This window comes from Pelecanus crispus, chromosome 3 (assembly GCF_030463565.1).
Source record: "Pelecanus crispus isolate bPelCri1 chromosome 3, bPelCri1.pri, whole genome shotgun sequence".
NCBI lineage: Eukaryota > Metazoa > Chordata > Aves > Pelecaniformes > Pelecanidae > Pelecanus > Pelecanus crispus.
Window position 1 is genome coordinate 96,660,097 of NC_134645.1, and position 144,179 is coordinate 96,804,275.

The 144,179-nt window shown below is 39.4% G+C and overlaps 1 protein-coding gene across 1 annotated transcript; it reads left to right on the forward strand.

Annotated features, from left to right (window-relative positions):
* The first annotated feature begins 2,806 nt into the window (after positions 1 to 2,806).
* Positions 2,807 to 107,494, forward strand: COL12A1 (collagen type XII alpha 1 chain). Its single transcript, XM_075708470.1, has 65 exons — positions 2,807 to 2,879; positions 10,185 to 10,301; positions 11,076 to 11,219; positions 12,107 to 12,163; positions 12,851 to 13,114; positions 13,228 to 13,392; positions 13,857 to 14,030; positions 14,843 to 15,133; positions 15,358 to 15,960; positions 17,349 to 17,621; positions 20,488 to 20,760; positions 21,721 to 21,993; positions 36,412 to 36,681; positions 38,566 to 38,832; positions 43,116 to 43,308; positions 44,026 to 44,147; positions 46,821 to 46,970; positions 47,056 to 47,175; positions 47,730 to 47,894; positions 48,085 to 48,231; positions 48,875 to 49,014; positions 50,235 to 50,364; positions 51,420 to 51,565; positions 51,844 to 51,973; positions 52,759 to 52,898; positions 53,663 to 53,792; positions 55,013 to 55,152; positions 55,433 to 55,565; positions 55,666 to 55,692; positions 57,101 to 57,243; positions 59,737 to 59,866; positions 60,765 to 60,904; positions 62,022 to 62,151; positions 62,858 to 63,000; positions 64,025 to 64,154; positions 65,095 to 65,237; positions 66,795 to 66,924; positions 67,115 to 67,234; positions 67,596 to 67,742; positions 68,565 to 68,681; positions 69,135 to 69,281; positions 69,764 to 69,838; positions 70,390 to 70,529; positions 72,507 to 72,630; positions 72,834 to 72,977; positions 75,248 to 75,412; positions 76,285 to 76,323; positions 76,417 to 76,555; positions 78,712 to 78,854; positions 79,240 to 79,349; positions 84,454 to 84,603; positions 85,793 to 85,870; positions 86,492 to 86,578; positions 87,452 to 87,505; positions 88,032 to 88,127; positions 90,144 to 90,197; positions 91,427 to 91,480; positions 92,674 to 92,727; positions 93,843 to 93,914; positions 100,555 to 100,590; positions 100,700 to 100,766; positions 102,359 to 102,547; positions 103,639 to 103,707; positions 104,758 to 104,928; positions 107,313 to 107,494. The coding sequence occupies exons 1-65, from the start codon at positions 2,807 to 2,809 to the stop codon at positions 107,492 to 107,494; spliced, it is 9,369 nt and encodes a 3,122-aa protein (XP_075564585.1).
* Positions 107,495 to 144,179: the final 36,685 nt, after the last annotated feature.

The window sequence follows — 144,179 nt, forward strand, 5'->3', positions numbered from 1 at the left end:
CGCCGCCGCTGCTACTTGCTGCTCCCTCCACAAGGTGCCCCCGGAGCTTCATCCTTTCTCCTCCTCCCTTTACCCAGGTCCGACGGCTGCGGCTGCTGCTGCTGCAGGCACCGCCGGAGGAGCTGCCCCGTCACCGACCGCGGGCACCCTGCGGCCGCCCCTGAAGGTCTGTGCCCGCGCAGGAGCGGGGGTCCCCTGCCCTCCCCCGTCGCCTGTCCGTACGCACCACGCACGCAGCCCCTTCCCGTGCACTTCGGGCCGAGCTGAGCGGCGCTGGGCTGCAGCCTGACACAGGAAGGGGGACGGAGCGTGCCCGTGTGTCCGGGCGTGGCCGTGTGTCCGGGCGTGCCCGCCGGGCACGGCAGAGCCGGCGGGCAGCGGCGTGAGGCCGAAGGGGCGGCGGAGCGGCGCGGCGCGCCCCGGGGGCTGCCGGCTGTCGGGCCCCGGGGAGGGCGCGGGGGAGCCCGGCGGGCGGTGCCCCGGTGCCCGGGCAGGGCTGCGGGGGAGGCGGCGGTGGCGGCGGCGGTGCCCCGGTGGCAGCGGCTCTCTCCGGCCGGAGGCTGCCGGCGGAGCGCGGGGTCAGCGGCGGCTGCGGCTCTGGAGGAGCCCTCGCCTCCCTCCGGGTGGGCGCAGCTGCCGGCGATGCCGTCTCCCGTTTCCAGTTTTTTATTGCCTTTGATAGGTAGCGGTTTTTTTTTTTTTTTTTTCCTGTGGCTTTTTTTCGTTTAGGTTATTTTTTTTTTCTTCTCGAAAGTGGTAAATGTCGTGCGCTGCGTGGTTTGGACATGCTTTGGCTAGGCTTTCGTAGGTTGAATTCGTGTGAGATTGGACTGGCGCTGGCGAAAGCCCCCCTTTTCTTTTTTTTATAAAGTGGTCTCTAAAGATCAATGAGAAAACCTTTAGTCCTGACGCAAAGTCTGCTTGTGTCCCAGCTGAGCCAGCGAGAGGATCTTTCCTCCGCCACCTCCAGGCTTTCTTTCGCACACCTAAGTTTGCGAGAAGGAAACACAGTGTAGGTGGGCGAATGGGTGCTTTGGCTGAGACGTTTTATTTCGCGAAAGAAAAATGCGTATTGGGAATAGCAGACCTGCAGCAGTAGTGATCTCCTAGATGTCTTTGCGAGATGATTAATTTCTGTTGCTCTTCAAAAGGATCAAAAGATGGCACTCCAAGCCCACACAAGATTTCCAGGACAAAAGTGTGTTTACGCTGAGTTTAGGCGATCCTTAAACTGCTGCAGAGTGTGGTAGATGTGCTCAGGGACAGCCGTTTCCCACGCAGGGCAGTGATATGATTTTGGAGCGTTCAGGGCAATCTGATGCTAACCTTGGTCTTTCTTGTGTTAGTGTCAGGGAGTTGTTACGGTCAATATTACTCTTCTGTTTACCCACTGGAGGTACCATTGGACTGAAACCGTTACTTAGTTTTAATTCAAGCTCTTGGTAGTTTTATGTGCAGTGAAGGCATTTGGCTAAGGCGAGTATATACAGCTGCCCGGCAGAAGCCTGTTAAGTTCAGTGTCAGTAACTGAGAAATTCCTGGATCTCCATAGCGTCTACCCACTAAATGTGCCTTGCTGGTTAGTTCTCCAGAAGGCAGAAGAATATTATTTTCCCCTTCAGCTGTTTCTGTGGACTGATGATTTATGTATTTTTCTTTTGTTTTGCTGTTGTCACCTTCCCGATAAAATCTGTTGCCTAATTGCTTTTGGAATTCTCTTTCCTCCAGCCTAATTATGATATATGATGCATTTATGACTTTATTCAAACAAATTACCCCTCCCGTACTTCCCGAGATAGAAAACCCCGAACTCCAGAAACACTTAAATGCATATGTGATGAGTACTGTTCATATGAGCCTTTACTTAGACAAGGAAATAATTTAGAAATTTTGCTGGAGTAACTGGGATTAATTTGATGTGACCTAGAACGTATAGTTATGAAGGTATAGCTGCTTGCAACTAGGAACCGCTAACTTGGCTTAATCCTGCCTGTTTTGCTAGACAACCTGCAGTGATTGTGAGACTCTTTTGCCTGCATGCTTTTTGTAGTGTATTTTAAATCTATTTTCTCTCAGGATGTGTAAACGAATTATCAGATGTTGAAACATCATGGCTAGACAGACGTGTCAGGTTTCAGTTGTGTGTTACACACAGTTCTGTATAATGTATTTCAGACCTTCAAGAAATGAAGAATAGCACATTCGTAGGCAGAACCCCTCAAAAAAAGTTTTATTAGTTTCCAAACTGCCTTGAGACCACTAAAACACAGCTAACTAAGTGCTTCAACAGTTATGAAAAAGGAGCTGAATAAAATCCCCAGCTGAAAGAGACATTTAGTTGATCCAAGGCAGGAATGACCTCTGAATTAGCTATCATCACACTCAGCGATGAAGTCATGGAGCTCCCTCCTGGCTCCTGCCCATGCGGAGGCACGGATCTTCACCGCACTTCCCTGATCAAATTAACCCCGACTAGGTTAATGCTGCATGTGCTTACCGTGATTGGAAAGGGTTCAGCAACAAAAGGCACATTATTGCGAGACGAGACTCTCCAGTTAGTCATGCAGATCTGTCATCGTCTTGGCTGGCTTTCAAGTCTAGAGGTTTCAACCTGGTCCCGTGGGTGGGGGCTGGGGATAAGGGAACAAAGTGAAATCCACGGTTCGTCTTTTTTATGTTTCATGAATACACCCACGCAGTCCTCTAATCCACGCGTATTATTTCCTTCTCCTTTCTCCTTTTTTTTTTTTTTTTCCCCCCCATCATTGCAGATTCATTCATGTTGTTGTGATCTGAAAGGGCAGAAATGAAGACAGCGCTGTGCTCGGCAGTCGCTGCTCTGTGTGCAGCCGCCCTCCTCTCCTCCATCGAGGCTGAAGGTAACCTTCCCCTCCCTGCCCCCTTGTCCCCGGTGCCCCACTGACCAGCAAACCTCCCAACCAGCATTGAGCTACCGGCTCTCTCCCTCTCCGTTTTTGAGTGTAACTACTTCGCCTTCTCTCTTTCTCTCCTTCAGAGAAATGCCTCTCCTTCCTTGCCCAGCTCCTTCTGTGCTCTGTTTCTCCCGGCTAGTCAGCCGGACCGTAGCTCTTTCTCTCTGTCTCTCTGGTGTGCTGTCCACACCGCCCCGCAGCCAGGACGCGGGCCAGCTGGCGCGGCCGCCCGGGCGCAGCGCCCTGAGGATCCCTCTGCCACTGCCGCCGCCGGCGGGCAGCCCGCCACGGCCGGGGCCTGCGGCGCTGCCCCGCTGACGGACCGAGAACGGCTGGGCGCTGTGCTGTAGAGTCTCATTTAGTTATGTTGAGAGAGGAAACGAAAAACCCACCACACAACAACCTGCAGCTTTGAAATAAAATGCTCCAACAGAGTCTGGCTCTCTGCGCCTGTGTGTTTTGTCCGGGCTGGACCCCTCGCCTCTGTCCCGCCGGCCTGCCGGCGCACCGGCCTCCTCTGCTCGGCGGGGCGACCCCCGGCTGAGCCTTGGGGCGGCTGGACCCTCCCTCTTGGATGCTTCGGCCTCTGTGTTGGGTCCGACCTGGGGGATATCCCCGGGGAGATGCTGGTGCCGCCATGACACACGCCCTGGGCACCGCTGAAGGGTGGCTGGGCCTGGGCCAGGCCTTGCTGTGGCGACCAGGGCCCCAAGGCTCTGGCATGCATGTGGCGCCGTCGCCCCCAAAGGGGCATTTCTTCTTCTCCTCCTCCTCCTCCTTGCAGGGCCCCGGCCCGGGCTCTCTGGAGGTTGAGGTCCCTGTCAGCCTGTGGCAGTGTCCTGCCTCCAGCTGCAGGGATGAAGACTTTGGGAGACCCATTGTGGCCGCTGCACTTGCCAGAGTGCGTCTCGAAATGGCCTGGCCCTGGTGCGTTTGCCTCCCCGGCGGATCAGCAGGCAAACATGGGGGCAACCTCCACTGTTGCCCTCTGTGTGAGCTGCATGGCTTTGGTCGCAGTAATGGTATTTCTGCCAGCAGTGGCTGCCAGAGGAAGTAGAGATGCTGAACATCCTGCACTGAAATGACTTGATCTGACCTGCAGGACCTGACTCCATTGTAGGGTGAACCGAGCTGCTGGGTGTCAACTCCCTTGGATTTACTGGAAAAAAACCGAATCCAGCATCTGATAATACAGTGTTTTTCCCTTCCTTCTCTTTCTGTATTGAACTGAAACAAATTCTCTGATCATGGCCTGCTGCAATCTCCTGTGTCCGCACCTGGTCAGCTTGGCTGATGGCTACTAAAAGGATGGCGTGTCAGAGATGCCTCTGGGGCGTTTGCCCCCCGCCGCAGGCAGCGGTGCTCGCTTGCGGCATGCAGACATAAAGTAGACTGGCTTTCTGGATAAGGATGACATTTCTGCCAGTAGTACAACATCTGGTCACCCTAGGAGAGAATCAGCCTGCTGCCTCCCTCTTGCGCTGCGTTGTTGTTGGCTCAGGAACCAAAAAAGGTCATTTGAAGTCATTTCAGAGTTGCGTTTGAAACGCAGGACGGCTGTGCCAGAGAAAGCAGGGAAAGCGTACAGTTTTGATGGTGGAAGGGAGTGGATGTGTTTGTGTGTTCTTCCCCATCTTAGGTGGGAGCTCACTCGGAGCTGGCATAGTGCTGTTGTCCTGCACCAATGGTTGCATGTATGGAGTAGGTTATTTCAAAATGTAGGCAAAGCTGTTTTATTTAGCTATAGTGTGGGCTAAACCAGTCATAGCTTGATAATTGTTAATGAAAGCTACAAAAATGTGTTTGGAGAAGCACACAGTTATTTTATAACAGTGAAATTAGATGCGTGCCAGACAAGCTGGCCAAGCTTGTTTAGATCTCATGTTGAAGGATGCGCCATTACTAAGCAAAAGAGTGGACAAAGCCTGATCTTGTGAGTTGTAGAGTGCTCCTGGACAGGACTTACATTACCCTGCATTCAGAAATGTGTATTAAATAAAATACTTAGTTCACAGTGATAATGTTTCTAAGAGAAACTTCTCCAAGCTCCAGAGTTTTGAAGTAAGAGCAGAAAAGTGTCTTGAGTAGGAAGGGCAGTGAGAAATAGTGGTGCTGAAAATGGAATTTCAAAGCTAGGAGTACCTTAGGACTTGCTCTGGTGGGAACTGCTTCGTAGAGCTTTTTGCAGAGTGTTTTATCTTTGCACTATACCGGTCATCCTTCTGCACTGTTTTAATTTTGCGCTTCAATTTTGCATTGTCTTGTAAATTGCATGTTAGATCTTATTTACTTCAGTTCTGGTATCATTACAACTTAAATCCTGTCTGCTGAACTGACTTTCTCCTGTGGACATTTGTCCTTTAGTCTGTTTTTCCAACTTTTAGATCACATTGTGGCAAAGCTCTCCCCCCACTAGTCAGTCCTGTCTCTCTCTCTCTCTCTCTCTCTTTTTTTTTGTTGTTGTTCCTTTGGCTGTCTTCTTTCGTTGATGTGTGGGTAGACACTTGGTGGGATGAAAAAGTGAGAGGAAGGTAAGGGAGAGGGCCATTTGATGTGGTAAAGATTGTTGATATGGGGTGGGAAGATGGAGTGAAAGCAGAGGAAAGGAAAAGCTTAGTTCTATTTTTCTGCCTGCCTTCAGATTTCATTTTTCTGTCTCCCCTGGGAGTAGATCTGGTGTTTATCAGATACGGCTGTTCATAGATTCCTAAATCTTCCAGGATGAAATTGGTTCTTCGTTAGCATCACAGCTGCTCTGCAAGTCCTTCATGAGAGCCATTCTCTGTTGATGTTGGCAAGGCAGTGAGCTGCAGTAATGGTGTTAAGAGTTTTTCTACAGAGATACAGCAATGCTGGGGTTTCTAGGATGTTCAAGGTAGCAGTAGATGGGGTGAACCCAATATATAGTCTAAATGCATTCATGGCATTTCATTGGAGAAGTTGTTTGTTTACCCTGGACAGGGAAGCAAATCTGTTTTCATGCTCAGCATTTTTTTCTCTTTTCTTTTATAGTGAAATTCTTCTTGTTTTGTGTTGCAATTCTTCCGACGTCTCTCTCTCAGCTTAAACTTCTTGTGCATGTTGCTATATTTTATGCTCTAAGTTGTTTCTTGCCTTTTTAGTCCAGCACTGCAGTATTCCAGTGCATTCCCTGGGTGTCCTTGTGTCAAGATTTCTTTCTGTCACAGTATTTTTTCTGTCTGTGATCACAAAGAGCCGGGGGAAATCTATGTCCTTTTGCTAGATAAGATTTTTTTTCATTATTTTAGTGATAGTTAAGCCAAGTAGATTAGTATGCAAATAACCCATTTGTTATAATCTCCAGGTAATGCTGTGGTGACATCATGGCCTGTGTAGTGTGTTGTGTTTCCCAATACAGAGGGATTTTCAAAGGCACAGGAAAGGAATGAGGAAATTATAGTGGAATGCTAATTATAGTGAGTCTTTTCCAGTGATGGAATTACAGATTTTGTTTCATACAGGGATTGTGGATGGCAGCTACTTCCAAGTTATAGCACTTTTAAGTCCCATTCTAGATTTAAATTGCTGATCTTCTGATTGTATTTTATTTCTGCCTTGTTAAGGTATTCATTGGGATCCTCTAGCAGTCACATTGTGTTATCTGTAAACAGCTGTAGACTTTTGCATATTAGGTTTGTATTACCTGTTAAGTAATACAAGCTTGTATAAGACATACATAGCATGAAAAAGATACCTTGCTCTATAGTTTTTGTTTCAGAAAACACACTGTTGTTATACATGTATATAACATAAGGAGTGGCAATGAATTAAGTATAATATGTCTGTTTGTTGGGGGTTTTTTTTGGTGTTTTTTTTTTTTTTTTTTTCTTTTGTGGTGCCTAAGATAGGATATCCGATTGAGGAAATTATCATATCATAGTTCTAAGAGTGGTGGAAATTAACACTGTGTAAACATTATTGTCATACAGCAAGGTATTTTTTTACTATGCTGGAAACCTTCAGGGGAGCCGTATATTTCTGTGCATCAACATTGAAATCACTGTAGTTAGGCAATACTATAATACCATCACATGTTACGATCATGATCCTGTACCTTGACAAGCCAGTGAGAAGTCTGGCATGGATTTTGATGGGCACAGGATCAGACTGATCCGCACTGTCACTACACTGTAAGCATATGTGCAACTTCACTTACGCAAGTAGCCCAACATCAAGACTGCTTGCTTGAGTAATGCTGTGTTCACATGTAAGCCTTTGTAGAGTGGAGTTTTAAGGTTTGTCCCTGTAATGGGACAAACTCCCACCACAACCAGGGGCATTTTGTTCCTAGAAGTCTGATCTAATTCCATATTGCAGATGTATTATTTTTCCACTGGTGAATTCCCTTCTGGAAGAAGAATTTTAATAAGGTGGAGTAACAGTTGATTATCACATTAAGGTTTTTATCATCTAAACATTTTGCTGTACTTCAGATAGACTTACTGCTCTCTGTCATATGACCATGGTTTGGTCTTCATCCTGCAGCCAGTTTCACATGGGTGAAATCTGACCCATGTGAAGGTCCATGGAGGTTTTGGGGGTTCTGCTTGAGTATCAAAAGCTCACAGGCCATTCAGAAGACATTTTGATGACACTGGATCGAAACTGGCTTTTTTTCACTCAGAGGAGGTTCCTTTTTGGATTTTAATGGGAGAAGAATTTAGTGCTTTCGTTTGATAAGCCAGCCATAGGTTGAGAATAAATGGATTTAAACTGCAGCGACAAAGACTGCGGTTAGGTGTTGGGAATAACTTTGCGATGATAAAGGGAGTGAGGCTTTGGAGTAATTTCCATGGGAAGCTGGCAGACTTGCCACGAGTGGAGGTCTTTAAGAATGATCCGAGCAAACATGTCAGGAATGACATGGGGTGGCTGATCATGTCTTGGCTGTGGGATGGACGAGGGGACTTTCTGAGGTCCCCTGCAATGCTGTTCTAAAAGGCTGTGAACACCTGGCTGAACGGATACATCACTTATGTATTGATGTACTATTCTTGTTATCTGCCAAGATCCGCATCTGAATTTTCATCAAATGGATTAAATTCCTTTAAAATGCTAAAGACTTTTCCTCACAGTCAGTTTTTTCAGTTTATCTGGAATCCGGTCATTTGGATATCAACAAGTTGGGCTGCTGCTGTCCTTCAGCAGTTAAAGCCTAAAGTCTCTGCTGCAACATGCCAATTTACTTGCAAGGTTGGTGGCGCTATTTTTTCCATGTACTGAATTTATTTTTAAAAGCATGCTCAGGTCAGTTGTCTCTGCCTTTGCATTAAATTTGTCCTGAGCCATTGCTACTGAAACAATATTTTATAATGATATTCTTATCACCTAAATGTATTTTACTATTAACACGTGTTGCATGATTTTGATACTAAGTAACTACCTTGCTGTCTCTAGCATTGTGATACTCATAAACTGAATGATGAATAAATTGTGCATGCAGGTTAATGGTCTAATCTCACTGCCTGTGTATGGACAACAGGAAAAATAACATTTACTTCAGTACTAGTGTATCTATAGTACCAGTATTACAAAGCCATATTATCCTATGGTTGGAAATGACAGTAAATTAAAGGGAAAAAAATGCCTAGACAATTGGTTGCCATTTTTTTTGAGCTCAATATTACTTATCACAATTGGACAGTATCTTTTCATAAGTATGCATTCTAGCATTTATTTCTTTATCTGCTCTTTAAATGATGTTCAAAACTGAAACAAAATCTGACATATGATGGAGATCTTTCATGAAACAGAGAAGATCTGTCTATTAAAACTGCTTGCAAAGCAGTCTCACAGTAGTTAAGGAAAGTATGGCTGAGTCTAATCTTACTTTGTAGAACTATTTAAACAATAATATATAATACACCTACCATGCACTGACAGTGAGTCAGTAAAATACTGCATGAATAAGCATGACAATTTTACAAAGAGAATATCATTATAAAATATTTATGAAACGTCTTTGTGTAATAAACCTTGTACATGGAGGCTTTTGTCCATTGTGGGAAGCTAAAAAAATAATAATCAACATTTCATTTACATATGCATGATGCTGCAAAATAGCGTATGTAAACTATTTCTTTCTATACTGTTCAGTTACTTCTGTCATTAGCTCCTACAAGTTTTATTTGCAGTCATTTGTTCAGATCACTGGTGCCTTCTTTGCTGTTTTCTACAAATTCTGTAAAATAAATGTCCATAAATATACTTTGATGTTGTCTTTTCATAATTAACCATTGTGTTGTTTGGAACCATACTGGCATTTTATGCTAAAATGCCACTACTAGTATGGGTACACCTGCTGCAAAGGGAACATGAAAACAACAGTTTACACCTTTGAAATTGTACAGCAATCTGGTGTAAACAGGTAGAATCTTATTTTTGTGAACTTTCGCATCAGCTCAAATATATCGGCAAATTGCAACCATTACTAACCCCATTTATTATCCCCTTAGTTCCTGAATCCTTTGCAGCCATATGCAAAGTAAGTCATTTTAGTGGCTTCTAGGAACAAAGGGGTAGAGCTAAAAAAGGGTATTTTGAAACAAAATGATACATCAGTATATTATTATTACTGATATACATTTTACATGTATATTTGTATCTAGACCCTAACAGAAATTGTTTTGCTGAACATTAAATGTCCAATCTTTTCCTGTATTCTTTAAAATATTTTTTCTCTGCCGAGCTTCTAGATTCAGTGAAATTGATAAGAAATATGACTATGCAGAGACTATATTAAAAAGCCAATCAATTCTTTGATGTCTAATTAAGAAGAGTACTGTGTTCTCAATGTCCTAAATGATCTCATGATATTGTAAGCAGGTTGTGATTTGGCATGCTTGTACGGATTGCACCCAGCATGTAAAAAATTTCCTTTAATTGTTATGTGAAATGTTTGCATATGTGGTGATTATCTGTGAACTCATTGTACATGTATCCAAACATGTTTTCTATTGTGCTTGATTTTGCTGGCCATTCTTGAATGTCTTGGCAACTCAAGAAACATATGTTCTGTGCTGTCCTCTGTAATGCATATACTCTTTGATGTTTTGTCATATTTTGTCAGCTTTTATTTTACTCTTTTTCCAACAACATATCTTTATATTTGTTGGAAACAAATTTATGCAAAGACAATTCTAGTAAGCTTTGCTCAACATTATTTTATTTATTTACTTGTCAAAGCTTGTGCAAACTTTTAAACATCCACCTGGTATAAATCTTTTGCAGTTAATCCACCGTCAGACTTGAATTTTACAATTATAGATGAACATAATGTTCAAATGTCATGGAAAAGGCCACCAGATGCAATAGTGGGTTACAGGATAACTGTGGTTCCAACAAATGGTGAGTTCTGTAAAATTTTGTTATGTCATTAAATTTTTTGAAAACTTGGGTTTGTTTTCACTTATACCTAACTTCGGTATGAGAGTAGCTATTAACATCTTTCTGAAGTTTGTGATGAAGACTGGGTAACAGCAAAGGGCATACAGGAAGGAGCAGTGATTGTTCCAAGTTAAGAGTTTTTCTTACCATAGCATTTACCCTTTGGGGACTGCAAGTAGTTAAGTTTTGGACCCCTTTCCTTTCGCAAGGAGCAAAAAGAAGGTAGAATCATCACTCTGCTCCTCTTCTATACTTCTACCTTAAAGTTAGGGAATTGTATTGTACTTCATTCAAGTACTTCTCCAAGGGGAAATATTGCATGTGTTAGGTAATGATGCAGTGATGTCATATAACTTCCTGATAATGGCTGTGTAAGACACTCATTATTCTAATTCACTTTGGGAAATAATCAGTGTAAAAGTGATATTGAATCAGAACTGGACCATGATTTGTTAGATGATAGTACATGTTGTATGTGCATTTTAAGTTTCAAATTTCCTGGAATTCATTAAACATTTTGGTAATTTTGTTCACTATTGAAAACAGGTTAGTTTGGAGTTTCATGTTTCAAAATTCATGCTTCAGAAAAAAAGGAAGTGTATTGTTCTAAAATTATCATTGGATTTTAGATAGATTGTTCTCTGTTGCATTTTCTTTTTCTTTGTTTATGATCAAATTGTCATTGATATTACTGGATTTAAAGGCTGCATTAACTGTTTCATATATTTATTGCAGATGGGCCTACTAAAGAATTTACTCTTTCACCTAGCACTACCCAAACTGTCTTATCAGATCTTATACCTGATATAGAGTATGTTGTATCAATAGCTTCATATGATGAAAGAGAGGAGAGTCTACCTGTTTTTGGCCAACTGACAAGTAAGTACCTGTAATACAATTAGGAAAGCAAGTAAGATAACTGAGTGGTCATTCACAAAACTTGTCTTTGTTCCAGTTCCTCAACAAAATTGCCACATGCCTAGACTGTGATCAGATGTAGCTGCCTGAACAGCCATTAAGCACAATTCCTAGTAAAAGCAGAGATAATTTGCAAGAGATAAGAGGAGACTAACATGAATATATCGTGTCTGACAACCCCTATAGAATTCTTTGCAGAAGGTCACTGGTTCTTTTGAGCTAAGCCTATTTCTATAAACTGCATCTGCTGAAGTCAAGGGGAAAGCTCTCATTGACCTCAGTAACAAATTAATCTGACCGGCTTCTTCTCTGTGTGTGTGTGTGTGGGTAAAAAAATCTAACTACCTTCATCAAACAATAAAATGTGACACAATATATCTATATGCATAATAAAATATGGAATTTATTTTTTGTCATTTATATTTAATAATTAAATAAAGCATTAAATAAATTTAATTAAGTAAAAATGTTAAGCACAGCAGACTATCTTCTATGACACATTTTGTTGCATGTCTCAGGCTTCCCAAACAACCACAGGAAAATTACTTATGATGAGTTCCCCTATGTGTTAGAAAGGGTTAATATTAGTATTTCATCCAGGGATGTTGCAGTTAATTTTCAGGAAATTACCATACAAGATGTACAAATACAGAGGATTCTTAATTATTTGCATTTTCTGGATTTTGTGTTGCCCTGAATGTTATGTTATCAAATCTGTAAGTACAGGTGATGTATTCAAAACTTGCATGTCAGATTTGTGTCGCTAATTCCCTACATGCTTTTCTTTGACGTTAACAAATTTGACCTGATTTCCTCCATTAATTCTCTCTATGTTGTGCTTTGTGCAGTTCAGACAGGTGGTCCAGGGATACCAGAGGAAAAGAAGGTTGAGGCTCAATTACAAAGTAAGGTGTTTTGCCTTTCAACTTACCTGATGTTTTAGAGATAAGTGATGTCTAGCTCTAGGGCCCCATGAAGTTAAACTGTGTTCCTGTGTTACCTAGCAATAAAGCTAACTTGTAAAATTGTCCAGAGTTAAGAAAACTTGGGAAGGGACTGGGATGGAAGGAATTTATAGCCATATTGAAAGAATAAGGTGCAAAGTTTGTACTGAAACTAGGAATTTCATGCAACTAATTTGAACACGTCCATGAGTGTCTCGGTCCTATTAACAAAAGACATTGCAGAAGAATCTGTGTAGCTATTACGGGGAGATAAAGATGCAAAGCAGAAGTGGTAACAAAATGAAATATTCCCATAACATCAAACTGTTGCAAAAAGTTTGATGTGTGAGTTTTCATCTGCTGTGGCATAACAGATCTTGTGGAATAGCGTGAGAGGTGTCTCAAAACTGAGTATCTAGGTGACAGTTCCATTTTGGTAATAGCAGCTAGAAGGCTCGTATGGGTGTTCACTTATGTGAATAATGCTTCCCCATGTAAGATATTCCAGATAAGAATATCAATCTATTAAATATCTGTTTGTTTTGGCTTTTACCTACTAAGTTTCTGTCAGACATTTCTCATTGATTTCTAAGAATGCAATTGCTCATTTGCTAACAGAGATCTTTTTTTTGTGTATGTGTGTTCCAGGATGCTCCATAAGTGCAATGACAGATTTAGTTTTCCTGGTAGATGGTTCATGGAGTGTAGGGAGAAGTAACTTCGGATATATTCTGGATTTCATGGTTGCCCTTGTATCAGCTTTTGACATTGGGGAAGAAAAGACGAGAGTTGGAGTTGTTCAGTACAGTTCAGACACAAGAACAGAGTTCAATTTAAATCAGTATTTCAGAAGAAGTGATCTTATTGATGCAATTAAAAGGATACCTTACAAAGGTGGCAACACAATGACAGGTACAGATTTCCCACATACATATTTATTCAGCATTTCATTTTATAATTCAAATTTGCTTTAAATCCTAGTTCATTCAAGCCTAATAAAACACAGCTTGTGGTGTTGGTTTTAGGTGAGGCTATTGATTACCTGGTTCAGAACACCTTCACTGAGTCTGCTGGAGCAAGAAAAGGCTTTCCCAAAGTAGCAATTGTCATTACTGATGGAAAAGCTCAAGATGAAGTTGAAATTCCTGCAAGAGAGCTTCGCAACATAGGAGTTGAAGTATTTTCTTTGGGTATGTTGAGTTTTTTTAAATTATTGAGAGATTAACATTCCTAAAGAATTAAGCTATATGTTTCACAGATTCTGTGTTCCAAGGATTTTGCTATGCCACTCTTTCCATGTGTATGCCTTGAAATGGGTCGTTTGTGCCCTCCAAAGTGGAACAAGCCAGTTGTGTTAATTTGACAGTAATTCTGTAGCTCCTACGTGGAGATTAAGATGACTGACAAGCATACTTGCAACCTTGGCCTTACTGAAGACAACACATTATTTTCTCAGGCTGAAAATGGAGTATGTCACCTCACTGCATTAAGCATTATTTTGTAGTCTGATTATTGATAATGACAGATTATAAATAAATAAAGAACTGAATTAAACTCAGCTTTACCCCAGAATGTTCTAATACTTTATGAATATATTCACAGGTGTCTGTATTTTATGGCCACTTAACATGGTCCTGTCTATTGCAACTTCTAGGAATCAAAGCAGCAGATGCAAAGGAACTCAAGCTAATTGCATCTCAACCTTCGCTGAAGCATGTGTTCAATGTGGCTAATTTTGATGGAATTGTGGATATACAGAATGAAATTATCTTGCAAGTGTGCTCTGGTGTTGATGAACAACTGGGTGAACTGGTTAGTGGAGAAGAAGGTGAGATACTTTATATAAATGTATTTATTGACTTCAGTTTATTCTGATGCATATTTAAAGGGCTATCCCTACTTTCTTTGTTTTATTTCTGGAGTTTGATCTGTTGCCTCATTTAGCAAGTCTGGAAAACAGGTCTCAGCTTTCTGCATTAAAATACAGGAGAACAGAAGATGTGACGCAGTAGATTTGGAATAGCTCCATTATTCCATAGTTTCAAGGGTAACACAATGATGTGCATTTATCAGAGTCTCATCCAGTAATTTGGACACAGGCATCACTTCTATGGAAAAATGTACTAAAGGGAAAAAACCTGCTTTGTGAAGGGGCAGAATATGTAATAGGTTAAGAACCAAGGAATGAAAACTGGAGAATGCTGAGAAAACGCAGACATATCATTGCAGCTTTCTGGCCCTGTAAGTTTCTAAGTAACTAGTTACTCTTTGACCAAAATGGCAGCAGAGATGACTCCAGTCATAGTGCTCTGCTCAGGTCTGCATTTGTGCACAGTCTCTACTGTGTTTCTGTGGGTGCAGCTTTCACCTCTGTTTGACACAGTATTAAAGCAAGGCAGCATTTCTCCTGGAACTTCTACTATGCTCGGGGGACTGCAAATGCATTGTTCGTATTTCTACCCGCTCACTGATGCCCCATTTGGACTGTTCTGTAATTCACTTGTTTGTTTATGCTAAAAAAATATGATTTTTAGTAAAGACTAAGCAAAGATGACTGAGTTTATTCCAGAAATAAAAATGTGCAGGAAAATATGTTTATAATTCTAATTAATATTTTGGTTTGCTTTTGATTTCTTTCAGTGGTGGAACCTCCTTCAAATCTGGTGGCCACTCAGATCTCCTCAAAATCTGTTCGTATCACTTGGGATCCATCCACAAGCCAAATAACTGGCTATCGGCTGCAGTTCATTCCAATGATAGCTGGTGGAAAACAACATGTACTGAGTGTGGGTCCTCAGACTACTGCTCTGAATGTTAAAGATCTCTCTCCAGACACAGAGTATCAAATTAATGTTTATGCAATGAAAGGACTGACCCCCAGTGAGCCAATAACAATAATGGAAAAAACACAACAAGTAAAAGTTCAAGTGGGTGAGTTAGGAGCTACTATGTTATTTTCACATGGTAGCTTTTTGTTGTTTAAACCTCTGATGCTTGTTTTAATATCATACCTTTATTATTTATGAGAAACAGCTTTATTTAGAACGGTTTATTGCCTTTATAAGCAACCAGGTATGATACACAAACTGCAGATGCAATTGTAGTGTTGTGGCTACTGAATATCTGTTTACAGTGGTAATCCTTTTTCTTTACAGAATGCTCACGTGGTGTGGATGTAAAAGCTGATGTTGTGTTTTTAGTGGATGGTTCCTACAGCATTGGTATCGCCAATTTTGTTAAAGTAAGAGCCTTTTTGGAAGTGTTAGTTAAAAGCTTTGAGATATCGCCTCGAAAAGTACAGATAAGTCTTGTCCAGTACAGCAGAGATCCCCATATGGAGTTTTCTTTGAACAGATACAACAGAGTGGAAGACATAATTCAGGCTATTAACACCTTCCCCTACAGAGGTGGATCTACCAACACAGGCAAAGCGATGACATATGTGAGGGAGAAAGTATTTGTTACCAGCAAAGGATCAAGACCAAATGTGCCAAGAGTCATGATTCTTATTACTGATGGAAAATCATCAGATGCTTTTAAAGAACCTGCAATAAAGCTGAGGGATGCAGATGTAGAAATATTTGCAGTTGGTGTGAAGGATGCAGTGCGTACAGAGTTAGAAGCAATCGCATCACCTCCTGCTGAAACCCACGTTTACACAGTGGAAGATTTTGATGCATTTCAAAGAATATCATTTGAACTTACACAGTCTGTCTGCCTGCGGATTGAGCAGGAACTGGCTGCTATAAGGAAAAAATGTAAGTAACTACTATTACTTAGAGAAATGTAGAAAATGCAATGAAAAAAGATCTGAACGAAAGTTTTGTGCTTGTAGTTACCTAAAGAATTGATATTGATGAAATTGTCCATATCCAAACGATAATTTTAATAACTGGGGATTTGGTTCTAGTTTTCAAACATATTACAAGCAATGGGGGAAATTAATGGAGAAATGGAGATAAAAAAGTTATTGGAGAAATATTTTTTTCCCCTCCCCTCCTAGGTACCTAGAAAGTTATTAAAGTGTGTGTCTATCTGGAATGACCTAGTGGATACGCTCTGCTTTTACACTCAATTTCTTGAGTAAAACAGTTACTTATTAGGGCCATTCTTTAGCTGTCCAAAATGAGGAAGCTCGTCTAAGCTTGTCTTTTAGAATTTCGAAGACAGTGGAGCAATGCTGGCATCTCCAGAGGTGATCTGATTAATTTTTTAGGGTAAAAAGAATGGCCCTCTGAAAAGGACCTAGACAAGACAATTTGAGACAGCAGATGCTAGGTGATATTAATCTCAGTCCAACTGTAAAGACTGAAACAAAGTAGCACATGAAAGTCTTCACATACATCCAAATTTGGCAAGCTTAGATAATGTTTAATATTTAAAAGATTTCTAAATGACCAACTTTTGGTCAGCTAAAGTTACTTATGATTAGCTGCACCCTCAGTGTCCCTACCTATGTTTAGTAGAACACTAAAATTGAATAGTCCCCAGTATTGAAAACCCCACTCTCTTTAAAAATAAGCCTTTTGTTTCAGGATAGCTTTGAGGAACAAACCAGCAAGGCAGCCTTTGTTTTAGAGGGCTCAAGCAGTCTTAACATCCCCACTGTTAGGCTGACTAGGCCAACCAAAACAAGCCCAGGATGTCAGGTTTGTGTTTGTGCCTCATGTCAAGTTCCTTGTTTCCCCTTTGACTCCATTCCTGAAAAAATACTGGGATTTATTTTGTCCTATTTCTAATCTAGATCTGCAAAAACCCAAGGATCCTCAGTTCCCATTGAGGGCATAATGTTATTGCTGTTCATGGGACATATGAAAGAGGGAACCCAACTTGATTATCAGATTCTAACTTAAGTTTTCATAAGTGCATTTATTTAGATGCACTATTCTCATTTGATCTAGAAATCACTGAGTTGGTGTTTCTACTCATTGTCATATGATTTGAGACAACCTAGATATGATCTTCACTAAATTTTGATAGCTATAAGCAAGTATAGAAAACAAACACTGTTGCATGTGCAACAAAATATCTGTTCAGTTAGAATAAATCAAGTTATTGAGGGACATTTTTCATTTATTTTAGAGATTTTGTGTTAAAAAACATTCTAGCAAGTATGCCTCATCTGTGCATTTTTATTTCCATACAGCTTATGTACCTGCAAAGAATATGATCTTTTCTAATGTAACATCTGACAGTTTCAAAGTGAGCTGGTCTCCAGCTGGATCTGAAGTTTTGTCCTATCTCATTAAATATAAAGTAGCAGTCGGTGGAGATGAATTCATTGTTTCAGTACCAGCTTCAAGTACTAGCTCAGTTCTCACCAACTTACTACCTGAAACTACTTACGCAGTCAGTGTGATTTCTGAATATGAAGATGGTGATGGCCCTCCCTTGGATGGAGAGGAAACCACCTTAGAAGGTAGGCTTCCCATTATTCTCAGACATGAGAGAGTCATATGTTCAAATAAGAATTTGCTTTATTGAGAGAATGGGTGTATGTGGAACCGCCAGCTAAGGCTGAGAAGCTGTACTGGTATGCAGGATGAGAATAAACATTGTCTCTCAATGCATTTAGTAAAGATATAAAATTCCAATAATAGGCCAACACTAAATTGTAAAGAATGGATTTTATTTTCCCTGGAAGTTGGATGGATGCTGTGTTTCTCTGCAGTGGCCTATTTTCAAATTAAGTGTTGCTTTGTCAATAATAAATTCATTGTCATGTATTAATCTTAATATACTCTTAAGTTGGACTAGATGATCATTGTAGGTCCCTTCCAATGGAACTGTTCTATTTCATTTAATAATTATGACTCTGATGCAGGAATGCATGTTGACTTTAATACATTTAAAGTCAAGCATGTACCTATGTAATTTGCTGTGTCTACACCTAACTTACATTAATAGAAATTCTGGTTTATATACCACAGGCTCAAAGGGGGCTGTGTTTTTGGTCAGCTGTTTCTCATCAGAACTTCATGGGTCTGATCCAGTAATTCTTACTGATTCAAAACTTCCATTGATGTCAGTGTGAGTTTATGTGACCAATGGCTGTAATTTTAAGCATGGTAGCTGTACTTCTTCTTTATAGAATTGCCATGATGCATTTCCACTGATTTAAAGGAGAAGGATGACAGTAAATTTGATTCTCTATTCCAGTAGTTGAATACTCAGTCTAGTCATGCTTTTAAAAATATCGATCCACTCTTTTTCATTATTCCATGCTGTCATTTGTGACTTTGGTGATGTAAATGGTTCCAAGGGAGCAAAAGAAACGGCATGGAAATTTGTTAATTGCTCTTTCCTCTTAGGATTGATAGAAATACACATTTATAAAATAGCTTAGTTGGGATGTTAAGTTTGGAAGATACAGGTTTCACCAAATATGGTGTGCCTATTTCCATGACTGTACTAGTCAGAATGTTTTGGCCACACATAACTTTGCCTTAGGAAAACAGAGAAACTCTTGGCTGATAGAATATGTAGCTTGTGATCTTAAAGGACAGGAGAAGGAATAGCTTTAATAAAAATAATCAGTATTCCCATGTTGTAATGGATACTGCCTTAAATAATTGTCAGCGTCTTGATCTGATGAAATCCCAACAAGTCTGAGAAGGCAGAGTTCTGCAATCATGTAAACGTCAGCAGCTCTCCATGCAGATCTAGCTAACAATTTGGGCCAGACAGATTTCTTGGCAACTAACTTTGGTTTCAGGCTTTTAAAGAATTTGAAATTGAGTATTGTGTTTCTGATTAGTAGGAAACAAGTTAGTTTCTTTAAAGCTAGGATTATTAATTGCTCCACTCTTAACAGATCTGTAATTTAACACTGAAGAACAATGCTTTTGGCATATAACATTCCAGTTGAATTATACTTTAGTTTATAAACAATAAAAAACAAAACTTTTTTTTTTTCTCCTAAATGACAATGCTACATACTGCTAGGCAACTTGCAGTACAGTAGATCTTAATGTATGTTGGAAGAGTCAAGTCCTTCTTTGTTGTGCCCATTGAGTTCATATGTGACGTGGTTTAACCCCAGTTGAGAGCTAAGCACCATGAAGCCACTTGCTCACCCTCCCCCCTCCCGGGTGGGATGGGGTAGAGAATTGGGGAAAAAAAAAAGTGAAACCCATGGGTTGAGATAAAGGCAGTTTAATAGGACAGCACAGGAAGAGAAAATAATAATAATAACAACAAAGATAAAGGAATATACAAAGCAGGTGATGCACAATGCAATTGCTCACCACCCGCTGACCGATGCCCAGCCAGTTCCCGAGCAGCGATCGCTGCCCCCCAGACAACTCCCCCCAGTTTATATACTGAGCATGATGTCATGTGGTATGGAATAGCCCTTTGGCCAGTTTGGGTCAGCTGTCCTGGCTGTGCCCCCTCCCAGTTTCTTGTGCACCTGGCAGAGCATGGGAAGCTGAAAAGTCCCTGACTAGCATAAGCAGTACTTAGCAACAACTAAAACATCAGTGTGTTATCAGGATTATTCTCATACTAAATCCAAAACACAACACTATGCCAGCTACTAGGAAGAAAATTAACTCTATCCCAGCCAAAACCAGGACAGTATGAAATCACCTGGGCTGCTGTATCTTTTGTCAAGGAGCAGGCTAGGTTAAATGATTCACCACAGTTTTTCCTTAATTTCTGGGACAACAGGCTATTTCTTGTCTTTCAGTTTGAGACTTAATTCAGAAGCCTTTTTTAAGCACTAGATGCAATTCATATTGCAATGAATATATTTTTTGTTGTGAAAATTTAACTTAAAGAAATAGAATTGTTTTGGTGACCTTTTTTCCTGTTACATTTACCTTGGTTGTTCCTTTAAAATAGGAGAGCTGCCTGTATGTAGTCAGGTGTGTCTGACAACTGTCTGTAAATGGAGGTGGTGCAGAAGCAAATCGCCACAGCAAAGAAACCTATACGATTTGTTGTGTTAAGAAATTTCTCCACTATGCCCAAACGTCCCTTACACAGTTCAGTTCTACTCTTACCGTTAACCACAGTCAGACTGTCTTAAGTTTCAGAAGCAGTTTTATAGACTGGGATTAATGTACTTTTGGGGACAACTTTGTTACACTGCTGACTGTAACTCTGGCCCTAAATTTTAAGAAAACACTAATGGTTTGTGTACCTTAAAACAATGGAAGGGCAATATAAGCTGCTGTTTTGGTAAACTGGATGAGCTAAAAGAACGGTTGGAATGGTTTCACTTCAGGTACACTTGATTAAAAGCAAATATTTACAAATTATATGTGTATATTTTTTTGTAGTTAAAGGTGCTCCTAGAAACTTAAGGATAACAGATGAAACTACTGATAGCTTTGTAGTTGGCTGGACTCCAGCTCCAGGAAATGTCCTACGGTACAGGCTTGTATATAGACCACTTACTGGAGGAGAAAGAAGACAAGTGACTGTCTCAGCAAATGATAGATCAACTACTCTGCAGAACTTGATCCAAGATACAAGATACGAAGTGTCTGTTATTCCTGAGTATCAGTCTGGGCCTGGAAATTCACTGAATGGATATGCAAAAACTGATGAAGGTACATGATCAGTGCTGTGAATGTAGTAAGCTTGAGAAGAACTCCCTGCATGCTGACATATTCATACTGAAAAGAGAATAACACATATTGTTTATATGTATTATCCCAGATGAACAGGGAGTTATAGAATTGCTCAAGCCTAGTTGAGAGGTAATTTAAGACAATATAATTTATGAAAATTGTAATATTTAATTTAAAAATATAATATATTGAACCTGCAACACCTAATATGGCAAGGTAACTTGGGTGAAGAATCTACCTGTATGTTTAATTAATTTCCTCATGATTCTTCATATTGTCAATGATATAAACTATATTTCTTTTCAGCAAATACAGACCCTGTTTGCACTTTGCTCTGAATGGCTAGCAAGGAATGAATGAAACATTTAATTTGCTAAAGTTATCACTGTAGCCTTAATTTGTATGAAAATACATGATCCTTTAATAGGTATCATGTCTTATTAAACAAAATCTGAAGAGTACAGAGACATTATGATTGTCCTGGTCACTGGTGAAACTTCACTGAGATTTTAAATACTAGAAACCAGGAAAACTATCATCAGAAAGAACTCTGTAGGAAACCATAATGTGTTAATTTTACATTTCATTGGTGACCTTCGACTTGATTCTGCAGACAGTGGCTTCAACATGGATCTTGGCATGTTGAAGTTGAGCATATATTCAGGTGTTGATATATATAAGTGTTCCAGGATTGAGGCTGTAGTTTTAATAGGAAAAAAAAATAGGAGCAAAAAGATGTTATTGGGCATTTCTGCCTGAGGAGGGTGGGGATGGAATTGTACAATCCTGATTACAGTGAAGTTATACAGTACCAGTGTTAGTACAGGCTATTCAGGAATTATTTTTTCGGCATCAAGCCCTATGTTGTGGTAACCTAAAAAATAAACCAAGAAATAAAGCTTGCTTCAACTTGTTCTCAACATCTTTTGACATGTGCAGTCCGAGGAAATCCAAGAAATTTGAGAGTTTCTGATGCTACAACATCAACAATGAAGCTGTCTTGGAGTGCTGCTCCTGGCAAAGTGCAGCAGTACTTTATAACATACACTCCAGTCCAAGGAGGTGAAACTAAGGAAGTGACTGTGAAAGGTGACACTACCTCTAAAGTGCTGAAAGGCTTAGACCAAGCCACTAGGTATGCATTGACTGTGTCTGCCTTGTATGCCTCTGGAGCAGGAGAGGCCCTTTCTGGAGAGGGAGAAACACTTGAAGGTAATTATTTATTGTTTCTGTGCAGTCATTCATTTATTTGATTGATGTTTAAGGTGTTTTAAAGTGTACTGTCTTCCTGAGTTTTCTGTAGAAGTAAATACATGAATGAGAAATAGGCATAAAGACATTATCCTGCTTTACAGGGATTTTCCAAACCTACTGCCTATCAGAGAAAACAGTGGGGTCAAATCACTGGTTGTAGAGGGGACTCTGGGTCTATTGAAAAAGGTATTGCCAGAAGCACCAACCCAAACTGACTGTACTTCCACATCAGCCTCAGTGAAGTACTTTGTCTTATAACCCTCAACTTCCGAGTAGTTTTAGTGGCAGATTGTTCTTAATGTAACAGGATTAATTAATGGGGTTAAAGTATCCATTTGAAAATTTGCAGGGTTTCTACTGTACCAAGGCTGAAATATGTTCAGGGACCATTTTTGCATTAGAGAAGCAACATCTAGTCTAGGCACAGGAATAATGAATCATATCCTGCTTTTAAGTAATAGGAGTAAGAACCTGGAGCTAAGCATTAGCAGAATGCTGGCAAAAGCGTAAGTCTGAGACAAAGACTTTCTTATAAGGAGGGGAGGCTGCTCTTGCTCTGCCTTCAAGCGGAGAATTTCCTGGATTTCTTGTCTGTGAGCATTCTCAGTGTCATCTGTTAATTGTCAGAGGATAGGGAAAGCTGCCTCCTAGGCCATGAAAGGAAGCATGACTGTGCTCTGTGCTGGCCAGGTATGTATTGCTAAAGTCTGGCACTGCAGCTGTATAGAGATGGCACTTGAAAACATCTTACAGATTAATTATGTGGAATTAAAACTCGTCCATTGACGCTAATGGAGTTATAGTAGGGATATACTTAGGTCTCAGTTTCTCCATCAGTTAAACTTTTTCTTTATGTCATAGGTTAGGAAACAAACCAGAAAATCTATTTTAAATAGGAAACTGTAAAAAAAAAAAAAAATCAGTTCTAATGATTCACCAATGTGCTGAATTCACCCCATTAAAATTTAGGCACTTATTTGGTTTGCAGCATGGACTCTCTAGGATTCTTCTGTGATTACTGAAGAAAGGCAGTTAATTCCAGAAGGCAGGTAGTGCATCTGAGATCTCATTTTTCCTTTGAAGGAACATTTCTCTGTCCATTGACTTTAGAAGGAACAACCGAGAGCTAGGCAGCCTGTCCGCCCCACTACCTAAGTGTCAGACAACGATCCAAGCATAGAATCATAGAATTGTTTATGTTGAAAAGGACATTTAAGATCATAAAGTCCAACAGTTAACCTAGCACTGTCAAGTCCACAACTAAACCATGTCCCTAAGCGCCACATATATACATCTTTTAAATACCTCCAGGGATGGGGACTCAACCACTTCCCTGGCCAGCCTGTTCCAATGCTTGACCACCCTTTCCGTGAAGAAATTTTTCCTAGTATCCAATCTAAACCTCCCCTGACACAACTTGAGGCCATTTGCTCTTGTCCTATCACTTGTTACTTGGAAGAAGACACCAGCACCCAACTTGCTACAACCTCCTTTCAGGTAGTTGTAGAGAGCAATAAGGTCACCCCTCAGCCTCCTCTTCTCCAGACTAAACAACCCCAGTTCCCTCAGCTGCTCCTCATAAGACTTGTGCTCTAGACCCTTCACCAGCTTTGTTGCCCTTCTCTGGACACGCTCCAGCACCTCAATGTCTTTCTTGTAGTGAGGGGCCCAAAACTGAACACAGTATTTGAGGTGCGGCCTCAATGGTGCCAAGTACAGGGGGACAATCACTTCCTTAGTCCTGCTGGCCACACTATTCCTGAGACAAGCCAGGATGCTGTTGGCCTTCTTGGCCACCTGGGCACACTGCTGGCTCATATTCAGCCAGCTGTTGACCAATACCCCCAGGTCCTTTTTGGCCAGGCAGCTTTCCAGCCACTCTTCCCCAAGCCTGTAGCATTGCATGGGGTTGTTGTGACCCAAGTGCAGGACCCAGCACTTAGCCTTGTTGAACCTCATACAATTGGCCTCACCCCATCAATCCAGCCTGTCCAGGTCCCTCTGCAGGGCCATCCTACCCTCAAGCAGATCAACACTCCTGCTCAATTTGGTGTCATCTGCAAACTTACTGAGGGCGCACTCGATCCCCTCATCCAGACCACTGATAAAGATATTAAATAGAACTGGCTCCAATACTGAGTCCTGGGGAACACCCCTTGTGACCAGCTGCCAACTGGATTTAACTTCATTCGCCACAACTATTTGGGCCCAGCCACCCAGCCAGTTTTTTACCCAGCAAAGATTATGCCTGTCCGAGCTATGAGCAGCCAGTTTTTCCAGGAGAATGCTGTGGGAAATCATGTCAAAGGCTTTACTAAAGTCCACGTAGACAACATCCACAGCCTTTCCCTCATCCACTGGGTTAGTCAAGCAGGACCTGCCTTTCATGAACCCATGCTGACTGGGCCTGATCACGTGGTTGTCCTGTACATGCTGCATGATGGCATTCAAGATGATCAGCTCCATAATCTTCCCTGCACCGAGGTCAGAGTGACAGAGCTGTCGGTCCCCGGATCCTCCTTCTGGCCCTTCTTGCAGATGGGTGTCACAATTTGCTAACTTCCAGTCAACTGGCACCTCCCTGCTTAGCCAGGACTGCTGATGAATGATGGAAAGTGGCTTGGTGAGCACTTCTGCCAGCTCCTTTACTACCCTTGGGTAGATCCCATCTGGCCCCATAGACTTGTGTGTGTCTAAGTGGTGTAGCAGGTCACTAACCATTTCCCCTTGGATTATGGGGGCTTTATTCTGTTCCCTGTTCCTGCCTTCCAGCTCAGGGGGGCTGGGTACCCAGAGAACAACTGGTCTTACTATCAAAGACTGATGCAAAGTAGGCATTACGTACTTCAGCCTTCTCCTCATCCTTTGTCACTATGTTTCTTCCTGCATCCAATAAAGGATGGAGATTCTCCTTAGCCCTATTTTTGTTGCTAATGTATTTCTAGAAATGTTTTTTATTGTCTTTTATGGCAGTAGCCAGATTAAGTTCTAGTCGGGCTTTGGCCCTTCTAATTTTCTCCCTGCATAAACTCATGACATCCTTGTAGTCCTCCTGAATGGCCTGCCCCTTCTTCCAAAGGTCACAAACTCCTTTTTTTCCTGAGCTCCAGCTAATTCTCTCTGTTCAGCCAGGCTGGTCTTCTTCCCCACTGGCTCATCTTTTGGCACATGGGGACGGCCTGCTCCTGCCCCTTTAAGATTTCCTTCTTGAAGAATGTCCAGCCTTCCTGGACTCCTTTGCCTTTCAAGACTGCCTCCCAAGGGACTCTGTCATGCAGTCTTCTAAACAAGCCAAAGTCTGCCCTCTGGAAGTCCAAGGTAGTAGCGGTTCTGCTGACCCCTTGTTGTGGTTTAGCCCCAGCCAGCAACTAAGCACCACGCAGCCGCTCGCTCACTCCCCCTACCCCTATGGGATGGGGGAGAGAATCGGAGGAGTAAGAGTGACAAACACTCCTGGGTTGAGATAAGAACAGTATAAGAATTGAAATAAAATAAAGTAAAATAATAATAATAACAATATAATAATAATAGTAATAATAATATACAAAGCAAGTGATGCACAATGCAATTGCTCACCACCCACCGACTGATACCCAGACAGTTCCCAAGCAGCGATCGCTGCTCCCCGGCCAAGCCCCCCCAGTTTATATACTGAGCATGACGTCATGTGGTATGGAATAGCCCTTTGGTCAGTTTGGATCAACTATTCTGGCTGTGCCCCCTCCCAGTTTCTTGTGTACCTGGCAGAGCATGGGAAGCTGAAAAGTCCTTGACGAGCATAAGCAGTACTCAGCAACAACTAAAAACATCAGCGTGTTATCAACATTCTTCTCCTATTAAATCCAAAACACAGCACTATGCCTGCTGCTAGGAAGAAAATTAACTCTATCCCAGCTGAAACCATGACACCCCTCTCTTTACTTCTTAAAGAACAGAAAACTATCATTTTGTGATCGCTATGCTCAAGATGGCCTTCAACCGTCACATCACCCATAAGTCCTTCTCTGTTCACAAACAACAGGTCCAGTGGGGCACCTTCCTAGTTGGCTCACTCACCAGCCGTGTCAGGAAGTTATTTTCCACACACTCCAGGAACCTCCTAGACTGTTTCCTCCCTACTATATTGTATTTCCAGCAGACATCTGGTCAGTTGGAGTCCCTCATGAGAGCAAGGGCTAGCAATTGTGAGACTTCTGTTATAGAATATATAGGCTCATAGAATATTTCATCTACCTCTTCATCCTGGTTGTGTGGTCTATAACAGACTCCCACCATGATATCTGCCTTGTTGGCCTTCACCCTCATTCTTACCCATAAACACTCAACCCTATCGTCACCATTGTTAAGCTCTAGACAGTCAAAACACTCCCTAACATGCAGGGCTACCCTGCCACCTCTCCTTCCTTGCCTATCCCTTCTGAAGAGTTTATAGCCATCCATTGCAGCACTCCAGTTGTGCGAGTCATCCCACCTTGTTTCTGTGATGGTGACTACATCCACCTACTTACACTGAGACAGGGTGCAGCAGCCACTAGAGAATCAAGCACCTTGCAATTTATGCTGAAAGTTCCTTAACTCCCTCACTTTCACTACCCAGGCAAGATCCAAAATTCTCCTTTTGTAGGAGAGAAGAACCTCTCTCCTGCCCAGAACACTGCTGAGTAAAGGAGAACAGGTAACTGCATTCTGCCCATATCCTCCAGAAAAGCCAGAGGTGATCAGGACTTAATGAACTTCCCAGTTGGTGATGGTGCTACCACTTCCTTTTGTATGATATTCTACTAGGTCTAACATTTTTTCGGGGAGTTGGAGGGAGCATGGAGATGTAGGCCTTAGTCTGGGAGAGTTTGAATTCACATCTCCACATCTCAGCAGATACACAAGGATGTAGTGTATGCTGGGCAAGAGTCTCCTTCACCCTTTCCATTGAACCTGAGCCTCTGTACATCCAGGAATGCTAATTTCACTCTCAGAACAAGAGCAGACTGGATCCCAAGTGGACAGAGGAGCCTGACATCCCTGTTTTTTCTCTGTGCTGTCAGTGAGGAGAGGAACACCTCAGTCTTCCTTTGCAAATCTTGAGAGGCCTCTGTCTCTCTGTTAAATAGACTGAATTGTCCACTTCTGTAGGGAGATGCCTCAAATTTTAGTGAAGGGTTGACCAACAAAGTTAACTGTTTAAATTTGGTGAAAAGGTTTTCATTGAGTATCTTTGTAGTAAACCCATGAGAGACCCTTTATTAACATGGAGTTCTGGAGAGATCAAGTGTGTTTCAAATTCATAAAATAAGCTTAGCTTTTTACCCTATCATAAAACTTGAGCAATAGAAAAGTCTTTTAAGGTATTGCCTAGAGCTTCAGTTAAAACACAGGTCTAAATAGAGACAGTAGTGAACGAAATACAGCAGAATTGAAAAGACAGTCATCAGAAAACCAGAATTCAGTCTCAGGTAGAGACTGTCTTGTCCTTTCAGTGCTCCCCCACACAGAAGGGTTTTGATTCTGATTTGGACTTTCTGCAGTGATAAATTGTCAATAAGAAGAAAAAGATTCTGAAAATTGGTTAAAGAGTCAAATAATTTAAAAGAATAGTTGACTATATCTCAGGAATGGGTTTATATGCAACCAGATGGAGTTTAAAAGGGATGTTGCGCTTACAAGGACACAGAAGCATTCCTGTAAGAGGTTTTACTCTAAGCAACTGACTTAAAACCTTGTGTAAAAAATTCTGTGGCAGATATTTTCTTGGGATAAATACGAATAAATGAGCATCCTGTCACTTAACTGAATTGTTTTTTATTCAGTTCTCAGCTGGGAGAAAACCAAATTAAAAATTACTTTTACCATTTTGACAGGTATAGCTTTGTGACTGAAATGCTTATCCTTTGAAGAGTCAGCTGGATTTGAAAATCTTCTCAGGGTGCACTCCAGAAAACATTACTCTTCATATTAAAGTCGTCTATTAAATTTTTCTTGGTTAGATAAAATGTTAGTAATAGCATATACAGATGTCAGTCATTACTGGGTGATCAAAGGTAAAGAATAGAGCAGAAATTTCTGTTTGCACGACAGCAGAAGCCTAAATCATGATGTTTCCTCACGGAACATCCACCGTGTATTTCAGTAATCAGCATATCTGCAGTTTCATGGGGTAATAAAAATACTTGAATTAGGCCAAAACTCTTTGGGCATGGTCCATAGATATTTTAAAACACTCTCTGACTAGTGTTATGAAAGTTTCTCAGAATATCTGTGGAAGCACATATAAGACAATATTCCACTAAAAAGACAAAACCTTTGAGAAAAAACAGACAATTAAGAATAAAAGGGTTGCAAATTTTGGAGGTGAAAGGTAACATTCAAACTTCAAAGCTTAGTACAGAAGTTTACTTGAAAAAAGAAGTCATGCTGCCTGTGAAGCTAAAATAAATATGATTTGACTTGGCTGAAAAGTTACACAGGTCAGTGAAGTGAATACTTGACTAACTATTAGCTGAAATAACTTGTCTGACTGAGGCTGCGAATGGGACAGATCTTAACTCCTGGAGAAATAAACTTATCAACAGTAATGACAAAAAAGCTGTGAAAGGAAGCATAAAAAAGTGTTTAGTATTTCAGTTAGTTTTTCCATGAGCCATAGTGTCTGAGAAACAAAATAGTTCTCTGTGTGTTTTTCTTTGCCAACAGCACTGAAGTACTGAGCACTTAAGTATTTTCCTGTATCAGGAATCCCAGTGGGGCTTACTTGATATCTTCACCATATGAATTCTCACCAAACCTATTCAGTCAGTGATGCCATAGTTGCTGGCCACTTCAGTTCATCATCATATCAAGAGCTAGGCTTGAGATTGTCTTTCAGATTGGAACAGTTGTTAGTCTATGGTATTGATATGTAGTCTAAGAGAAATCATTTTGTCTGTAGTGAACATTTCAGCACTAATAGGAAAGTGAGAAAAGAGGAGCTGGATACAGTAGCTTCTCCAGCTATTGTATAGTCAAGTGGCAGGAAATGAAAAATCCTACCTCTCAGATGTTTATGGAATTTTACTGAGTCACTAAATGGGCCCCTGTGACTAAGGGTGTAGACAAACATTCTTACTGCCTTCAGTAATGATTTATTTTGCTGTGCATGTAGTAGGAGAACTCACATGGGCAATTACTGTATCTCATTTGCAAGGGTAGCCTTCAGCAGAGAGAGAAAACTGATAATTTTTTAGACTGCTTTAACATGATGTGCAAGAACATGTCTGCCCAGGCATTCATTGAAGGTCCTTCAGTTATGTGTGTTATCTCCAAAATATTTTGGAGCAGTTACAAAATGCTTTTGGAAGTTCCTCCTCTTCCTCTGCTTTGGTCTACATGGCAGTTTTTCAGTAGTTTGAAGTGGCTTGTTTGTTTCAGGGTATTTGGGAGAATCCACACAAACCCAGCAATCATTCTGTGTACTTGATATAATTTTCCAGCTTGGTAACCTCTGCTTCTCCTTTTGTTTTTGTTTTTACTAAGTATGTGCTTGCCCTTATTGTTTCTCTGCATAAAACAGAAAGGGCAAGTATTCCCCCAAGTAACTGTAGATAATCTCTTCTATAAACTGTTTGCATAGCTATCTAGTCCAGCCCCCAGATAAACACAAGCCAGAGGATCGGCATTTTATGAACTGTTCACAGACAATATGGTATAGAGAGTTTAGCAAATGAGTAATCAGAAAATTACTTATTTCTGAGGGTGCTGTTCTGTACCATACAGGTAATTGTTATTCAGAGAGAATAGGTTTAGTTCCCTTTTGTGTTTGTAGAGCAGGAAAATGGAAATAATATTTTTGCTCTCCTGTTGAAGGAGTGCACTTTCCTTCTTCAGTACTCCCGATTTTAGGAAATTTATAGTGCTCTGATCTTTTATACAGCCCTTTTCAGTCACTGGCTGATTTTGTCTGCAGTTATGAAGTACCATCCAGAGGTGAAAGTTCTGGAGCTTTATATTTCATACGGCATTAAATGTAACTGCACATGCAAAATATGTGCTGTAGAAAACTCTCTACTTTCATCCTCTCACTTTCAAAAGTGCATGGTGATCCATCACTAGGCAGTTTTGGTTGGAGCCCTTCTATAAAAGTGCCATGGAAAAATTTTCCTCACATTTTGTTGGCTGTGATTCCCCTCAGCTCACACAAAGTCATTGAAACTGCTAAAGTAAATTAAATCAATGCAGGCTGCCATTTACTGTGCGGTGAAATAAGGCTTGTGACAACTTGGGGAACTAAACAGATTAGCACTGATTGCTTATATTTGATGATACCTAATACAGACAGAAGAACGAGAAAGAAACACCCACAGGAATGCCTTAGGGAAAAGTCTCCCTTTTATCCTCAAACATCCCAGACAAACCATTTGGCTTTCAGTTTTTTGGGGGATCATATGATCTTACCCAAGTCATCATACACTAGAAATAAAATACAGTGGTAAACATGGTGAGGGCAGTGCGTGTAAATGCAACAGACAGCAAGCAGTTTGCAACAGCTACTGTTTTTCTAATCTGTTTTTTAATAAGAGTGGTAGTTGTAAGTCTGGCAAGAATTTGGTTTTCTGCCGAAAGACATGCTGTCAGATGAAAAGAACATACTGTACATTAGCTGCTAAATAGATTAACTTCCATAATTCATAGTTGTTTTAAAGAGAAACAAATTCATTGTTAGATTAAGCAATCTACACAGAAATGTTTAATCCTAATGAATGCTGAAAAGTATGAAAGCTGCAGATCTATTATATGAGTGTCCTTTTGCTGGCAGTTACATATTTTTCAGAACAGCTTTAAGAATATTTCAGCTACTGACTCGAAGCAGAGGAGTCATTGCACTTTTAAATACAAATTTCAGAGAAATTATAAAAAAAAGCCTTTTTTCCAGAAAAAGTTTCAGTCATGATTCCCATCTTGCTTGCACTGAGAAATTTCAAAGCATTTCCACTTATATCAGTGAAGTTCCTAGGCTAGAAACACTGTTGGTGTAAATGGACGTAGTTCTTTTGAGATAAATGAGACTGCTAATCTACATTAGCAGAGATGTCAACCCATTGTATTTCTTACCTTTGTACATTTTAGAATAAACAAAAAGAGGTGTAGTGTATTACATTCAGGAGATAAATTTGAGAGAGAATTTTGTCATAGTCTCTTCCCCTTTAGAAAGAGAATCTTTACATTTCAGTGATATAGGGCCCAATCCTGCCATACCATTTAGCAGGTAGTTATTTGTGCTGTGAGAATTGGGCTGTACTAAAGTGATATATTAAAAAAAGTTGTCATGACTGAGTTACTTTTCAGTTTTAAGTTCTTTTCTGTTGTATACATTTCTCAGAGCATAGGTTTGGGGATTTGGCGGGGGGGCCTCTTTTTTGGTCAGAAAATGGATAGTAGTTCTTTGGTAAATAAATGATTTCTTTTTTCTGTTTCTATAGTAACATAAGAATGCTTTAAAAACTAATGACCTCCTACAGGCAGAGTAGTGAAAATTCCAGTGACATTTTCTTACAATGAGGTTTTTAGCATATCACAGGGACTTTACGTAATGTTCAGACTGTGTAGTGCTGCTTCCGTCCTGACAGAAACAAGGACTTAGTGTCCTCAGGAGATTTAATGCTGTTTCATGCATTTTTAAAAATGATACGTTCCAAGATTTTTGAGTCTGACATTTGAAATTGACTTTTGATAATCTGTGGAAAATTATCTTAGTTTTATATAGGAAATGAAATATATATCAGAAAAAAAATGAGCACAGGAAGGTTGAATGAATAATAAAAAGATATTTCTAGACAGCCAAGAGTAATGTTAACTGATTAATTGTTGGAAAAGACAGAAAAAATATTGAAGGGACTGAGTATGAATTGCTGTTGGCTTTATCCTAGAGCAGGGACTCAGGAGCACTCTGGCCAAAATCCCTCTGTTTTGGGTCAGAACTCTCCTGGTTTGCATCTTCTCACCTTTGTGCATTCCTGGTAGCAGAAGAGCAAGAAACCTGCTCTAACAGGGTCACGTGAGCATTCCCTTTGTGTAGCAAGTCCTCGACTCTCCCCTGCACCATGTCCACATCCCCTCTCTACATGCCTGAGGACTGTTACTCTCTAAGTAACCAACTGCTTTGTGGCTTGGAGGGAAGGATATCAGCCAACCAAAGTGACTGCCTCCTCCAATGCTGAGGAGAGTTTGACCATTATAGTAGAACCTTAAAGTGATTCTCCTACCATCTCATCTGATGTGCACACTTGGATCCTTGGCTGCAGTGACCTACCCTGCTGACTTAATAGGATACTCCTGACATATCCCATTGTAAACAAGGCAGGACTCAGGCCATGAAATGTTGGTACATGCCTCTGCAAGAGAAGGTTCATTTATTTAGTTGATTATGACCTTGTAGGATGCTGCCTTAGATCAGTCTTATGTTTAACTTAAATGAAACATGGCTCTGCATGAAATTTACTGCTGCAGGTTGATTTTGAAAGCTGGTTTTAAGAGCACATACAAAAAATTATTTGAACTTTGGGCCCAAACCACATGTACAACTCCCAGTGAAATCAGCTGGAGTTGTGTAAATGTTTCTGAGAGGAAAGGCCATTTGAATAAGGCCATTTGATTTTTATGAATGTCAACATTTTAATTTTAGCTGATTCACAGTCTTGTGTTCAATAACAACAGTGATTGCTGGAGAGCTATAGGAAATGAGCCAAGTGGACACAGGGAAACTGCTTTAATATCATATTGTGTCTCTGGCATATTATAGTGGAAAAACTTGATATGGAAACTGGACATTGCAGAATTCCAGAACTGGGTGTAAAAGCACCTGACTGAAAGTTACCAAGTTAATTTTTGAGAGTGTGTCTGCACTGAGTGATGGTAGAGGTGTACAAGAGATTGTTGGCAGACTGCAGCTCTGAGATAAAGACTGCTGATGAGAATCTGATCACCTGAAACTGGTGACTGGCTTGCTCGCCCAGGCAGGGATTTCACCTCTCTGTGCAAGCACTTTGTTTTACTGTGTACGTACTCACCATGGCTTACAGCTGTGCTTACACCAGCTGGTTTGGTACTCCAGAGCATCATAGGACCTAATGTCTGTTAGGGGATAATTTTCAAAAACCAATGGCTTCCTCACTTGCTGATGACTTGGGGACTGTATGAAGCAATGGGCATACTTTAACTTCCATTTCAAGTCAGGAAAAACCAGGAGTCCTTTGACTGTTAACTACTTGCAAGCCAGCCAGTCAGCACTTTTCTTTCTTAGAGTGTGCACTGTCTTTCCACACTCCTTATCCATCCTGTTTAAACAAGCAGGCAAGAAGCAGGTGTACAACAAGCATTTCTGAACACGTGGACCAAAGAACAGTTGTAGGTTGTGGTGGTTTTGGTGGGTTTTTTTTGCTGCTTTTTTTTTTTTTTTTTTTTGGTGAAATATAAGCAAGGTAACTAGGTGGTTTTTTTTTTAATCCAAGGGAAAAATATCTCATAGCTCTAATTGTTTGTTTGCTAGTCACTACCTTATACCAGTGTTATTGTGGAGCATAAATATGCTTCTTGACTCTGAGTGTAGCAGCTTTATTATATTCCATAATACTTGATGGAATCCTAGTAATTTAAGACTTACAGTTGGACTGCATCTTAAACACAGCTGCTCCCCTTATACAAAAACACTTGTGGGAGATCCAGTGAAGCAGAAAAAGGCTGTCAGTGAACTTCCACCTCACACATGATGTGCAAATCAAGTTAGTGTGTTATGTTAAAGAAATGTTCTCAGTTGCAGTGTAACATATAAAAAGTCTAATTTCCTTTAGTAGGTAAGTTGTCTTGTCAGCAGTTTCCAACTATTTGAAGTAAAAATTTTCCATTTAGTTTGAGTGGTTTGGTAGGAATCCCAGTCCCTTTTCCCTCTCTTACCTTGCCTTATAAAAAAGACATTTACTTCCAAAGGATATTTCTTTCAGAACAAACGTATTACAGTAACTGGTGTTCATTACAATCCATTCCAAACAAATTATTTTCCCCTGTTATTTAATGACCTCAATAATGACTTAATCAATAACAGTTTTAAATATGCAGTTATTTTTGCAGTGTTTCCAACATATATCATTAGTTGTAGCATCCAAGAGTAGACTTGCAAAAAATTGTGCTGTGGTAGCAGATACTTTAATACTGAAATCATGTTGCGGCAGAGCCATGTTTTAAAGTAGCCAAAATAAAGTGACTTGTATATTTATATTACATTAAAATATGGAAAGAAAAGTTTTTATTGTGAGACATCTGTGCATTCTATCAAGTTAGGTTTTCCGTATTTTTTCCATTTGGATAGCATTAATATTTTTTTTATTGTATGAAAAAGCCAAGATTTGGGAGTAGAAGCTTAAGAGCAGACAGAAAAATTGGTGTAATTTACTTTTGAGGGTAAATCTTTTTTTCAGGCTTCCAGGAAAATTGGTCTTTGGAGTTTAGATTCTGCCCTGGTTTCCATTTAATGCAGTCACTGAATTCAGTGAGACTGCATGAAGCGTGAGCTGAATCAGGCCTTTTCAATATGACTTTTTCACTATATGCAACTGCTATTGTTGTGAAACGATAAACAAGTGAACTTTACCGAAACCTCTGTGTCTTAACCTTTTTTTGAAGAGAAGATGCCATAAATTGTGGTGATTTATATTGTGAGGCTAAAAATTGGTTTGAAGAGTAAAACTGAAAGAACTGGTGCAGAGTTAGGATGGAAAAAGAATTGCCTCCAGAAGAACACGATGGGATGTCCCAGGACTGTGAATTAAAATCAGAAAAACCCCACAACACAAAGGAATTCTATTACATGCTCTACTAGCTATATTTGAGAGTGGTACCCTCTGATTCTGTGTTGCTGATGAATCTTTATTATACTGTAAGTATTGTTTTCAGACAGATTGGTTTTAATTTGCATTCATCATTAAGCCAAGTGGGATTCGTTGGCTCAGTTTTAATGACGTTGTGCTGGCAATAAGGTATTTCCAAAATGAAGTCTTTCTACAGGTAGTTCTGTTTGCTCCTGTGGGATTATGTTTGGAAATGTTGCAGATTTGTGGTGCACACGTGAATATGAAAAGTGAAAACACAGTATATGACTTTGAGCAACTTGTTGCTCAGTCTTGGACTGAAACTGCTTCAGGCTTCTGAAAACAGTGAGGTCTGCTCTTGCAATAAGCCTAAGCAGTAGAAATTGGATAGGTACTGAATTCCTCTGTGTTCAAAGAATTTTGACTCTGATCCTGTGGTTACTGTGGTGTAATATAGGGATATATTTTTATCAGTGCAGGTAAAACTTAACTGTGATGCCATGAGGCAATCTCAAGTGTTTAGGTCCTCTTGCTAAGCAGTCTTTCAGGAATGTCCTGTAGGCCACAGAGAATACACGCCAAAGAACCAAGAGCTTCTGTGTGTATGTGGATCTGGTTCTGTAGATCCCTTTTACAGATTTTGCTACAACGAGGCCACTGCATTAAACCCACCAGTCAATGCTCCTTTCCTGTCATCAAAAGCCAGCCACTGCAATAGGAAAATTGAACATATGTTATAAACGTATGTTAAACATTAAACAGAGGCACTCCTTTCACTGCACCACTTTAGACCAATGAGCTCCATTCTTAAGCAGTGGAATTACTCTGGTACATTAGGTGAAACTCACGCATCCAGCTGACAACTGGATTTCACAGACTAATGAGCTGTTTCCTCCATTCCAAGCCAGTTGGAACAAACTACAGGGAGGAAAGAGTTACAAGTCTTACGAGTGGAAAGATGGAGACTGTTTTCTACTGTAAATGTGACATGAAGTAAACACAGTGCAATTTAGTTATAAACATAAAATGAAATAGCCAATAGATCTGGTAAGCAGTAGCCTGGAAGATAAGAATAGTACTATTAAGTAAGAAGATAATGTTGTCAGAGAAAGTACTGTTTTACTTGGGTAAAAGTCTCCTTTGTTTACCCTCCTGGAAAAAAGTTACACACATGAGGATGAAGATGAATGAATGAAAATTATTTACTTGAGAATTAAAACCTACCTAAATGAGCTGCAGCACATTTAAGCACTGGCTTCATTCCAAGTTTTTGATTAATGCCACTTTTATTTTGCATATTCTAAAGCATAACTGGTAAGTATCTTGCATGGTAGGGGATAGGATCATTCATAGCCTAAAGTTAGTTTTAAGCATTTGTTGAAAAATCCATCAATTTTCTCTTGGAACCACAAATATATGTTATTGAAACTAATATTGATGGGAAAAGTTTGATTTTGCTCTTATGATCATTTTACTTTTCCATTGGTACTTTTCTAACTTTTCCTATTTGTATTTTAGAGACAATTTGCTGTTTTCTTTCTTGCAGAACGTGGTTCACCACGTAATTTGGTTACCACAGACATAACTGACACTACAGTTGGGTTATCATGGACACCAGCTCCAGGAGCAGTTAATGATTATAGGATAGTATGGAAATCACTTTATGATGATACGATGGGAGAGAAGAGAGTCCCTGGAAATACAGTGGATGCTGTGCTAGAAGGCTTGGAGCCAGAGACTAAATACAGGATTTCAGTATATGCAACCTACAGCAGTGGAGAGGGAGACCCAGTAGAAGGAGAGGCTTTTACTGACGGTGAGTGTAGTACAACATTGCCACCATTTGTAACATTCTGTTCTTGATGAAATTATAATATTTTAAAGAAAATGGACCTTATTTTTCTTCACCTTTTTTCTTCTGAAAGGTCCCCCCAAACCAAAATGCCACCTCAGATCAGTCAATTCTGGCTTTTTGTTTGACCATTAAAAAAAGGAAAATCTCTTCTATGCCATGTAGGTTTGGAGTCAGCAAGAATTATTTCCACCTTAACATGTGATTTTGTCTGCAAATTACTCTGAAGCCAGCCTTTCATAGATTTGGTGTGACTGCTGGAAATCAGATGGAAGAAATATTATGGATAGGGCAAGGAGGAAAGGTGGAGTAAATTCCCACAGAATCAATGAATTTCCTTTCCAAGCTATTGCCCTTTCTAATCTTCACAGTCCTCAAACTGAGGCTTGCTGGGTGATTTTGGTGCTTGTTATTTACCTTTCCTGAGGCTCCTCTTTTTCTTATTTGATGAACATTACGTAGTATTAGTCAAAGCAGGCTCAAGCCTCTCCTGCAGTGTAGGCAAAGTAAAAAACACCAAGAGGCCAGGGATAGCTTGTTGCTGTATAGCAAGAACTGGCAAGTAGAGGAAACAGAATGAATGAAGGGATGCCCTGGATCAGCCTTGATGTTTCTGTTGTTTGCCTAAAGGAGCCATGTGAAGATGAAGCTTGAGGGAGTACTCTGGGCAAGCATCATGTGTGTTTACACGTTCTTGTACTCTTTCCTAAGCATCTGTTTTGACTGCTGTTGGAGACAGGCTGCTGAACTACATTAACCTTGACCCAGTATAGTTGCTCTTAAGGTCTCGCAAGAGTAGTGATTGCTGCTATTGGTAAGAGCGGAGTCTCCAGGCTCAAAGCAGACTGCTGTCCCATATCTTCCTTCTTTCTTCAAGAACAGCAGCATTAGTTGTTCAGCTTTTTCCAGGTTAAGGAGGCAGCTTAGCCATAAGCTTCCTTGATGTGCTGCGAGGGAACTTGCTGTCAGGCCTATCAATAGACCCAGACCTGAGATTAACTAATATTGCATCTTTCTGTTGCAAACACAATTAGAAATTCTCAGTTCCTAGGACTGGGAGAGGATACTGTAGACTGCAAAACGTACTTTGCCGTGTGATGAAATACTGATTCTGGCATGCCAGGAAGGTTCTGTTTTGCCAAAACCTAGATGGCTTATTCCAGCTGACAGCCAGCATTACATACCTTTCAGTTCACTTCAGATCATTTGTAACATTTGTACCATCTGGAAAATATCTCTTAGAAGCCGAGTGCTGCAATTTGTAGAGAAAGTGCTTTATTAGTCCATGTGCTTATTTAAGCACATATACTGTCCTGCAAATAGTAGTGAGTGATTTTCCAAGCATTTGGAAACTCACCAGTCTTTGCAGGATGGTTTGTATGGAGCCCAACACCCAGCTGTTTAGGTGTTTACCAGTACCTTATCAGATATGTAAACTCGAAACTTAGAAAATCTTAACTCTATAGGACATTGTGTTCATAAAAAAGCAATGGCTTTATAATTTATCACTTTCATTTGAGAGTGCTGAATTCATTACTTAACAGATTACTGAAAAGTGTGACTAAGTAAAATTCCCAATTATGCTGCATAATCGTGTAATTTATACTTTCCTCTTTTTTTGTCCGTAGTGGAAGGCACACTTATGTTTGTTTAGTCCATTACAATTAAAAAAGAATTTAACAATGGTCTGTGAGATTTCCCTGTGTCTTCCCCACAATCAAATACTGTAATTTTAAAGAGGGCAAATATTTTTTTTTTTAATACAGCAGAATGAATTTTGTAGGCATGCATTTGAACATATCTTTATGTGGCAAAGTAAACATTTATCCATATTTTCACACTGAAAAGTGTCACCAGATGCCAGGACTGTGACAGTAGACAACGAGACAGAAAATACAATGAGAGTTTCATGGCAGCCTTCACCCGGGAAAGTCTTGTCTTACCGTGTGTACTACCGACCACGCAGTGGAGGAAGACAGATGTTTGGAAGAGTAAATGCTCCTGCTACAAGCATAGTGTTAAAGCGACTTAAGCCCCGAACTACATATGACCTCAGTGTTGTTCCAATTTATGATTTTGGACAAGGCAAATCAAGAAAAGCAGAAGGAACAACAGGTATGTATCATAAGCTTGTACAGGATTTGCTAATTAAAGTTTTGTGCTTAAAATTAATAATCATGATACATAGAAAAGTATGGTGGAGTCTGCCAAGATCATGAATTGACAGACAAATTGAAGAAAATGCTAGAGGTTGATAAGAGAGTTTGATTTGTTGGAAACTTCATTATGGCATAGCCTGAGCACAGCTTTTTGCTGTTGATATTGATGGTGTAAATATGGAGTAAAATTTGGTTGAAAATGCTGGACTTGTTTTGAAATACTGTCATCAGAAGTTAAAACAAGGTGTTTTGTGGGGAGGACAGTATATCAACAGACTACTTAATCAAGTGTTGTCAGTTGTTTCATAATTTGCCTTTTGGTCCTGGTTATCGATTAAATAGCTACCCAGCATCCTGTTACTTAGATTTATCTTCTTTGGTCACCCTATTTTCTGTGGAAAACCTGAGGTAATAAAAAGGGAGAGTAGATGATTTTGAAGAGTCATCACTGGAAGCCTGACTTCAGAGACCATGGTCTTTTGGACAAGCTGTCTTCTCTCTCAGAAACTGAATCTCTAAAACATTTATTAAGTCCTAGTGAGGGGATTTTTGCGGTAAAAGCAAAACTCATTTTCTACTCTGCCTTTAGTATCTGATGCTGGTCTTTTATTTTGTAAGGAAATGTTCTCTTGCTATCCACATCATAACAACCAGATTTACAGTCAGTTTTCTGCTTCCATAGATAGAAAGCCATTATCAAATGAGAATTTTTTTCAAGATGTTTCTGCCCATGTGGGACTAGTGCCATTCATTGAGGTACACTGTAAATACTACATGCCATGTCTGTTCTCTGAACATATGTCGTATTGAATGATGACAGGAAGTAAGAACAAATCTCGTAACAGTGGAGATATCGGCACCTCAGTTACTGAATCATAGAATCATTTAGGTTGCAAAAGACCTTTAAGATCATCCAGTCCAACCATTAACCTAACACTACCAAGTCCACCACTAAACCAATTAAGGGTAGAGTAATAATTAATTTCATGTTTCCTGGCTTGGTAGCTGGATTATTTTTTAATGAAAGTAAAACTAGAAAAGAATCACTAAATCTCCCCTGATGTAACTTGAGGCCATTTCCTCTCGTCCTATCGCTAACTACATGGGAGAAGTGACCAACACACACCTTGCTACAACCTCCTTTCAGGTAGTTGTAGAGAGCGATAAGGTCACCCCTCAGGCTACTCTTCTCTAGGCTAAACAATCCCAGTTCCCTCAGCCGCTCCTCATAAGGCCTGTGCTCCAGACCCTTCACCAGCTTCATTGCCCTTCTCTGAACATGCTCCAGCACCTCAATGTCTTTCTTGTATTGAGGGGCCCAAAACTGAACACAGTATTCGAGATGCAGCCTCACCAGTGTGAAGTACAGGGGGACAATCACTTCCCTAGTCCTGATGGCCACATTATTCCTGAGACAAGCCAGGATGCTGTTGGCCTTCTTGGCCCCCTGGCCACACTTCTGGCTCATATTCAGCTGGCTGTCAACCAACACCCCCAGGTCCTTTTTGGCCAGGCAGCTTTCCAGCCACTCTTCCCCAAGCCTGTAGTATTGCATGGGGTTGTTGTGACCCAAGTGTAGGACCCAGCACTTGGCCTTGTTAAACCTCATACAATTGGCCTCACCCCATCAATCCAGCCTGTCCAGGTCCCTGTGTAGAACGTTCCTACCCTCAAGCAGATCAACACTCCTGCTCAATTTGGTGTCATTTGCAAACTTACTGAGGGTGCACTTGATCCCCTCATCCAGACCACTGATAAAGATATTAAATAGAACTGCCCCCAATACTGAGTCCTGGGGAACACCCCTTGTGACCAGCTGCCAGCTGGATTTAACTCCATTCACCACAACATTCTGGCCTCGGCCATCCAGCCAGTTTTTTACCCAGTGAAGAGTACACCTGCCTAGGCCATGAGCCACCAGCTTCTCTAGGAGAATGCTGTCGGAAACTGTGTCAAAGGCTTTACTAAAGTCTGGGTAGATAACACCCACAGCCTTTCCTTCATCCACTAGGCGGGTCACCAGGTCATAGAAGGAGATCAGGTTAGTCACGCAGGACTTGCCTTTCATGAACCCATGCTGGCTAGGTCTGATCCCCTGGTTGACCTGCACATGCCTGTTGAGTGTACTCAAGATGAACTGCTCCATAATCTTCTCTGGTACTGAGGTCAGGCTGACAGGCCTGTAGTTCCCTAGATCCTCCTTCTGGCCCTTCTTGTAGATGGGTGTCACAGTGGTAAGTCTCCAGCTGTCTGGGACCTCACCTGTTAACCGGGACTGCTGATAGATGATGGAGAGTGGCTTGGCAAGCTCCTCTGCCAGCTCCCTCAGTGCTCTTGGGTGGATCCCATCTGGCTCGATAGACTTGTGCGTGTCCAGGTGGTGTAGCAGGTCACTGACTGCTTCCTCCTGGATTATGGGGGGTTTATTCTGTTCTCTGTCTCTGTCTTCCAGCTCAGGGGGCTGAATACCCTGGGGATAACTCGTCTGACTATGAAAGACTGAGGCAAAGAAGGCATTAAGTACCTCAGCCTTTTCCTCATCCTTGGTGGCAGTGTTCCCCCCACCATGTCCAATAAAGGATGGAGATTCTCCTTGGCTCTGTTTTTGTTGTTAATGTATTTGTAAAAACATGTTTTTATTATCTCTTACAACAGTGGCCAGAATGAGTTCTAGCTGGGCTTTTGCCTTTCTAATTTCCTCTCTGCATGACCTAATGATATCCCTGTACTCTTCTTGAGTTGTCTGCCCCTTCTTCCAAAAGTGGTTAAACTCTCTTTTTTTTTTTTTTCTGAGTCCCAGCAAAAGCTCCAAAAGCTCCCTGTTCAGCCAGGAAGGAAGATTTATTTTTAAATTAGAATGTGGTTGATGTAGAGGAGTCATGAAAACTTGATCAGCTCTAGACCAACACTTAGTTTTTCAATCTTGAAAATTATACTGAGATAAATCTCAGATCATCCAGGTGCTTTTGATTTTTGACCTGTTCATCTTGATATGGATACGTGTCTATGCTTTCAGTGTAAATAATTGTGGTGGTAATCACTCTCTGGAAGCAAGTGGAGGCTGAGTGATCTTGTTAGTTGAAGTTGTCATGATAATTCAGGGAGTAATATCATGAGAGATGAGACAGAGAAACTGTATTTTTCCTTGTGAGTGAGAGTGTATCTACTCTTTGTCAGCAGAATTCACAATCTGAGGACATTTATGATCTTTCAGCTATAGTTAGATAATTGCTTAGGTGCAGGGATAAGACAAACTCTTTTTTTCCCCCTCCACCTTTTCACTCCAAAGCTATAGTGGTGACTTTCTATTTACTCTAATTCCCATTTTTTCAACTTTGAGATTACGTTATTGCAGTATTTTCTATGACTGCACTTTAGATTTACACAAAAGTAAAAGTGATGCAGAAACTACCAGCAAGCTTGTTAACTACTCTGCCTTTCTGTGAGGACTGACCTGCACTGGGTAGCCATTAGTCTTCAGAAGAAGTTGCTCTTGACATAAAAACTTCAAGCTGTTTGGCTGGCACTCCTCTGAAGAATTACTTTTTGACATACTGCCGCACCTGTGGTTGGTGAAGTTGCTTGAGCTGCCAGGCCTTGAGCATGTAAAGGGAAAGGACTGTTGGCAAGACCTTTTCAATAAAAGGGTCCTTGCTTCCACCCTCTCCATGCTCTGACCTGTGGAATGCAGAGCTCTGAGGAAGCAGCTTGAGAAGTGGTATTGGTGACAGAGTACTGGCTCGGTGTGACTTTTGTCTGCAGTAAATTCTGATGTTTTCAGTGTTGGTTTGAGAGGAAGCTGCTTCTATTTCTCTCTTTTGGTCTATATGATATGGCTCATCTACTTGTTGCCATTTAAAAGAGAGAGGGCTAGTCTATAATTAATAGACAGAAAGACTGACAGTGGTTAGTCCACCTATTGTCAACATTTATTATAAAATCAGATAGAAGTTTAAGATAGGTGAGATTAATTGCTATCTATCCCTCAGTCCGTTGACTGTAGAGGGAGCCTTGATAACAAACTTAGCCCACGTACCTATTGGTTAGACAGCTAAAACTAGATGAAGTGCATCTCACATTTCACCTCTTGATACTTGTCTTTATGTCAAAGAAAAGGCACAAAGAGTTTAGGGCTGCCACTAATACTGGATTTGCATATAGATTTTTACATAAAAGCATACTTGTTGATATTTTTCCATAACCAGACCTGATTTAAATCCTTTATTTCCATCCTTGCAGCCTCTCCCTTTAAGCCACCTCGAAATCTGAGAACTTCTGATTCAACTATGTCAAGTTTCCGAGTAACCTGGGAGCCAGCCCCAGGGCGAGTGAAGGGGTACAAAGTAACTTTCCACCCTACTGAAGATGACAGGAGTCTTGGAGAATTAATAGTGGGGCCATATGACAGCACAGTGGTATTGGAGGAGCTTAGGTATGGACAATAACTCATGTATTTTTCTTTTTTTAGAAATAACTTTAGCTTAGGGGTTTGTTTAACCATGACCTGGGATTGAAATGCCTGGCAAAATCTACTGTAAGAAAGTAAGTAATTTTGTCAGTAAGCTATGAGGATCTTGTTATGCAGTTTCTGAAAGGCACCTGGCAGGGCTCTTTCTGAGATTATTCACATCACTTGTCGTGTTCTCACAGGAACTGAAGGAGGCAAAGATGTGGGCAGAGGCTGTGTTCTACATTTCACGTATGAGAAAGCTAATGGGACACTGGAGAAAGTTGGGATTTCTAAAGTTTCCTCCCAAAAGTTCCTTACCTCATGTCAAAAAAAGCCTAGTTTAGTTCTTGATTTATTTTCTCAGAGGCCCGGATTCAGTAGGCTTCAGACCATGTCAAAATCTGTTATGCAAATATACTAAATATATTAAAAATAGGATTATTAATTAATTATGTTATTATTCTTTATTAGTCTTAAATTACTTGAATGAAGAGGGCTATAAATTTAAGTATAGAATCTAGAATCAGTTTTTAAATTGTCAAAACCTCACTGTCTCGTGAAAGAGCTAGTCTTTGGGCTTCATGTTTTAGTGTCGTCTTTCTCATGGGGGATTTTTTTCTGTGAGGATTTCATAAGTGAAGTGTCAGCATTTAGCTAGCAAGTGACTTCAGTTACAGTACTTTTGTTTAACTATTGCAGGGCAGGAACTACCTATAAGGTAAATGTTTTTGGAATGTTTGAAGGAGGAGAGAGCAGCCCCCTGGTTGGACAAGAGATGACCACCCTTTCAGATACTACTTCGGAGCCATTTTTATCTAGAGGTAAACATGACTGAATTGAAGAAAAGGCAGCCTAGGCTTTTGGATAAAAAAAGACCAAAAGTTTACCAGTGTTTTCTTATTGTTTTTCTAATGCACATAAATATTTATTTACAGGATTCAGTATACTCCCTACCCTGATGACATAACCTGTGGTCTGAAATGACCACTAAGTATGTCCCAGTTCACGATTCTAGTCCTCTGCACCCTTTAGATGATCTTACAAAGATGATAACTCAGGCAACCCATGTTTTGCTGATTACTCAAAGCCATCTGCATTGCATTTTCAAGCCATCCACATCTGTGTTAAATAACATATGGTCAAATTCTTGAACAGAGATCATGGCTCATCTACAGGGGTGTTCACAGGAGTAGAACAAAGAATTTTAAGCAGATATTTAGCCCTGTGCTTGTCCTTATATGGTGACTTTTCCTTTTAAGACTAAAATGGTATAACAGACAAAGATCTGATAGTTGGGAATGTCCCAGTGTTATTGTGTATTATTTAAGTTTCTATGTAATGTAATAATTATTTAGTCTTTTTTTTTTTTTTTTTTTTTTGTACTATAAAAGGAGGAGACTTAGTCCAGAAATGAAATTGCTGAGTGGTCTCCAGTATCTGTTTGGGAGTTTCTCCCTGTGTAGCTAAACTTTCCAGTCAAAATTTCTATGAATGTTATGATAGCAGCTCTCTTGGTGTGGTTAATGGGCCTCTACATGCTAATAATTGTGCCCACCATACCCTCAGTTAGTACTGGATAAAGAGAGTTTCAGGGCTCAGTCCTCCTTTATGGAAAGCGTAAAGAAGCAGGTCTTTGCTTCTTAATAGCCAAGTATACATGTAGAAGTAAAGACTTTTCTCCTCTGCCATTTCAAGGCTTACATGACCATCAGAGGGGGTTTGGTGTGGAGAAAGAACCTAACTGCAAAGGCCTTTCAGAGTTAAATAAAGAAAAAAACCTCTTTCTGACAGTTGACTTTATGTTCTTTTTGCTTAACCTCTTTGATACCTTGTTTCCACGCTGGGCTATGTAAAAAAGTACTCACCTCGTAACTTTATTGACAACATTTTTAGAAACTTCTTAATTAATTCCTGTCCCACTCTGTCTAATATGAGAGGGTAAAACTGAGAATAATTATGTAACAGGCCATCAGTGACATTAGAGAAAAGCTGTAATAAGTCTGGCAGAAAAATAATTACACCAAGAGTGGTTTGGGTTTTTTTATTACGGCAGTTGTCATTTCTGTCTTCAGTGTTATATTCTTTAAGCTAATTAGTTTTACTGATGCATGGATTTGAGTCATGGTTAATGTGAAAAATGAATTTAATATCTGGGACTGTAAATGTAATAGTACATTATTTATTAATAGGGGAAAAAAAATCACCCTAGGTCTGGTGCGTTTGCTAGAATTTTCCATGTGGGGAACTATGGTAGTTGGAAGAAAAATAAAAGTCAAAATAGTTTAACTTTTATATTGTACATGAAGCTAACTTTAACTTCCATATTAAGGTTATGCATGCAATTTTTTGAACTAACATGGTTTTACTTAAACCCTACTTCCAACTGGTTTTATTGTCCTGACTAAAGACTAGATCTATATTTTCTATGCAGAAGAGGATCATGCTTTTAACTCCCAGGTACATGGAGTAGTTATATTCATGAGTCTACAGTGTTGGATCAATTATGTGGAACACATATGAAATCACAATATCTTTCAACTGTGATGAGTGTGGCTGATTTTTCTCAATGGGATTTCTTCCATATAAAGACCAGAAGCTCTGATGGCAAGAAGCCAGAAAATTTGCAGCTGGTAACACAATCTACAGGAAAAGAGAGAGAGAGCAAGGATTTTTTTTTTTTTTTAAAATGGCTGAAGATAAAATCATTATGTCTGTCTGTTTTGTACAAATATTTTGTGATTTTCCTTGTGATGAAAACAGTATGATGCGTATTTTATTCTGGAATTTGTAAACTGAAGATATCTGAAAAAGCTTCCTACCTTTTCAGAACATTGCAGCTTTATATAAATGTTTGTTCTTGTCCCACTCTATCTCTTGACCAGTGTTTATGTTTGTGTATCTTCTTTAAATTTTGTTCTTTCTTTCCTGTATGTGCAAACTTCTATACTACCTGTATTACTATGTCTTTTTCCCCTGAAAATTCAGAAATGCTATGTATTGGAAAGTGGTTGTAAGATATGCTATTAATTTCACTATTACATAGTTCAAAACTAAGCAGTAGTTTAGGCAACCATGACAGACTAAAATACGGTAAATTTGGATAATCTGATAATGCTCACTGCCATGTCAGTGGTTAGCTTAGTAGTCTTTTACAAAACCTCTGAAATCAACTTATCAACCATCTTTAAAGACTGAAATAGATAATGACATGACAACAGAGAAGAGCACTGGCCTTGACACTTGTGAAGGCTTGTTTATAAAAGGAAACATACATGAAGAAATTTGTACAGCTTTTGCCATGGAACCAGTGACTAGTGTGAATAACGTTTGCAAATAGGTCATACTTGACAGAGTGCCAGTGAATAAAACTAGAGCTATTTTGGAAGCTAACTCATGACATATGTCATATAAAAGGATAGGGAAAGAAAGCTATCATGCTAAGGGTATATTTTCTGGTTGAAAGGTATCATGCTAAGGTTATATTTTTCTGGCAGGTTTAGAATGTAGAACCAGAGCAGAAGCTGATATTGTGCTGCTGGTGGATGGCTCATGGAGCATTGGGCGGCCAAATTTTAAAACCATCAGGAACTTCATTGCCCGTATTGTTGAAGTTTTTGATATTGGTCCAGACAAAGTACAGATTGGTAAGTCCTCATATGTTGGAGGGAAAATGAGGTGTAACTGCTACACAGCCACATAATAACTGAGTAATGATGGGTTTTTTTCCAGGTCTTGCACAGTATAGTGGAGATCCCAGGACAGAGTGGAATCTCAATGCTTACCGAACCAAACAGGCTTTGTTAGAGGCTGTAGCCAACTTACCATACAAAGGAGGCAATACTCTAACAGGTATGTCACACTGCCAGGATTTTCCTTAAGATCCAATAAAAATAATTCTAGTAGCTGACCCCAGTATTGTTCAGTGAGCTCAAATTTGTCCATGATGAAGGGGTCTTACAGTTCAATTCAGTATGTTTGGAAGAGAACAGGCATAGTGTGTAGACATATAAATTCAGTGGAAACCTGGCGAAAAGTGATGGAGGAGAGCTTGGATGATGAAGAGCTTGGGTTACTGTTGAACATATGAGAAGAAGAAAAGGCAGTTTCATATGAGGGTTGGGATGAAGACAAGGTGCAGACCTAGAAGGGAGGCTAGAGGAAATCAGATAGAAGGGTGATGAATAAAAGATAAGAGATTAGAGACTTTGAAAAGGTCTGAATAGTATCAGTTGCTGGTAAGTCTAGATGGTAGGCTGCAACTAGATTCTGAGTGCTTCCACAAGGAAATAAATTGTGGAAAGATGTTGTCAGAGTGAAATCACTAGGATGAAATACTCTCCTTTGCCATGATTACCATGTGGAAATAGTTTATATTGATGGCTACCTTCTTTGTATCATGCTAGGAATGGCCTTGGATTTCATCTTAAAAAACAACTTCAAACAAGATGCAGGCTTAAGGCCCAGAGCTCGCAAAATTGGTGTTCTCATCACTGATGGCAAATCACAAGATGATGTAGTCACCCCTTCAAGAAGACTCAGAGATGAGGGAGTGGAACTTTATGCAATTGGTAAGTACTATATGAAGAAGTGGCCTGTGCCAACCGCCTCCTGCCCATTTGCTAAATGCACAGGGAAGTGACAACATGCATAAGTACCTAAAAGGGTATTCAAAGAATGTGTTTAGGGACTTAAGTTCATGGCGTTGTGTTTCATGGCCGTCATTTCTAACAAGTTTTGTTTTCATGTCTTCTCTGCAAGGTATTAAAAATGCAGATGAAAATGAATTGAAGCAGATTGCAACGGATCCAGATGACATCCATGCTTACAATGTTGCAGATTTCTCCTTCCTGGCTAGCATTGTTGATGATGTGACCACAAATCTGTGTAACAGTGTGAAAGGTCCAGGTACATCACACTTTCAATCTAATTCATCCTTTTTCCATTTACGTGCTTGCACTGCTAATTCCTTTTTATTACTTACTGGGAACACTGTGTAGCCCTGGGCTGTTTTTTCAGCTGCTGGTGTGAGGAAGTTGTACAGACCACCTGGACTACCCTGCAGGGGTTCTTCCTTTTCTTTCAACAATGACTGTATTATACTTAACACAGCATGACATGGCTGGACATGCCTTCTTTTCTTCCAGAATCAGGAAGTATGTTGCTCAGTGTGTCACCTTTTTGCTCATTGCGGTGGGTTCTTTGATGATACACATACAATAATGAAGATTTCAGCAGCCCTGCTCAAGTATTAATGTCTGAGAGCCCAAAAGCCTGGCATAGAAAAACAGTAAAGTTAGCTGATGGTTCTCCAGCAAAACACTAGTGTTGAATGTGGAATAGGAATGATAGGGAGCTTGTTTGGTCTTGAGGGTGTGATGGTGAGCTATCTCTTCACACAGTTGTTTTAAGAATTCCTGAGGAAACAGGAACATAAACAAGTACCTAAAGTGTTTTTTTTTTTTCCCTAAGCAATTTTTTTTGTCTCATGTTTCTTATTCCTGATGATATAAGATAAATTAATATTTTTTTAATTTGCTTCCATTTGTAGGTGATTTGCCACCTCCCTCTAACCTAGTTATTTCAGAAGTGACACCTCGTTCTTTCAGACTGAGATGGAATCCACCTCCTGAAAGTGTTGATAGATACAGAGTTGAATATTACCCTACCTCTGGAGGTAGCCCTCAACAGGTTAGTACTTCCAGTAGTATGTTCATCTCTGACATTGCCCATAATAACCTTGGACTTCCACATCACAGTAACGTCATTCTGAAGTTTGTGCTGTGTATGGTAGAACAGTAAATGAAAAAAGGCTCTCAAGGTCAAGAATATCATGCCTTGGTAAATGATACACAAAATTACAAAAAGTAGGAGCATAAAGATGACTTTGGGTGTTTTAAAATCATGAATCCAGGAGTAAAAAGTATTTCTTAAAAACAGTTGACTGGTATTTCTAGTGATTCCTTTCTCTTCATATTCTGCTGTCATATATTAGTTTAAATAAGACTGTAGTAGAAATTTTCTGAGCATACTCATAGGTAAGCTCACTGTCCTGTTAGTTCAGTTTCTTGTTAATAGAAAAAAAGACAGTGGGTGAAAGAGGTTGTGATGTAGTGCTTAGATTAACATTGTATGCTGGCACTTTGAATCTATGCCTAAACACGTCCTCCAAACTGTTTAATGTACAGGGTTAAACTCATCTTGTGGTTATTACTTCTCTACACAGAGAGCCAGTAACCAGCAACCCTTGATTCTAGACAACCTGAATTGCTCATCACTCTCTTCAACCAGCCAGAATAGTATTTAGGAGAATGAAGTTAGGCACCTCTTTGTACCCAACTCTGAACTTCCCATCGTGAATGTGGTTTCTAAATCTTAACTCAGATTTGACTCATGGAGAATTTAGTCTTAGTAAATCATGACCTCAGGATTTGGCCTTTGATTAAGGTTGGAGCAGTCATTCCAGTGCACACTGGCTTTACAGCTTGACTACTCGCTGGCATTTCTATTCTGCGAGGTGTTGCTAATGCCATGTGCTGTAACCATCTGGATTATCCTGGGCATTTAAAACCTTTTTCCAAAGTGGTAACATATATCCCTGGCACTTTCTTTATGTTGCTGAGTAATACAAAGGTGTAAACCATGTATGAAAGCAGGATGCACAGTGAGTGCTGCTAGATATATCCAACTCTGTTGAAAACAAGTGTCTGTCTGAGGTTTCCCTACAGCTTGCTTTGCAAAAACAATGGTATACTGGCAGACAAAATACATAGGAGATTAAGACCATACTTATTTTTAGTTCCATACCATTGATTTCTGAAGAGCTTCACAAGGAATGATTTTTTTTCTTAGAGATAAGATTACAAATGCATTTGTTGTACAGTGGTTAACATTGCTTCTCTTTTATGTAGTTTTATGTAAGCAGGATGGAAACAACGACAGTTCTGAAAGATCTGAAACCCGAAACAGAATATATTGTTAATGTGTTTTCTGTGGTAGAAGATGAAAGCAGTGAACCTCTAATCGGCAGGGAAACAACTTGTAAGTTAGAAATGGAACTTGAATAACGTGTTAACAGCTGGTTTGGCGTCTGGGGAACTGTCCAGTAGAACTTCTAGCAGTATGGGCTTTCTTCTTAGAGGAAGCAAAATTTTTAATTTGAATGACCAAATTGTGTTGTGTTATGCTGGTTGTTTAGGTCTTGGCTGGAAAACTTCAGCAAAGTGAAACTGCAGTGTGGTAAAAAATGTTTGTCCCAGCTTCTTTCCAGGCTCATAAAGCATGGCTGTACAAGACTAGAGCAACAGACACGAATTACAAGACAGACTTTATAAATTCCTGAAATCTGATCATATACAAACACATACTCCTTCATATTCATGCTAGATAATTAATTCCTGTGACTATCAGCCAGAATACTATAGACATTCATTCTAATTTTATAAGATTAGCAAAAAGCCAGTTCAACACAATTATGTCACTTCTATGAGAAATAACTGAGCCATGTTTCTACTATTAGCTGTCTATATGATTGATTTTAGGTATATTTATGCTGAGTGCAACATAGGGTGACTTTCCTGCCTCTTTAAGAATATTGAATGTTAGGTGTTCATTTCACTTCTTTGATTGTTTTGTATTAGGCTTGTCATAAATCCTTAAAGTATGTACATGGTTTTTATGAAGTCTGTGGTAATTTTTGATGTTTATTTAATAATTGGAGAAATATAGAAAACAAGAAGAAAGCAGAAAATATCTTTTTACAAGTACAGATCCCAAACCATTCATGTCATTTCATATTAGAGCATTCATGTGAGTTAATGTTGCTTTTTAGAATATTCAAGTATTCCAGTGCAAACTTGTAAGATAGTTTAGCTGTGTGTATAGCAAATCTGTAGCACATTCAAATTGTGACAACTATTACCTCTTTCTTAAACTAAGCACCACTTAAAATACCACTACTTGCAGATCACCTTTCTACTACCCATAATGTACCCTAATACCCATGTGCAATATTCCCAGTGTACTACCTGTGATGTGAAATATGAAAGGTGAAGAAGGTGAAGGAAATAAATTAATATGTATTTTTTATTTGACAGTGCCAATCTCTTCAGTTAGAAACTTGAATGTTTATGACATTGGATCAACTTCCATGCGAGTGAGATGGGAACCTCTCAATGGAGCTACTGGTTATTTGTTAACGTATGAACCCGTGAATGCCACAATCCCAACCACAGAGAAAGAGGTAAGAGAATTTGTCTTCACTTCCTGTACTCTACCAAAAATAAATTAAGAAAAACTAATAGATTTTCTTGGTCTATCATAATAGTCAAAAGAGACTGGCATGTACTTCTTGAAGTGCAGTGAACTTGCTGGGATATTGTATACAATGACATCAGTCAGGAAGCTGTAAATATACTGTGAATCTCACAAACAAAATTCCCTTGAAGTTAAATCATTGCTTGCTTTTCTGCCATTGCTTTCTTCAGTTTTTAAACATGGTGTGTTATTTTTCATGTGCAGATGCGTGTTGGACCATCAGTGAATGAGGTGCAGCTGGTAGATCTCATCCCCAATACTGAGTACACTTTAACAGCTTACGTATTGTTTGGTGATATCACCAGTGACCCACTCACCACCCAGGAAGTGACATGTATGTACATTTTGATTTTTGCTTTGTTATTGCTTCAGCAACATTTAATTTTATTTCATGCAACAGTTTTTATATATTCTGTTTTGTTTAGAAGATCATCTTTTCCATGTTTCTTGCATTTTCTAACACTCATACATGTCCAAAAGATCTTAAACGCAATTTCAATGAAAAGGGACCAACTATTAAAAGAGACAAAAAGAGTTTTTTCCTTGAATAATGAAGGAAGTTGGCTTGACAAACTTGAGGTTATAGTGTTTTTAAAAGGTCTCAGTTTTGCTTGCATTAACTCAGACATATTCTCTTAAGTGTAGAAAATGCTAAGGAAACATGCCATATCAAGAAAAAATTGATCTAAACACAGCTTTCTTTTTTATACTTTTCCTTAAACATCTTTCCTTAAACACTTCCTATTGGCAGAGGCATGTTTCTGGGCTAGATGCATGCAGTATGGTTATTTGTATGTTCTTAAAAAATATTAAACCCTTAACTGTACATGAAGGGTGGCTGTTGTCACCAAAAGTTATGATCTTAAGCACTGATACTTCTAAAAGTATTGTGCTCATAATTTACAAAGGTGAAGCTACCGTAGTTTCCAGCTATTTTGCTCATTGCTGGGACAATAAATTCCTAAGCTGTCTCATCTAATGGCCAGAGCAATGAACTTCCCAGAAAGTTATTGCCTCTATTTAAATGAAATGCATGAAAAGAATTTAGTTCCTTCTGTGAGAGACCTATACCTCTGTCATGAATAGCATTTTCACTCACTACTGTCATTATTTTTACAGTACCTTTGCCTGGACCCAGAGGCTTAACAATTCAAGATGTTACTCACAGCAGCATGAATGTCCTTTGGGATCCTGCCCCAGGGAAAGTTCGAAAATATATCCTAAGATACAAAATAGCTGATGAAGCTGATGTAAAGGAGGTAAATGACAGGAACATTTTTGAAAGTACTAGAAAACAGTTTTATTTTGAGGAGCTACATTACTAAAATAATAGTAAAAGTAGTATTATAAGCCACCATTGAGAATAAAGATATCAGTCCATGGTGGCTGCAGTCAGGAAAGGGTACTGATTTCTTGGAAACTGAATGAACACAAGATAGATTTCATTGTGTACTCCCCTGTTCCTCCTCCTCCAGAGAGGGAAAATCCACAAACTGCCTGGAGAATTTTCCTGTGCTTTGATAAATAATGATTTCTACTGTCTGTCTAAGTGTTATCTAGCCAAGCTCTAAGAATGGCTTACAATTAGGAGGACAAGATTGTGGAATAAAGGTTTGTTAGCCCCTTTGCCTACTCTCAGAACACGTGCAAGCATTGTTAGAGATGTGTTTGAGTTATGTGCAAGCTTTCCATAATTGCACTGCTAGGCATGAATCCGCTTTTGGAGGATTAAATGTGTTTTTGTAAGGGAATGAGAATTTTCTGGAGAGGCAGTTTACTTCCTCGTTTCCAAAAGAATGAAGCAGTGAGAGATCCAAAAGTAGTACTAGTATCTGAGACAATATGCTTTGCAAGGGAGTTAGTAGATAGCACTCAATATTCAGGTGTAAATTTAGGGGTAAATGGCAAAATTTAGTGTGGAATACTTTTCTGTTTTTCAGTACAGGAATTTCTGCCATTTAATCAAATGCAGAGCCAGAATTAGAGCAATTTACAATTCTTAAGTCACTATTTTTATTCTTAGGTGGAAATCGACAGACTCAAAACCAGCACTACTCTCTCTGACCTTTCCTCCCAAACACTTTATAATGTAAAAGTTGTTGCTGTATATGATGAAGGGGAATCCCTACCAATAAATGCAGAAGCTGTCACTCGTAAGTTTTCCTAATAAACCTTCTAGTGGTTATTTTTGCCTTATGTTCTATTTACGTTGTGGGTGTTGCAACATATTTCTGAGTTTAGGTGGAACTGCGATTCCATCTGGAAATATTTTAATTGCATTTATAGCATTATTTGCAATACAGTAATCCCTGGGAATCTTAGATGAGTTCAGTGTCTTACTGCAGTAAGCACTGAGCCTGCAGTCTGCAGAGAGGTGACAGACCAGCAACTGGAAGAAAATTATTTGTGTTTAGAGGCTGAAGGAGAAGTGTAGGGATAGAATCAGTGAGAAAATATGAGGGCAGAGGAAAGTCTATGTAAGTCTATGCAGGAATCCAGGAAAGTGAGTAGGAAACTGGGGCATATGCTAGAGGATTAGAGAGACATGATCTTGCTTCTGATCCAAGAGAGTTTTTGTACCATGGAATGCTAAACCAGCCTGTATTTTTAAAAAATCATAAAGCTAGAATTTGAGTAATCGCAACAAATGGAGGCAAGGAAATGGTGTTGCACAAATGATAAGAGCTGTTCTCCATAAAAGAGAGGTGAGAAACTGAAATGAGAAAGCTGATATCAGGGAAGCCCACATTCTGATTTAGGCTTATGATTTAAGAAGACAGCTAACCAGAAGAGCTAGAATAGATATGAGCAATGGTACCTTATCACTGCCCCTCACTCTGATGTGAAAAAAAGAGAAAAAACATGCATGTGCTCTCTCTCTTTTTTTCCTTCTGAATTTTTCATTTTGTAGCCTGGTGTATTTAAAAATGTTTGTGAGATTTTTTGCTTTCTTTTGTGCTAGCCTTTCTTCTATAGCTGTGGTTTTAATTTTAATATCTGAGAGAAACTCATGCAGGAGCTTGACCTCTGTGTGTGGGAGTTCATAATCGCTCCTTCTAACTCCGAAATGTAAGAGCTAGGACTTCAGTTGTTGTGAGTAGGCATGTGAGTTGTGACCTCTACTGAGGTCCATAGAGCTATGTCTGTTCTATCTGGTGATGACCTGGTGATGTGACCTTATGAAGGACAATTTGCTTAGTGTAGGTTGGCTGGGTTATACTACAGCATTTTATTGTAGTCATTAGAAGCATGGTAACTGAGAGATGAATCTTCTATGTAATCTTCTAAATTCTTTGTCTGAGTAATTCCTTGGTTTAACTGTATTTATTTTGTAGTTACATTTTATGGAATACTTTTCCTTTTCTCATAATAGAGCCTGTGCCAGCACCAGTCAATCTCAGGATCACAGATGTAACCACAAATAGTTTCAGAGGAACTTGGGATCATGGAGCTCCAGATGTCTCTCTCTATAGAATAACCTGGGGACCCTATGGAAGACCAGAAAAACAGGAGGTAGGAATAGCTAGTCGCCATAAGATTTTGTGGGTCACTCAGAGGGTATATTTTTAAAATCAGAAATGTAATTAATAAATGGCCTATAACTTGCAAGCCCTCCTATTGTGCTCAATGGAAATTCAGGGAGAAGGTGTAGAACACATAGTTACAGCCACTTGTAGTAATGTTACTGTGTAAAAAGTTACTCAGTTATATCCCACTCTCTCTTTGTTTTGGTTTGTTTGTTTTGATTTATTTTGTTTTTTTTTTTTTACTTTTAAAAAAATTTCTCTACAAGACTATCTTAAATGGGGAAGAGAATAGTGTGGTCTTTGAAAATTTGAATCCAGATACATTATATGATGTCTCAGTTACGGCCATCTATCCTGATGAATCAGAAAGTGATGACCTCATTGGCAGTGAACGAACATGTAAGTAAATTAAGAGTTTCTGCATGTTTTTATTCAAAGTTATTAAATCAGAAGGCATACACATACAAGAATTCTGAAAACTCTTTCTACTTTTTTCTAGTACCCTTGGTACCTGTCACCACACAAGGTAAGAATCTGAATTTCCAGGTATGGTATTATTAAAGAAAACTCATAGCTATCTTCTTCTAAACTGTGAGGAATGTTGACATTAAAAAGCTGAGATAATTTAATAAATATTGTTGCGTATTTGGAAGAATACTACACATTAGATTACCACATGTTTATTATTTTACAAACGTTACAGTTTATGTTGTCTTGTACTTAATACATTCTGCTCTTGGTCAGGCATTCATAGAATCATAGAATCATAGAATCGTTCAGGTTGGAAAAGACCTTTAAGATCATCCAGTCCAACCATCAACCTACACTACCAAGTCTACTCTAAGCCAGTCAAGGGTAGACTAGACTAAACCATGTCCCAAAGTGCCACATCTACCCGTTTTTTGAACACTTCCAGGGATGGTGACTCCACCACCTCTCTGGGCAGCCTGTTCCAATTCTTGACCACCCTTTCCGTAAAGAATTTTTTCATAATTTCCAACCTAAACCTCCCCTGGTGCAGCTTAAGCCCATTTCATCTCGTCCTATTGCTAACTATTTGGGAGAAGAGACCAACACCCACCTCACTACAACCTCCTTTCAGGTAGTTGTAGAGAGCGATAAGGTCTCCCCTCAGCCTCCTCTTCTCCAGGCTAAACAACCCCAGTTCCCTCAGTCGCTCCTCATAAGGCCTGTGCTCTAGACCCTTAACCAGCCTTGTTGCCCTTTTCTGAACATGCTCCAGCACCTCAATGTCTTTCTTGTATTGAGGGGCCCAAAACTGGACACAGTATTCGAGATGCAGCCTCACCAGTGTGAAGTACAGGGGGACAATCACTTCCCTAGTCCTGCTGGCCACACTATTCCTGATACAAGCCAGGATGCTGTTGGCCTTCTTGGCCACCTGGGCACACTGCTGGCTCATGTTCAGCCGGCTGTCTACCAACACCCCCAGGTCCTTTTTGGCCAGGCAGCTTTCCAGCCACTCTTCTCCAAGCCTGTAGCGTTGCATGGGGTTGTTGTGCCCGAAGTGCAGGACCCGGCACTTGGCCTTGTTAAACCTCATACAGCTGGCCTCGGCTCATTGGTCCAGCCTGTCCAGGTCCCTCTGCAGGGCCATCCTACCCTCCAGCAGATCGACACTCCCACCCAGTTTGGTGTGTCTGCAAACTTACTGAGGGTGCACTCAATCCCCTCATCCAGATGACTGATAAAGATATTAAACAAGACTGGCCCCAAAACAGAGCCCTGGGGAACACCACTCGTGACCAGCTGCCAACTGGACTTAACTCCATTTACAACTACTCTCTGGGCTCGGCCACCCAACCAGTTTTTTACCCAAAAAATGCAGCCCTAAAAGTACAAATGAAGTGTTTGTCCCTGCTTTTTGCTTGAATTGCACACACACGTATTCTTTTCTTTATTATACTTCTCAGCCCCAAAGAGTGGCCCACGAAACCTTCAGGTGTACAATGCAACTTCACACAGTTTGACTGTGAAGTGGGATCCTGCCAGTGGTCGAGTGCAGAGATACAGGATCATTTACCAGCCTATCAGTGGGGACGGCCCTGAACAGTCGGTAACTAATGTTGAAATGCTATAGTTATTCAATGTTAAATGATAGTTCTGTAGTAATCCAAAGTAATCCATTAGAATAATTTATTTTCAAAGCACAACAGTGAAGATTTTAGGTGAAGATTTATATTTATAGTGCATAAGTATATATTCTTACCTTTTTCTTTCTTCGCCTTTCAAATCCAAGATAGAATGCTTATTATGGAGCAAAAATAACTTTGGATACAGCCTGTTTTCTTGAAAATCACATAATCTACAGGTATAATTAGAATGGAGTTAAAATGTGTTGAGGAACAAGTCAATCAGTACATGAGACTACAAATCACAGATATATAGTTATCACAAGAATCAATAATATGAACTACCATGACTACTTTCACGGTCCAGAGCTTTCCATTGTTTTTATAGTGTGGTTCATGTGCTATCAGAGGGACTTTGCCGTGGAACATACTGCGGATAGTTGAGAACTGTCTCTTACCACGCTAGGGACAGAATAACCACCCAGAAGTGGCAGCTGCAAAAATGAATCCATGCGAAACATATGCTAGGGAAATGTTTAAGGTATTTTAGTGTCTTTTAATATGATTAAGCAGCTGTAATGATAGGGACAGCCAGTACCATATGATCAGCCAGCTTTCCCTGCATCGTCAGCAAGAGCTGTGTTGACTACCAGCGGCTTATGCAACGCAGCCTGGGAACAGTAATTCAGTCAGCCTGTTTATCAGAAATGTGTGCTACTTAAAAATGCCCTATTCTGCAGTGGGAAGCTGTTGTAGTTACTGCCAAATGATTCAGAGGAACAGTCTTAGATGAAAACCACACTCATTTAGCTTGTTCCTATAATTGGAGATCACACATGTTGCGAAGTGTATCTAGGAATGTTTACTTCAGAATCAGTTGGATACTTAGACACCCATTCTTACTCTCTTCTGAACAACATGCATTTGAGTTGAGGTAATTGAACTGTTCTATGAACTGAGTAGTTGAATGCAAGTATAGTGAGAAGTCACTAGAAGAATAAGAAACAGCAGTACGGTTAATCAATATCTGTAATTAATTGCTGGTACTGCAGTAAAAAAAGAATTATGGGCATTCTGTTGAAATTTGTGCAAAGAATAGACTTAATAGACTTAATTGGTCACAACTGGATAGAGTCCAGCAGTGGCAGTCGGAGAAGACACCTCTTTTTGAGGAGAGCACACAGAACACTCATGCTCTGTTTATGGCATTTTATTGTCTGTCTGCAAATAATTATCAGGTCATATGATAGTAATTCCTTGTTCTGCCTTTTTTGTTACTGTGATATTTGATTAAACTGCAGTTGCTGAGTAGACAATAGCAGTCACCCCACTGAAATATTTAAAATAGAATTTCTAGAAGTTTTTTTTTTATTGCTCTGTCTGACGTTTAATGGCCTCTGCATCAAGAAGGAGCACAGGTCATTTAAGACAACTCTGCAAAAACTGCACACCAAACTCCAGAGACCATCGTGATCATTTAGGGTCAGGTTTTGAAAGGCAAATAGATACTAAAATATGGAGCCAGTCATGATGGGATGCTAAAAGCGTTTATGCTTTGAACTGAGCTTTGTACACTTGAGTACAAATAAAAAGTTTCCTTGTAAATTAAAATAATCTACTTCTATGAAATGTGAAGATGTATAAATGCTTGCTCATTATCAGTTCTTCATCATCAGAAGCTTTTAAGTGTTATGACAAACATAGTAGCTGAATAGGCTTTGAAAACGTGCAGATAGTCTTAAAAGTACAAAGGATGGCCTTGAGCAAGTGTAATTTCACACAATTAAAACCCAAAAAGCTCATGATTCACAAATGCTGAAGATCTATTATTCTCAGTGCACTGTATATCTTCTCCTTGGAGGAGATCATGATCACAGGTTTATATGTAAAAGAAAAATTGAAATGAAAGCTACATAATGATTTTAGACTCTTAACAAAGATGTTTTAGAAGCTGAAGTGTCATGCTGTAAAATTTTTTAAATCAAGGAAAGACAATGTTGATATTGTATCAAATCTACATTAGAGATCTACAGAGTGTTGTAATTTATTCCATGCTTGCATTCTACCTGAGAGTGGAGCATACAGAGCCCAATTCAAAGTCTGTCAAATTGAATGAAAGACTCTCATTGATTTCAATATGATATATATAGACAGAAACAATGTGGAAAACAGCTCTGTGCTGGCACAGAACTGGCAGTTCATCTGTAATTGTGGTTATATCCAAGTTTAGAGATCTTAAATAACACTGGCTTTGTGTCACTGGACTCTGTCTAAACTTGCTAAGATGAATATGTACTAAATATTATTGTTCAATGTCTACTGTCAGTGTCAGTCACAAGAGCATTGCAGTATATGATATAGAGTTTTCCACTCTGCATCAAATGTTTACATTCTTCATTATAACAGTAAGCATAAAGAGGGCAGCATGAAAGGGATAAAGGGATTTTAATCTTTTTTTTTTTTTTTTCTTACTGCAGACTATGGTTGGAGGGCGGCAGAACAGTGTGGTGATACAGAAGCTGCAGCCTGACACACCATATGCTATTACTGTGTCATCAATGTACGCAGATGGTGAAGGGGGACGAATGACAGGACGAGGCAGAACCAGTAAGTACCTTCTTGAGATCTTCTTATTAGGTGCGCAGCAATCTTGATATATTGCTTTTCAAATTAGCTGAGAAAAGGTTCTCGTGGTGAAATTCATTGCAACTGCATTTGTCATTTGTCCTTTGATGGGTTTCAAGTATCTAAAGTAAGAAGGCCTGTCAGTCTACTGGCTGTAGGGAAACCCTGGACCACTACCTTAGACTGGATACCTAGCTTTTAAGGCTGAGAGAAACCCTAATGCTACTATGGAACTTCTTCCTCTTTTTAATCCGTTTAATTGTCTTATGCTACAATTTAATAAACACCTTAAAGCATCTGAAGACATGTGACTCTCATATGTGTGCTGTTAGTTATAAGTTTACTGTTTTCCTGTGAGCACTTTCAGTTCAGTGGCTGACCTTTACAGTGTGCACTTTCAGACTACCAGTTTATGTTGATAGCATTGTTTTGATCCTGCTATAGAAAGCACTGAGTGATTTGCTACCAGAGACACTTCAGGTATAAAACCCAATTCACTATTTTAAATTAATTAATTATTTAACTGTAAATTTATTAATAAATTTATTAATGAATTTGTACTTACTTTACTTTTGAGCCTGCAATGGAAAGTGAGCATAGCAATGTGTTTGGTGAGGAATGAGGAAAACAATCCTAATGAACTCATCATATAATTCTAAAATAGTGTCCAGAAAGAAATTTTTCTTAGTATATTTAGCAGTTCTTATGGTGTTGGATGGGGCTGATCTGTTCTGAATAATGAAGAAAAATAACATTTAACATCCACTATTAAACCTTTTGTTTTTTAAATTTCCTAATGATACATTACATAGGCATGATCTGACAGCACAGGTGAGAGAATGTGGCTCCACATTTCTGACAGGTCATTGATCTGTTTCAGAACCTCTCACTACTGTGAAGAACTTGCTAGTTTATGACCCAACCACCAGTACTCTGAACGTTCGATGGGATCATGCAGAAGGAAATCCTCGCCAGTATAAAGTGTTTTATGGACCTACAGCTGGAGGTGCAGAAGAAATGGTAAATACTTTGTGTGGATCCCACTAACTATTTCAGATAAATTGCAGCTCATGGTGCTAGTGAGAGAAATACTGCTGAGCGAAGTGGGTCTTGTTTGCCTATACACTGGGTTTTTTTCTGTTCTTACCTACCCTGGAGAAAATGCAGAGTGCCTCCATGAAAGTCAGTTACTCCCACATGTACTACAGATGTTTGATTTTATGTAGTAGACATTCAATGATTAGTTCTTAGCACAGGGATTTAATACCACACACATTTTTTTGTTTGTTTATTCTTAGGGCAGTGTGTGTGAATGTAAAGCTGACTTCAGGCTGTACAAAAGGCTATAAAGTCAGCAGACCTAATTTCTGCCCGTTTTTGCTGCTAAGAAGTCATGTGACTGTAGGTAGTCGCCCAAGATGATATTTGTGAAAGCAGAAAAATCCACATAGGTGTCTTATTCTAATCTCCTAAAATTACTTAATTGCTAAAGAGCTAAAACAATCTAGAAAATGGGAACCCTTGTTGCAGACTGGGAAAATATTATTCTTTCCCACTTGCGTTTCCTTTTCCACATCTGTGCAGTTTGGTGCCCTTGTGAAAGGAGGAGTACATGAATTGCCACCGTTTCAATAGCACATACAGATCTACTGATGATAAATATTCTTAAATGCTGTGGAGTTTTACTTTCTAACATGAAAGTTTCTAACTGCTCATTACTTCTCATCATTAGCGTGTTGTAGTGTTACATAATGTTTACTTTTTTGATTTAGAAAGTGACCTTTTAATGCCTCTGAGCTGTTAAATAGTAGTCATTAAAGAGATCACTGCAGATTCTGCTACTGTTACTAGTAGAACAGCATCTGGACCCCAAAATGAAGATAGCCGTAAGAGATTGTATAGGAGAGCATAAGGCTTAACAATCATTTTTGTTAAGTCCAAGACAGAACCTTCTTGAAAGGCAATTCCAGAAGATACCATGAATGCTGTTTTTCAAGCTTCACCTTTTTGTAAAGTTTTTATCACATCCAGTCTAGAAATGAGATGTGGTGGAGGGGTAAGGGAGATACAAAAAAGCTTAAACTTTTTACATATTTATGTAAATGTCATGCCCCTCCTTTTCTTTTTAAATTTGTAGACAACAGTACCAGGAAACACAAACTATGTCATCCTAAGGACTCTTGAACCCAACACACCTTACACTATAACTGTGGTTCCAGTTTTCCCAGAGGGGGATGGTGGACGTGTCTCTGACACTGGAAGAACTTGTAAGTAAAAAATTTTCTTTTCAAGGAAATGTTAGGATTTTTTGTGTGAGTGGCTTAGATCATTAGAAATTGATTTTACATCAAATGTGGAAGTTTATTTTCCCCAAAGCTAAAACGTAAGTGTAAGAAACTCCGTTTACCTGCTTGGTTATGGTTGTAGCTCTGTAACTTATTTCCTTTGCTTATGTGGGTGGAGGCTTTCAGTCGATTTATCTCAGGCAAGCACAGCTCTTATGTTGTACAGAAAACTGACAGTTTACCTCCACAAAAGAGTAAAATTTTAATTGTAGTGCCAGTAGCAATACTGGTGAACAAATGGCAAATATTGCTGTTAACCTGTGCTAATATCCATACCAGGTACTTAAAATTTTCCAGGGAGTTTGAGCTCCTAATGTCCACATGAGCTAAAAAGTGTAGTTTGTGGCTGCTTTTCATACCTGTCTGATCAACAATAGGGTAACAAAGTGTTATCATCATACCTTCAATTTGCAGCATAGCCATATGTACTTTGCTCCCTGGCAGGGATGTTTGTAAAGACTAATCACTGAGATTCTTAGATTTGTAGATTTTGGGGTAACAAAAGTGAAGTGTTTATTTTAGACTGATGTGCTTTTCAGCTTCCTTTGAGCACTGTTGTAAATTCAAGTAGAACTAGAACTTACATAAGTAACTTTGTAATACTTAATTTAAATTATCCTTGATCTAGTGGAGAGAGGAACACCAAGAAACATTCAAGTTTACAATCCCACACCAAACAGCATGAATGTCCGATGGGAACCTGCTCCAGGTCCAGTACAGCAATATAGAATTAATTATTCTCCACTGACTGGCCCAAGGCCATCAGAATCTGTAAGTAATTTAGTTTTTATACTATTCCTTAAAAGTGTCTGGAGGATATTGCTTCCTTCAGTGTGTGTAGAACAATAATAATAAACTCAGGCCAACTGTCTGCCGAGGAGTGTCCCTGCTGAAAACACCATGTCTGCAGGAATTTAGTCCATTGTAAATAAATGCTTAATTTGGTGAAATAAAAGAAATAAGACTCTTTCATTTAAAAATGAGTATTGAGGATTGAGTAGCCTTTATCATATTGCAGGTAAAGATGAGTTAAAACAAAACTTTTTTTTTTTTTTTAAGTGAGAAGGAAACAACAAATATTTATTACGAAAAGTTTAATTATGAAACCAGATGCCAAGTTTGTGTGATTTTACTACTAAACCATCTGTTTACCCCAAATCATTAGCGTTTAAGTAGGTCTTGGTGAGCAGTGAAGTCTGGATATGGGCAAAAATTTGTCCTCCAGATGTGAGGTAAGAGTTCTTGGATTTGTGTAGAAGTAGGTTCAGTTTTAGAACTAAGCCTGTGAATGTACTCACACAAAATGTACACCCATATTGTACACATACAGATGAATATGTTTTTATGTAAGGAAGTGTAAGAATCTTTAATTAATCACTTGAATCTGTGAAGTGAAACTGCATATTACTTCATACAGGAGTGGGAACCTGTCTTTTAGTACCTGTTAGAAAATGTCCTTTATATGTCAGTAAACTGTGACAGAACTTATTTTTTTGGTTTCTGTTCCTGATTGTTTCTTCTTTTTTTCTGAACGATTTTTATGCAAAATGTAAAGAATAACAATTCCATTTGCAGAATGAGAGCTCCTTATGTATTTGTCATTCTTTTTGCTCCTGCTCTTGAAATTTTATCAATGTTTTTTGGTTTTTTTTGAACTTGCATTGTTTTTATTGGAAAATGTGCAGCATGTTCATGTTCCCAATTTTTCTGTATTTCATTCAAATTGTTCATTCTAATGAGACATGGTATAAACTGAGGGGTTTTTTTATATAGGTGCCTTTTGTTTCTGTTTTAGATTGTGGTACCAGGCAGCACACGTGATGTGGTTCTGGAGCGCTTGACTCCTGACACTGCTTACTCAATAAATGTTATAGCTCTGTATGCAGATGGAGAAGGAAATCCAAGCCAAGCACAGGGAAGAACATGTAAGAGGCAGTCAGTACTTGCGTTGTGAAATATATGTAAAAATTGGTGTGTAAAGAATTTATAAAATTGGTTACAATCACAAATAGTGTAAGCCATTCAGTGCAACTCTGAGATCAATGCATCTGAGTTATGGCTGAAGCAATTATAGGCCTCCATGGAAGGGAGCTTTTGCTATGTTGTCTGGCATTTTTAGTACATGCATAATCTCCAAAGTAATTTTTGCTTGTGAAATAAGCCTAATTTGAATGTTTAAGAGTTTAAAAGCTGTTCCTTAAAGTGTGATTACAGATAAATAGCAATTTGTCTTTTGGAAAAAAAATAGCACATTAAGATGGGTACAATTTGCTGTCAACAGAAAAAAATGTGCTTCATGTTCTGTGTCTTACATGATAATTGTATATGTCAAGCTCCCCAGATGTTGTTTTTTTTTGCTGGAGATGCCTAAACACCAAAACCTCCTTGTTACAACTTAGCTTGTGGGATCTTGGTTGGTTTACGCTGGGCTTCTTTAAAATTAGTTCTAGAAATAGTGTGTAAAGAAACTATCTATGGCAATAAGAAGTCACCTCTCTTTTGCTGCATCTATGCTTTCTCTGTTAAATCCCCATATTTGTCTAAAACTTGCAGATGTGACAGGCTATAGTTGTACTTGTCTGCAAGAGTCTGAGAAGCAGAATGTATGTAGATGCTCACTTTGCACATCCCTCTGATGTTCTCTTCCCTTCCGTACTGCTCCAGTTTCTCCAGTTAAGGCCCTATTTCTATTTAAGACCTTCAGGCACTGCTGTATTGTCATTGATTAAATTTACCTGTATATGTTTATTCAGGGTTCAGGGAGGGCTCTTAGCTTTGGCTTCAAGGCAACATTTGAACCAGTGAGAGTGACACTGAACTGGAAGAATCATGCTCCATACAACCTCCTGTATTTTCTTTCTTTAGTGCCTCGCAGTGGTCCAAGGAACGTGAGAGTGTTTGATGAGACCACAAACAGCCTTTCTGTACAATGGGACCATGCTGATGGGCCAGTCCAGCAGTACAGAATAATTTATTCACCCACTGTGGGAGACCCCATCGATGAATATGTAAGTTCTGTAATTCCTTAGTAGGCACTGAGATGTTCTCAGCTATTCTTTAGGCTACAGAAAAACAAAGACACCTGTTTTACATGTAGTACACATTGCGTGCTTTATGGGTTCTTTGGTCATTGTTGTCAATGCTGAGAAGCCATGGTTTGTATGAAACAGGCTGGCTTTTTTTTTTCCCTACAAAGCCACAGAACATATACAGTTAATGAACCAACTTGTGTGTAAAATAATGTTAAATATGTGAGTCACACGTTAATCGGAAGATTCTGAGCAGAACCTGCTTCCTGACACTTAGTTCAAACATTGTGCTACAGCGAATAGCCATCTATTACTTCATACCCTATTCATTATGAAGTCAGTGTGTTAAGATACAGAATAAACATAAGTCTGCATTTTATAAATTGAAGAGAGTTGGCAGAGTTTAATAAGAAAGCAATGGTAACTTTGATTCAACATCTAGCTTGCTTTCGTAAGGTTCAGTATGAATTGTAAGAGTTTGTGTTTAATTTCCTGCAGCTTAATGATAGCACAAGTTAATCTGATGCTTATAAAATTCTCTGAGTGTTTATAGCAAAGCCAAACTCAGATCCTATAGAGGTCAATGGCAGAATTCCTGCTGACTGCCACCAGCCAAAATGTAACACATATAAGATGCTATTTAAATGCTATTACTGCTTATATATTATTGTATAGGGCATGCTGAAAACTCAGTGGTTGAAAATTCCCTACTGGATCTGTTAATCAGGACACACGTTTTTCAACACACATCTTCTTTGCAGAAAATATCGGACATTTCATAAAAAATAGCAAGTCTAAAACAACTGAAAATTTTTATCAAGTAATAATGGAAAATATTGACTGGGGCATGCTTTTGAGATAGATACCTCAAGTTACTTTCCATAGTTTCAGTGCTTTATGGCCATTTTATATAACAGTGTCACTTTTGGGATTATACCTACCTTTTCACTAGAAGGGAGCAATAGTGGATGGCTGCACCAGGAAGTTAAGGAGATTAACGGATGCATAAACAGGGATGGTTTTACATATCAAAATATTTAGAGATTCCTTATCAGACTAACTGTTGTTTCTGCCAAGAAAATGATATCCTAAGATGAGGATAATGGAAAGGTAGAAATGAAACTGGTGAGTAGCGTGAATGACTTTGACTTCCGTCCCCATTTTAGGTGCTTCTTCCTCTCTTATTATGTCTCCAAACACATCATCATGTTTTTTCCTTTCTATGAGGGAACAGCACTGAAATCTTGTTGAGGAACTGCAGCATCTCAGTCTGATATGAGGGTAGGGACTGAAGGGTCAATTTGATTTATCTTTTTGGGCTGACCACAATGTTTTATAATTTAAATAACAAATACTAATAATTGTTTATAGGCTATAACCCTTAAGATATCCCGAATGACTTTATCTACAGTGGACATAAAAGAAGTGCGCCAAGTGTAGGGGAAAAAAAAAAAAAAAAATTAGTTCTAGTTGCAGTCATTATTGATCAGTTACAGGACTGTGAATTTGTTTACCTCTGTTTCTTTTGTGTTCTAGACAACTGTTCCTGGGATAAGAAATAATGTGATACTACAACCACTGCAATCAGATACGCCATATAAAATTACTGTTGTTGCTGTGTATGAAGATGGAGATGGTGGACAATTGACTGGAAATGGCAGAACTGGTAATTAGTTTTAATATTGTATATTCTTTTTTAAATTTAAGGCACATATTCCTTGAGCGCTCCAACACTGTTAAGGTTTCATTATGTTAATTACGTCTTTGACGTGATTACCTGACAGAGTTACAATGTAAGTTTCTAGAGGTTGAAAAGCAGTCACTAGTCTAATTAGAGTGTTTTTCTTTCTTTTTAGTTGGCCTGCTTCCTCCTCAAAATATGTATATAACTGATGAATGGTATACACGATTCAGAGTTTCCTGGGATCCTTCACCATCCCCTGTTCTTGGCTATAAAATTGTATACAAACCCGTGGGTAAGAAAACCTGTTCACTCTGAGCATACCACTTTCAGAATAGCGAGTAGCTAATGGGAGATCGGAATAGAAAACGTGTATCGTGAAATGTTTGTGTTAAAGGATATATTTATTTCCTTTGTTTACTGATTTTGATGGAAGCTTAAGTCTTATTATTTGTATTTTATAAGAAGCACAAACTACCAAATACAGTGTATATGCTAAAATTTAAGAAATTAGTATGTTTTGTTTTCAAAAAAACGAGATTAACAATTGATGACATGTAAAAGACAGCAGATAGTTTTGTAGCTCATCATGCTACAAATCATGAATCTTTCTCTCTCTCTCTCTCTACTTTCTTAATGCTTCCTTTCAATTCAAGGTTCAAATGAGCCCATGGAGGTTTTTGTGGGAGAAGTGACTTCCTATACCTTGCATAATCTGTCTCCCAGTACTACTTACGATGTGAATGTTTATGCCCAGTATGATTCTGGAATGAGCATACCGTTGACAGATCAAGGCACTACGTGTAAGTCAAAATAATTTTGTTGTAGTCATGCTAGATACATATGCTGATCTGAGATAATATTGATTAAGAGAGGATTTTTAAAGCTGGCTGTCAGAAAGTCTGAATATCCTCTCATGGAGAATACTTATCATCTGTCCATGATGTAGATCTTAAAAACACTAAGCTTGGGAACAGTAATAGAAATACAGTTTTAAGTAATGATTTGATGATATAAAATTTTCTAGTCTGCTTCCTAAAATTTTATTCAGCTATAGCTGGAGTCAGTCTTTAACTGTCTCCAGGGTACTACAGAATCTAACCATGCTAGGCAGGTCTAGGCTTTTTGCTACACTGCCTTTATCTCACAAGGATGTCCAGTGATTGAAACTTCAGCTTTTTGGAGGAAGATGATTTTGTTGATGGCCTCAGCTAAGAAACTTCTAAAAAATTCTTCAGTTAAAATAAATCAAGCATCCTGAGTTTTGTTGATTCAGTACATTCTTTTCATACTGCCATATATGTGAGACAGATTCCGATTTTTGGAAGTTTCTTATTTTATAAAGAACTCAACCTTTTTCATGTGAAAACTCATAAAATGGGCTGTTACCCAATACAAGAAGGGTATCAGACTTTGGGCCTTTGTAAATAGCTAGGCTGGGATCTCTAGAGTGTAACCGAAAATGAAGAGATGTGACTAGAACTTCTCTTTCCTTCTATGTGTATTTTTAAAAAATCAAGTTCTGGACCAGCACTGCTAATATAATTTTCTTTTTGATGTGCTTCATTTAACATCCATTACATACCATTTTCCAGAGAGCAATTTATCTCTTTCTCTGTTCACAGTATACTTGAATGTCACTGACCTAACAAGTTACAAAGTGGGTTGGGATACTTTCTGTATCCGTTGGTCAGCTCATCGGTCAGCAACTTCCTACAGACTGAAGCTAAACCCAGCTGATGGTAAGTGAATTTTATCTTTTGCTCTTTCTGGAAACATAATTGTCTTATTTCAGTGACAACACCACTTATTTGGGATGGTGGCAAGCCTCCACCAGAAGCCGTGATGCATCTGGTTGAGCTTTAAAGCTCTGAACATAACCTGTTTTTCTAGAGTGGTGAAAAAGCTGCAAAAAGGGAGTGCTGTTTATTGTCAAGTTAACATTCTCTAGTGGGAATCTGCTAGTTACGTGGTTTTCGCATGTACACTGGAATGTAGTTACTCTCCAGTATGCTCCAGGGTGCATAATTACCACATAATCTTGATCTAGAAAACTTTTATGGGACAAGAATAAGACTGCTGTCCCATCTGCTCCGACCTCACAAGAGGTCTCTAGTTTCTACACTTATTTGCACACATATTAAAAGGGAAATAGTGGGTTCTAACTTTCTTTCCATTGGGCTTTGTTTTGACAGGTTCCCGAGGACAGGAAATCACAGTACGTGGATCAGAAACAAGCCATTGTTTTACTGGCCTCTCACCAGACACAGAATACAATGCTACTGTCTTTGTTCAGACCCCTAACCTTGAGGGACCTCCAGTCTCTATGAGGGAGCGTACAGGTAGGTAGTAGATACCGTGAACCTTAAGTTTTGGCTATAGAACTTGTCTTGTTTCAGCTGTAGAATTTGTCTTGTTCCTAAATGGCTTTCGATATATCTTTTAAGTGATCTTTTTTCCTCTTTCTCTCAGTGTAACGTGAACTGGATTTTATGAGGGAAAGAAAAATTCTTATGCTCTTCTTCAAACCAAGTGTTTCCTAGCACTTGGATGAAAAATTGGGATGTATTATCAGAGTGCAGTGTTACTCATGTAAAAGCATTCCTGTTGTAATGAACCTTTGTTGAATGTACCTTTGTTTTAACTGCAGCTATAATCTCATTACTCATGTAACACAAGAAATATTTCCTTGCCAATTATACATTGTTTAGCTTAGTGAGAAAAGATTTGAATCTTTCTGTGTGGCAATATAATACATAATCTAGAGTTTTTCCTTGAATTAAGTAATTTATATAGAGTAAAAGAAAATATTATTTTATTTCAGTTCTCAAACCTACAGAGGCACCAACACTACCACCTACACCTCCTCCACCTCCTACAATCCCTCCAGCTCGGGATGGTATGTTTATTTGTAGATTTATTCAGTATTTTTACATAGCTGTTGCACTGCTTCAGGGTTTAATTCTGTTTTTCATGAATTAAATAGATTTAAAGCTAGCACAGCATTTTAGGGAAATGAAGTTCAAGACCAGTTTCCTAATGCCATCCATTTGCTGTTGAGCTTTACTGGACTCCAAAACTCTCTGGTTTAGGACAGCAAGGTGCACACATTTGGGGAAAAAATGATGATGTTCTATAGCTCTGCAGCAAGTCTGTGAGCCTGGGCCTCAGAAGACAACTTATGTTTTATGGTAGCTGCTCAGAAAAGAAATGTCATTTAAAACTTTTGCATTTTATTCTTGAGCTCTTCCTATTTCTTGCATTTTTCTTTGAAAATTTTTAATAAATGGTTTTGTGTTGAGCATAAGCCATCTGCCAGGTTGACTGCGTGGTAATAGCAGTTTACTTGAATATTTGTCATTCTTGAATTTTCAAAATTTGAAGTAATGCTCTTTATTTAACAGTGCTATGAATGATGTGTTTTAAGTGTTCCTTTTCTTGGTCTTTCAGTATGCAGAGGTGCCAAAGCAGACATAGTATTCTTGACTGATGCTTCCTGGAGTATTGGTGATGATAACTTCAACAAAGTAGTGAAATTTGTTTTTAATACAGTAGGAGCCTTTGACTTGATTAATCCTGCTGGAATCCAGGTAGGTTTGTTATTTCCGTTGGGTACATTTTGGAGGGAAACTGAAGATGAAGCTGAATTACTAAAGTTACATCTGATTTTTCCTTTCCTTCAGAATGCTGTCGTTTTTTTGAATTAGATTGTTGTACAATGCAAGTGTACACGTGTACATATATAATTATTTATGAAATATATTGGGCATTTTGTAAATACAAAGGCAATCCAGTCTATCCTGAGAGGTTATTATTCTGAAAGACAAAAGTTGCAGTGTGTGGGAATCCTCCAGCCAGAGAAACTGGGGTGATGTATGGTCAATCTATGGTTAATTTTATATTTTTGTTTCTTTGTATAGGGCATCAACAACTGGCACACTGCCTAGTTGTTATACACTAGGTTTTGTCTGTGTCATATCAGACACCTGTTTTGGGACAGTCTGACTGTCGAGTAAGGGTTACATTTTCATTTCTCAGTGCAAGAAAGGAGTCTTGTGCATGTAAAGAGTCCAGCTGGCTTGCCATTAACCTTGCCTGGTTGATCTGCCTAGAATCCCACTATAGTACATAAGTAGGCAGAATCCCTTTGAGAAAGGCAATTCCAGAGGTCTCTTCATCCCATCCTAAAGATAGATAACATGGGTCCACTGCACAGTGGGCATAGTGAAAGTATGAAAAGGTGAAAAGTTAGTCCTCTTAATGAATTAATGCATCTTTAAAAACTGAACAGTAATAGCTAATGAGGAATAGACTTTCAGGATTTCTGGGCTTATCATGGTTATGTCAGAGATACTTCCTGTTAGGCTTGCTGTAAACCTTGCACCATTACTGGTTTTCTTCTTATTTATGGAAAGCCTAGGTTCCCATAAGCATAACCATTTCTCTTTCACTAGATGAAGTGAATAACACGACACATGAGAGAGTTTCAAACGGCATTTCTGGAGCATTGCAATGACCTGCAGGTGCAATGCATTTTCCTTGGTTAGAAGGCTGAAGGTGTTTTTTTTTGTGGAAGAGTGATTTTCCCCAATAACTATAAAAAATATTTACATTGCTTGTGAACTGCCTTTCATCTTCTAGGAATGTTTTTAGGTTTTTGATTCCCTATCTTTAACTCTTTAGAGATATTTTTAAGGAAAAGGTACCCCTCATACTTCACTCTGTCTCAGATATTCTTTATCCTTTCTAGCTCTAATCTATACCGGGTAGTTTTCCTTTCCATTTGTTTGTTTGTTTTTTAAGGGTGTTTTTCTGTGAATTACTATGAATGCCTGGTCTAGAGATAGAGAAGGTCTGATATGGGTGACAGAGACATGTAACTGCTAAGGTTCAGTAAAATATTTAAGTCACACACCTCTTGAGATAGTTGCAACAATCTCAGGTTTTGAATTCGATATTAATAATTTAAAAAGGGGAATTTACTTCAAGAAATATGAATATATACATACAAAGAGATGTCTATTCAGCACCAAATTAGTATACTATAATACTGCAATTTTACAGAAAATTAAATATATGCATATACAATACTTAAATTTAAAGATGATTTCAGAATAAACATTCAGTGATTTTATTCCAGTATTTAATGCAAAAGAGTACACAATTTTGTATATATCCAACTTTATTGACATGCTATTGCCAAGCTCTATTTGTATTTCCTAAAAAAACTGAAAGAGGTTTTTTAGATACTGTACATCCGCTCAGAAGGAGAGAATAGGCACTATATATGCTGCATCGTAGTAATAGCAATAATTTAATCATATGTATTTAAGGACACATCACATTTCATACATGAAAGAGAAAGAAAAGTGTTGTGTGTACATTGCTGTGATGATAATCTGTGTTTGTAAATACGTATGTATGTGCATAATCATGCATAAATGAAAAAGATCTTTCAATTATTTAATGCTTACTAATATACCACAATACGTATTTCAGTGGAGAGAGTTAGTCTGAACTCTGGCTGGTGGAGGTATGAGACTGAACACTGGTATATTCCATTTCAGGTTTCATTTGTGCAGTACAGTGATGAGGCAAAATCTGAATTTAAACTGAATACGTTTGATGACAAGGCCCAGGCCCTGGGGGCTCTTCAAAATATTCAGTACAGAGGAGGAAACACAAGGACAGGTAATTCAGAGCAGTAATTATATTTCTTCAAGATAAAGTATTTTTGGAAACTGCGTCATTATCCTAATATTGCATGGCTGAAGAATTAGGTATTTATGTTGTTCTGTTTTAGTTATGTGTCTGTTGCCCTTTCAAAGTAAAGTAAGGGATTTCTTCTCTTGTGGATAATATGGCTGACTCCCTGTTCATTGTGCACTTTGCAGGCAAAGCCCTAACATTTATCAAAGAAAAGGTTTTGACCTGGGAGAGTGGCATGAGGCGAGGTGTTCCCAAGGTACTTGTGGTTGTCACAGATGGTCGGTCTCAAGATGAGGTGAGGAAAGCAGCAACAGTCATACAGCACTCTGGTAAGCAATTCACAGCACCTGGCTGTTTCATTTCCTTATGTATTAAGCGATGCAATTATAAGTGGTGCTTCAATTTTCTGGGAATCCTTTACTTATCATTTATGGACTAAGAAAAGTATTCTGAGTGTTTGGGAAAAACTCAAAACTATTTAAAGAATTTAGACTCTCTGGGCCAGTCTTTCTTTCTCTCTGGGGAAGGATGTGGCTTGCCAAGGCTTTCAAGTAATTCCTCATGCATATAGTTTCACATACGTGACTTTTAGTTGCTTCTTTCTCTCCTTGCTGTGTGGACCCCAGGGATCATTGTGAAGTGCACTCCATTCTAGTGCTTTTGTTGTAATAGGTCTGTTTTTTCAAGCTTTATGTTTCACCCAGTATAAACCAGTGGATCTCCAGTTAAAGTAACTGCTCTTGCTGGAGCTGGGTCTGAACTGACTCCTTCATTGCCTTTTGAGCTGAGAAGCATTGCACTTCCTCTTCAGATTTGCTGAATGTGGCTTATGTGAGTCTAATAATCTATTCCTGTCCCTGCACCCAGCAGTTTTGCATTTCAGTGCATGAACCACCTGGAGTCCTGTTCCCTGAGTAAGGAGATGTTATACTTCCTTACAGAAATCACTGGCATGTAAACCACAAGCGGTCATCTTCTCTGCCTCTGTGATCTGAAGGAATCAGCTCTGTCTAGATGGTTTCTAAAGATGTTTGGCTAACCTATTCATAAAAATCTCTACAGTCTCCCTGGATAATCTGCTTCAGTGCTTAACTACCCTAATAGTTGGAAAGCTTTGCCTCACATCTCACCTAAGTGTTTCTTCAGGCTAATGAAACTATTGTCTTTTTTTCATTTCCCTAGTTAACCAGGAAAGCAATTGATCACTGTCCACTGTAACGGGTCTTCATATTTGAAGCGTGTTGTCATTTCCTTTTTGTGTATTCTCTTCTCTAGACTAAACAAATGCGTTTCCTTCAACCTCCTGTTGATCATGTTTTCCAAACCTCTTATCATTTTTGCTGTCTTCTCTACTTGCTTTAGTTTCTTTGCATCTTAAATGTCATGCTCAAAGCTGGACAGAATATTTCAGCCAAAGCTTCACCAGAACTGGCTACAGAGGAATAATTATCTCCCATTTCTTTTTTAAAAATTAAAAATGTAAATAAAGGTAGCTTTATCACTTGCAATAAATGTGAATTCTGCTTTCAGCCTCCAACCATTGTTGTCCTCCAGACATTTCCAATGTCTGTGCAGTTTCTTGTCAATGAAATTTTGTGGGAGATTTTTTTTCTGTATAGTGCTGATGTGTGGTGGGTTTTTTTTTTTCTTTCTTGTTTTCTGGTACGGCAAAGAGAGGTCAAATTATCATATGGAGGCTTAGGTGGGAGAAGGGAAAGGAAGAAATGAGTCAGAGACAGAATTCTGTAAAGGCTAGAAGATTGCAGGAAACAAAAACTTGACATAGAAGGCAAGGAGATGCTAATTTAAGGATTTGAAGAGGAAACTCACCCTGACAAAGAAGGACATTATGCCTTTACACCTAGTGATATGATTAAATTCTAGGGTCTGGGTTCTTCTCATTTGACTTAAGCCATCTAACAACTAAATGTCTAGTCTAAGGTTGTCACGTAGTGTCCTTTTATGGCTAGTGAAAAGAGCAACAGATAGGCACCTACAGACCATGGCTGCTTCTGTCTTGAAGTTAACATCTGAGGGAGGTGAGATGAATTGCATTATGAATCTGCCCATGTCTCTCTGTTGATTATAGAGGAAGACTAGACAATTAGCTTAGACTTGTTGCTAACTTGGAAAGTAAAAATTGGTGAGAGGAATACGACCCTAAGAAAGTGAAAGGGAAACTGAGAAGCATGAAATGCAGGAGATGGCAACAGATAGAGAACTGGATAACTAATAGTGTGCACAGCGATTTTGGACACAGAACAGATTTAAGATATTGCAGAGTTGACAGGATTGTACATTTTGTATGAAAGAATGAGGGGAATATGTAGCTAAGGCTATCTGAGATTGGATAATGCCCAACAAAAACCAATGAAGGAAGGAGGAGAAAGTTTTGAAAGAAAGATGCAAAAATTGGTTTAATCCCTCCTGAACTTTGGTAGGGTGAAATGATGTCCAGAATGTATGCTCATAATGAAGGCCAGATAAAAGTCTAAGTAGAGCCTGAGAAGTCAATGATAGAGATGGTTTGTGAAATATTGACCTGAGAAATGGTAACGTATGTTTACTACATTTCAAGTAACAAGTGTTACTTTTACAGGCTTCAGTGTATTTGTGGTTGGTGTGGCTGATGTAGATTACAATGAACTGGCCAAGATTGCCAGCAAGCCCAGTGAACGCCATGTATTTATTGTTGATGACTTTGATGCCTTTGAAAAGATTCAAGATAACCTCGTCACCTTTGTGTGTGAGACAGCTACCTCAAGTGAGTAGAAGACATTGTTTTCCCTTCTCCCAAATTAACACATTTGCTTATATACTACTACAGTTGCCATCCCATTTAAGGTATATATATAAAAAAAAGTTCATATATAAAAGTTAGGTTTCATAATAACTGGACATAGTTTAAGGGAGGAAGCTAATTTTTAAAAATTTTGAAGTAGGTATTACATTTTATGTAATCTTGTCTCACATTTCAAAAGTACTGGTATACCAAAAAGAGAGTAACAGTCAGCAGAACTACTGCTCTTTAAGAGGAATTAGAATGATGCCTAATGTGAACTGGGAGACACAACAGGTCTCTTATTTACCACTGATCTGGGGGTGCTAAAGAGGTGCAGCTGTAGTGTGTGATGCTGTTTTAAAATTATCTAAATAAAGTTCAGTTGTTTATTCAAGTGAAATCCTTCTATGGCAAAAATGAGAAATTCTCAGGCCTGTCATGTGCAACTGTGTACTCCCTAACTGCTGGCTCCTGAGAAGCCATATAAATCTGCAGTTTTTCCTTGTGAATCTGACAGCTATTATGTAGCCTGACTCATGCCTTAAATATTCATGGAAAGACTGTGTCATTGTGCTCCTTTCTTCTTATGAATTAGACTCTTAAAACATTTGGGGGGTTCATTTATTATTCCATACAATCTGTCATGGTAGAAATATCCTACTAAAATTAACAAGTAAAGATTTTGACAGTACATCTACCACAGAGCAGAACACAGTATGACAAATGTAACAAAAGTTGACTGATAATTAATAATAGCACAGACTTTTTGGTAATAAAATTTTCTGCAGTATATACATGTTCATATCCTGTTAGGTTTTATAGTTTTGAATTATATGTTGTTTCATGTCTTTTAGCTTGTCCTCTTATTTACTTGGAGGGATACACTTCACCTGGTAAGTAACTGTCTAATATTTTGGAATAGGTTCATTTGTGTCTTTTACAGCTCTACAGTGTTTTTATTTTTTATTTTCTCTCCGGATTTAAAGGTTTCAAGATGCTGGAATCATATAATCTAACAGAGAAGCATTTTGCTTCTGTACAAGGTGTATCACTGGAATCAGGCTCTTTCCCAAGCTATGTAGCATACAGACTCCACAAAAATGCCTTTGTCAGCCAGCCAATACGGTAAGTAAACCTGAAAGATTCATATTTAGGGGAAGCAGGTGAGGAAGGATTAATAGACTTTATAGATGGTAGCATTAATATCTTATGGAAGATGCATTTAGTTGATGTTCTTTTTACTGAACTCTGAGAAATACACTCCAAAGAACACCTATCATCATTCTCATTAAATGCTAATCTATTTCTTCTATTGCCATCTGGTCACTATTAATCCAGTTGCTTGTTGTTCATTTTTGGAGATAATGCTTCTTAACCATTCAAGTTGCATATAATCCACAGTTTGTCCTTAGGCAGTTGAACAACAGCTTCCTTAGTACAACGAGCTCCACATTGCCAGAGGAAATGGTTTCAATATGGAGGAATAAGCACCACTTTTTGCAGGGGCGTCATTCATACTGCAGTAGGCAGCACATTGATGCCATTGACTTAGGGTAGTTTCTCCTCTACTTGAGTTGCTGTATTTGGCAAATGGAGTGGAGTTTTCAAGGGCCTGTGGTCTTAGAGCTTGGTTATAGAAGGGTAATGTATCGTCATTCTTTCCAACATTTTTTCACCAAAAAAAAAAAAAAAAAGTTAACAGTTAGTTTTACTAAGAGGAGAACAGTACCTCTCTCTTTTTCTTTTTATGTTCATTCCTCTCCCATCTATTTAAATAAGTTTCAAAAAAGTCATTCTGAGTCAGAGGAGATGCCTAAAGATAGCCATTATTCCTATTAAATTTAAGGAAATATAATCTTCTTTTCATACAAGCCTTTGAAATCTTCTGCAATCCTGCCAGATTGGGTAAAGATCAGATCACAGGCACAGGAGCTGAAGTGTATGAAGAAATAATTTCTTTTTGCCAGCCTTTTCAGCTCACAACTTTAAAAGTGGAGGACTTGCGAACTTGAGTTCATTGACGTGCCATTATAGCTATGGGGGTGATAAATCTGTGGCAGCCTGGATTTTTACAATCTAGGGAAGTACAGATAATCCTAGTTTTGCAACTCTTACATTAAGATAAACTTTGCATTTAGCAGGATAAGATGATAAAAAGACAATAAAAAGATAGACTTTCTATTTATTTCATTTTTTTTAGAATGCCGTGATACATAGTGTGTTGCCTGCTGTAAGAAGTGGAGTTGACTTGCCAGAGCATTCTGGGCACTTATTTTTCATGAGAAGACAGAAAATAAAACTCACTTTAGACTGAGTCAGCAAAACAATAAAAGCATCCCGATCCTGGTGGCATAGTTGTTTCCATATCTGAGATAACTTTGTATCCGAGTTATAAATAGTGTTGCTATATGTCCTTTAATATTTTCATTCTTGCACTGTGCCATGTGGTGTTGTTAACTTAGTGATATGGCTATTATTACAGAGTGTCCATAATTGTATGGGTGCATAACCTTTGCCTAAAATACAGAGCAGTTCCTCTCTTCATTTTAAGGTTTCTTTATTTATGTACATGAGGCCAAATCCCCTTCTCAGTTCCATTATAATGGTTAAGGAGAAGCAGGAGCTACCTCCTTTCTTACAGTTTCCTTTCTGCATTCCCTCCCTTCCCCTTCAGAAAATGCTGGAGGCCATTTAATGCATGATTTTATTTACTTTTGGCCTTCTGATTTTTTAATGTCTAACAGTCTGAACATCACAAATCTAAACCTCAGCCACTGGTAAATGAGGTGGAGCCCAAATACATCACCAATTGCAGACAATACATTAAATATCTCCTTCATTGTATCTGTGCCTGAAGGGCAGCAATAGTTAAGTGCTGTTTTCTGTTGCCTGTCTAAAGCAGGCCAGATGAAAAAAGAATAAAACTGTGGTCTTTTTTTCTGTACTTATCATCAATGAATTTAAAATATGTGTAGTTTATACACAGTCTTGCCACAAGAATCCATCTCCAAGAGTTCTTGGTCATATTCTGGCTTCCTCCATAACCATGGTGCCTGGACCAATTGAAGACAGGCTGTGAGTTCATCTTAACAAATCACGTAGTGTTTTTTATCACAAAGTTCTTTTCTATTTGAGAGACTATTTAAAATGCTCAGTTCCATTAAATGATGTGGTTTCCCTGTCACTCTCATCTCTTTTCTTTCAAAAAGAGCATATTATGAAGATCTTATTTTCCTTACGTGTTTCCATGTGAAAAAAATGTCTTCATATTGTCTTAACAGGGAGATTCATCCAGAGGGATTGCCACAGGCATACACTATCATTCTGTTATTCCGTCTGCTTCCCGAATCCCCCAATGAGCCTTTTGCAATTTGGCAGATTACAGACAGAGATTACAAACCACAAGTTGGAGTTGTCCTTGATCGTAAGGATGATTATGCTTATTGCATAGAGAATTTATATGTTACATTACTTTGCATGCATTCTTCCCAAATATTTCCAAACCCAAAGCATTCCTACATGGTAAAAAGATTATATATGTTTAGTTTTAAGAGATTTTCTTTTTTTTTACTTTGTACATCAATTATCTTTTTTCAACTAAGAGTAATTCAACTAAGCTACGTTTCAACTTTGGTATTATCTCTAAAACCAAAGAAAAATACATCTATGTACTTATGGGTCAGTAAGACCATCTATAATCTGTGTTTACCCAGTTGAGTGATATACTACCTTTTATCTATAAGTGTATCTTAGGATGGTGGTTTCAGTAGTACATATGAAATGAAATGCATTATTTTCATTTATTGCAGCTGCCAGCAAAGTACTGTCATTCTTTAACAAGGATACAAGGGGAGAGGTCCAAACTGTAACTTTTGATAATGATGAAATAAAGAAAATCTTTTATGGAAGCTTTCATAAGGTAAAGGATTAAAATTATGAATGTTGCTTTCTGAAGTGCTGTTATTTGAAACAAAAGACAGGCAAGCAGAAGTCACTGTCAGTTGTATCCGGTCTTTGTATAGTACTGCAAGTTGGCATAGGGACTTTCAGATCATGTAAAACAAAATTTTGAAGTTGTAGCTCTCTTTGAATCAATGTAAGAGATTTGTCAAGAATTTGTCAAGATTTTGTAAGTGGAGGGATATATCCGAACAGCACATCATAGCCTGATTCCTGGCACATGAAAGAGGAAGAATAAAAGATAAACTGGAAAAAAAAAAAAGGAAAGGAAGTTGTGGTGAGAAAAGATTGGGGAAGAGTGTAATGGTTTGAAATCCTTCAGAGAAGAAGAAGATATAGCCACAGAAAGTAAATAGCTATTGACTTATAGATAAAAGCAGGGAACCAATTTTGGGAGGTGAATAGCATATTGAATAAGATTCATATGTTTAAAAAACATAATACACGTATATTTATATATTTTGTATGTATGAATGTGTACTGGTATATTTTTGGCTTAAATTCACTGGGCCTAAAGTATTCCGAAGTAACATTAACTAAGGAAGCAACAATAATGACAGAGAGACCATAAAAGATTGTAAAATCTATTTGCAATTTAGAATGAAGTTCACGTTTTTTGAATTGTCAAAATGGCTAGTGAAATCCTTACATGTTATTCCATCTGCCTTCATTTGTGATAGTTTTGTGCTTGCTTTTCTAATTTTAGGCACCAAATTATGAAAACTTGATCCTGCCAGGCTTCCTTACCTCTACTCATCAGGAAGTGTTTGGCTCAGGCTACATATATATCTAAAACACAACTGAAAAAATATTTTCTTGCTGTGTTAAGTATATACGTTTAGGGCAAGAAAGTGAGTTGGGTTTGCAACATTTTTGGTCAGTTGAAATGCGCATGTTTTCATTTATCTCACTTCTGTTTAGTTTAGTTTTCTTCTGATGACTAAATATGGCTGGAGTATAACATTTGTTTTCTTTATGATACCCTCTCCTGCATGACTAGTCACTACCAGCATTCCTTTGAGGATACTGATAAGAGGCTGCCTCTGTCAGTTTGCTGATACTGGAGGCCACATTGTCAAGCTAGCTCTGCTAGGCTGAAAGCAGGGAAAGATAGCTGGTGCCAGCATTATAATGTTTTGTGACTTCATCTGTCTAAAACATGGATGACTATGAAAATTATACTCTACTAAAAGCTATTGGTTTCCTCAGAATTTGAGAGAGGATAATTTCCCAAACTGCTTCTATGTTATATCCAATTATTCTTGTTTTATAATTTATTTATTTATTTTTAAATTTTATTTAAGTTTTGCATATATGAAGAAATGTTTACATCATTGACTTTGTAATTGATACTTATGAGTAGGCTGGGATCACACCTGCATTAGGCAGCTTCTATGTTGTTCTTGGCATTTGGCTTTTTGCCTTTCATTTTTTTTTTTTGATAGCTTAGTAGGACAACTGACGTTTAAGGAAATGTATTAATCTACTGGAGTGAGAAAAACTGTCGGTAAAGGCTAAGATAGATTTTGTTTTGGTGTACAAGTTGAGTCATCTTCTCACCAAGAAGTACGCTTAAGACACGGAACAGCATGTAGCATGCCTCATTTTAGATACCAGTGTGAGAGTCAAGGCTTCCTTTCTTCAGGTCAGTGGTGTGAAGCTCTCTACACACTGTACTACAGCAGTCTGTTTTAAGTGTCTGCTGCTAATTTCATTGACATTCAGAGTGGTATTTTACCTTGTAGTTCTTCTAAATGTGATAGAGCTGAGCAGAATTATCTGACAGCGCTTACAGTGAAGCTCTGCTCATTTATCAGAGCAAATGGGGAACAACCTGCAACCCCAGCAATATTAGCAGTTATGTTTAACTGTTTGTTACACTTGCTGGTGAAAAAAAATTACAAGGGAACTAAAACTCCAGAATTTTTTATTATTTTAATAGTTAAATACACTCATACATATGATCAGAAAGCAATCCTAAGATGCCAAATGATGTACCGGAGTTACAGCCATTTGCAAATTATCTTAAAGGTCTGAAACTACAAATTCTTGCTTATGAGACTATTCCTTAAGCACAAATGTATCAGTTATTTAGTGCAGTGTGTCATTCCCCTTCTTTTTTCCCCTGAAAAGAATAAAAAGTTCAGGTTTTGGTAGTATTTAAAGTAAATGGAGTAGCCTTGATTTAAAGAGGGTTTTGGGGATTTTTCACCATTTAACTGAGCTCACTCTTCTGGATTCTCTCCAGGATGATTACTGAGATTGTTATATGAGTCAGGTTAATGATAGCATCATGGGATGCTACTGTGCTGGGAAAGCCTTATGTATCAGCCATGCTGATTAGCTCCTAATAAAGGATAGCAGTAGTTTCAGCTGGATGAAGGAAGGAAAGTAAGATTAACATATTTCAGAAGGTAATTCTGCAATTTCTCCTACCATCCAGTTTCAAAGAAATGACAAGTCTTTAGAATGCAAGACGATGTTTTCCAAAATATCAAACATTTTTGTGGTTTTCATTCGATGACTTACTGGCTCATTCAGTGAAGCACAGTTAACTACACCTAACTGTGCAGGGAAATTTACTTTGGCGTACTTGAACACTTTGTGTAGCATAGCTATGGTGAAAGCTGTTGAATCTGGCAAGTCCCATAGGAAAAATCCTGACTGCCTGAAGCAGTCATTAAATTTATAACTGAATGTTTTGGAGAGATAGACGACTTCTACTTTCTTGTTCTTACCACACTAGACTTCCTTTTAGATTGCAGTTTTGCAGTAGTTAGCCACAGGAAATTTGATAATGAGTATGTCTTTCTGCTGATGTACATATGGGATAATAGTTTGCTTAGCTTATTGATGTGGTTCATTTAGCAATAGATCAGAACACCATCAAACTTTATCTTAGAAGGGGTCCAGAGAGAAAGATTAAAGTATGTTTTCTTTCTTAAAACCTCAGTGCCTTCTGGCACTGGAAATGGTCAGAAGTGATGCTTTATGTTGGTGTGTTAGAAATTGAAGAGAATGTTTCTGTTAACAGGATTGAATACAGAGCTGTTTTTATTTACTGTAAATACTAGATGCATACTTTTATTAGATTTATGGTTTGGCCATGAGCTTCAGGCTGGAATTCAGGGCTGGCATTAAATCAGCAGTGAGCTGAGTCAATGACTTGGTGAACCCTGCTTATTTTTGACTGCTGGGGTTGCTGCTTCTTTGGATAGATAATGCTCAGCAGTCATTACTATTTGAACATTTTCAAATTGATGATCCCATTCAGCATTCTGATATAGATTCACCTCTCCTAAGTTTTGTATGCAAATGAAAATGCGGTAATATGCATTTGCTATGCAGATGTCATTTGTGACAAATACTTAACATTCCAGAGGAAGGACTTGCATGTTAGGTACCTTTCAGAATTAGTAAATTACATCTGCGATGAGTTTAAACTGTTTAATGCATTAGTTAACCTGTAAAATTCAGTCATATAATCAAATGACTGAGAATATTATGTATAAATGATAACAAATTTAAATTTTTGACATCATGCTTATTTTATTTTGTGGAATAATGTAGTATATGTAATACCAAAATATACTTTGGATACACTCAGTTATCCTTCCACTGGTTTTTTATTTTGTCAATGAACAAAGTTGGGAATGTTAATTAAAAAACCACTTGTATACACAGCACTGAGAATTAAACTGTGATGCCAGCTGAATTTCAGATGACAAAAAAATGAGGGCAGTTTCAAAAGTCTCAATTCCAATTATATAAAGCATAAGCACATAATGTTTAAAGAGTTTTAGATAAGCTATGCTTATGCCTTGGAACCGCTCCACGTGGGAAAATTTTTAATATGGAAAAAAGGAACAAATTCTCAGGAGATTGTTCAGGCACTTGTTGACTCAGGACATTTAAGGGAATCTCTGTTTCAACTTTATGCCAATTTTTTAAGCAGTCATCAAACAGCAATATGTTTCTGAAGGGTTATGTACTGTGACAACAGAAGCTTTAAAACATAAATACAGACTTCAAGGATTCTTTACTGCTGATCTTACTGTGTTGATATTTTAACAATTACATAGATGTTATAATGTATATAAAATATATGCAGTATATAAAGTCACTGAAACCTTTCTATTGCCTTAAGATGTTCTTCCATCAACTGCATATTAGATTTACTAAAATGTCAGACCCTTGTTTCTTTCTTGGAGACTCCTGAATGTCTTCTGTTTTCATAGACATGTAGGAAATTTACTTGCATAACATTCAACATAAATACTATAAATGTTTGGAATGGTAACCTTTGCTTCCATTTTGTTTGTTCTTCTGTTTAAGGTTTACTGTATTTTCCCCGAATGCTTCATTCTCTTCTCCTGGTAAACTTACTTTCCCTTTGTTATGGTTTGTTACATTCTCTTTTCTCCCCCCTAAGTTTCCCTTATTTCCAATAATTAATCTCCTCTTCTTCTTCCCTGTTTCCCCTATGTTTTTGTAGCCAAATTTCACTCTTGCATCTTCCATTATTTTGTCTTTTTCTGGGCAGGCTTCTCTGCTCACTTCCTGTATCTCAATGCAACTAACGCCTCTGGTTGAGTCATCTGTGGAAACTGAACCTTGGATCTTTGGATCTGAAACAATCTACTCTCTGAACTACAGACAGAGTCTATTAGCTAGTGGGCAGTCACAGACTCATAAACCTCTTGTGTGGTCCCAACCATCAGAAGAAGACAAGAAGAGCTTATATTCAATTCCTCTCATAAATTCTTTTTATTTTTTACTTTTATGCCATCTTAAAGCAATTTTCAGGAAAGATTTTTTAAATAGATCATTGCAGTTCAACTATTATACTTCTCAGCTGTGCTTGTGTATTCATCTTACTGACCTTCAACATATTTTAAAGTTACTAATGCCATAGACTTTCCTTGAGTTTGAATTTTTCCACCAGTTGAAAGTAAAACAGGATTACTAGGAAGAAAATTTAAAATGGAGTGAAATACCGTTAAAGTATTAAAGTAAATATGCCTATGTGCCTTTTCTAAATATTACGTTAAACTTTCTTTCAGGTCCATATTGTTGTAACTTCATCAAATGTTAGGATTTACATTGACTGCAATGAAATACTGGAAAAACCAATTAAGGAGGCTGGGAACATCACAACTGATGGCTATGAAATACTTGGGAAACTTCTGAAAGGCGACAGGAGATCAGCAACAGTAAGCGATAAACATTAATCCATTCATTAATGCAAGCCTTTGAAATTTTCTGAGGAAAGAGATTAGAGATGAAGGATGGCTAAGAAACTGGTATTGTACCCAAAGCTTTCGAGTGTCTGTACTGCAAGATCAAATATACTTAACTGAGAAGTTTCGTCTTCATAGCTTCTCATTCTAGCAGAATTGCAAGAACAAAAATCTAATAGCTGAAAGCTGCAGTCAGGTAAATTCAAACAAGAGCGGAAATGTTTTTCTTTTAATAGGGAAAGCAGTTAGTCATTGGAACCATTTACTGTGGATTCTCTATCATTGGAAATCTTTAAATGAAGATTGTTTTGTTTTTCTAAAAGACATACTCCAATGAACAGCTTTTAATTCTGGCAGGTCATATGGTCTGTCTTGTAGTGGGTGATCAGAGTAATCACCACTGTCTTTATGATCTATAAACTATAATGAAAAATTGGCTGCTGCTATGAAGGGCACACCAATTATCTTGATGGATTAACTATACTTAATGTGTAATCAATGCTATTACCTGGGCTCCATATTAGAAGATTTAAGTCTGCAATCTGACCCACGTGTGAAAACCCTAACACCTGAAGAAGATTCTTGGTGCTCACCACGAAATGTTTGGTTGTATGTATCCAACTACAGGATCATAGCTCTTGGGGTGAAAAAAAGAGAGGAAACTGCTTTTACCGTATAGTCTGCCTAAGGTCCCTACTTCAGCCTTTCTGCAGAACTTTTCCCTGCTAATATCAGTGGAAAGTTCCATACATGAATTGGAATTGATATATGACCCAAGGACTGCAGTCATTAGAGCTGGTCCAAAAGTTTTTCAGCCAGTTTTCATGTTGAAGTGCAGGCAGTCAGCTGATGTAGAAGTTCATCGGTATTATTCATTAAGTATTGCAAAATATTTCTTAAGTCATTTTATTTGGTTACCTTTTGCCCCAGAACAAGAGCAAGCATCAGTGCTTGAACTTCTTGTAGGTTTATATAGGCTTGGTTTTAAATGTTTTTGTTATTTTTAAATCATTTTTTCTGTCAGTGTCAAAAAAAGAAGTGAAAGTCTGAATGATGTTAACTACATTAGAAATAAATTGATGAGTCATTTTTAATGATAATGTCACTGAATTTCATAAATAATATGTCTAATATTTTTCAAGAGTCCTCCTTTCTTTTACAGTTAGAAATCCAGAATTTTGACATTGTATGCAGTCCAGTTTGGACTAGCAGAGACAGATGTTGTGATCTTCCTTCTATGGTAGGTATAAATGAACCAGAAGCTATTGAGAAAATAGTTATTAATAGCAAATTTAACAATATCAATGTTAGCCTGGTATTATACCTCATACTGACAACACATCTAAATCACAGTTGTCAGAGCAGCCAGTGAACAACACTGTTTTGTGTCTGAAGGAGAAAGATTGTAATGTGCTAGAATTGAATCCCTTAGGAATGGTGGAAAAAATGCGAGTTACATTTTGTATTGCAGTGATATTTATGATCCTAGGTATTATGAATGGAATAGCTATATTATTTTTTTGTTTAAGCTGTTCTTAAATTGGCATTCAAAATGTAACTAGTTTATTCCTTGTCAGTGCAAGCTGATTGTCTAATGGATATAAATATTAGAACAACAGAAATTGCATATGAATTTGATTTTTCCTGTCCCTCTGTTGTTAGTGTCTTGTATAGCTCACAGAGAAAATTTGCTAGAAATGTGAAAGGTCCTGTAGAAACATTTGGAAACCACAGTTTAGCTGTTTTACTTGTACTTGAAGACAGGATAATAGAGAATCTTGCTGTTATTGTTGTAGAAAAGTATACTGCCACCAAGTACTTTTCTTTAAAAGGACAGTAATAGTTGTGATTGAATTTTCAGAGAGATGAAGCAAAATGCCCAGCTCTTCCAAATGCTTGCACGTGTACTCAAGACAGCGTGGGACCTCCAGGACCCCCTGGACCAGCTGTAAGGAGCCATTTGCAATAAACAGATTTTCTGATTTTTAACTTTATGGAAGTAGTTTTGCGTTGATCTGTGGTTTTGTGAAACCAAGGTCAGTCAGAGAGAGTTTCTGTCAACACGTCCAAAACATCATAGTAATCTGTTCCGCTTTCATCTTACTTTAAAACACAGTTGGTCAGCTCCTACCACATCTACTTGTTTATATAATAATCCTTTTTCCATATTTCCAATGTGATCACTGTGAATAGCTCCTCATTGTTTGATAGGTTGAAAGAAACTGGCCCAATCTCAGCTGTCTTGCACTTCATGTACAAGATATTTTTAATGGACTGTGCAAATATTTTTCCTAAATACAGAGTCAGAATTTCACTCCAAGGAAAGATTCTTTACTCTGTCAGGGAAATAAGTTAGTTACTCACTTTTTTTCACGTGGAGAGATAGTAATATATGGAATGGATATACTCTTACCAATTGCTTTGAATATAAGGGAGTTATACTCAGCTCAGTAGTTCTTCTACTTTGAAGCTATTAAAAGTGCTGCATGAGGAATCTGAAGCCCAGTTAAGTTGTCTGGCAGCCTCCTAGAGAGGTATCCAGAGATTTTGATGAATATAAATTGAAGAAGTTTACATCTGCAGAGACAAAAATGACAATAATTTTTCATGGGCTGAATTGACAGGGCTGATGCTGATGTGGTTTGCCTGAGTTTCTGATGCACCTTTTATTCTAGTACTCTTTTTAGCAGTGATCTATACACTTCAAAACTTTGGTCTTTCACATAAGAGTTTGATAAGGATGATTCATAATGCACACCAGTATGACATACCCTTGCTTTCCCTAAATGAAATACATTTTATTTCCAAATATTCAATTTAGGGTGGCCCAGGTGCTAAAGGTCCCAGAGGTGAAAGGGGTTTGACAGGATCATCTGTAAGTATCTTTCTGAAATGCATCTATAATGTTGCTACATGCTTACCTGTATGAAAATTTGTATGCATAGTTCTATGCTGAGCTAAGAATGGAGATTAAAAATTTAATTGGAAATATGCCTATATGTTATTTATGTGCAGCCTAGCTATTTGAGACTATATACACACAGCCTACATGTATGTGTAGCCTCAAAGGCATTGACTGCACATCAGGAAACTGGAGTACATGCATCAGGGTGTTAATAAACGGTCTGAAGCATTGTTGTCCTTCCTTCTGTACAGAGACAACTGTACTTCTAATTAACACTGCAAGAAGGCATGTATTGGCCTGAGACTGCTGACATGAATCAGAGAATAGCTTATGAAAGGATATGCCACTTGAATAACTGTTTCTACAGTTGTTCTGAAGTATTAATTGTGTCTCCAGGCTTCTGACTTACCCTAAGTGTCTAACCCAAAGGGTTTTGCAGTTACAGATCTAGGAAGGGGTTGTCTTTTACAATCTTGTTTTAATTTTCTGCTTTAAGGGGCCACCTGGTCCTCGTGGTGAGACAGGTCCTCCTGGCCCCCAAGGTCCCCCAGGTCCACAAGGCCCCAACGGGCTGTCAATCCCAGGAGAACCGGTGAGTGGCTGTTCTGAGTGTGGGTGGCACTGTGTGTGGAGTCAGAGCTGTCCATGGGGATGGTGGTCTTGGGAAGAGGGTGATAGCTTTGCCCTTACATTCATTTTTCCCTGCAACGCGGTAGTATTACAGAACAAGTCTCTTTCTGAAAAAAGTCTCTTTCCATACAACAGCATTTCCTATCCTGAACGTTACATGTGCTTATGGGATGTCTGTGAAGGGACAGAGTCTGTGTTGCAACGTATGTTGTGTTACTTCATTTTTTTTCTTACAGCTTTTCTGTAGAGTTGATAGGTCTTCAAGTTCAAGGACTCAAAACTGTCAACCTCTGGTGCAGGAAAATTAAGTATACAATATTACTCTGAAGCCTTTCTCACAGATTTACATGTCCAACTTCTATTTTCTGAGCTTAAATAAGTAGCTGAAAGTTCGGAGAGGCAATGAGTGCCTAGATCTAGGCATACAAAATAGCCCTTCATTCCTAGAGGGCTTTCTTGGCAACAGCATGCATGTATTAGTGAGAGGCTACTTCTGACTTCACGTACATGCCTTCAAGGCCAAAGTAATTCTGTTAATACTGATGGAGTTTCACCAGATCTGGGTTTTTAGAGCAGATAGCATAGGTAACCCTTCGTCTACATTCTGAATGTATTGACTGCTTTTGCCATACTTTAATAAGTAATCACCCCAAAAGCAGGAATTTAATTTTGACGTTTACTGTTTAGGAATAGCTTGAATTTTAATATAATCAGGATCTTTTTGTATGAAATCTTTGATCAAAATATAAGGTTTATGAAAACAAATAATAGATTCGGTCTCTGATTGCACACAGTCTCATTTTGCATTTGAAATCAGGTTACCTTCTCAGTCTGTAATATAATTTAGGAAATGGAAAACAAAATTTGTTTTAAGATTAAGTATACCTTCTGTTTTGTAAGGACAAAATAGAAAGGTTTTGTTAACTAGTGTAGATGCTTTTCAGTTTTTTGTTATACACCAGGAGGAAAAACTTCATCAAGATGGCCGAGAGGTGCCAAACAGCAAGAAAGGCCAAACACATTCCTTTTACATGTGGAATACAATAAATACTTTTATTTGTCACATTCAGTTTGAAAACCTTTGAAGAATGAAAGCACCAACAAAACCAACATAATTCTTGGAACTTCTCATTATTTAACAATGTTAGAGCGCCACTGTTGAGTCATGTAATTTCTTTTTTCATATCAATTGCAATTCACGTTGGCAGGCTATGTTTACAAATTTTTTTATTATTTGTGTGTCATCAACAGTTGTTAATGCTGGATTATCATGCAAGCCACTGTGGAAAACAAATATTATATTGTCAAATTTAGCTCATGTGGCTTTAGACTGCATTTATACTACAGTGCTCTAGTATATGTGGAATGCAAGCAAGTTGTGAAGGACAATACATTCCTTCTTTATATGCTCCTACACTTTATGTCCTGGAGGTGTATAATGCCTTTTAGACCATGGGTTAGAGAAAAGCAGTTATACTTTAAAAAGTCTGAACTTTTACGTTTCTTGAGTGTAGACAGCTCCATTCACCAGTTGAGAAAGATAAGGGAGGTTGGGAGAAAACATGTAACCCTTCCCTGCTTTCCTGCTTGTGAAGACACTGATACCAGTCTCTCTTACTGAAAAGTCTGTTACTTCCTTATCACCATATGTGTCCCTTCCAAATGTCTGCTTGCCTGTTTTTGATATAATGTCAGATGGTCATCGTGCATTTGCAAATGTTTGTGAGATGATCAGTATTGCTTCCCTTAAGAGTTATATGTATCTTGGTTTATTCCATAATCATAAAATCATAGAACTGTTGGAAAAGGCCTTTAAGATGATTGAGTCCAACTGTGAAGAATAATACATAGTTGGCTTATGGATTCCTTAATTTAGGTATCTTGCAGGAACTTTGTCATGTCCATTTACACAAATTAGTTATTTTGCTGACCTATTCTGTAATTCAGAAACTCTAACAATAATTTATGAAAATTATAGGGTCGTCAAGGAATGAAAGGTGATGCTGGCCAGCCTGGACTACCAGGGCGATCAGTAAGTCAATACTTAGACAAGATAATGTCACTTTACACTATTTGTGATACAGGTTGGCTGCTGAACAGCTGTCTTTGGCATCACTAGGAGTCATGTGCTCTTCTCATACCTTCCTAAGCAATAGTTTTAGAAACATAATTATCTTACACTTAGGAATTTGAAATGTAGGAAATAGTAAACCATTCAAAACAGCAAGAGTGAAAGAGCAGCTGTAGTGAGTCAAGCCAAATGTCCATCTGGATAGTTGTGAATGCACAGGGACAGACCATTGGGTTAGGAAAAGTACACTGATAACTCCCCAGGAAGGTCTCTCAACTTCTGACCACCTGCACTTAAATGTCTTCCTAAAATAGAGGTTTGCAGAACCTTTGCTGAACTCTTCTTCAGCAACATTGTCTAATTGCTTTCTACTTTTGGAAGTCAAATGGTCTTGGGACATTAATTGTATGCTTTCTAAAAGAAGAAGGCAGTATTAAATTTCACTCACTTGCAGGTTTCTCTAATGTAAACTAGGATTAGGTTTTGAGGAGGAAAAAATAAGGGGTTTTTTTTGGATAATCAGACAGATCTGAATAATCTACAGTCATTGATCTGCACATGTGCTGACATAGCTAATATTTCTTGGTTGCTATATTGTCCTTGATTTTACTGGGGTTATGAAGACTGTATGGGAGATGCTTGTAGATTTAGTTTCATATATCGGATAAGGTCAGTCGTGAACCAAGGGCCTTGTATTCTTTACCCATTTTATTAATCCTTATAACCCTGAGTAATACACATTTAGGGAGTAGTAATGTCCTGTAGAAAGCAATGCTATATTTTAGTGTATGGTGAGATTAGACAGAAAAGGGGGAAGAACATGACAACATGATACAAGGCTGCTCAGTATCCAATTTCTACAAGAGCGGTACTGATCCTACAGAGTGTTAAAGGATTAGCTGACATCTGTAAGTCATGCTTGTAAAGGGAACAGTACTGAAAATTTTTTTTGAAGTTGAGTTATGGGCTGGTAAGGAAATGGAAGTAAAAAGTAGAGTGAGGGTGAAGACTTGTATCATGTATATGAAATAAATGGTTTCTCCTAAAGCTTTGTTTTATTTTTGTAAATGCCAAAAAGAAACATTGAAGACAGTTAGGTATTTAAATGTCTGCATAAATACTGGGATGATTAGCATAGCACTGATGTTTGTTCTGTCATCGATACAGTTTACCATTCTTTTTCCATCTAGGGAACCCCAGGTTTACCTGGTCCACCTGGCCCAATGGGACCTCCAGGTGAAAGGGTAAGGTTTCCTCAGTTTATCTTCTGAAAACACCGAGTAATTGTCATCCCATCTGTCCCCCCCTGTCCCCCCCCCTTTCTTTATCATATGTTTTTGTTTTCAAATGTGTTTTCAAAAGGAGTCTTTTTATCAGTATCCAGCCTAGAGAGGTAAAAGTGGAAGGACTTGCACTGCTTGCTCTCCTAACTAGGTTCTCAGATGCCTGCACCCATAGAGCAGTATGTCCACTGAGCAAGGCTCTGCTGAGGTCCTCAGCCCTGCTGTCTTTAACACACTGTTGCTGCTGCAGGGGATCCCTTTGAAACCCTGCTTGTCTCAATGTCTGGGAGATATCATATCTGTAAAGAATCTGTCTGTGCCATTCTTACTATGGAGGTCAAGTTTGCTCCTTAACCTTTGACTATGTGCAGCTAAAAACTTTTCTTTGGATGGGGGATTCTGAAATGTCTTCTTAATGAAGGGCATGCATACAGGTATTTCATTGTGGAGTTGTTGCAATCCCTTTCTTCTAATTTTGGGTCAGTTACGCAAGTCTCTTTTGTCTTCACAGTGGCATATCACCTTTGAGATGACTGAAGCAATGACTTACCTTTACAGTCAAAATTAATAGCTGATATATACATTTATAGTTATCCTTTAGTGGGAGTTGATAGGTGGAAATGAAAACAGAGCACCATGTGATAGCCAGCTGCCAAAGAACATACCACGGGATTGGTGGGTCATTAGTGGGCCATGGACCATGAGTGCTAATTTGTGAATGCTATGTTAGATTGTTGAAATGGGTTTTCTCAGAATTTCTTCTTTCAGGGACGTATCTGAGAGGGAGGTTGTTCTTCATTTAAGTAGAAACAGCAGATTTTCAAGCTAATCTGTGAGTGAGAGAACAGCAAAAAGGGAGATCTTGCTCCTCTGGGGTAGAACAACAATTCCTTTTCTTAAAAATGTTGAGGGACTCATTCCATCTTCTGTTAATCAACAGCAGCTGAACATCTTCTAAGCTGGCTGAAGCTCATTGTTCCATAGCCTTCTCCAGCATTAGGCGTGATAGCTATTTTCATAACTTACATTGTGGATAGGTTTTAAAATACATACTAGTAGTAGTCAGGAGTATTGCAATTACATAATCTTAAAGGCCATTTTAATCAGGCTACAATCTTAGGTTAATCTCTAATCATGCTTTTGTTTTTGAATAGGGTTTCACAGGAAAAGATGGTCCCACAGGTCCCAGAGGCCCACCAGGACCAGCGGTAAATATAATTTTGTCTTTTATATACTCTGAAATAAAAGACCTGAGCCAAGAGAGAGCCAAATTGACATTTTCAGTTTCTGTCAAATATGAAATGGATCCTCTGTTTAATATCCTAAATAGATCTGTGAAACTCCCAGTAAAAGTTGAGCAGCGTAAAGCATGTATTCACAAGCATTCATAAGAGTGGTTTTGAAACTGATTTCTGCCAGTGTAAATAAGGGAAGAACCAGTTTACCTGTTTTTTTTAGGCATGATCTTTAAATGCATAGCTAGGTCTACTGAAACCAATCCGCTCATTGCTTGTAGTCCAGTGAAAACAAATGCTGTTAATACAAGTTTTTCTCAACAAGAGTATTTGAAGATTAATTTTTGCTTAAAAAGCTACTTCATTGTGTTTTGTGGGACCATGTTAGAAAAGGCGCTGGTTGTTAGAGAAAAACATATCATGCTGGATCAGACAGCCTGAGATAGGCAAGTTGCTGCAGCTCCGTGTTACCAGGTCCAACCATTAGCAAGGTGGAAGATGTATCCCCAATAGGCACATGTTCACAGAGCACACGTTTACACCATGTATATTTATATAGACTGGAGTTGCTCAGGATGGGTATTATTTGGGCTACCCCCACTCCCCCACAATTGTCTTTCTTGTGCTCCTTTGTGGGTGTGCAGATGAGCTTTTATCACGTAACCTAACACTGGTCTTTTATTTGTTCATATTTGTATCACTAGAATGATTTTTATGGACTTCTTGTTGTGGCCTTTCACATGGATCACAGACCTGCTAGATGAAGTTAGAAGGCCAAATTGTCTTGTGTTCCTTTAGGAATCTGTCATTCAGAGTGATACTGAAAACATATTGACAGTCTCTGCATCTTTAGATTAAGAAATGCCTGTTAAACTGTGGTTTTGTGTAAAAGGACACATTTCCATGAAGAAACAAACTATTTTTTCTGGAGGAAATTTTTCAAGCCTGATATGTACCTAACAGAAAAAAAAAGACTTGATAGGAGCCATTTTCAGTATTGCTTTGCACTCAATACAATAACACATTTCTTATTAGCACTTAGGCCGTTGTGGATTTCCACAATTCACTTTACACGTCTTCTGCTGTAGGGTGCCCCAGGAGTTCCAGGAGTTGCTGGCCCAAGTGGAAAACCAGGGAAGCCAGGAGATCGCGGGACACCAGTAAGATAATGATACACTTATGGTATCAAATTTAAAATTACAGTCTGTTGATGAATGTGAGACTTCTTCTTGCTTTAGATACTTGTCTTGAACTTATGACAGTGGTTAATACAGTGGAGCTGACCTAAGACCACAAGACTTTTTTTAAAACAATTTTATTTTTACAGTATGTCATTTTGCTGAGTTTAATAGTTGAGGCTGGAAATTGTGGTTTCTGGTTTCCACTAAAAAGATCGTAGGGTATTATGTGCCAAGACATATATTTCTACACTGCATAAGCATGAAGAACTGGGTCAGCAAAATGACTGGAAAGTCTTTATATTTGTGTGTGTGTGTAGTAAAAAAGTGGTACACTGCTGAAGGTGGACAATAATGATATTACATAATCACTTCTGTTTTGCAAATGTTTTGTGTTTTTTACAGTGTGATTTCAAAATTATTTGGGGGTGGTTTCTGTGGGTTTTATTCAAACCTTTAAAGTTAAAGTGAATCCTGAATAGGCAGAAAGAGCAGGAGGTGCTCCCTCCCACCAGCAGTTTCAGGAGATTCAAATTGATTCACTTATAGGATCTCTGGGAAATTATGTTTGAGTCAGGAGTGGAGACAGCAATTGAAATGGGAAGTCATTCATTATTTGTACCTTAATGTCTGGCAGTCAGCCAGAATTTTCCATCCCAGCTTCAATGTCATTTTGTATACGACAGCTGGATAATTTGGAAGAATATGTAGTAGGCTAAGCAGCTTGATGGTTATGAAGTGGAAGTTCCCAGGAGCACCTGGAAGCTGGGTCATTTTCTCATACACATGCTGAATTCAGTCTGCATTTGGCAGCCTATAAATCCCATTTCTCCTTGCAGTAGAGGACATCGAGTGTCTTAGGAAAGCACTGAAGCTTTCCTGCCTTTAGACGTATGTTTTTAATGTGTAGTGATAGGACAAAGGGTAATGGCTTTAAACTGAAAGAGGGTAGATTTAGACTAGATATTGGGAAGGAATTCTCCACTATGAGAGTGGTGAGGCACTGGAGCAGGTTGCCCAGAGAAGTTGTGGATGCCCCATCCCTGGAAGTGTTCAAGGCCAGGTTGGATGGCGCTTTGAGCAACCTGATCTAGTGGAAGGTGTCCCTGCCCATGGCAGGGGGTTTGGAACTAGATGATCTTTAAGGTGCCTTACAACCCAAACCATTCTATGATTCTATGATATTCCTGTCAGGTCAGATGCTTGATAGACATAGCTGGGGCACAAGGTGCTCTGGTTTGTTCACAAGTGAGCTTCAAACGACCAGGTGTATCCAAATTTTCCTTCACCTGGGACACTGGATAGTTGACCCACTTCAGCAGAAAAGATCTTCTTCAGGTAAATAATGTGCTTAGAAGGAAATTTGGCTACAAGGCCACTTTTGGTGCTTTTTCAAAGCAAGGCAGCCAACTCCTGTCCAAGCACCACGTGTAGGTTCTCCTACACTCTGATCTTAGGAGTTCCTTTCAGTTAAAAATACATTTTTTTTCCCCAGTTGTTGCCCTTTCTTGTAATGGGACACTGTGCATCATATTTACCATTTCTTATGTTTCTAGAATAGATCCCAGCAGGAATTCTGGCTTGCATCTTGCACAAATGTTTTATCAGACTCCTGGTGGACAGAATTTCAATGATTTCCTTTGTGTCCAGTATTAGAATTGCCAATGGTGCAGCCTAATGGCCAAATGCAACTTGCAGTGTCATGAAATAGTTCAGGCCTGCCTGAATTTGTAACTCCCTGTCCTGGAGAAAGACAATGAGACATCACATTGCCTCTGGTAAATACAAGGAGTAAACAATTTTCGACCAGATCCTGCCATTTTTTCTTCTACCCCAGCAATCTGTATTGCTGGTACTAAGCAGCACAAGTCAGGTGAAAGACCCCTACAAAGCAAGGATTATTACACCTCAGGCAAAAGATACACAGTTACATGCAAATTATGAGGAGCCTTAGTGTTGTGAAGATATTCCCAGTGAATGAGTCAATTGGAGCTCTTTCCAAATGTGTTAAATACCACTAATGCGCTAAGCTGAGGCAGACCACACCACCAATGGGGCTGTAAACATTTCTCTACCTCAGTGTGTACTTACACTAGAACAAGTTGATACTTGAAGTGTTACCTGAATTTTCATGGAATAGGAAATTTGACTTTATAATCTGCTTATAAGTACTTCCAAGAGAAACTTAGGTGCTTTTTCAGTGTAGTAACAAAATGACTGAAAAAGGAACGGTAAGAACACAAATGAGTCAGTAATCTATTGAGAATTGAGCACTGGTTATCCTAGATGGGACTAAAATATCTGTCCTCTGTCTGTCTGGTCAAACAGAGAGTGAGAATTTGGTGGTAGTATTCTGTACATATATCATAGGGTAACAACCAGTAAAGGTAAGAAAGAATCATTAAGCTAAAAGAGGATATTAGCTCAAGAACAAATGTAATGGGAAATAGAAAATCTTAGACTATTAGGGAAGAAAAGTTCCAGTACTGTTGTTTTATAGATGTGAGAGTGAAAACGGTAATGGATGGGTAGGCAGACTAAGTGTTCTTAAAGTAGAGCTGTCTTGTTTATAAAACAGACTCTGTGACGAGGTCTGACTTTGTTGATCTAGGAGGTCCCCAGGAAATCATGCAAGGCATTCGTGTTTTATGTATAAGGTGCTATTAGACTCATGACTCCAGGACCAAATAGACTGTGAAAACGTTTAGAGGTTAATCCCAAGCGCATAAGGGAGATGTTTGTTGTGAGTTAAATGCAGTTTTTGAGCATTTTCCATTCTCTGCTGCCATGTATTTACTGATCTTGCATCCTTCTATGCAGACATCCTAGATGAAGTCTCAAAAAGATGCTGCTTTGGGAGCAGCGAACTGGTGGTTCTTGTGGGAAGCAAACATTCTTTTGGGCAAAACAATTGAGTGCATTATCTTTTAAAGTAAAAATAGCAAAACTTCCTTTGTTTTGTCCTCCTTCAGCCATAGAACTTTTCTGCAGTCCCAGCCTTCATCCCACAGCTCAGAAAAATCCCACATGCAGCATAAACTAGCTTTTCCTCACACTGACCCCAAGTGACTCCCTCATTGCAGGATATCAACAGAACAGAATGTCAGCAGCAGATGCTACTTCTCAAAATGCTGGCAAGCAGTTGGCTAAATTGCATAGTTTTGTCTATTAAAAGAAAATAAACTGAAATTTAAGAAGAATATAACCAAGTGGGAAGAAGATGCCAATAACAATGCAGTAATTGCAGTTTTAATTATTTTTTGGAAACCATATTTCTAAAATATCCAGGTGGAAAATGAACTTTGTTGTTAATATAGCCAGTCAGCCTTTAATCTTCAAATTTTAAAATTAATTTGGAATAGCCTATACAATTATAAGGCTGAATCAGTGTATCTTTGCAAGGTCATAAATTGAAGAATGAGGCTCATTTGATTTCAGTGAATTGTAAAATTGACTATGTATCACTTATAATTAAGGAATGGCCTTAGCATTTTTCTAGCTGGGGGACCCTTGTAGGCAATACTTTGGGGCAGTGTTGTACTTTTCTTATCAGAACACCTTCCTGTCTTACCAACACGGCCTGTGGCTGAAGGCAGCCTGGAAAACTTTCCTTGACCAGTCAGCAAAATTATTTCCAGAAACAGTATATAGGATTTGAACATTTTAAGTTTCCTTCATTTTTTTCTCTTCTGTGTATAGTTCTGGTGTGTGAATGCTCTAGCAAGTGAATTCATTGGAACAGGATACTTTAATTATTAGAATATTGCCAGGATAGTAAACCAGAAATCTGATTTCTAATGCTTGCACTTACCTAGTGAAGTAACAAGACGACGTACTGCATGATTTGCTTCTGGTCAAGACAACACGAAGTTGTACTATGGAAGCCTTAGAAAGAATGAGAATACAATGAGCAAGTGTTATAAATACTTGCTCAGCAGATAATTTCAAATGAATATGCTTTCAGAAAATAGCATAAATTGCCAAGTTTCAAACAGAAAGAAAAGCACCAAATAATTTGTTAATATTTTTTTCCCTAGATTTTCATGTTACAGACTAGTGCAAGTGAAAAACCTCCAATTCTATTCAATGGATATTTCAGATAAATGTGATAGTTTATAACTGAGAGGTTAATGTCTGTTGAATTCAGAGTCAAATTGCATCTCTTCTAGAGCTTCAATACCTCAGCATTTACCACAATGTTAATTATTAGAGAATGACAGATAGAAATGTCACGTTTTCCTGATGGTTTTAATTGTTAAGTTTATTTATGTTGTTTATGGCACTTACAAGTCCGTGGTCTGTTTCATCATGTGGCTGTGCTAAGCTAAAACTGAAAGACAGACCTTTCCCTGTGGACTTCACAGAGTAAGAAAAGACAGTGTGCGGGACAGAAGGGAAAGAATATTCATCTGTTTGATGCATATATTGTGTAGTATTAGTAACTGTCTCATTGATGGCATAATTTAATCTAGTGGCACATTAATGGTGTCGCCATTCTAAATATTTCATTTGAGTCTGTACAATTAATTTTTCATGAACGGTCTGGTATGTATGATGCAAATGCACTGTATGCCAACTACTTAACTCGCTGATGGATGAGCTGCCTCATATTTTTTATGGCATGTCATGGGGTAGGTGCGTGCAACACTGCAGCAGAGAAGCTCAGATAGCATACTAAGTTCACACCCTGACATACCCCATGGGAAATTGTTTGCCCAAAACCTTGATGGAAGTCTATGGAACAGTGCCACTGCATTCGAATTGTATCTGCTGTGACCTCAGTGGAATGATTTGTTGTCTCGTGTTGTTGAAATTAATTGCGGGTACTGTGGGAATGTTATGAAAAACAGCTGCGGCCCACACTTAGTCTTTGCTTTGTTAACGGTGATAAACAGGCTCCTTAAAGAAATACTAGCAGTAATACTTAGGATGTATGTGTAATCATGTGGAGAGCCATGCAGAGCAGCAGATGACCAAGCCGGTCTTGCACCTTTGAAATATGCCTTATGTTCAAATAGTAATTTAGGCTACAAGTGAAAATCTATTTGAACTCATGCTAGCCTCTTTTTGCTTCCCTAACAAAGCTCCTGTGCTCTTTGGACACATTCTGGCGGGTGAATTTACAATAGGTTTTTAGAAAGACTCAGCTGTGGCCTGACTCTGCACCCACTGAAGTCACCCATAAAACTCACACCGACCACTTCAGGAGCCATAGTTTAGGACAAAGTTTTGTTTGTGCTGCCCTGGAATTTGGCACACATGTGGCATTTGTCACAATAAGTATTCAAGAGCATTGGAAGGACCATTCATGATGGCTTCCTAAGCAGATCTTGCAGTAAATGCAGTTTTGTTTTCTTGTGTTTCTTCTGTATTTTGATGTCAAAATTAAAAGAATAGTTTTAAAACACTTTGCAGATTTTTAAATTTTTGTCAAAGGGTGACCTAGTGGCTAAAACAAATGTCTCTGAATCTAACTTTCTACATTTAAAATAAATGGGCATCTGCATTTTTTACTGTAGCTGAAATCATGTCAAATAGTCCAAAACAAGTTATAGACATCCTTCTGAAATCATTGCTGTCTATTTTGAAAATCTTTAAAAATCCATCATACCAAGCATTGTAATTACAATTTCTTTGGAAAGTATGATTTGCTCTCTCTTGATGCTTTCCTTTGCTAGCACTGGAATGCAAATATAAGGCTAAAATCTCAAAATGTTGTGTGAGAGGCACGCACACAAAATTTTGTTTGCAGAGTAGTTTGTGCTTGCATATCTCCAGTTCAGCATTTAAAAATATCTTTAGAGTATACCTGATGTTTTTCCAGCCATTGACACATACATATATAAAAATTAGAATCAGTCCTTCTGGTTGGCTTTGTTACGTAGTATTCTTGAAAACCAAAAAACCCACAACAACCACCAGCGTATTCAAAGGCAAATGGAAATTGCTGTTAGACAAAAGTTAGTTCTTGCAAATGTGAGTAATTATAAAGCAGCTCAATCTAAGATGTTTATGAGATTATTGTAAGACTAGGAATAGTTGAGAATCAGCAGGGAAGCTATCATTATAAATAGAATAAGCACTTAATGGCATCTCCCTCCATCTTACACGTCCATCTCTGCATAGCGCTTCTTTGCTTAACACAGGGTCTGTTTCTTGTGGGTTCAAGGAGACAGCTACCCTTCCTAACATGTATTACTCTTCCTAGCTTACCTTCTTTAATGATGAGTTGGCTTAAGACTTAAAATGAAAGAGTCTTATATAATTCACCCAAGTCTATTCACCATTTACAGAAATGTGATGCTAGAAATTCAACTTTCAAATTGCCAGTGTGGTCCCAGTGTCAGAATATATCAGTTTCCTTGGCCCTAGTTTTAATTTTTCCTTCAGATCTTTCTCTTCTGCATCTGTCAGTGTGTTTGATTATACACAAAAAAAACACTGCTTGTCCAGTCTTTTCTGGGAACTGCTTTAGCATCTCTTAAATGTAAAGTTCAAGGAGGACCAGGTCTGCTTTCTTGAAGGAGTCAAAATGTTCACTAAGATTGCATGTTTCAAACCTGTATGTGGGGTGGAATAATATAATCCTTCAGCTGTTTTATTTTTACTGTATTTATTTTAGGGAACACCTGGAATGAAGGGAGAAAAGGGTGACAGAGTAAGTCTGCTTTAAAGCCGGTTTTTCTCAGATTTTTAAAGTAAACACTATGTCTTTAAAAGCGCAGACACTCGCTAATAAGACACTTGTTTTGGTTTTGGTTTTTTAGGGTGACATCGCTTCTCAGAACATGATGCGAGCAGTTGCAAGACAAGTTTGTGAACAACTGATAAATGGTACTGCTTTGTTTCTCATACTAGTAATTTACTGCTTTGTTAAAAGAGAAAACAATGGTTTAAATTTAAGTTGAGGGGTATTGCCCACAGAGCATAGCAAGAGCTCGAGTCATCTGATAGCTGTCCAATGCCAATGATTTGGTGGAAGAAAATGTAACACTAAATTTTTGCCAGTTCCAAATGGCTAGCTTGATCATAAACTAATCTGTGACCTTTGGAAATACACATGAAAATCCAGTATGCTGTACAAGGAAGGTGACTTTCCTTTTGTTAGTCTGGTCCAAAATAACTTTATCTTTGTCATAAAAATCAATATACATTTTCTCATTAAACATGTCTTATCTTCAGGAGGAAGGAATTGGTGAGAAAAAGGATGCTCACTGCAGGTACTCTGCTAGCAGGAAAAGGCAGATGAGTGTTGGGTAAATACCGTGCACAGAATCAGCTGTGTTGTGCAAGTAAAAATGATATTTATTTAGATAAGGACTCCAAATTCAATTTCAGTCCTCTACTGCCACACAGTGCAGCTCTGCAGCCCATTAAAGTGTTCTCTACAGAGGCTTTGCCTCTATCCCTGAGGCAGTGCTTTTGCTATTGGTAGACATGCTGGGGAGGACAGAGGCAAATGTGCTCATAAATTGTTCTTAATATTGTTTCTATAACAAGGGTAAGTGCTGATTGAGATAAACAGATATACCTTTTGGATCATTAAGAGAGTTTGTGTACAGGGAGGAGGACAGTATGTCTTTTAAAATATCTGTGATGGCTCCTATTTAAAACACGTCTATTAGTCATTGCAGAGGAAGGAAAATACATTCATGAATGGGCTAGGCTTATGAATAAAGATGTGTTATCTGAGATCTTTTAGCACCTCTTTTTTGAAAACCCCTGCCTTATTTTTTTCATATTCAGCTCATCTCTTCAGAGTTATGCTAGGACTGGCACATTACACTAATCAGGTAGGACTAGATGTGGCCCCTCATTAAGGGCTCCTTTCTGTGTAGTTTCACAGTGCTGTTTTTGTTCAGACACCATTCTTTGGAAATGAAATCTGCCTATATGCAGAAGGTGTATATAGGTACAAGCCTATGCATCCTACAGGCTTAAGAAAGTGACTTCATAGACTGTGTGCTGCTAGCTATACACATGAATAACCTGTACCGTGTTTGTGGTAGCTTCAGAGCTCTGAAAGTACATAGAAATGTGATACTCCACCTTGAGAAGTGTAACAAGTCCTTTCTGTTCTTCAGAGTAAAAACAACCTCTAATTAGAACTCTGAGAACAAGGGTATTGTAAACAAATGCTTATTTTGTGACTTTAATTGCTTTAAAATTAAATTTTCTTAATGTTATTGGCTTCCAGAATCTTCCTTACCTTTCTTCCCTTCCTTCTCCATTTATGTTCAGCCGCCTTATCAGACATTTATCTTACTTCTTCCTAATTCATCTGTACTAGTTCACCACTAATCTATTGAATGGGAGCAAGGATAGGATTTAATGAAGAGAGATAATTTGTTTTTCCTTCCCACTCTGATAAGAGACTTTCACTCATTTCACATCGTTTACAGAACCATTTTTCTTTCCTTTTGAAGGTCAAATGAGCCGGTTCAATCAAATGCTGAATCAAATCCCGAATGATTATTATTCAAACCGTAACCAGCCAGGGCCACCAGGACCACCTGGTCCCCCAGGAGCTGCTGGGACAAGAGGAGAGCCTGGACCTGGAGGAAGACCAGGATTCCCAGGACCTCCTGGGGTCCAAGGACCACCCGGTGAAAGAGGTGAGTAAATTCCAAGGCAGCTGTATATTTCGCAGTGGACACAGTGCAGATGCTGCCAGAGGAGCAGTCTGATCCCTTTACCATGTCAGACTGGGAAGCCCACACCTAGCAGTAGCCTGTTAGGACAGTTGGATTGCCTGAGGGACACTGATGTTCTGGAGGACAAGGTTAATTATATCATTGCTTTCCTCTGTCTCTCCCTTGCTCATGTTTCATGAAACACAAGTTGGTATAACATTTTGGCTGCTGTCTCAGGCTTCCACAGGATATCCCAGGAAAGTGAATGTTCTCAGAACTCTTCTGGCACTAAACAGGTACATCTTGAAAGTCTGTTTAGGGTAACACAACTCTTTGCAGAACAGAACTCTGATTAAGAGAGAAAATGAGTCATTACCAAGAATAAAAAGTAAGAGTTGAAAGAATTAAGTCTACATCCTTGGCTCTTTGCAGTATTCTCAGAGAGGGAAGTAACTGAACTGAGTTTGAGCATATGGGCAAACCTATTTTGTGGCTACCTTGGATCACTGCAATGACATAGAGTGTCTGTACTGTACTATGTTTTGGCCTTTGCTTATTCCAGCTACTCTACTGTAGCATAGACTCAGTGCTGTGTTTTCTCTTATGTATTTTAGTATAATCTTTAAAAAAGACTAGAAAAAATATCAAGGAAGATCAGATTTCTGAATCCTGCTCTTTCTTAAACTTCATCATAACTGTTTCTAAGAAAATGTAAAACTTCCTTTATAGTAGAAGTATGCAAGCTTGAAAATACCTTCCTGTTTGTAGTTTAAAATAATAAGGTTCTGTGGTGTTTTAAGTATCTCAGAGACTTTTGTATGTTTGAGAAAGTTTATTCACACTAAATTACTTCTGCATCCTACTTCATTTTTAGGTTAGTATATTTATATCCAAATTATATTCTCAAATGCACATTTGGACATCTGTACAAAATAAGGTTTGACTAGCCTTGTTACATTAAATAATGGGAACTAAATATTAATGTCAATGAGAGAGCATGAGGAAATATTTGTTGATGTGGTTTCCTTCCTTTGGTTTTTATTGCTTTTTTTTTTTTTTTTTTTATTCTGTAGGAATGCCTGGCGAGAAAGGCGAAAGAGGGACTGGATCTCAAGGACCACGAGGTTTGCCGGGACCACCTGGTAAATATTTCTTGGTTTATCAGATTACAGAAAAATAGGAGAAAAAACCCAACATTTCTTCATAGGGAACCACATTACATATGGTGAATGAACATTCTCTACTGTATTTCATGTTTTTGTCATGTATTAGAGTTTACTGGAAAGCCCCACAAAAAAAGGCAATTTAGAAAGATTTTTGGATGTGGCTAATAGGTATTTATCTTGTAATTTAATCATCTGGCATGCTTCCTTATGTGAAAATGTATTTCATGAAAATACATTATCCAAATATTTGACAGATATTTTCATAAATGTTATCAGATGATATTTTTGCAGTATATAGTTCCATTTTTTTATTTGTGATTACAGAACTACAAATTATCCCCGGACTACAAAATACTCCCACATGCAGAGTTACCAGTTGATAGAATCAGATGATTTGAACATTGGTTTTGCTCTTTATATCATGCAATTTTGTTCACTGAAGCCCTGGCAGAAGTCAGCTGCATCATTTGTTTCTGCTTGTAGTTTACTAGGCTAAACATGGTTTTTCATTACAGGACCTGTAAGATGCTTGCAGCAAATTGTAGCCCCAGTTACTTGAAGCTTTACTTTTCTGCTAACCATAATAAGACCGGCTCCAAAAAAAACATTACCTCATCTATCCTGGGGCTACAGGGTAGCAGAATTAATGTACTCCTATACTTTAATTGAAATCCAGTGTGCTTGTCTAATCTAGTAGTTTCCCTTGAGATCTTTGTATCTTACACGGAGGGGAAATAAACCAGAGAATTCATTGATGTTTCTTACTTGGCTCAAACCTTACTAAATCCGTTTCTGTGAATAAATCTCTCAGTAAGCCACACACAGGGAAGCAACTAATGATGAGTCATGTTTCTAGTTTTCTTTTGTTTCTCTTTGTGTTGACCCCCATATAGCAACAAAGTGCAAGTGTTTTCTCACCAAAGACATAGCCTAGACTGTGTAGTCTAGACATCAGTTAATGTTAGCTGGTTTATCTAGCTGTCTCTTAAAGAAAACAACACCCCAACCTTTCAATTCTAAAATTAGGTCCACAAGGAGAATCTAGAACTGGTCCACCAGGCTCCACAGGATCACGAGGACCACCAGGGCCACCAGGTCGTCCTGGAAATGCGGGTATTCGAGGTCCCCCAGGGCCACCAGGATATTGTGATTCATCCCAGTGTGCTAGCATCCCTTACAATGGCCAAGGATTCCCAGGTAGGTTATGAACAACTTAAACACTTGCCTTAAATAACCTTCGCAGATGTGGCTGTTCATGTTGAGCTTCTTTACATGAGACAGTCCCGCTAGCTTGAACATACTGAATGAGGAAATGGTTGCAATGAGCAGCCTCACTGTAATGTGCAGGCATATGAGCAGTCATTTGGACTTTGATGCAGATTTACTTGATGTTATGTGTGGTTCACTTTAAATAGGAAGTAGTCAATAAATATTTTAGTCTTTTATTTTTTTTTTTTACATATAGGTGGTTAGTAGTTGATAATGTTGCTCATAGGATTTAAGTGACCATTTTCTTCTTCTTCTTTTTTCCCCTCCATCCCCACCCCTTCCAATCGTCTTCAGAACAAGGTTGAATTCTCCATGTCTCTCTTGAAAAATAAAAAGAATGCTGTGGTTGGCAATTTCCGTGTGTCTCTTTTTGAGCAATGTCAGAATTATTTATAGAAAATTGATACCTGAAATAAAAATTTTCCACAAAGGAAATCGATTCGGTGATACAGTGCAGACAACTGAAAAACACCACTGTCCTACAATTTCTACTGAGTTAAACACCATGGAGTCTCTGATTAGCCCTGGGTCATACCAGCATTCCACTCTGTGATGTAGCTCAAAACCGTAGGCTGCTTGTAGAATCAAAAGAAAGGGTCACAGCAGCCGCTAATTTCTGTCTGGAAAGATTCTAATATATTTTAACATGGGGATCCTGCAGGACCACAGTATTGTTAACAAATTAATATGTATGCATTGCAACATCTCAAAATTAGTGTATGTGATACTACTATTGGATATGGTTTGCTGTTAGTGTATTGTGCATGTACCCATGAAAAGAAAAAAAAAAGAAAAGATATATATATATATGTACACACTTGCAGACTCAGTGCTGCTGGTTAAAGAGTGAGGTGGTTGTGCAGAACTCACACAAAATTCTTATTTAAATGAAAAAGAAAGAAAATTGTGCCTGTAATTTAGCCGTATTCTCCTTTCTAGTAAGCAGCTATGTATACATATATAAATATATGCCTATGAATTAACTGTTATGTATTTAGTTGGATGAAAGTATGTTTTTGCACATCAGATGGACTTTTTAAAAGACTAACATCATCTTTGACCTGTTTCAGGTTTCGGCTAACACATTTTCTAAGTCGCCAGTGCTGCTTACAGTTTGAATACATGAAAATCCTGTTTCTGAGATGTTTGCGCACGTGCTTATTAGAAAATGAGTCCGTATGGATATTTCACCACGGATATGGTTTTTGAACCATGTTGGCCTCATAGAATGGGGAGATTCTTTTTACTAACACAACTCGTGAATGAGATAAAGGACAGTGATGTCAATTCATTAAGCCTGTTGCATTTCAATAATAAAATAGACAGTCTTTCTTTTTTTAAAAGAGCCCCAGACCATCAAAAGCCTCAGTGTTGAAGGAGGCTTATAAAACTACTAACCAGCAAAGGTAACGCCATTAGAAGAGACAGATTTAACTTGGTAAATGAGAAATGACTTGTGTAAATAGTAAACTAATTGTGGCTTGTAAATGATTTGTATGGGACCGTATCAACTAAAATCTGTTAACACCTCTACTTTGATGCTTTTGCATAAAAGCCTGCTGCTGCTTGCTGTATGCCCGGAATAACATCTTTGACAACTTATGAAAGCTCCCTGTCTGTTGCTTGTTACCAACATGTCTGAATTGGGGCATGTGCCTTTTTTTATATGTAATCTTGTTGGATTCTGTAACTGCAGTTATAAATACCAAAGTTTTATAATTATTTTTCTTCTGTTTTGCTGTAGTTTTTGGTGTTCCTGAAGCACCAGCTGTAACTCGGTTTGTTACGAGGAACAGCACGAGAAAGTGACATGTACTGTATATTGCCGCTGGTGATAGTTATGTGTACACTTACTTTCCCATTCTCAGAGAAAATTAGTGTATGCCAAACCCACCTGTTCATTTTACCCGCTCCCTGTCTTCTACTAATTACACAGTCTAAAATAAAGTCCAGTTCTTGGATTTGTTGAAGTAGCTGTACAATAATATTTTTATTTGATTTCCTTTGTTTTCATTTTTTTTTCTTTTACAATAATTGGTCCCTTGCATAATTTAAGACTCTTTCTGCAATGTTTTGTGTATTATAAATACAAAGCCTTTCAAAATGATTTTTAAAGTTTTTATTATTTTACTGCCAAAAAGCATTCATGAACAAAACTGAAAAATACCCCCAGTGAACTATTAATTTATATATTTATTATACGGAAATAAGATTGGACTAACATTATGTATACAAACTAACTTTCATTGTGTTTGTGGATTCAAAGACATGCGATAACTATTATGTTCAATCGGACAACTATTTTCAACCAGAACCATACGTGCCTGAAAGTGGACCCTATCAACCTGAAGGTGAACCCTTTATAGTACCTATGGAGTCAGAAAGGAGAGAGGACGAGTATGAGGACTATGGAGTTGAAATGCATTCACCAGAATACCCTGAGCACATGCGCTGGAAAAGATCGCTGTCAAGAAAAGCAAAAATAAAACCATAAAAGATCTGTGTCTTGTTTTGGTTTTTTTGGTTGGTGGTTTTTGGTTTTGCTATACTTGCATTTGCAGATACACACAGGGAGAGTGCATCATTTCTTCTGCAATATAGCTTTCTGGTCTTTTCATATCAGACGCAGCCCTGTTTTGTATCTTGCTTATGTGGGGATAGCAATGTGTGTACCTAGACACTTCATATTGCTCTGGAAATGCTTGTAAAATACTTTTGCTTATAGTGGCTGCATACAGGTTAATATGTGCATTCAGTTACCCCGGTGCTGCCTTTTCATTAAAATAATTAAAATAATGTAAAAACAAATACATAAAAAGAAGAAAACCAAAAAACCAAAACAAAAATAACCACAGAGCTGCTGCAATTTTTCTAAGGACTGTCTGCTTTAGCTCTACATTTTTCTCCTTTTTCAAATGCATGTTTGCAGTTCAGTCAGATCACAGGTCTGCATTATCTAGTTAAAAAAGAAACAAAAATTTCCCTCTCCTTCCAATATCATTGTCATTTTCTTCTATTCTTAGTTACACTTTGCAGAGCATATACTGCTCTTATACATCTCCTTTAAACACCACAAACGTTAAGTAGCTGAAATCATTGTATCAACTGGATACAGTTTAATAATGCCTAAAATCTCCTTGTTTGTAGACACAGTAACATTTATGCCAAATTGCAGTCAATCCTGCAGAGATGGAATTGCATGTTTATGTTGTATATTTAGTATGGAATTTTTTTTTCAGAATACAATGTTTCTTAGTCATCAAAAGCAGTTGGAAATTGTGTGCAAGACTATGGATATAGAATTGCTGCTTTTATATTTTAACTGCAAATTGTGAATTTCACTGCCTTATATTATTTATTTCTGAAATGAAAGAGGCATTTTTCAATAAAACTACTGAAAATTTATATGTGTCTACTCATTTTTTGAAAGGCATGGTGAGACCGATGTGTATGTATTCTGTTAGCGTTATTTACTCATCATCTGGAAATTCCAGGTACCAAAAATGAACTAGAATGGGAATAGTCTTAAAATAGGTATTTGGGCTGTGGTGTCTTGAGGTGGGTGGAAGAAAGCAGGAGAAGCTTCCTCTGTCTGAGGTATGAACAAGACTTTTAACAAATTCAGTCTGGAAGGCTTTTGGTCAGGAAAACAAGAGAGGCTCTGAGCTTCGGTTGCTGTCTTTTTGGGGGTTTCTGATGGATGGCTGTTGCAGAGAGAGAGACTCTTTCCACCTGAGGAACTACTTGGACTGCAGTGAGTACCTAAATCCACACAAACTTTTAATTCCTCATGAGCTGTAAGCATTGTAGCTATGGTAGTACTGAGTTCAGTATCAGCAAATAGCTTGCTTGAGGAAGCGGGTGTCTGGTGTTTGCTGAGCTCCATCCTGCTGGGACCGTAGATGAGCTGGCTACTATCTGCTAGGAGGTCATCTGTATCTGCACAAGCTTTGATCACAGTGATGGCTGTGATGTAGCTTTACCTAGAGAGGGTGACAAAGGATGACTTGGAAAAGGACAACAAAACTGCAGTGGACCTCACTTGCTAACTGCGGAGAGTGGACTAGATGTGATCCTTCCTCTCTGTGGAATCTTAACCAAGGTCTGTCTTAGAAGTAGGAATGGCTTTTGCCATAGGACCTGGAACAAAGCCTTTTGACTTCATTGGGAAAGCTGGAATGCCATTTTTTAAGATCATGCAAGACATCTGTCACAGAAGTGAAGTTAGACATGCAGGCTGGCTTCCTGATCACTGAATTTTACTCCGCACTGGAAGATATATGACAAGTTTTAGTGTCCACAAATGGAAATTATACAACAGCTCCATAGACCGCCTGACTGGTTATCAGTGAAATGAAATCCAAACAAATGGCATTTCAAAGAGTAATCCAGATTACAACCATATGCCTTTCAGACTGCAAAAGAATAATTGTGGGCTGAACTGAGGAACATTTAAAGGAGAATCAAAGCCATTGATTCTTTATGTTTTCTTCTAATTGCAGAGAGTTAAGTATCAAAACATGTCCTCTAGCTTGATGTGCAATAAAGAAATGCATGTCAGGCAGAAAAAGAGATGCTGGTAGAAAGTTGGAGAAGTGATTAAAATGTTTCTCTGAATTATATTTTAAAATAACAACATCTTGCGTTGATCTCCCATCTGTCTTTTTCTGGCATTAACTGTGTCCCAAGGACAAGCTTAACCAGATGCCCATATCTTCATAAAAAAGATTCCCTTCTGTCCTCCAAACAGAAAGTTTTACCTTATTTAAATCATATATGTTAAATTATTTTTCTATTTCTTCACAAAATACTCCTAATGACTGCCAACAATGCCTTGTATTCTTTGTGTTCTTTATCAATATCAGTCTTAATAGAGATGCTGCTGTTTGATTATCTGGTGGCCTGAAATATTTAAACATTCAGTAAAACCTAAGCTTATTGGTAATCAGTACATTTTAATGACAAAATTCTGCACACAGATCTGCAGGATAGATACGATCTCTAGGATGTGTACATCCTACAGGCACAGAATTACAAAGTATAAGTCATGACCACCTCTGAACTTGAGATAAGTGCTGATAAACATTTGTATTTCATAAAAAAATGCCCATAATCCCCACACCTGGTTAACACATCTTTCACCTGTGCCACAATTTGACAGTCAGATGACTTCTGATAGTGCATTTTGAAGTAAAAAGGACTTTCACTGGCTCATCCAAAATATGGAGAAAATACTTGAAATGTTTGGACAGCATATAAATGAGTGTTTACGGATGGCAGCCAACAAAGAAGAACAACTCATTTCCAGGAATTCTCAGGGGCATGATTCTTGGGGAGCAAGGGGCGTACTGATGACACTTCTGGGAAAGCTGTTGCAAAGCCGAGCCAAGCAAATCCTGGAGAAATACAGATGCAGAGCAAATACAAACAAGTTTGGGTTCCTGAATATTTCATGCAAAACTGAGCAGTTTACATAGTCTGGCAATTTTAAAGAGAGAAATTGTTTAAAAGCTCAATTTTAATTGTATACGCATTTTCTCTCATTTTGGCAAACACTGAGGATACCAACAAGCAGATGGGAAAGGGCTGCCGCTTATTTGAAATTAGGACTGAGCACTGCAGAGAGGACCTTAATGAAGACAGTCTTTCTACGTCTTGCAAACATTTGCTCAGAGAGCAAGTTCTTTGCATTCCTGATAGTATGGATAGGAAAACTGCACAAATACCTGGACAGTGTTACTGTTTTATGAAGGCTAAATATTATGGTAATGCATCACTGCTGAGATCTATGTACAATAATGGGCAAAAATGGAGTGAAGAAACACATGTAAAGAGCCTTATTTGAAACAGTGCCTCCCTTAATTTTTTTTTTTTTTCTTCTGTTGTGGTTTTGCAAGTCTCTTGAATGCCCTAGCACTAACTGCACGGAGATGCTTATAAAAAGAAGATAAAGCGACAGTGACTGATTTTGCTAGACATGAAGAGTTTCAACCAACAGCATAAACAATTGATCTTTGTTCCCATGGAGACCCTTTTTGGGGTTAAAAAAAGGTATATTAGTGATATCTTGATCAAACTATATATATCCTAAATGTAATAATTCTTGTTTGCAAGTTTCCAAAATAAATTCCACTGTGGAAAACACATTAAAAGAACACATAGACCTTGAGGTTGTCCATTACCTTTTTGAAGTAAAATAATGCGTTGATATTTTTTGACTGCAACTCAGACCAAAGTTACAAATGGGAAAACATTTTTGGAAAATGTCATACTGTGAAAACACTAATTATTTTCGTTTCAGCTTTTTAATATAAGAATGAATACTTTTTGCATCATTTTGTTTTAGATGCCCCATTGAACATACTGATAAGAAGGCAGTTGTATTTCTTGTCTTCAAAGTCAAAAAGACCAGACCAGCTTATAGCCATCAAGAAAACACAACTTCTAATAAAGGCTTTTCTTCCTTCAGTATTCTGCAGAAGACCTCAAACTTTTGCCTTGACCAGCTAGTTAAAAGATGCACAGCCATCACTTTCATGCTCTAGAAAAAGAGATGGGAATGAGAGGAAATGCTCCTAAAGGCTTCTTCACATCTGAACATTTCTTAGATGACTCAGTTATGTGCCCAGTTTGACTTCCACTGTCTTTCATTCCTATATAGACAGTCCATGATGTCTTGAAGGTTTAGTTCATGACCGCTGTACCTTTTCTTTGTGCAACCCATATTTATTCCTCCCTGGAGTGATGCAAGCTACTCACTGGATTTTCAAGAGATGCTAAATATTTGGGAACATGAGATTTCTGGGTGCTCACTTTGAGACACCCATTGATCTCTTAATTGCAGAATGCAATATGCCTCTAATAACTTGACCTCTTTAACCAGCCTTGAGTTATCTTCTGAGTCACTACCAAGATTATTTGCATATATTAAATATTGAACAAAACAATACAAATAAGACAAAGAAGAAATACGATACTTTCTGTCTTTCATTTCATAACATGTTATCCCTGCAAAGTTCTTAAGTTAAAAATACTGAAGGAGGCGGATTTTATTCCTTCAGCTACAATGAAAGTAGAAAAGCTTCAGATGCTCAGGAAATACCAGAAAGGAGAAAACAAAATCTGTATCTTTTTCCATTAGAAAGGCCCTATCCAGAGACTTCTGCCATAAAATTCACCAGAATTATTGGTCTCTGAGCAAAATAAAGACATTTATAAGTTACCAGAACTCCAGTATTGATCATGAAAAAAGTGTTCCTGCCTGGGTTAAGCAGAAGTATATAAAACTGATAAATACCTTGAGTAATACTGGTTTTACAGCTGCCAAACTGAAGCAAATGTGAGACATTTATCAGTTATAATGGCCTGCTGTTTATGTCTCATAGCAACCACCACTGGAAAATTGCAACACATTATTTAATGTTTGCAGCTCTGGGCTCTGTTCATGACAATGAACAGAACAAATTAATTAAAATAACTGTACACTGTACAGTAATGGTTTTCTCTTTATCAGTTAGGCCAACATGTCATGCCCTGCACAGTCTTCCTTCCCCTCTTCCATGCCCCCTTTCCTTCCTGAAGCTTATGTGATATTCCCCTCTATTCAGCCCTCCTGCCTGTGCAGGTCTGGGCTTTCCAGGGACAAGAAGGAAAAGGACATGTTGGAGCAAGTCCAGCTGAGGAACACCAAGGTGGTTCAGGGGCTGGAGTGCCTGGTGATTGCAACAGTTGGGCTTGTTTAACCTGGCAAAGAAAATTCTGACAGGAGGGAATCCCTCTGCTGTCTTCAACTCCCTTTGCCTTCCTGCTACTCCAAAAACTTGTTTTCTTTTTGTTTTGATGGCAGTATATGAATGAAAGGTTAACAAAGTTCCCAGGATTCCTGGATCATGCACTCCATGTGACTTGCATTTTGCTATCACCTGTCTTGCATCCAAAACTGTAAAGTAGGGGTTTAGGAACAGAGTTTTAGGGCTCCTTATTGTTGACACTTGTATAAGTATTGGCCTTTTCAAGTCTCCCTGTATCTTTTTGAATTGTTATTCCTCTTCCTGCTTTTATGCTTTTATATATATATCTGTAATAGATTAACAAGCAGGAAGACTTCTGGGTAGATTTTATTATTTTCTTTTTATATGTAGCTACAGGTGTGAATTACTAAGAGAGATGGTTCAAGACATGTTTTTAACCCAAATCTATTTCTTCTATATAATTACAAGAAACAAAACAAGTACATTTTTGTGCAGTGAAAGACAGTGAAAAAAATACTCTTTTAACTACAATGGCTTTTAATTTTAACTTTAATTTACATCATGGGTAAATAACCAAAGAGAGAAAACCATAACCAAGGTTTGAAACAGAAAGAAAAACAACCTTAAAAATTATATAAATGTCATATGTATACACACCTACTTACAGATAAAAGCAGGATTTTTTTTTATTCAAAGTCCAAGGTTTTTTCTATAATTACTGAAGCTTGGCTGATTTAAATGTATTTAGGATTTTTCCCTAAAAAGCTGAAAAGGAATCCTGGCCCAGTATCCATCCTTAGATGCTTATTCTTAAGTTTTCAGTTCTAGAAACTCTGTTGATGTGAGAAATGTCAGCATAACATCAAATAAAGGGTAATCTGCAGACTTGTTTTCTTTGGCAGTTCCTCAGAATACCATGAATACTCTCTGTTGTTATTTGGCAATGCCCTTGTGTACAGTATATCTGACAGAAAACGCCTGTAGACTGTAAAATCCCAGCCAGCGCATCCTCCCAGGTAGTATCCCAAGGTCATGTTTCTCAATCTCCCTAGCTGATGTCTTTTCAGTAGCAACAGAAGTCAAAACAGCACCAAACATTTCATATATCTGTCCCATTTCTCAAAGACATATCTAAAAGATGTGTTTTTCCCTCTACAGCACTTGCTTCCCCAAAAACGAGCCAAGAAATTTGCTTGTGAAATAGATGAAGCTTTCAGAAATTTGAAAAGAAAAAGTTTTAAATGGATTCTATAGTAAAGATTAAAAACTTTACTTTAGACAGTGGCACAGAATTAAAGTGTTTCCATGCTTCAGAACAGGGCTGGCCCAATGTAAGTTCCCTCCCACAGGTCAAGACCAGGTAGAGAGACCATCTTGCACAAGAATAATCTACTACCACAGGGTCACAGGTTGTTCCCATTTCTTCCTGAATCTGAGGTATTAGAGGCGATTAAAAAGACAAGAAGTGGAAAGCAGCACTAATGAGATTCCCAACAGTTTCCTCAGTGCAATAGATTAATTAGCATGGGCCCAAACACTGAGCTCTCATCAGTGCATGGAGTATATTATCAGTGAGCCACGACAATAAGGAATTACAAGAAAAAGAGACTTCCTAAAGGCCATACCATCTTACTTGAACTTTGTCTTTATTTAATTCCTTTAAAACACAACCCCTTTCTCCAGCTGAAGTGAGAGAAAGTTCCTAACTTTTTCTTGCTCAGGTAGATGAAATCATGGAAAGGAATTCTCAAGCTGTGACTCCTAACACCCTGGCCCAACAAATTTTTAACCACTCCATCAGTGTGGGTTATTGGACTGACATATATCTGTGAACCTAAAAGGTTCAGTATAAGGAAGTAAACAAGGATCAAATGTGAAGGAGCACATGGGAAAATGTTCAGGGAAACATCAATTGCAGTCATCAGCTAGTGTAGTTTAGTGGCTGCAATTTTTCTGGAGTAGGCTGGGAGGAAAGGCTAGCCTTCAAGGGTGGAAGAAAGCTTACTCTTTACCGAGGAGGGTATGAGAAGGAAGAAATATGACTTGCTGTTCTTCCTTTGATAGAGAACGATGTGAGGAGCTCTTGCATAGTGGGTGTCCTCATTCAAACTCCATCTACTTGTAGTCATCCCAGAAATCAAGGTAATTTGCTCATTTTCATAAGCAACATCATTGCTCTTTACCAAAAGAATGTTTTATGAGAGGCTGTTTTCTGACTGCTCCTTCTTTTGCCCCACATGCAAAGCACAAGTTGTGCTGCCTGTGCTGGTAAACTGATGGGGAGCTCACCCCACTAGTTTATGCTAACAGATAAAAAAACTCAATGGGACCTAGCCCATTTTATTAAGCACTTCATCTTTTAGCCTGTGAACTAAAATTCTAGCTTTTTAGTGACACATTCTAAGTATCAGAGTTTCCTGTAAAGTCGTGAGAAGGCATATGTTCCTTAGGAAGCCTCTAGAAGTGTGTCCAGCTGGTGTAATACGAGAACCTGAACTGGGGGATCTGCATATGCAAGAGTGACTTCTTGGCTTGGAAGATCAGCATATTAGAGTAACCAAAATTGCCTTGTGCTGCCCAGCATGACGAAAAGGGCAAGAGCTCTGTGTTGTCCAGCAAGACATCACTGCATAAGTAACCATCTTAACAGCTGGAGACTGGCCCTGCTGCGGTGTCACTGGGGCAGGGGCTGAAATGGCATCCTGGGACACAGGCAGGGTGGGGAGGTCCCAGTGGAGGTTTGGCAGGGACAGTCAGGCCTAGCACAACTCTCAGGTCTCTGAAAATACTATTTTCTGCTCATACAGTATTTTACAATATTTATTTTGGAAAACCCATAAATGGTCATCATTGGGGCTACTCATTCACCAGGCTGGGTGGTAAAATTGTACAAAACATGTCCCTTACAAGGACTATACGGGCTGTTCCTCCTAAGGCTGGAGGTGTGCTGTGAGAGGCAATGGCTGTTGACACTGGAAGATGACTGTCAATGCACCAGGTCTTGCTGACAGGATGGAAGAGAGTTAGTGTTGTCACTAAATAAAGATGACAATGAGGCCTCTGCTGAAATCAGAGGAGTGGAATGAATTAAGAGCCAAGGTATTAGGTGTATAATACTTGGTCTACAGACACTGGAACAGATACAAAATTTAAGAAAACCCACAGTTTTGCTTAGAAATCCTCATGCTCCTATTTAAGGCAAAGCTATTCACTGTGATTCATTGGGATCTACTGGGGGAAAAATGATGAAGATTATAGCTGATGATCTACAGGAATATAAAACCAGAAAGTTAGAGGCTTACACTTTTAAATAAATGTACTTATCATCCCCTTCTGGCAGAAGATACACAGATACAATTTCTGCATATTCTAAAAATGCAGTCATTTGAAACAGGAGGTAATTGATACTTTTTTCAGAAGGGAGTATGTTCAGAAATGTGAATAACAATTGCTATATCCTGTTTTATGCACCGGTATTTAGAAATAGTAACTAGAAATGTACAATGAATAAGAGGTACAGCCAGTTGTTTATAAACAGATATTTTAGACAGTTCCCTTTGGAATTTAGCTCTGGATGGAAAGACATTAAATGGAGACATAGACAATAATCTTTTAGCCAAGCACTGGCTGTGTCAGAGGCAATATTACAGATTTCCTGAAATAAAGGTTTTCTTCAACAATCCTGCATGAGAGAATTCATTCAGTTGTGTGACTCTGACAAAGTTCACTTGTGATATGTCTCAACTTCGGTCTAACTGCGTTACTCAGACTTGCAACATATAATTTTAAATTCCTGACTTAAAGCAAAGAATTCTCCTTTCACATTTCTGAATCATTCTATGTCTCTTACTCAAAGCTGAATGGGTAATATTACAGCCATATATGGCTAGATATCACAAGAACAGCTTTTCCCATTTTCTGCATAATAATATTGTGCATTTTTAATAGATCCATCTTGCATATTAGACTAAATGAAGAGTTCATGATGTCTCAAAGAAAAACATATTGTCTATCCCTTCTTAGAAGTACTTCTAAGATAGCCTCATAAAATGTGGTAGGGTTCAATATGAAGTTAGAGATGTTACAGAGGAAAAAGTCTCTGCATGGGCATATGCAAGGATAGTTTCATTTCAGATCAAGGTATAGATCTCACCCAGAAGTTCTCAGAAAAGGCAGACCTGCCTTATTTTTATTACCTGTTAACAGTCTTTATTGGTCTTTCTGCACGTATTGTAAGGATTCACAAATGTATGTAAATCAGAACATAGCACATTGGTTTTATGGTAACTTACAACACCAAAAGTTTCATAAAAATATTTTTCAGTATGAAGGAATGCTCCTGGGATACTTAGATACTATACCACATGGTCAATTAAAAAAGTCTAGTAAACTGTGCTTTCAGAACCCCAAAATATCAAAATAGCTTTTATTCCCCATGTAGAATGACTTTTTTTTTTCTTGTTTTGCATTCTGTGTAAACAGAGTGAATAGAATGAGGTGCATTATGATAAAATGTGGTTTGTGATTCTTAAGATGTATATTCACTGTCATGTCTTGGTGTGATACACATTTCATGTATTTAATCTATTTTGCTTTTGCAGTTTTGAGAATGGCTCCAGCTACATCATCTGGGAAGTTCTTACTGTAATACCAAGTGTATGACATTTTGTTCCAGTTTAAAGTTCACCCAGCTTTATCTGCTACATCTGATTTTATTCTCACTATTCTTTGCCCAGGATCACCACCTACACAGAATGCTACAAAATTATATATATCTCTAAAGCTGCATGAATCAGTTCAGCTTTGGCAGCCAAAATTTACAACCAACATTTCTCACTTTCTTCTTAGTACATAGTCTTTTGGCACATCACATTGGACTATGGTTATCCTGTAACATTAGTAGCATTGTGTGTTGTGCTTTGGGAAAAGCCACATCTCAGTGTGGTGGAAATTCCACTAGAGGAAGAACTAGTTCCTTCCAAACCAATTGGGTTTTGCCTTTAATAAACTCTTTGGAAATGGATCAGTATGGAATTTCATGAGTTATGGCCAGATTTTCAGTAAGTCTCAGTAGTCTGAGTTAAGTCTATTTTTTTTTTTTTTTCCAGGAAGTTCAACTTCTGTTTAGGCACTGAGTCTAGTTACACTGTGGGTTCAGATGTGTACCAGCTTTTAAAAAGAGGCTGGTTAGCCACGCTGTCGTGGTCCTGACCCTAGCTAGCAAGATCTGCTGAGAGGATGCACTTTTTTCTGAGGTTCAATGCCAAACTAACATATCTACATAGCTCCTGAGTTGGAGGTGGCTTATAACAACCCATCTTCAAATGCAGGTAGGGTTTACATGTTCCTGTCTTGAAGTGACTATGCAGCCTTAATCTAAATGAAATGGTCACATTTTCAAAAATGTCTAGTATGTAAAAATTCATTGTCTGGCTTCAGTGAGCATGACTGTAGAAGATAGCGTCAGAGAAAAAAATCAGAGAAAAAAAATGTTAGCAAGTGTCCTTGGCACCCAAAGTGCATAGACTGAAAACTAGATGAGAGGGTGGAATTGGTTCAGGGTGGTAGCTCAAGGGAGGTGGTGGGATGGCATTACCAGGAGTAGGGGGAAGATGAAAGAAAGAAGGAAAACCAGAGCTGTGCCCAGGTACTGCTCAGCACCCTGGTACCACACCCTGAAAATCCCTATAGGATCAGCCAATGAAGGTCTGCAGTTTGCCATTCATAGATACAGTAAGCTTGTTCATTTTAGATCATGAACCCATACTACTAAGTGATCCAGTGCTTTCCATGAGGAAGCAGTTGGTACCTACAGAAAGGTAAACAGTCAAGAGTAAAAGTATGAAGTCTTTTGACAAAAACCTTTCTTCCCTGGTTAGCCAACCAGGCCATTTAGGAGAAGACTGCATGGCAAGTGTTCCATGGTGGGTGTCCCATGCCTAGATTATGTTCTGGGTTATGGGACCTCAGTCCCTGTTGAACTTCACCAAACATGAGACTGGGAAAAAATCATCTTTAGGGGGGTTAATTTAAATCTCTCAACTAAGTATGCTACTAATATTGTATAAAAGTAAAATGCAGAATAATTTTCTTGTGGGCTATTTTTATGGTAGAAACTAGAAAATGCTCCAAAGAGAAAGAAAGTAGAGAAAAGTATCGTCTCTCCCATATTAAAAATATACATCCATCTCTCCTAATAGGTAGGACACACAAAAGGCACATCTGCTAAAAGTATCTGCCACTGAACAGAAGCATATGAGCTAGGTTATATAAAAGCCTAATTGTTTTAACAAACAATGAATAAAAACGAAATTAGTTTTGTAATTCCTATAAGTCTCTCTTTCACCATATATATTTAAATGAAAAGTAGGTAGCTGGACAAGGACAAATTAAAAAAACCCCAACAATTTATCTCTGTCTGCTTTCTCTTGCACTTTAAAAACATTTAAATTTTCACAGGTTTCTTCCTATCCAATCATGACTTCATGGGTATTGAAAAATGAGACAAATCTTAGTGGTGCTGTCAGTCAGATTATTACAGATTGATCATTTTTTACTCACTCCTCATGTCCACATTTTGCTGGAGTAGACCAGTATGGATGACATAGTAGTGGGCGTCTGCTATAGGCTGCCTGCCTGGGAAGAACAAGTGGATGAGGCCTGCTACAGACAGCTGGAAGTAGCCTCAAGTTTTCAGGCCCTGGTCCTCATGGGGACTTTAACCACTGAGATAACTTCTGGAGGGACAACACAGCAGGGCATAAGCAATCCAGGAGGTTCCTGGATTGTATTGGTAACTTCCTGACCCAAATGATAGAGAAGCCAACAAGGAGACATGCTCTGCTGGATCTCATACTTACAAACAAGGAAGGGATCATTTGAGATGTGAAGGTCAAAGGCAGCCCGGCTGCAGTGACCATGAGATGGTGGAGTTCAGGATCCTGAGAGGAGGGAGTATGGTAAAATGCAAGCTCATAACCCTGGGTTTCAGGAGAGCAGACTTTGACCTCTTCAGTGATCTGCTTGAAAGAATTCCATGGGATAAGGTGCTAGGAGGAAGAGGGCCCCCATAAAGCTGGTTGATATTCAAGGATCACCTCCTCCAAGCTTAGGAACAATACATCCCAATGAGCAGAATGTCAAGCAAAGATGCTGGGAGGCTTGCATGGATGAACAAAGAGCTCTTGGCATACTCAGACATAAAAAGGGCATATAGAGAAGGCAGAAGCAGGGACAGGTAACCTGGGAGGAATATAGAAACACTGTTTGAGCATGCAAAGATGCAGCAAGGAAAGCCAAATCCCACCTGGAGTTGAATCTGGCCAGGTATATCAAAGAGAGCAAGAAGGACTTCTATAAGCAGCAAAAGAGCAGGGAAAATGTGGGCCTGCTGCTGAGCAGTGCAGGGGTCCTGGTGACACAGGACATGGAAAAGAATGAGGTCCTGAAAACCTTCTTTGCTTCAGTCTTTACTAGTAAGATTGGCCTTCAGGAATCCCAGGTCCCAGAGAGCAGAGGGAAAGTCTGGAGCAAGGAAGACACACCCTGGAAGATGATCAGGTCAGAGAATACTTAAGCAAACTGAACATACATAAGTCCATGAGCCTTGATGGGATCATGAGTGCTGTGAGAGCTGGCTGATGGCATTACAAACCTACTCTTGATTATCTTTGAATGATCATGGTGACTGGGAGACATGCCCAAGGACTGGAGAAAAGCAATGTTGCTCCTATCTTCAAGCACCACCAGAAGGACAACCCAGGGAACTACAGGCCAGTTAGCGTCACCTCTATCCCTTGGAAGGTGATGGAACAATTAACCTTGGAAACCATTTCCAGGCAAATGAAGGACACGAAGGTGATTGGGAGTAGTCAGTGTGGCTTCACAAAATAGATGTTATGCTTGTTCAGCCTGACAACCTTCTATGATGAAACGACTGCCTTGGTAGATTAAGAGAGAGCAATGGATGTTGTCTACCTGGACTTCAGGAAGGCTTTTGTCACTATGTCCCATAGGCTCCTCACAGAGAAGCTGATGAAGTGTGGGCTGGATGAGGAGACAGTGAGGTGGATTGAAAACTGACTGAATGGCTGAGTCCAAAGAATTGTGAACAGTGATACAAAGTCTAGTTGGAGGCCAGTAACTAGTGGTGTACTCCAGGGGTCAACACTGGGTCAATCATGTTCAACACCTTCATTCATGATCTTGATGATGGGGCAGAGTGTATTCTCTGCAAGTTTGCTGCTGACACAAAACTGGGAGGAGTGGCTGACACAACAGAGGGTTGTGCTGCCATCTAGAGTGACCTCAATAGGCTGGAGAAATGGGCTGACCAGAACCTCATGAAGTTCAACAAGGAGAAGTGTAAAGTCCTGTACCTGGGGAGGAACAACCTCAGGCACCAGTACATGCAGGGGGCCACCCAACTGGAAAGAAGCTTTGCAGAAAAGGACCTGGGGGTCCTAGTGGACATCAAGTTGAACATGAGCCTGCAATGTGCGATTGCAGCAAAGAAGGCTAATGTTATCCTGGTCTACATTAGAAGGAGTGTTGCCAGCAGGTCGAGGGAGGTCATCCTTCCCCTTTACTCAGTAGTGGTGAGGCCACACCTGGAGTACTGTGTCCATTTTTGGACTCCCCTGTATAAGACAGGTATGTACAGACTAGAGAAAGTCCAGTGGAGGGCCACTAAAATGATTAAGGTACAAAAGCACCTCTCCTGTGAGGAGAGACTGAGACACCTGGGACTGTTCAGCCTGGAGATGAGAAGGCTCAGGGTGGATCTCATAAATGCATATAAATACCTGATGGGGGAAGTAAAGAAGGAGCCAGGCTCATTTCAGTGGTGTCCAGTGACAGGGCCAGAGGCAGTGGGCACAAACTGAAACACAGGAGGCTCTGTCTGAGCATGAGGGAAAAACTTTTTTCACTGTGAGGGTGTCCGGAGAGTCTGTGAAGTCTCCATCCTTGGAGATACATTCAAAAACTGTCTGGACATAGTCCTGGGTGACTGGCTGTAGGTGGTCTTGATTGAACAGGGATATTGGACAAGATGACCTCCAGAGGTCCCTTCCAGCCTCACAGTTCTGTGATTCTGTGATTCAGTAATTGGCTGGTCCTTAATTCCTGCAACACAAAGTGGATCATACCTGCATGTAAAACACTTGGACAAGCATAATAAAATGAATGTAATTTGAATTTTTGGCACAATTTCTCATGCTGTAAGAAAAGTTGTTGAGAGAAAGCTTGAAGATGTTATTAGCAGTGTTTTATGATCTCCTCAGATTTTGAGGTCTTGCCAGGCTAGCCTTCCCCCGCAGCTCCCACTGCAAACTTATCTCAAAACAATGTTGAGTATCCATCATGAGCACAGCAAGTTTCCAAGTATTGTGTCATGAGTCATGTAAATGTATGCAGTCACGGTCAAAGCATTTAAAACAGAGGCTTATTTTCAGAAGTGAACCCTTAGAGAGGACAACATTTTTATGTAAACAAATGACAAAACACTAAATAGTGGCTGCAGTTTTGGAAGAGGATGCGAGCCTGGTGTGTGCAGAGGTGACTTCTGAGCATCTCTGCTGCGTCCTCCATGACCTAGTGGTGTGCCAGGGCCAGCATAATTTCCCACCCCAGGTCATCCAGCACCTCATAGCTTTGATCCCACATTCAGCAGCAGAATTATGTGCTTTGTCTCAGAGGCCAACTTCTGCCATGGTTTGAAAAGTTGCAGTTCTCAGCTGCTTTCAAGCAGACCTGAATTCGGACCAGAACAATCATTTAGTTCATGTGTAGTACTGAAAATTAAGGCAATTAATCCTATGGAAAAGATTTTAGGGAAAGAGCTGTCCTAGGACTGATGAAGGGCAATGGAATGGAGAGGTCATAAAATAGCTGATTTCTCATAGAATCATACAATCATAGAATGCTTTGGGTTGGAAGGGACCTTTAGAGGTCATCTAGCCCAACCCCCCTGCAGTGAGCAGGGACAGCTTTAACCAGATCAGGTTGCTCAGAGCCCCGTCCAACCTGACCTTGAATGTTGCCAGGGATGGGGCCTCTACCACCTCTCTGGGCAACCTGTTCCAGTGCTTCACCACCCTCATTGTGAAAAATTCCTTTCTAATGTCTAGTCTAAATCTATTCTTCTTTAGTTTAAATCCATTATTCCTTGTCCTGTCACAACAGGCCTTATTAAAAAGATTCTCCCTATCTTTCCTGTAGGCCCCCTTTAAGTATTGGAAGGTTGCAATAAGGTCTCCTTGCAGCCTTCTCTTCTCTAGGCTGAACAACGCCAACTCTCTCAGCCTGTCCTCATAGGAGAGGTGTTCCAGCCCTCAGATCATTTTGGTGGCCCTCCTCTGGACTCACTCCAGCAGGTCCATGTCCTTCTTGTGCTGAGGGCTCCAGAGCTGGATGCAGTACTCCAGGTGAGGTCTCACCAGAGCAGAGTAGAGGGGCAGAATCACCTCCCTCGACCTGCTGGCCACGCTTCTTTTGATGCAGCCCAGGATACGGTTGGCTTTCTGGGCTGCAAGTGCACATTGCAGGCTCATGTCCAGCTTTTCATCCACCAGCACCCCCAAGTCCTTCTCCGCAGGGCTGCTCTCAATCTCTTCATCCCCCAACCTGTACTGATACCGGGGGTTGCCCCATCCCAGGTGCAGGACATTGCACTTTGGCCTTTTTGAATCTCATGAGGTTCACACAGGCCCACCTCTCCAGCTTGTCCAGGTCCCTCTGGATGACATCTCATCCTCCTGGTGTGTCAACTGCACCACTCAGCTTGGTGTCATCTGCAAACTTGCTGAGGGTGCACTCGACCCCACTATGTCATTGATGAAGATGTTAAATAGCACCGGTCCCAGTACGGACCCCTGAGGGACCCCACTTGTCACCGGTCTCCATGTGGACATTGAGCCATTGACCACGACCCTCTGGATGTGACCATCCAGCCAATTCCTTATCCACCGAACAGTCCACCCATCAAACCCATATCTCTCCAATTTAGAGAGAAGGATGTTGTGGGGGACTGTGTTGAACGCTTTACGGAAATCCAAGTAGATGACATCATAGAATCATAGAATCATAGAATCGTCTAGGTTGGAAAAGACCTTTAAGATCATCCAGTCCAACCATTAACCTACACTACCAAGTCCATACTAAACCAATCAAGGGTAGACTAGACTAAACCATATCCCGAAGTGCCACATCTACCCGTTTTTTGAACACTTCCAGGGATGGTGACTCCACCACCTCTCTGGGCAGCCTGTTCCAATGCTTGACCACCCTTTCCGTAAAGAAATTTTTCCTAATTTCCAGCCTAAACCTCTCCTGGCGCAGCTTGAGCCCATTTCCTCTCGTCCTATCGCTAGCTACTTGGGAGAAGAGACCAACACCCACCTCACTACAACCTCCTTTCAGGTAGTTGTAGAGAGCGATAAGGTCTCCCCTCAGCCTCCTCTTCTCCAGGCTAAACAACCCCAGTTCCCTCAGCCGCTCCTCATAAGGCCTGTTCTCCAGACCCTTCACCAGCTTTGTTGCCCATCTCTGAACACGCTCCAGCACCTCAATGTCTTTCTTGTAAATACCATCCATCCAATACATCCATTGTTTTTCCCTTGTCCACTGATGCAGTTACTCCTTCATAGAAAGCCACTAGGTTGGTCAGGCAGGACTTGCCCTTAGTGAAGCTATGCTGGCTGTCTCGAATCACCTCCCTGTCCTCCATGTGCCTGAGCATATCTTCTAGGAGGATCTGTTCCATGATCTTCCCAGGCACAGAGGTGAGGCTGACAGGTCGATAGTTCCCAGGGTCCTCCTTTCTTCCCTTTTTAAAAATGGGCACAACATTCCCCTTTTTCCAGTCAGCAGGGACTTCACCGTACTGCCATGACTTTTCAAATATCATGGAGAGTGGCTTGGCAACTACATCAGCCCATTCCCTCAGGACTCTGGGATGCATCTCATCAGGTCCCATAGACTTGTGTACATTGAGGTTCTTCAGGTGGTCTCAAACCTGATCTTCCCTTACAGTGGGAGGGGCTTTACCCCCCTGCTCCCCATCTTTTGGTCCATCGATTCAGGAGGGGTGAGGAGAGAGGCTGCCAGTGAAGACCGAGGCAAAGAAGTTGTTGAGTACCTCAGCCTTCTCCTCGTCTGTTGATACAAGTTCGCCTTTCTTGTTCATCAAGGGGGGTATGCTTTCTTTAACCTTCCTTTTCTGGTTGATATACCTGTAGAAACCCTTCTTGTTATTCTTTACGTCCCTTGCCAAATTCAGCTCCATCCTCGCCTTGGCCTTCCTGACCTCCTCCCTACACAACCGGGCCGTTTCCCTGTATTACCCCCACGACACCTGTCCCTGCTTCCACTGCCTGTGCAGTTCCCTCTTACTCTTTAGTTTGACCAGCAGGTCTCGACTCAGCCATGCTGGTCTCTTCCCTTCCTTGCCTGATTTTTTACCCTTGGGGACAGATAGCTCTTGTGCTCTATGGAAGGTGCCCTTAAAGATCTGCCAACTCTGTTCCGTTCCCCTGTCCCTGAGGACCGTCTCCCAGGGGGTCCTTCTGACTAACTCCTTGTCACTGGTCTGGTGACAAGAGCTGGAAGTTTGCTTTCCTAAAATTTAGGGTCCTGAGTGTACTCCTCGCTTTTCCCATGTCCCTCAGGAGCGTGAACTCCACCAATGCATGATCACTGCAGCCCAAGCTGCCTCCAGTCTTGACATCACCGATGAGCTCAGTTGCATTGGTGACCATCAGATCCAGTATCGCGTCCCCTCGGACAGGTGTGTCTATTACCTGGCTTAGGAAGTTGTTGTCTATGCATTCCAGGAATCTCCTGGATTGCGTACAGCTCGCCGTGTTGCTTTTCCAGCAAATGTCGGGGTGGTTGAAGTCCCCCAGCAGGACAAGAGTCTGCAAGTGTGAAGCCTCCCAGAGCTGGAGGAAGAAGGCTTTGTCACAGGCTCCCCTTGATCAGGCGGCCTGTAGTAGACACCAACCACAAAGTTCCCTTTGTTGCCTCTGTCTCCGACTCTTACCCATAAGCTTTCGACCTGCTCGTGGCTATTCTTCAGGGACAGCTCTTCACACTGTATTGATTTCTTTACGTAGAGGGCAACGCCTCCGCCCCTCCTTCCTCACCTGTCCCTTCTGAACAGCCTGTAGCCATCAATAGCCACATTCCAGTCGTGGGATTCGTCCCACCAGGTTTCGGTTATGGCAATCAGGTCGTAGCTGTCTAGTAGCACAGCAGCTTCCAGCTCCTCCTGTTTGTTGCCCATGCTGCGTGTGTTCGTGTAGAGGCATTTCATCTGGGCTGTTGGCCGTGTCACCTTCTTAGTGGAACATCCCTTGTTTCCCTCGGGGTCGTACTCATCTAATTCCTGCTCTTAACCATGAGCACCATGCAAAATAAATAATTGTAGTTAGCATGTAAAGTAGGATTTTTAGAAGACCTTTTTTTAGACTAAAAAAGTGAGTCAACAATGAATTCAACTCTTTCTGTACTGTTTTGTTCTCCTCCCTCACTATAAGGGACTAAAAGCAATGAAGGACCAACATTCTCCCTCGCTGAATTGCTCTGCATTTAAATTAATCACTAGCTGCCACCCAGTAAAAGTTTGGGGCATGGACCCCAGGCTAACTGGAACACCAGTGACTGACCCAAGGGGAACCTTCTCGTCCATTAAAAGGTGTATTCGTTAGAGGAGTATCCTCTCAATGGTAATGATCCTGGGAAGATCACTGACAGCTATCTTTCAGTGGTTTGCAACTCTGTGGCAGATTATTGTTTAGATGCAACATACTATTTTGACATTATCTCTGAATTGTTCTTTCTGGAGAAGTAGATTCAGGGACTTTCAGTCAGACCTTGGTTTATTGACAGGATTTATCACAACCATAACCACAAAGCTTCAGGGAGGGATGAATTATATGCCTTTATCTAAATGGATCACCTTGGTTCTGCTACATTCAATGTAGTGTCAACAAACAAAAGCATCTGATCCTTCAGAACAGAAACCAGCAGTTCACATCACTGCCAGGAGGACTATCCATGCCCGAAAACTCTTTCTAGCTATGCTGCTCTTCAGGAAAAAGGCTGAAATACATTGTGTCAGCTGGTGGGAAACGCTGCCTTCAGATCTTTGATAAGTAGATGAAAAACTTGATTGCTTGTTTTCATTTTTTCCCCTGGGGTTATTCAACATGCCAAGTCTAAAATTAATGGTCATGATGCTCTCAAAGCAGACTGAAACTCTAGCACTGAAGGCTTTTATGGGCTGTGATGTCATGCCTAGAGACAAGTTTGTTTATGTGGTTGAAAGTGGACTTCTAGGTTTTTCACATTGCTTTTTTTTGCCCATGTCAGCACAGTCTGTTTGTGCAGAGTGTTGGGTTCCAAAGAAATACTTCTGAAAAGAAAACCAAACATTATCTTTTATATCTGTAGACATCTTCTCTTTCGATCTTTTATTGATCATCTTAACCTTTCTGATGTGATATCATAATCCTCCTTGGCACTAATCCAGTATTGCTCTGGATTGGTCAATGGTCTGGATTGCTCAGTGTTGTAACTGCAACTGGAAAACCAGGTTGATTCTTATATTTTCCTATCCTGTTCTTATTTTTGTACTCCTGAAGAGCTCAGAAACTTTGTTTTGGATGTCTTCAGATTTATGATGAACGCTTTGATTCCAAATTTGGATGGTTTAAAAAATGTGATTTTGGGATGCTACTTCAGATCATGTATTTTGGAAATTCATGAACTGAAAGACTTTGCCCCACCTTCAAACCCAGCAACAGCTTCATAAGAAGAAGGTGTCCTGGTTTTGCCTGGGATAGAGTTAATTGTCTTCCTAGTAGCAGGCATAGTGCTGTGGTTTGGATTTAGTAGGAGAAGAATGTTGATAACACGCTGATGTTTTTAGTTGTTGCTAAGTACTGCTTATGCTAGTCAAGACTTTTCAGCTTCCCATGCTCTGCCAGGTACACAAGAAACTGGGAGGGGGCACAGCCAGAATAGTTGATGCAAACTGACCAAAGGGTTATTCCATACCATATGATGTCATGCTCAGTATATAAACTGGGCGGGGGTTGGCCAGGGAGCGGTGATTGCTGCTCGGGAGCTGTCTGGGTATCAGTCGGTGGGTGGTGAGCAATTGCATTGTGCATCACTTGCTTTGTATATTATTATTATTATTATCATCATTATTATATTATTATTATTATCATTACTATTTTACTTTATTTCAATTCTTAAACTGTTCTTATCTCAGCCCAGGAGTGTTTCTCACTCTTACTCCTCCGATTCTCTCCCCCATCCCACTGGGGTAGGGGGAGTGAGCGAGCGGCTGCGTGGTGCTGAGTTGCTGGCTGGGGCTAAACCGCTACAGAAGGACACAATAAAAAGGCTGTTTTCATGGCACCACCTTGGGCTGAAGAAGGACTTAGACCATTCTTATTGAGGGAGGATTTTCACGTATGTGTGGATAATTTGGTTAGGTGAGATGGATTTATGTGTCTGAGCCTGCTTGAAGAATGCCTTGGCCTCACTTGCACCAAGGCACTGCAGTAAGTCCAGTCTGTGCCGTGACCTGTGCTGCTGAAGGACATCCACAGTAACACTGTTCAGGGCCAGTCCAGACAGGGTAATGTGGAAATAAATCTGGGATGTAAAACTGTTTGCAAAGCATGGTAATGTTAGCCAGAGCTTGGCCAGATCAAGCATAAGCAAAGCAACACCAGGCTGGTGGGGTCAGTGCGTCATGAACTTAAAGAACTCACACACACATGCATGTGCATTTGCACACACGCACGCAGAGGTTTGTTTCAGGGTAGGATCTGCCCAGTTTGTGTCTTACCTAGGCTAATTAGCTGAGACACTCATCCTTGCCCTGAGTAACTGCTGACATGGCCTCAGCCTCCACGCCCCACTCCTGCAGCGAGAGCCAGGTCTTCCTCAGTGGGGAGCAACAATGGGGCAAGGTGGTACAAGTGGCTGCACTTCCAGTGCCTGGCTCCCAGGGCTACCTAGTGTCCACATGGCTAGGCATGCAGGGAAGGGGGCTCATCTCCTCCAGTCCTGGTGCCTTAAGGTGCTATTTGGAGATTGTGTCTCGGCAAGCTGTTCTATTACTATTAAAACCCTAATTTTTCCTTGTGCTGCTGAGGTGGCTCTGGATGTACATATGCCATCTCAGTGAGAATGCTATTGTTACATGGGATGTAAGCGTAGCAGGGCCACTGCTGCTGTTCACAGCAGTGATCCAATACTAATGGAGGCTCCAGGATTGCCACTCCCCAAAAACTACTAGTCCAGCTCCACCAGGCACAGAAGTTCCTGTGCTCTCCTCTCTTCCAAACACATGGAGATCCTTTCCTAACAGCTGGCAGGGAACATGTCCTCTTGCTCACAGGCTGTGCAAAGAGCCAAAAGTTTGCAGTCTGCCAACTTCTCCCATTCTTACAGGAGCTCACTTCAATTGTTACATTTAATGAAACACCCCATGATTATTTTACAATTTTGGCAATCGAATAAGAATTTTTGTCACTGAAAACAATCAATGACTTCCACTACAGATTGACATAATTTCTTTTTTACATACAAACAAAAATATTATGTTTGTAGCTTCTGGGGTAAAGTCCCACATAATTCTCATGTTAATTTTCCTGAGAATTCTGATTGCTGCAGTTTCATAAATGGATCAGTATTTCTACAAACTCACATAAAGGGAATCGGGTTTCAAAGCTTTTTTGTTTGTTTTGCTGCACATTATAGATACTATATTATATTTATTGAACATTTGCTACTTACTGGTTTGCTGGTTTGGGTGTGGGGTTGCTTTTTTTGCTTCTTTGGAAGTTTGCTATGAAGAAGGAAACTTTGTGCTAAAGCATTTGGGTCTTTTTTTTGGACCATTAATTGGAAAATATTTGCAGAGACAATATGTATGTGCTACTACGTGGAGAAAAAAGCAGCAAAAGACACCATGTATTTTCTAGACCCATGAAGTATTCCTGGTCCGGAGAGAATGGAAGTCAAACAGAAGTCTTTCCATAGACTGTACCGGATTTTGGATTAAGTCTTGTGTATGTAAGTGGCGTCCAAAGGTCTGAGCTGTTCACAAATGGTCCATGTCTGTTGTAGTTACCAGGAAATGCAGGGAACGGGCCAGAGTTCAAAGCTTCAGCTTTTTCAATTCCAAGTCACACAGACAAAAAGAAAGATGCCATTATCCAACCTGCTGCAGTCCTCCAGACTGCTGAGATTCCTTGTGATCCAACTCCTCAGCTATTTAAAAAGTGACAAAAACTTTGCTGGCTAGAGGTATATTGGTCAGGAACTGGTAAATCTCAGTAAAGGGGAAGAGTTATTCTGAAAATGGTCATAAATATAGCTGGGCTGGAAATTAGGAATACAGAGACTTTCTGAACCAGGCCTCTGATATAAGTAAACCCACAAATGCAGTGAGTTTTGGGATGAAGATTGGTAATTGTAGGGAGGGGAATCTTATGGGAGCATTCTGATCCTGGCAAAGTCAGTAGCCAGAGGGTGTCTTAGGAAGGGATTACATGGTACAGTGTCTGCCATTATGGGGTCTAGGCTCAATGAATAAATATACCACAATAAATACACTGATGGCTGCAAAGTATGAGGTACTGAGGGAGCTGCAACACCACACCGGATAGATTTCTATGTATGCTGCATTAGTTACTGAAATAATGAAGTGCAACAAAATGTCATACTGCACTGAAGAACTATCATGGGTCTCAAATTAAGAGTTATGTCCCATGTTGATTTTATGTACAATATTTAAGAGATAATGAATCCTTTGAACTTGAATTTCTCATAAAAGAAAAAAAAAAAGAAAAAAAAAAAAAAAAAGACCTGGAGAATTCTGTTCACTGGAGCAAACTAGACTATTGGTAAAATAGTTGCAGGGAACCTTTACATGCACAGATGGAAAAGGTCTGCAGAAACCATTGCATAAAAAATAACCAAAAGAATTAACAATTTGTTGATCTTTTCTTGAGAAATGGTGGTCTAGAGGACAGCTGTTTGTTGTACTTGAAACTTGTTCTCCATGAGTAATCCTGAGGAGGATCCACCTGCAACTCCAGGTGAGCATAATCAATGGCACAGTTAAGTAGGATGTAAACTGCATTCAGCATCTGTAACCTCTTACTCATGTTAGCTAAGAAAATAAAAACCAGTTCTGGCAATGCTTCAGATATCGCCAAGAGGTCTAGTGTGTATAATGAACAGGAGTGAGAAGATGGGAAACCTATTGCTCCTTGCTTGTAAGTGCCCCCAAAATTATTAACAATTACTTTCTTGAAAGGGAGTCCTATCATCTGACCTGATTTATCAATCTTAGCTTCAGGAACACAGAAACATTTCCAGCTTTACTGCACCTTTCCAAATATGACAGGAGAGTTTTAAGCTCTGGTTGTTACCAGTGTGTCTGTTGCTGCTGAGAGGAGTGCTAGACATTCTGTATCAACAGTTGGACACACCACAGAGGGCAACATCTGTTTGACAATTATTCATTGTTCGGGGAAGTCATGGAGAAGTCTGCAGAAGTGTAGCCAGCTATCATCACTATTTGATTAAATCCTGAAAAGTAAAATTGCAGATAAATTAAATTATGAGGTTTTGTATTTTCACTGGGTGCTCTTCATGTCTAGCAAGCACCCAGATTTTGAGAAAACCCAATAAAATAGGATCAGAATGAAACACTTTGACTTCAGACATGCAAAAATGTCATGAGAAAAGTAGCACTGAAGGACAATATGTCTTACAGTCACAGAAAATCTATTCATCCCTTCTTCCATCAGTGGTGACAACAAACAAATAATGCTTTACTTACTGGTTAAAATAAAAGGTGACTCACACAGGCAGTGTGGGTGAGCAAAATTTTGCAAGACTGCCTTTCATATTTGACCAGTGTAATGATCATGTTGCAGACCTTTTATGGATGATTTGGAATATATGTGAGCATAGAATGAATGTGGGGGTGAGAAACAGCTTTTTTCCCACATATGAGCCCTAACCACATGAATCTCAAATAAACCTTAAAGCCATAATTCAAAACAAGCCCAGTTGCACTGGACTGAGCTATATGAGTTTTTTTTAGTGTGCAGAAAGAACAGGAAACAGGAGCTTTCAGAGTCAGTTTAGGACACCATAAGTTCTGGGAGGATGGAAGCAGAGCAACTGTTGTCTTCCCCTAATCAGAAAAGCTGTCACCCATGATCATGTTGTGCCCATATACTCCAGCCCAGTAGGCACAATTGCACGATCCAGGTAGATGGAGTCTGTACAAATTAATGTCCAGAAAAATGGGAGTACTTTGAGTCTTCTTGCATAAAAGGCATAGTTTTCAATGGTGTGGAGTCAAATCCAGTCTTGTGTTCTCAGCCTTGGACCTTGACTGACAATCAAGGCAGTCTCCTGGGGTCAGGATTTTCTTCCCATGTGTCATACAAAGAGTTAGAAGAGATTCATTGAGCACTAACTGGAGCAGTATGTGCAACTTTAGAGCTTTTTCTGGGAGTCAAGATGGGCGAAAGCAACTATGCAGAGGTCAGCTAGGTGGCATTTCTCATTCTGCAGCCCTACACGATCTTCCCTCAGATGCATGCTACAGTCCCTTGTCAAGGTCCTTTTACCTTTTCACCCAGAAGAGCTTCCTTATTGCTGGGGTGACTCCCTCTGTACAGAATCATCACATTAAAATTTCCTATATTTTTGAGCACAGCTATCATGAAACTGTTTTGCTGCATAGGCCAGGATGTTGTTGGTGGTGTTGCTCCTCCTTATCTCTATCAATTATACAATAAACTAAAAAAGTAGAGTTTCATATGTGCTCATTATGTGTTTGTATCTTTCTGAATAATTAGTGAGACCTTGTGATGTGGTGACCAGGCAGGAAGCCCCTCTTCTCAGCATGCAGCAGACTGTGGTGGAGCAGCACTGTGAGTGCGTAGGCTTTGCTTCCAGGTGTAACATGGCTTGAGCACTATACTGATTTCTGGGTGGTGCTGCCTCCTTTGGCACTGTCTAGAGCTGATATCAAACCTGTAGAGACAAAGTAGCCTTGTGACATGGGTGTTCAGGATGCAGCCCTGTATTTTTATGTATTATAGATTGTCCTTGTGACATTTTTTATGTTGGAATTAGTCGGGGCCGTTACAGGGATCATCCAGCTAATCCTTTTTTCCAAGCAGGGCACCTCTAGAAGTCACTTGGCAGCATCTGGAGTGGATTGCCTGAAGGAAATGTAGTCAATCTTTGGATGTCTGGCTTTTGTCAATACCACTGTACATATTTAATGATGATATGATGCAAAAAAAGTCCTGCTTTCCTGCTCAGCCTTGTGATCTCAAGGTCTGCAAGCAAGTTTCTTAATGCTACTGTGAGACCAGACTGTTTAATCTGTCACGTAAACAATTTAAGGATTTCCATTGCCCTTTTCTCCTGCCAGCAACCGGAAGCATAGTCAGGACCCGAGAGTCATAAAGAGTCTTAGGATGTGTGCACCAAACCCAGCAATTCTAAGCTTAGCATGTCTCTGTTTTGGTACCAGTTTTTTTTGTATATGCCAGAACACTAACGCATGTAGAGCAGGTGCTTACTATTTGATAGTTTCCTGCACTTCCTTTTTTGCTACCTAAAAATGAAGGAATAAATAGGGCTGCTATTCTTGGCAAACCTGGGTCATGTCAAACACAACCTTATGGCTACTTTTAGCTTTTAAGAGTCAAGACAAAGCATAGTGAAGGTTTCTGTTTTTTTTCCTCCCCATTTTTAATATAAGCCTCAAATCAGAGCCCCTAAGTAAGGACCCTGAGGCTTAGTTTTGTGTATTCAACATTCTGCTTCCATTAGTACATTAGTGCTTTTTTTAATATTGGTTAATTCTGCTGACAGCTGCAGGCTATGACTTCTGTGGGGCTACTTTGAAGTTTTTGCACTGGTTTATAGGACCTCATCAGAGGTTTCTCTTTAGCTTGCAACAAGGTTGCCTCTCTGCAGGGGGGTGAGCCAGGGCTCAGCCCCCAGCCTGGGCTCCACTCACTTCTCTGTTTTCCCCACTGTATTTTTTGACAGTCTAGTCTGCTGCAGATCTCCTCCAGCTCGGGTAAACATTTTTGAGGAACTGCTGCCCCAGGTGCAACTAAGCAATGCACTGGTGTCCTTGGCAGTAGAAAAGTCCAGCAGCCACTCCTTCTCAATTCCTGCTACCTCTGATCTCTAGACTGCCCGCCAGCAATGGCCTATGAGCTCTTGGGAATGTGTAGCTGGGAAGTCATGGAAGTTGGAAGAAGGGATCCATTGACTAAACCTTTTTCTTAACAGAAATTTAAGCCATATAGAGCCATTATTCAGGACAGCTGATGGGATAAAGAAAGATTTCCTCATTTGTGATTTCAGCTTGACTTCATATTAGCATACTACAATATTTTGGCACCTGACCTAAAAATGGCATGCCAAATATCTGGCTCCTAATTTGGAATGCTTCTGCAAGTGTTATTTTCCTTGTCCTCTCCAATTGCACTGAGAAGCAGTTGTATCATCCATTTATTGCCAGGATGTCAACTCTAAACAATAGAGTACAAGTCATCACCATCCTCCTATCACACATTTATGAGAAGCATCTTCATGCATTTTCCCAAGTTGCTCTTCTCATGAGAGAGGAACCTTCTCATATATATTAATAAGTTCAATAACTATACATATTTTAGCATATGCCTCTGTAGTACCTGAGAGACTCAACACTCGTTGGAGATATGCTGAGAGAGTTGCCTATCAGATTAAGTACTGTCCATCTATGTAGACCTAACTATTGTCTCTTGTTCTACACAAATTGGCTCAATTTTTGGTTCTGTGATTGTGCAGTGCACACGGGTCTTGGACGATGACTGACACACAGAAGAATCACTGCAAAGCAAATAATAATAAAGATCAATAGTGACAATTGTGCCTGTTCTGTGAGCCTAAGACAGTTCTCCAGTGCCAGGGGATGAGGTGTGTAACTTATCCTGGGTCCTGTGCAGAACAGAAAAGAAAAGCAATCATGTCTGCAGGAAAGGGAGAAGAACTTAACATCTGCATTTAACAACATGGATTTAAGCAGGCTGTGGCAGATAGGGCACAGGTTCTTTGGGAAAGGTGAGATAAAAGTGATGTGTAAATCCAGCAGGTGAGATGTATTTCTGTTTAACAGAAACAGGTATCAAACAGGGCTCGTGAGATATTTGGGGAGTTTGTAGAATTGGATAGACATCTTTTAAATTAAACTTCCAGTCCTGTGTCTTAAAAAAACCTGCTGTGTTCTCTCTCTCTTTCCAGGCAGAAATATACATACACACACATGTACACTATATTTTTTATACAAATATATATATGCATATATATATACACTGAAATGACCTTTTATTTTATGACTAGCAACAGATAATTAACAAAAACTTTGAGCTGCTGAGCTAAGGAATTCTTGTAAAAATGCAGTTATTGTTCAAACACAAAATTATCACAGGATGTGGTTTTCAAAAGCAGTGAGGGATAAGGTTTGAATGTCCTGAGCTATGGTTCTCCTTTTGCATGGTACTTTACATTCTACTTTTAAAGAGTAATCTTGTCTCCCTGAGTTTCTGAGCTAAAGTTCACCTCAAAAGCAACACAAAACTATGTAAACTGCCATGTAATCACTATCTGGCACTGCTGTTTTGCATAATTATGTATGTTGAAACCTATAAGTAGCTCACAGTATTATTGCTGAGATCACCTCCTACAGGCTAAAGGACATTACCCAGTAACTAACATATGTTCATGTCCCATCATTTATTTAAATGCTTCCCCAGACTTCTCCATAGGCAAATCAATTTAATTTGCTTAAAAAGCAAAGCAGCTTAAAAAAGAAAACAAAAGGTCTATCAGTTGGAAATTAAAGCCAAGGAAACCCAGATGGCACTATTGACAGTGAAGGTAATTAACTATTAAAATGCTATAACTAACAATGTGTAATCTGTCACAGTTTAAATCCTTAAGTAAAAGCTGTGTGCCCTTTGAAAAGATATCACCTAGTTGTGAGAGTGACTCAATGAAGAGTCATGATCAGAACAGATACACAGTCATGAGAGAAGAAGGGGTAAATGGATCTCTCTGTCCTCGCTCAGGTTTTCCATGTTTCTTGGCAAACCATAAGGTAAATTGAAGCTATTACATTTGCTATGACTATTTTTTTTTGCATCTAATGGTACATTATCTGAACTTGCAATCACCCATATGATCTAGGGATTGGGTACAGAGAGGAATGTGTGACGGTACAGAGAGGAATGTGTGACACACAGTTAGTTAATATCTAATGTATCCCACATGATCTGACGTGATGTGGAAGGATAGTGGACTTGTGAGCACCATGTGAGTGGGGAAAAAAGTTCAAGCCTCTGTGTCAGAGAGAGAGAGAGAGCTCACCATTTCTGCAAAGATAGTGGTTTTTTTTTCTACATGTGAATCCAGAGGGCTGCCCCATGGGCTCAGGGTCCCAGGGGTCCCTCTGGAGTTTGTGTAGTTTCTTCACAAAGTCCGGAAGCCCTGGGATTATGCCCAAAGGCCTGTGTTACATGTGGAGCACCGCTTTCTCCAAATGGTCATCTCTATAAGCAAAGAAGGGAGACAGTTTCCTCCAGCAACCTATTTGCTGCATTTCAGGTTACTACTTTCAGGCCCTTCTCTCCTGTACAGAAGGATTCTGGGGTTACTGGATGAAAATTAGTTTTTGGGAATACTTCTTTTAGCACCTTATTTCACTTCTGAGCAAATAGTCCAAGATGACAGAGTTTTCCACTTTCATTAACTCTGCTAGCCTCTCCAGCAGTACGTTGCTGACAAATTTAAGTGCTTGTGTTGTTAAGAGCAATTGTTCAGTCTATGTCTGTATTGTTCAAACAATGTCTGTATTGTTAGAAGCAATATTGTTCAGAGCAAGAAAATGTTGCATTGACCCCAGAGGAAGTCTGGAAAACACTCTTGTGGATAGAACTGCATTTTTACATGTGTCCAGTCTTTCTGTCTCGTTCCAAGTTTGGTTTACCCTGAAGAGTCATCATGGTGGCGTAAGGAAGAGGAGGAACCAAAACACATGCCTCTTGCTACAGAAGTTTCTCTGTTAACATCCTCATTTGGACATTTGCTGGATACATCCAGGCTCTGATCCTTGTCTGCAGGGAGCAGCTTGGCAGCCTTGCTCTCTGGCTACCGCACAGTCTCACCCAGTCAGATGTACAGCATCTGCGACCCACCCACCCATCTGCCAGCACACCTACACACAGAAGAAAGGCCCGAGGAAGACAGATTCCCTTGGGTTTCCCTAGGAATGAAGTTGTGGAAAATTAATATAGGAAGCTGTGGCTTAAATAGAAGTGGCGAGAAGAGTGAAGGCAATGTTGTGGTTGTGGTTCAGGACCCAAGAGATCTAGCACTAATTTAGCTCCTTTGCTGCTCTCTGAGTAACTTTGAGCAAGTCACGTAGTATCTCCAGGCTTTGGCTCTCCATCTGTATGTTGAGTCAACACTTCTCCTTTCTTAAGCTTTGTCAAGAAAGACCTGGTGTATGAAATAGTGGGGCTTGATGTAAGATAGAAGTGAACTCATGTAATTATAGAGCGGTCTGCAAGTTATTTAACTGTGTGATTTAAAGGAAAATGTTATTTGAATGTGTTTTAATCAGCCACAAAATGCTATTTTCAGCATGTTATATAAGCACAATGACATTCAGATGAAAATGGGCCAATTTAAAATATAGTAAAAATAACAATACATAAGCAAGTCATAGAACATGACTTTTAGAGGATCAAAATACCAATGAAGAGAATAACCATTTAATTTTTAAAACTACCACATAGCACCTCCAAAAACTGGCCAAATTTTATTTGCTGATAGACAACCAATGATGTCTGCACATGAACAGCCTCTTCTACAAGTTGCTTCAAAATGTTAAACTCTTAACACCCCCAACAGATGGAGCTGACTGGTGCAAATGAATATAATCAGCCATTGGCTGGCTTCAGCAGATCAGTAGATTTCATTACAAAGTTAATAGCATGTGCTGTTGCTGTAGTCAATATACAGATTATGGCAGGCTCACTGGTCAAGGTAAGAACAGCCATACTGACTCAAATCAGGTGTCTGCCTAGCCCAGTATCTTTTTACAACAGAAGCAAGGGCAAGCCTAGAGGGCAACCATGTGAGATATTTCCCCCAGTACTCTTCTGACCTCCAGCTATTTCAGCTCAGGGAATTTCCTGAGACAAATATCATACTGAACCGTAGTAATTTGAAGACTCTGTTCTGAAATAAGGCTGCCAACAAAGCAAGGTACATACAATGTGGATCCAGTAGTTCAAGGACTGTTGGAGGTGGGGGCCTAGATAAAGTACATCTGCTCAACAGTCTTCTCTGTGCTGTTCCAGATTGCCTACTTGGCTTCCAAACTCTCCACCCTCTGTTGCTTTGTAAAGCTGGTTGCGTTTTTTGCTCCCAACTCATTAGCAATGACAGTAGTTCGAGCAAATTACATACACTGCAGACAACTGTAAGACTGCCAGTTATAAAAGCCTGACCAACAGCAACACCTCAAGGATAAACCATCAGAGTACCATACAGAACAGCAAAGAAATAACCACTTCCCACTCTGAGAACAATCTGTAGCTCAAAAGTATCTGTTCATGGATCTGCTGCCCTTGAATTTGTTTAATCCTCTTTTAAGTCTGTTGATACTGTCTGCTTCCACAAATTCCTGTAGCAACAAGTTCCAGAAGTTCGCTACTCTTTGTGTAAAAAAATATACTTCATTTTAGCTGTTCCATACAAATCTCCTACTAATTCAGTGAGTGCCCACAGTTACAATCTTGTGGATTATGGTGAAAAACAGTTTCATGTTCTTTTTAACCATGACTATTATGACTTTGTAAACCTCATGAATAGTCCATTCAACCACCTTCTCTCCAAATTCAAATGAACCAGGGTTTTTAGTTTCTTACTGTACAGCAGCTACTTCATCCTCTTGATCATTTTAAGAGCCTTTCTCTGCACCTTCTCTCTCTCCCCTGCACCCTTCAGATGTGAAGACCAGGGCTACACACATTATACCAAATGCAGGTGCAAAAAAGTTTTCAACAGTGGCAACATGATGCCCACCATGTTGTTCTCTATACCTTTGATGGTGACACAGAGTACTCCAGTGACTGTCTTTAGGCTGCTGCTGCACACTGAGCCAATGATTGCAGAGAGCTGACATGACTCCAAGCACTTGAGTTGCACGCTGAGTTACCAGACTCAGACCTGACAGCTGTGTCCATAGACATGACATACATCTTTTCTACCTATACGTGTCATCTTGCGTTTTTCTGTACTGAAACTCACTTGCCACTTTTTGCCCACTCACTCAGCATTTGACGACCTGAAAGGCTTTAGTATGATTGTCAGATTTGGAAAATTCAGGTGTTCTTTTTGTTAGGTCACTGATGAAGGTGTTGATTAAAACCAGTCCCAGCAACAACTGCCTCAGGACTCCACTAGTGAAATTCTACTTTCTCTCCTCTAACCAATTTTAATTCCACCAAAGAACCTTTTTTCCAGTCCTGTAGTGACTTAAATTCTGCAATCATCAGGGCTTGAGGGCACAAATAAGCCCTAATTGCCCTGACCAGCTTCACCTGGGGGCCACATCCACACCTCTGCCTGTGGGCCCAGGGACTCCATTTCAGGCCTGGCCCTGAGCTGTGCTGTAGGTAATCTTGTTCTTGGCCTTTTGTCTTGCTGCTCTGATATACTGGCTGAGTTTTTTTATTGCATTGCTAGTGTAGCTTTATCTCTAGCCCTGCCTCATGGTTGGACCTATGCTGTAGGCAGTCTCCTGCATTATCTCCTGTTCTTCCTGGCAGGACTTCCTGGATTGACCCTGGACCTGATTCAGCACCTGTCTTCACCCTACCTGGTGATCACTGGGCAGTTGATGACACCTGTTACACTCCCCTCCTGGACTTGCTCAGGTGCTGCGGGTGTCCAAGGGTGAGGGCACTGCTTGTGCTAGGGTCACACTTGGCTCCTGGCTTGTCCCCTGTCCTGGTTTTGGCTGGGATAGAGTTAATTTTCTTCCTAGTAGCAGGCATAGTGCTGTGTTTTGGATTTAGTAGGAGAAGAATGTTGGTAACATGCTGATGTTTTTAGTTGTTGCTGAGTACTGCTTATGTTAGTCAAGACTTTTCAGCTTCCCATGCTCTGCCAGGTACACAAGAAACTGGGAGGGGGCACAGCCAGAAGAGTTGATGCAAACTGACCAAAGGGCTATTCCATACCACATGATGTCATGCTCAGTATATAAACTGGGGGGGCTTGGCCGGGGAGCAGCGATTGCCGCTCAGGAACTGTATGGGTATCGGTTGGTGGGTGGTGAGTAATTGCATTGTGCATCACTTGCTTTGTATATTATTATTATCATTATTATATTGTTATTATTATCATTACTATTTTACTTTATTTCAATTCTTAAACTGTTCTTATCTCAACCCAGGAGTGTTTCTCACTCTTACTCCTCCGATTCTCTCCCCCTTCCCATTGGGGTAGCGGGAGTGAGCAAGCGGCTGTGTGGTGCTTAGTTGCTGGCTGGGGCTAAACCATGACACCCCTCAGGGAGCAACCCTGTTTCTGTTGCTTTCTGGCAGTAATAACTTTAGTGTGGAGCCTTGTAAAGGCTTTTTAAAAATCCAGACATATTATGTCTGTGGGCAGCAGCTTAGCAAGGCAGTATTTTCCCTTTGCAGAAGTCACACTGACTCTTTTGTGCTGGACTTGATTTATTTATGTGTTTTGTGGTCTTGTTCATTATAGGCTCTACCAGCTCACCAAGGCTGAAAATCTGCCTCATTAGTCTATCATGCCCAGGTTCCCCTACAGAGCGTCCCCTGTGGATGGGAGTTATATCATCAGTCCTTTGGTATCATGGCTGTTTGCATGACAGGTTGCATACCTTGGCCAGCAGCTCTGCAATTTCATGTTAGATTTAATTCAGAGCACTTGGGTGAGTACCAACCAGCCCTGTGTATTTTTTTACTATCTGTTTGAACATCCTTTACATAAATTCTTTTTTAATTGGATGGTTTGATTTTCTTTCTGAATTGCAGCTTGGAGATCACCTGAATATCTTGGTGTTTTAGAACAGCTCCCAGGCTGCTTGTAGGCATTTTGCTTTTTGGATTGCATTTTTTTCAGGTTTTGTGTGGGTTTTTTTTATTTGGTGTGGGTTTTTTTTGTTTTGGTGTTTTGTGTTTTTTCTTCCCCCCCCCCCCCCCCAATTATCTGATTTTTAGAGAGTCCTTTTTCTTGAAATTCCTTGTGATGGGTTGATTTACCTTACAGTCTGCTATTACAGCTTTGAAACCAATTGTATATTGTATTGTGAATATTATTGCAGAACAGCTTTCCCATCAATATCTTTTGAACTAGGCCCTGTGGACCCCTTAAGGCCACATCTTGTGGGTCCTGCAACTGGCTGGTTGAGGAAGCAGTCCTTTGCAGGGCAGCTGAAATCACTCATTGTTACTAAATCTTCAAAATTCACAGCTTGTCTAGTGTCTTTGAACTTTTCCTGATCATTATCATCATTCCAAAACGGGTTCAGTAGAACAGTTCTAGTTTACATTTTTGCTTTTAGAATATGGGATTTCTACTAATAGAAATTTCAGGATGCTTCTTTTTTTTCTTGTGATACCTGAGCTGCTGCACTTCATGTATGGCACCACTCCCTCACCTATGCATCCTGCACCTCTAAAGCTGATAACCTACAAACAGTGCATCCACTGACTGTAGTCCTTCCAGGAGCCCTCTGATGTGCTGCTGTATCAGGGTGACAACTCAGTGCCTGCCCAGTGTTTCCCCTGTCCTAATTTTTAGGTATCTGGCACTGGAGTAGAAGCACTTCCAGGCTTTGTTTTTGCTCTGTTGCACAATATTACAGTCTAACTTTTTTCTTTCTTGCCTATGCTATTTATTTTCTCTTCACTTTTTCAGGATGTCTCAGATATGCCTTCTGATCCTCTTGTCATTTCTCTGAGACCAGAGAAATACTTCCTTCACCCTAATGTAGACATGTTGTCGGCAGTGTTTCAGTTACCTTTGGCTGTCTAAAATGATTCTAGATATTTAAGTTTATGAGTCTGAGATATCCTCACTGGGCCAGAAGAGAAGATACAGAGCTGGGGGGAAGCCATGACCTTCGAGACCTGCTGCTGGAGGCCAGGTAGAGTATTCTAGAGCACCTCCAAGGGCATCAGATGCTTATGTGTGGAAAATTGAATCAAGCTCCTGACATTAGCAGCCTGTTTAGTGCTAATCAAGGAAATAAAATATGCCTGATCTTTCCTGCAACAGCCCACTGCATGTACACCTGTATCTGAACACAAGGGTACGTAATAAACAAAGTTTGATTTTTTTTTTTTTTTTTTTTGGGGGGGGGGGAGTGTAATAGAGACAGTCTTAGCATGCAACTTTTTGGAGTATTCTTGGCTGACTGTAAAACAAGAAAGACTGGTGGCGTGATTGGCAGAGACTGGAAAGGCTGAATACAGACTTTAGGGGGGGGGAAAGAAAAGGATAATCAAAACAGAATAGCAACTGAAGCATTTCGTAAATGTTTAGCCTTTGGAATAATTTTTATCATTTCCCTAATGGCCATTTACACTGCCAAAATTACTACTACCCGCTACAGTACTACTTCCCACAGATAAACAAGAATTCTGAAGACAGAGCTATATTAATGCAGGGTTAGGGTAAACCCTGCTCTGAATTTTTGGCTTATGGACATGTAAGTTACTGTACTTTTTCTAGGAACTGAATTGTTAAAACATTGTCCTTATACAGTTTTTTGTTATTTGCTTAGATCACAAGAGTAGTGAAATATCCTAGAAGGAAGATATGTTGTGGTTTTTTTCTTTTTAATGTGGTCAGCTTGTGACATTTTGTAGCATTGAGCTTTTCTCTCCCTTTCCCAACCCTATAAATTGTCATTGACATTTCAGTCAAATAATTGAAATTAACACAATTTTAGGCTTATATTCAGATTTGCTCTATGTTCTGAGAAGCCACTGATCTCAAGGGAGGATTTTTCTTTATAATTATTTGGGCCCTAATGGAAACCCTTTACACAGATGATGTCCATAGCTCATGCTCTTACACAGATAGAATTGAAACTTTGGAAATGGAAGAAAGACTGTAGAGCATACACAGGAACAGTGTTAGAGGTGAATGTATGAGAGGTAGTTAATGTACTTCATCACTCAGCATAATAATCTCCCAAAGACTCACTGAGTTAGGACCCCATTCAACAGGGTGCCTGCTCCAGTAAGGGTTCAATGTAAAACAATATACATGGAGTCTCAGTCATGCAAAAGGTTTATCTAATCTACGACTGCCTGTGACCAAATGAACGCCCTGATTTGAAATCTTCCTGGCTATTCAGTGCCCATATATTATGTGGGGTCAGGGTGACAGAAAGTATTTAAAGCCTAGAATAAAAGCTTCCATGTTTGTAACAGTCTGGACATGTTGGACCACCTGCTAGCTCAAAGGCATTTTTGGAAAACAACATGTTTAGAAAAGCCTCTCTCTTCCTTCTGGATATCGATGACATGCATTGACACAGACCTACTGACCTTGGAAAAATATCCAAAACCCTCCCTAAATAAGATTCCAGGGGCAGAAATTACATTATTGCTGTCTCCATAAGCTCAGTGTCCTGACACTATGGCTATTTTGTACTGGTTTGATGTGAAAAGCATAACTAAAAAATCTCACATACTAACTGGCTAGTGATAAAGCCATCAAAACCCAAATAATAAGCAACAACATATTTCAAGAGTGACTACTTCCCCACTTGTCAAGGAGTACAAATGTGGCAGTTGGCAAATTATTCTATTTACAAAGAAACAGAACAGCAGTAGAACATTAATTCTTGAGGTCATCATCCTTTAATCCAGAGCAGAAGCTGAAGAACATTGTCCTTGTAGAAGTCAGCTGTTACTAGCGGTTACTAGCTATTACTAGATCTATTACTAAGGGTATGTCGTGGTTTAGCCCCAGCCAGCAACTAAGCACCACGCAGCCGCTCGCTCACTCCCCCTACCCCGATGGGATGGGGGAGAGAATTGGAGGAGTAAGAGTGAGAAACACTCCTGGGCTGAGATAAGAACAGTTTAATAATTGAAATAAAGTAAAATAGTAATGCTAATAGTAACAGTATAATAATGATAATAATAATAATGATACACGAAGCAAGTGATGCACAATGCAATTGCTCACCACCCGCCGACCGATACCCAGACAGTTCCCGAGCAGCGATCCCCCTCCCCGGCCAACCCCCCC

Coding starts and splice junctions, on each gene's coding strand:
- COL12A1 (XM_075708470.1), top strand. CDS start 2,807: ATGAAGACAGCGCTGTGCTCGGCAGTCGCTGCTCTGTGTGCAGCCGCC. Junction 10,302..11,075: donor AACTGTGGTTCCAACAAATG/GTGAGTTCTGTA, acceptor TATTTATTGCAG/ATGGGCCTACTAAAGAATTT. Junction 55,153..55,432: donor GAAGACCAGAAAAACAGGAG/GTAGGAATAGCT, acceptor TTTCTCTACAAG/ACTATCTTAAATGGGGAAGA.